Source organism: Anolis sagrei, chromosome X, assembly GCF_037176765.1.
Source record: "Anolis sagrei isolate rAnoSag1 chromosome X, rAnoSag1.mat, whole genome shotgun sequence".
In the NCBI taxonomy this organism is placed as follows: domain Eukaryota; kingdom Metazoa; phylum Chordata; class Lepidosauria; order Squamata; family Dactyloidae; genus Anolis; species Anolis sagrei.
The window spans coordinates 77,666,343-77,810,521 of NC_090034.1; the positions used below are offsets into that span (position 1 = coordinate 77,666,343).

General features: G+C 42.6%; 2 protein-coding genes across 3 annotated transcripts in view; one reads left to right on the top strand and one right to left on the bottom strand.

Annotated features, from left to right (window-relative positions):
* GPR3 (G protein-coupled receptor 3) overlaps positions 1–12,748 on the top strand; it is a 15,376-nt gene extending 2,628 nt beyond the window's left edge. For both annotated transcript variants that reach the window (XM_060784384.2, XM_060784385.2), the window contains exon 2: positions 9,292–12,748. In XM_060784384.2, the coding sequence (XP_060640367.2) occupies positions 9,301–10,284 (984 nt within the window). In that variant the 5' untranslated portion in view covers positions 9,292–9,300 and the 3' untranslated portion in view covers positions 10,285–12,748. The remainder of the gene's footprint in view (positions 1–9,291) is intronic.
* Positions 12,749–42,489: 29,741 nt separating this feature from the next.
* On the bottom strand, positions 42,490–103,257 carry WASF2 (WASP family member 2). The gene is made up of 10 exons (XM_060784381.2): positions 103,168–103,257; positions 83,427–83,637; positions 69,488–69,641; positions 63,946–64,080; positions 62,126–62,279; positions 61,153–61,270; positions 57,280–57,410; positions 55,102–55,257; positions 52,294–52,799; positions 42,490–48,582 (listed from the first exon to the last, which is right to left on the bottom strand). Exons 3-10 carry the CDS (start codon positions 69,615–69,617, stop codon positions 48,425–48,427), a joined length of 1,488 nt encoding a protein of 495 aa, XP_060640364.2. The 5' UTR covers positions 69,618–69,641; positions 83,427–83,637; positions 103,168–103,257; the 3' UTR covers positions 42,490–48,424.
* Between the last annotated feature and the right edge of the window lie 40,922 nt (positions 103,258–144,179).

The window sequence follows — 144,179 nt, forward strand, 5'->3', positions numbered from 1 at the left end:
AGTATTATATTGTATTTTTAGCATTTATTATATATTCCCAGTTGTATTATAATTAATATATTAGTAATATTATATTACAATATTATTATATATTATTATCTTGTATTATTAATATTCTATTATATTACAGTATTATTATATATTATTAAATCATATTATCATTAGTATTATATTGTACTATTATCATATATTATATATTACCAGTTGAATTATAATTAATTTATTAGTATAATTACACTACAATATTATTATATAATATAAGGGACTGGTTGCTCTGACACGACAAATAAATAAAAATAAATTATTATATATTATTATAATATAATAGTATTATAGTATTACAATATTATACTATAATAATGTTATATTGTATTATTATTAGCATTATATTACAATATTATTATCAATACCCAATAATAAAACAATATTATCATCATATATTATTATATATTACCAGTAGTATTATAATTAATATATTAGTATAATTACAATATTATTATATATCATTATATTATACTATTATTAGTATTATAGTATTACAATTGTATTATAATCTTACAATATTATAATTTATTGTTATATTGTATTATTATTAGTATTATATTGTATTACATTATAATATTATCAATATTACATGTATATACAATATATTATTTTATTAGCATATCACAATATTAGTATTATATATTACTCTATTGTATTATACCAGCATACTGCAATATTATTACTAATATTACATATAATATATAATGATTATATTATTATATTGTATTATTATTAGTATTATTATTGCATTACAATATTATTATCAATACCCAATAATAAAATAGTATTATCATCATATATTATTATGTCTTACCAGCAGTATTATAATTAATATATTAGTATTATTATAATGACACAATATATTGTATTATTATATTGTCTTGCATTATAGTAGTATTATTAATATTTTATATATTATATTATATTATTAGCATCGCACAATCTTAGTTGGCCACATGACCTTGGAGATGTCTACAGACAACGCTGGCTCTTTGGCTTCGAAATGGAGATAAGACCAACCCCCAGAGTCGGACTCGACTAGACTTAATGCCACCTGAACATTAGGAAGAACTTTATAACAGTGAGAGCTGTTCAGCAGTGGAACTCTCTGCCTCAGAGTGTGGTGGAGGCTCCTTCTTTGGAAGCATTTAAACAGAGGCTGGATGGCCATCTGTCGGGGGTGCTTTGAATGCAATTTGAATGGATGGCCCATGAGGTCTCTTCCAACTCTAGGATTCTATGATTCTCAGGGGAAACCTTTACTTTTACCTTTATATTATACTATTAGTATTGCATAATATATTGCACTATATCATAAGTTGTAGTATATATAGTACATAATATATTATATTACATTACTAATTTTATATAGATAGTAGTAGATTATATGCTAATTATATAATGCATTGTCTATACATATAATATTGATAATCATGTTATAACGGAATAAAAAAAGCCAATGGGATTTTGGCCTGCATCAATAGGAGCATAGTGTCTAGATCTAGGGAAGTAATGCTACCCCTCTATTCTGCTTTGGTTAGACCACATCTGGAATATTGTGTCCAATTCTGGGCACCACAATTCAAGAGAGATATTGACAAGCTGGAATGTGTCCAGAGGAGAGCGACTAAAATGATAAAAGGTCTGGAGAACAAGCCCTATGAGGAGCGGCTTAAGGAGCTGGGCATGTTTAGCCTGAAGAAGAGAAGGCTGAGAGGGGATATGATAGCCATGTATAAATATGTGAGAGGAAGCCACAGGGAGGAGGGAGCAAGCTTGTTTTCTGCTTCCCTGGAGACTAGGACGCGGAACAATGGCTTCAAACTACAAGAGAGGAGATTCCATCTGAACATGAGGAAGAACTTCCTGATTGTGAGAGCCGTTCAGCAGTGGAACTCTCTGCCCCGGAGTGTGGTGGAGGCTCCTTCTTTGGAAGCTTTTAAACAGAGGCTGGATGGCCATCTGTCAGGGGTGATTTGAATGCAATATTCCTGCTTCTTGGCAAAATGGGGTTGGACTGGATGGCCCATGAGGTCTCTTCCAACTCTTTGATTCTATGATTCTATGAATACAATATAATATTAATAATACTAATACGATATAGCAATCTATATATATAAAATCCAAAAGGGCATCGTTAGGGGCTGCAAAACGCGAAAACCCCCGGACGAAAAATTACCAAACTTGGCGTACGCATACCTCAAACCACAAGGTATGCAGAACACTCATCACAACTCAAAAAAACCCAACAAACTCACAATTACACAACCAAACGGAGCATGTGCAGAGGAATCGCCCGGCGCGCGTACATGACTGCACCACGCCCCCTCCGCGCAAGCCACACCCCTTCCCATCGCTGCCCCGCCCCTTCCCCCATGCCCCGCACACCGGCGTCTGGCTCCAGGGAAGGAAGGACGCCGCCATAGGGGACGATGAGGAACGGGAAGGAGGGAAGGAAGCGGGTGAGGGATGGAAGGACGGAAATGAGGGGAAGGGGTGTAAATAGGAAGGAAAGAAGGAAGAAAAGAAGGAAAGAAAGAAGAAAAGTGGGAAGGGGAAGGGAAGGTGTAGGAAGGAAAGAAGGAAGGCAGGTATATCAGAGAAGAAAGGTAGGAAATAAACAAATGGAGGGAAGGGGAAGGGAAGGTATATGAAAAAAGGAAGGAAGGAGAAGTTGGGAAGGTATAGGAAGGAAGAAAGGTAGGAAAGAAAGAAGAAAGAAAGAGAGGAAGGAAGAAAGGGAGAAAGGAAGGAAGGAAGAAGAAAGGCGCAGAAGGGAAGGTCTAGGAACGAAGGAAAGGAAGGACGAAAGGACAGAAGAAAAGGCAAGGGAGGAAAGAAAGAAAATGAAGAAGAGAAAGGGAGGGAAGGAAAGAAAGAAAGAAAAGGAAGTATGGAACTACAGAGCGAAGGAAGGAAGGAAGGAAAGAGAAAGAGAGAGAAAGAGGAAGGAAAAGAAAAAGGGAGGAGGAAGGAAAGAGGTACAGAAGGAAGGAGGAGAGAAGGAAAGAAGAAAAGGAAACAAAAAAGAAAAGTGGGAAGGGGAAGGGAAGGTGTAGGAAGGAAGGAAGGAAAGAAGGAAGGCAGGTATATCAGAGAAGAAAGGTAGGAAATAAACAAAAGGAGGGAAGGGGAAGGTGTATGAAAAAAGGAAGGAAAGAGAAGTTGGGAAAGTATATGAGGGAAGAAAGGCAGGAAAGAAAGAAGAAAGAGAAAGAGGAGCATGGGAAACAAGGGAGAAAGGAAGGAAGGAAGAAGAAAGGAGCAGAAAGGAAGGTGTAGGAACGAAGGAAAGGAAGGACGAAAGGACAGAAGAAAAGGCAAGGGAGGAAAGAAAGCAAATGAAGAAGAGAAAGGGAGGGAAGGAAGGAAGGAAGAAAGAAAAGGAAGTATGGAACTACAGAGCGAAGGAAAGAGAAAGAGAGACAAAGAGGAAGGAAAAGAAAAAGGGAGGAGGAAGGAAAGAGGTACAGAAGGAAGGAGGAGAGAAGGAAAGAAGGAAAGAAAGAAGAAAAGTGGGAAGGGGAAGGGAAGGTGTAGGAAGGAAGGAAAGAAGGAAGGAAGGCAGGTATATCAGAGAAGAAAGGTAGGAAATAAACAAAAGGAGGGAAGGGGAAGGGAAGGTGTATGAAAAAAGGAAGGAAGGAGAAGTTGGGAAAGTATATGAGGGAAGAAAGGTGGGAAAGAAAGAAGAAAGAGAGAGAGGAGCATGGGAAACAAGGGAGAAAGGAAGGAAGGAAGGAAGAAGAAAGGAGCAGGTCTAGGAACGAAGGAAAGGAAGGACAAAAGGACAGAAGAAAAGGCAAGGGAGGACATAAAGCAAATGAAGAAGAGAAAGGGAGGGAAGGAAAGAAAAAAGAAAGAAAGAAAAGGAAGTATGGAACTACCGACCGAAGGAAGGAAGGAAAGAGAAAGAGAGACAAAGAGGAAGGAAAAGAAAAAGGGAGGAGGAAGGAAAGAGGTACAGAAGGAAGGAGGAGAGAAGGAAAGAAAAAAGGGAAGGGAGGAAAGACGCAGCAAAGGAAAAACAGAAAGAAGGAGAGAAAGACACAGGGAAGGAAAGAAATAAGGAGAAGGAAGGATGAAAGCAAACAGCGAAGGAAGGAAGTAAACAGGTAGAGTAGGAAGAAAGGAAAGAAGAAAACAGAATGAAGGAAGGAGTGAAAGAAGCAGAGAAAGAGGGAGAGAAGGCTGGCCACAGCAACGCGTGGCGGGTAAAGCTAGTATAGTATAATATTGTAATATAGTAATACAAATATATTAAATATAATTACTACAGGTAGTATATCCTGGTATGCTGTTCTATTATTGTATATTTGAAGTTGTCATGTTTTTGATTATGAGCCTATATAGGGAGAGATTAAGTGAGATATAAATAACTAAATAAATATTACTATTTGATACCACTTTAACTGCCATGGCTCAATGTTATGCAATCATAGGAGTTGTACCTTTATAAGATGGCTGGTGCTTCACGAAACAGCAATCCCAGCATTCCATAGCATGGCAATTAAAGTGGGATCAAACTTCATTCATTCTATAGTGTAGATACCCCTAGAGATTGCAATCCTTCAACCACTCATCTGGGAGTAACCACTGAAAACAATGGGCCACACAGTCCTATATTCCAGAATATCAAGGCATAAAACCCCACAATATCTGCTTTAAACTGTGTTGTCTGAGTCCACACAGCCATATAACCCAGTTCAAAGCCAATAACGTGGGATTTTATTCACTTTTTTCAGAAAGTGCCTCTTCGGCAGAGGCGGCCCTAGGTAATTTTCAACGGTAAGCAAACAGTATTTTGGCGCCCCCGCCCCCCAACCAATCACTGTTCGTCGTGGGAGTTCTGTGTGCCATATTTGGTTCAATTCCATCATTGGTGGAGTTCAGAATCCTCTTTGATTGTAGATGAACTATACATCCCAGTAACTACAACTCGCATATGTCAAGGTCTATTTTCCCCCAAGAGCGCCACAAGAACGCCCCTGGGCAAAATCAACTATACCGCAAATGCTTACTTTGCGTAATGGGTTGCCCTTCGGCATCCCAAAAACAACCCAAAGGACTTCCAAAGGGTATCTATGCCACCCCACAGGAAGCAGAGAGGGACCTAGGCATGCTTTTAGGTTCCAAATTCCCCAGGCTGTACAATCCAGATTATCAAAGCAGAAAATCATAGAATCAAAGAGTTGGAAGAGACCTCATGGGCAATCCAGTCCAACCCCCTGCCAAGAAGCAGGAATATTGCATTCAAATCAGCCCTGACAGATGGCCATCCAGCCTCTGTTTAAAAGCTTCCAAAGAAGGAGCCTCCACCACACTCCGGGGCAGAGAGTTCCACTGCTGAACGGCTCTCACAATCAGGAAGTTCTTCCTCATGTTCAGATGGAATCTCCTCTCTTGTAGTTTGAAGCCATTGTTCCGCGTCCTAGTCTCCAGGGAAGCAGAAAACAAGCTTGCTCCCTCCTCCCTGTGGCTTCCTCTCACATATTTATACATGGCTATCATATTTCCTCTCAGCCTTCTCTTCTTCAGGCCAAACATGCCCAGCTCCTTAAGCCGCTCCTCATAGGGCTTGTTCTCCAGACCCTTTATCATTTTAGTCACCCTCCTCTGGACACATTCCAACTTGTCAATGTCTCTCTTGAATTGTGGTGCCCAGAATTAGACACAATCAGGCATGTAGCCGGGGTGGGGGTGGGGGGGGGGCTTGAGGGGCTTCAGCCCCCCCCCCCCAAAAAAAATTCTCATGGTGGTTCGCAAAAAGGCCTTACTGGTGCATTATTTAAACTGTTATGTTTATTCATATTATGATCTGATCACCATACTCAATATATCCCATATGCATGGAGGTATTGGGGTAATGATCCAAAGGGTTTGCTAGGCTAGACCCTCTTTCACTCGGACTCAACCCCCCCCAACCCCCCCCCCCCTGAAAAAGATTCACCCCCCCCCCCCCCCCCCCCGAAATGAAATCCTGGCTACGGGCCTGGACACAATATTCCAGGTGTGGTCTAACCAAAGCAGAATAGAGGGGTAGCATTACTTCCCTGGACCTAGACACTATGCTCCTATTGATGCAGGCCAAAATCCCATTGGCTTTTTTTGCCACCACATCACATTGTTGATCCACGTTATCTGCTTTGAGCTGGACCACGTGACACTCTTAAGCCCGTTCTACATCATCCATATAACCCAGGATCTGATCAGGGGCAGCTCAACCCATTACGCAAAGTAAGCATTTGGAGTATCGTTGATTTTGCCCAGGGGTGCTCTTGAGGCGCTCTTGGGGGGGAAATAGGCCTTGACATATGCGAGTTGTAGTTACTGGGATGTATAGTTCACCTACAATCAAAGAGCATTCTGAACTCCACCAATGATGGAATTGAACCAAATATGGCTCACAGAACTCCCACGACGAACAGAAAATATATATCAGTGATTGGTTGGGGGGGGGGGGGCAAAATACTGTTTGCTTACCATTGAAAATTACCTAGGGCTGCCTCTGGATCTGATCCTGGGTTATCTGCTTTGAACTGTGTTATAGGTGTCTCCACTGGCAGATATATAATCTGGGATAAGCACATCATCAGGGATCACAACCTCGGATATCAGGACAGTGTAGAAGAAGCATATTGTATAACCCAGTGACATAACCCAGAATATCATGGCAGAAAATCCTGCAGTCTCTGCTTTGAACTGAGTTATCTGAGTCCACAATACCAGTTCAAATCAGATAATGTGGGATTTTATTCATCTGTGTGGAAGGGAGCTCAAATAATCTGGGTTATATGGCAGTGTAGATCCAGCCCCGGCAGCATTCTCTGCTGGGTCTGTGGCTGGGAAGTGGATCCTGGCTGGGAGCGAGGCTTGGAAGGTCACCAAAACAATCTCCCTTACAGGGTTGTTGTAGGTTTTTTCGGGCTATATGGCTATGTTCTAGAGGCATTCTCTCCTGACGTTTCGCCTGCATCTGTCGCAAGAGGTAGTGAGGTCTGTTGGAACTAGGAAAGTGGGTTTATATATCTGTGGAAAGACCAGGATGGGACAAAGAACTCTTGTCTGCTGGAGCGAAGTGTGAATGTTTCAATCTCCCTTACAGTGAATCCTTATTGCCTGCTTTGGGGGTGTGTGTATGTCTGTATGCATGAGAGAGAAAGAGATGTGGGGAGAGGGAGGGAAAGAAAGAATCAAAGCCAATGAAAGGATGATGAGGTCACCATCACCAGAGGAAATGTCTGTTGACGTCAAGGGGAGGAGGAGGATATATATTGATAAGTGACAGCTGTTTCCTTTGTCTAGATGGTTTTATTTGAGAAAACAGGGGAAAATTGAGAGGGGGGGGGGCTGGGTACACTAGCATCTCATGGTAGGCCCTGGCCAAAAAGTATCCCATGAGTTTTTCGAGCTGTATTGCCATGTTCCGATAGCATTATTCCCTAATAATAATAATAATAATAATAATAATAATAATAATGATAATAATATTTATTTATACCCTGCCACCATCTCCCCGATGGGGACTCGGGGTGGCTTACATGAGGCCAAACCCAAACAACAAATTGCAGCCAAATAAAAACGAAAACAATAAACAACATCATAATTACATAAAACATATGAATGCATAATGATATAAAATTACAATAAACACAATCACAGTGACAATGTGATTGGCTAGATGTAATGATTAAAAGAAAAACTACCCGTATATACTCGAGTATAAGCCGACCCGAATATAAGCCGAGACACCTAATTTGATCACAAAAAAATGGGAAAATGTATTGAGTATAAGACGAGGGTGGGAGATGCATCCTCTATGGGTCAATTTCACAATAAAAATAGATACCAATAAAATTATATTAATTGAGGCATCAATGGACTAAATGTTTCTGAATCTATATAAATAAAAATGTAATGTTCGTTTGTGGTATTCACAGAACTCAAAAACCACTGGGGCAATTGGCACCAAATTTGGACACAAGACACCTAGCAACGCAATGTATGTCCGTCACTCAAAATTTTTTGATTTTGCCATTTGGGAGTTGTAGTTGCTGGGATTTATAGTTCACCTACAATCAAAGAGCATTCTGAACCCCACCAACGATGGAATTGGGGCAAACTTGGCACACAGTTCTCCCATGACCAACAGAAAATCCTGGAAGGGTTTGGTGGGCATTGACCTTGAGTTTAGGAGTTGTAGTTCACCTACATCCAGAGATCACTGTGAACTCAAACAATGATGGATCTGGACCAAACTCTAAACGAATACTCAATATGCCCAAATGTGAACACTGGTGGAGTTTGGGGGAAATAGAATCTTGAGATTTGGGAGTTGTAGTTGCTGGGATTTGTAGTTCACCTACAATCACAGAGCATTCTGAACCCCACCAACGATAGAATTGGGCCAAACCTCCCACACAGAACCCCCATGTGGGCCACAGCAACGCATGGCAGGGGACAGCTAGTATTTACATAAAACTTTAATTTAAGATAACACTGCCCAACTCCTATTAAACCATTATTCTAAACTCCTTCAATGTAAATGTACTTATTATTAAAATAATAAATATAATAAAAATAATACAGTAAAATAATAAAAATGCAATAAAAACAGTAATAATAGAGTAAAATAATAAATGTAGTAATAATAGGGTAAAATACTGTAATAATAATAATAATAATAATAATAATAATAAGATTAAAATAATGGATGTAATAATAATAATAATAATAGGGTCAAATAATAAATAGGATAATAATAGAGCAAAATAATGTAAATATAATAATAGAGTAAAGTAATAAATGTAATAAAATAATACTAATAACAGAGTAAAAGAATAAATAACCTTGACTCGAGTATAAGCCGAGGGGAGCTTTTTCAGCCTAAAAAAGGGGCTGAAAAACTAGGCATATACTCGAGTATATACAGTAATTGAAAACTGATTAAAAACTCTGGCGCACTGGTAGTCCACGGCCCACAGGTTAAGAACCACTGGTGTTCATGGAATTGCACTGCAAATCTAATCTGACAACCCCAACTACATGAAGAGTGGGGAACCAGATGCAGAACATGGTCAGCAACAGCGAAGGTGTGGCAGGTGGCATGAAAGGAGCGGAAATAAAATAAATAAAATCAATAAATAGAGAGGAAGGAGGCTCGCGGACCAGATTTTTGTCTTCGCAGCCCACAGGTTAAGAACCACTGGAGTAAACCATAAGTCCATCTTCATTTTCCTCTTGCAGGTAGACAGCATGAAAGAGGACGTGGTCCCCAACGCCACCTACGATGAGCAGCTGGGCTGGTTTGTGCCCGACAACCGCAGCGGGTCCTTGTACCTCTCTGAGTCGCCGCCTCTTCCCTTGAACCCCTGGGATGTGGTGCTTTGTGTTTCTGGGACCATCATCTCCTGCGAGAATGCCATTGTGGTGGCCATCATCTTCTACACGCCTGCCTTCCGGACGCCGATGTTCCTGCTGATCGGGAGCCTGGCCACGGCGGACCTCTTGGCTGGCTTGGGTCTGATATTCCACTTTGCCTTTGTGTACTGCATCCAGTCCCAGGTGGTGAACCTGCTCACAGTGGGCCTCCTGGTCTGCTCCTTCACGGCCAGCGTGGGCAGCCTCCTCGCCATCACCATTGACCGCTACCTGTCCCTCTACAACGCACTGACCTACTACTCCGAGCGGACCGTCACCCGGACATACATCATGCTCCTCCTCACCTGGGGGGTCTCCATCTGCTTCGGGGTCTTGCCCGTCCTGGGGTGGAACTGCCTGGAGGACCAAGCCAGCTGCAGCATCGTCACGCCCTTGACCAAGAACAACCTCATCATCCTCTCCATTTCCTTCTTCATGATCTTTGCCATGATGTTGCAGCTCTATGTGCAGATCTGCAAGATCGTCTGTCGGCATGCCCAGCAGATCGCCCTCCAGAGACACTTCCTGGCCACCTCGCACTACGTCACCACCAGGAAAGGCATCTCCACGCTGGCCGTCATCCTGGGGACCTTTGCCTCCTGCTGGTTGCCCTTCGCCATTTATTGCCTCCTCGGAGACTACACCTACCCGGCCCTCTACACCTATGTGACTGTGCTCCCCGCTACTTACAACTCGATGATCAACCCTGTGATATATGCTTTCAGGAATCAAGAAATCCAGAAGGTCTTATGGACTATCTGTTGCAGCTGCATCTCTCCGACCATGCCTTTCCGATCCAGATCTCCGAGCGATGTCTGAATCTTTCCCCGGTTCTGCCCAAAGACCTGTGTCGCAAAAAACGTATTCCTTTCTAATTTGCACAGTCCCCTGGAAATTTTGATGAGCCCCTTTTCTCATTTCTTCTTCTCTTCCATGTGAGTGATGTCCCTGTTATATGTTGATTCTTCATTTTCTTTTTCACTTCCAGAATCAAAACATACATTTTCTTTTTCATGTTGTTGAAGGCTTTCATGGCCAGAATCACCGAGTTGTTGTGAGTATTCCAGGCTGTCTGGCCATATTCCAGAAGCATTCTCTCCTGACGTTTCGCCCACATCTATGGCAGGCATCCTCAGAGGTTGTGAGGTCTGTTGGAAACTAGGAAAATGGGGTTTATATATCTGTGAAATGTCCATAACAGTCACCATGTCAGACAACACAAAAATCCACAAGCACCTGGACAATTTCAACAGAAAGGAGAAAACCATGAAAATGAACAAAATCCGTCTCCCAGTATTTGAAAACTCCAAAATAATAACAGTTAATAAAGAGCAACACTCAGTACACAAAGGAATTCCAGGAAGGAAACAATCAGGGCCAGCTAATGTAATGATAAAGGTTTTTCCCTGACATTAAGTCCAGTCGTGTCCAACTCTGGGGGTTGGTGCTCATCTCCATTTCTAAGCTGAAGAACTGCCGTTGTCCATAGATGCCTCCTAGGTTATGTGGCCAGCATGACTGTACGGAGAGCCATTACTTTCCCACAGAAGCGGTACTTATTGATCTACTCACATTTGCATTTTTTCAAACTGCTAGATTGCCAGAAGCTGGGGCTAACAGTTGAAGCTCACTCCACCCCCCCAGATTCGAACTACCAACCTTTCAGTCAGCAAGTTCAGTAGCTCAGTGGTTTAACCCACTGTGCCACCGGGAGCTCCGGGCCAGCTAATCACCTCCCAACAAAGGATTCCCCCAAACAGGAAGCAGCCAAGCTGCAAGGCTATTCATTGCTAATCAAGCTGGCCAATGGCAACTTTCAAACTTGCCTTCAACAGACAAGAGCTCTTTCTCCCACCCTGGACATTATTCCACAGATATATAAACCCTACTTGCCTAGTTTCCAACAGACCTCACAACCTCTGAGGATGCCTGCCATAGATGTGGGCGAAACGTCAGGAGAGAATGCATCTGGAACATGGCCATACAGCCCAGAAAACTCACAGCATATGTATGTGTGTGTGTGTGTATGTTTTCTTTTCACTTTTGAAAAAAGAAAAAGTTTCCGCTTGTGCCTGCCATGTGCAAGTCACATCTTGAAAGATATAGAAATATATCATTTGGAGGTAAAAAAGTTTATAGTGCATTATTATTTTTTATCAAAACAAGGCAAAATGGGAAGAAACCTAAAAAAACCCCACATTGCTTTTGAGTTTTTACAGCCTTAATTACCTCAAAACTTCAGAAAATATTTTTCTACATGGAAGCAAACTTCACTGTATTTCCTTCCATCTTTTATTTTTATGCATTGCCTTTGATGGAAGACTAGAGATAGTTATCAAATATGCCAGCTGTGAAATGTATATGTCTTATTTATTTGTTTGTTTGTTTATTTATTTATTTATCAATCAATCATTGTTGCCTATTTATTTTAATGTCAATGTACTGTCGAAGGCTTTCGTGGCCTGATTCACTGGGTGGTTGTAGTTTTTTTTGGCCTTTCTGGCCATATTCTAGAAGCATTCTCTCCTGACGTTTCGCCTGCATCTATGGCAGGCATCCTCAGAGGTTGTGAGGTCTGTTGGAAACTAGGAAAATGGGGTTTATATATCTTTAGAATCATAGAATAAAAGAGTTGGAAGAGACCTCCTGGGCTATCCAGTCCAGCCCCCTGCCAAGAAGCAGGAATATTGCATTCAAATCACCCCTGACAGATGGCCATCCAGCCTCTATTTAAAAGCTTCCAAAGAAGAAGCCTCCACCATACTCCGGGGTAGAGAGTTCCACTCCTGAACGGCTCTCACAGTCAGAAAGAACTCTTGTCTGTTTGAGGTTGGTGTGAATGTTTCAATTGGCCACCTTGATTAGCATTGAATGGCCTAGCAGTTTCAAGGTCTGGCCTCTTATTGACTGGGAGAATTATTTGTTGGGAGGTGATTAGCTAGATATATAAACCCCATTTTCCCCATATTTCACAGATATATAAACCCTATTTCCTCATATTGCACAGATATATAAACCCTTTTTTCCTCATATTCCATAGATACATAAACCCAATTTTCCCCATATTCCATACATATATAAACCCTATTTTCCTCATATTCCATAGATATATAAACCCCATGTTCCCCATATTCCACAGATATTTAAACCCTATTTTCCACATATTCAACAGATATATAAACCCTATTTTCTTCATATTCCATAGATATATAAACCTAATTTTCCCCATATTCCACAGATATATAAACCCTATTTTCTTCATATTGCATAGATATATACATCTAATTTTCCCAATATTCCACAGATATATAAATCCCACTTGCCTCGTTTCCAACAAACCTCACAACCTCTGAGGATGCCTGCCTTAGATACAGGCGAAATGTCAGGAGAGAATGCTTCTTGGAACATGGTCATACAGCTCAGAAAATTCACAACCCAGTATTTTAATGTCATTTGTTCCCATTCTACATTTTGCTGCCCCCTAGTGTTCATTACTATTTACTACACCCAATGATGAAGGGCTGAGGAGAGACAAAATATTTCTTTTGCATGTTTGTTAATCCAAATCAGTATTAATAAATGGGATATATATTCATTAGATAATAACAATGTGCGTGTGGGAGGGGGGGAAATTACTGTGATGTTCAAAGACTGTGGTGCTACTCTAGAGTAAGCAAGCAACTTAAAGGATATGCTTAAGATCAACATTTGCTAAGCTTATGGTGTCATTAGACGCCCAATTTCCATCATCACCCGCCAGCATAATCAGTGGCCAGGAATGATGGGAACCTGAGTATTTCAAGAACTGTCCAGCCCAGAAACGAGAGGCTGGGGAGGCGATATTGCTAATGAGGATATATAGCAGGCATGGGCAGTTTCTCAAGTCGCTCCTGACACGACAAAAAAGAAAGGGCAAACTTCGGCCCTCCAGGTGTTTTGGACTTCAACTCCCACAATTCCTGACTCCAGGCCCCTTCCTTTCCTTCTTCAGCTGCTTAAGTCCAAAACATATGGAGAGCCGAAGTTTGCCCATGCCTGCTATATAGGATTGGTTGTAACCCATTTAGCACCAAACCCCCTGGATTGTGTATCCTATATACTGTTCTTTTTCTTGTTGTTGTTGTTTTGTCTCCCTCCTTCAAATTTGCACAATCCCGGCAAGGAAATGAATGTAATAGGCACTTTAGGAAAGCGTGACATTTGTTTTTCCCTATTGTATTGCAAAGGAACTGTAAAAAGATGTTCTGAGTTGAAAAGTACTGTGTACTTTTGTTTACAACCACCAGGAAGAAAAAAAAAACCTGAAATAAAAATAATGTTGTGGTATCCATGCGTTTGTTGTTTGGTGGCGGACTACAATGGGTCACTGCGGCCCAACCCCGTGCTGTACCTATGTGTTGGGTTAAAACCTCCATCATCCCCCATGTGTGCTGGATAGGGATAAGAAGAAGAAGCAGAAGCAGCAGAAGAAGCAGCAGAAGAAGAAGCAGCAGCAGTGACATCGAGCTAGAATTTGGAGGCTCCTGCCCAGGAGGGAGGAGCCCTTAGACCCTCCAAAGAGTGTCCGAAACCATTGGCAAGCGAAAGAGGAGAAAGGCCCAGAATTTTCCCAGATTTTTCCCAAATAAATCTCACCAAGGTTGAAGAAAAATGGCCACCGTGGCTTTTATTAGCAATCAGCTGAGAGGATGCCAAGCCACAATCATTCGTCAGACAGAGCATAAAGAAATACATTTGATACAGCCATTTATATAGAGTTTTCAAAGTTGCAGTGTTCAAACTTCCCGCCCCAGCCTCCCTGCCGCTCTCCACTGCGATTGGACAATGGGCGAATAGCTGGGAGGCGGCCCTCCCACCCCCGGCGCCCCCGGACCAATCGGGAAGCTCCAGCGGTCCGCAGGGTCCAATGGGGAGGCTTCTGCCATCTAGCAGCGATAGCAAATCAGAAAAGAGGGAGGCAGGATGAAAGGACACAAAGGAATCTATGAATGAATGTGAAAAAAATAATGCCATGTGGCCAGCGAGACAAAGGGGAAGTCTCAAGCCAGCCTGATCTATTGTGCCTTGAGTGGAATGAATCAACATGTGTAAAGGAAAGTCCGGATTTTACTAGCCAGCAGATATGGAGACAATGTAGGCGAAACTGGGGTGATTGTTTCTTGGTGGAGATAGCTGAGTTAATCAGAGTGAAGGCAAAAGGTTTTTCGAGGACCTTTTGTCCTTCAGAAGGAAATATGATTAAGATTTTTGCCAAAGGGGCAGGCTGAGGCCTGGGCAATTCCTCCGAGGGCCACCAGCTGCCCAGGCTATTGTTCATGCAAAAGGAAGTTGTGGATAAAAAAATCCTGGAATGTTTGGGGCTTTGCAGTTCCTTTGGTGGGGTTTCTTCGTAAGGAAAAGGAAGGAAAAAAAGGTCAAGGGAAGGCCACTAGTACAAAGGAAAATATGAAAATATATACATTTGATGTAGCAGGAACCATGTGCCTATAAGTCATAACAGGAAAAGTCCATATAAAAGTATGTTTTTGAAAGGGAAACAAAAGGGTTCATGGGGAATGATTAAAAGCATGAAATTCATGAGAAAAGGTCCAAAAGGTTTCACTGAGCCAGTCAAGGAAGTCCTGCAGCGTTGAGGTTGAGACTTGTCCTTGGCCCTTTGCAGAACTATAAGTTATTATCTCTTATTGGGGCGGGGGGGGGGCATGCTCGGCTTCAGCAGAAGAAGCAGCAGGAGCAGGAGCAGCAGCAGAAGAAGAAGAAGCAGAAGCAGAGGAAGAAGAAGAAGAAGCAGAAGCAGAATAATAATAATAATAATAATAATAATAATAATACTTTATTTATACCCTGCTACCATCTCCCAAGGAACTCGGTGCGGCTTACATGAGGCCGAGCCCAACAATACATCAATACAAGTGTGCTGGTACGGCTGTACCAGGAGCTCCAACTTTATTTTCTTTCTGTTATCTGTTTTTCAGTCATAGGACAGGCCTCCTGTCCATCAAAATTAAGCTTTGGCTCCGCCCCTTGTTCTGGGCCCCGGGAGGGAAAGGAGCCATTTTTGGGCAGTCTCACACAAGGTAGCTAAGCTATAGGACGTAGACCAGCTCGTCCCGTAGAAAAGCTTCCTTTCTCAATAACCATCCAGGGAAAAAGGAGCTTCCAGGGAAAAGGAACATCCGGGGAAACAGAAACAGAAATTCCAGGGAAAAGGTCCCAAAAGCTCTGGCTGAGAGCTCACAGCATCAGAGGGAACAGCCCTGAAGTTTCTAAGAATTCTCGAAGGGAGAACATCATTACAGATCCATGGAATTCCAGCTGAAATATCTTCGAGCCTTGGCTGGTAGGTCTACTCGATACCCAGATGCATCTGGAGTCGGTAGTAGTTCCCACACCTATGAGGTATAGATAGAAAGCAGCCTGGGAGAGGTTAAAAAGGGTTTTTCCTACAGAGAAAGTTTAGTTAATCAAAGTCAGGTACCAGCCCATTGAGGACTAGACTAAGAAAGCCTTGAAGTGTTGTTTGAACCATTGAAGATTTGTTGTTTGTTCAATAATAAAGACTTTGTTGCATCATTAAAGACTCTAAAGACCATCACTTCAGAAAAATCCCTGAGAACCTCTCTTTGAGGCGCCCCTGGCTTCCCGCTGGGCTTAAAGTATACGTCCTATAGAAAAGTACAGCTGTTACAGGCCCAGCACTCGACAGAACAACAAGCAATAACAATTGCAATGCAAAGCAAAATACAAATACTAATACAAAGCAATTAAAATAAATCTCATTCACAAATAGCATAAACATTGAACAGTGGCACAAAACACATTTAAAAACTATGGCTGGGCCAAATGTAATTAAGTTAAAAAAAATAATGCTGGGCATGAACAAGATAGAGGAGGTGGGGCGTTGGGGGAACATACAAGCAGTCCGGAGGAGGAGGAGGAGGAGGAGGAGGAGGAGGAGGAGGAGGAGGAGAGAAGGAGAGAAGGAGGAGAGAAAAGGGAGAGAAGGAGAGAAGAAGGACAGAAGGAGAAAGGGAGAGAAGGAGAGAATGAGAAGGAGAGAAGGGGTGAAGGAGAAGGAGAGAAGGAGAAGGAGAAAAGGAGAAGGAGACGACATCAGCCGTTATCAGGACCTCAAAATTGAACTGCAAAGGCTCTGGTATAAACCAGTACAGGTGGTCCCAGTGGTCGTCAGCACACTGGGTGCCATGCCAAAAGATCTCATGCGGCATTTGGAAACAATAAACATTGACAAAATCATGATCTGTCAGCTGCAGATATGCACACATCATTCGAAAATACATCACACAGTCCTAGACACTTGGGAAGTGTTCGACTTGTGATTTTGTGATACAAACCCAGCATATATATCTCATTTGCTGTGACATACTGTGCTTTTGTGTCAGTAAAATAATAATTAAAGATTGAACTGCAAAGACTCTGGCACAAGCCAGTTGAGGGGGTCTCAATGGTGATCGGCACACTGGGTGCAGTGCCTAAAGACCTTGGCCTGCACTTAAACACAATCGGTGCTGACAAAATTACCATCTGTCAGCTGCAAAAGGCCACCACACTGGTATCTGCACTCATAATTCCCTGATACATCACACAGTCCTAGACACTTGGGAAGTGTCCAATGTTTGATCCAATTCAACAGCCAGCAGAGTGACCTTGTTAGCTGTGTACTAATCTTTTTGTGTTTCAAATAATAATATAATACACTTTATTTATATTCCGCCTTTCTCCCATAGGGGACTCAGCATTTACAGCAGACATAGGCAAACATTCAATCCCTTACACTCACATACAATGAGACGCACAAACACAAACAAAGGCAAAGGTTTCTCCTTTTTCATTTCTGGCTACTTGAGGTGGTGTTCACCTCCATTTTCAAGCAGAGGAGCCTGTGTTGTCATCTCCTGGCCGTGTGACTGGCATGACTGCTTGGAGCATGTTTTCGAATTGCTAGGTTGACAGGAGCTAGGGCTAACAGCAAGAGCTTACCCCGTCCTGCAGATTTGAACTGCTGACCTTCAGGTCAGCAGGTCAGCAGCACAAGCGTTTAACACAGTGGTTCTCAACCTGTGGGTCCCCAGGTGTTTTGGCCTACAACTCCCAGAAATCCCAGCCAATTTAGCATTTATTTAATTTTTTTTTTTGGTGTCAGGAGCGAAATGACAAACTGCAAGTCGCTTCTGGTGTGAGAGAATTGGCTGTGTGCAAGGGCATTGCCCAGGGGATGCTCTGATGTTTTGATGTTTTACCATCTTTGTGGGAGGCTTCTCTCATGTCTCCGCATGGGGAGCTGGAGCTGACAGAGGGAGCTCATCCACGCTCTTCCCGGATTCGAACCTCTGACCTGTTCGTCTGCAGTTCTGCCAGCACAGGGGTTTAACCCATTGCGCCACCAGGGGCTTCTATAATAATAAATAATAATAAAATTTTATTTATATCCCGCCAACATCTCCCAGTCGGTCTCGGGGCGGCTCACAAAACACCCAAGGTGTGACATGCAAAATACAACAAGTGCAAAACAAAACATACGAGAAGACAATAAACAAGCAAAACAACATCATAGATTCACAGTGCACCCTGGTTAAAAAAAAACAGCAACAGATATTGTTGTAACCTTGGTTTTGGCTTTCAGTCTGCTGGGGATAAATAGCTTGCAATCTGTCCAATAGATGGTTTCCACCCCAGTGGGAAGCTTCCCATCAACAAGATGAAGTATCATAGTGGTGAAGATGGAGAATAAGGTGGGGGCAATCACACATCCCTGTTTGACACCTGATTCCACCTTAAATGGGTCACTTTGGGAGCCATTGCTGTCCAAGACTGTTGCCATCATGTCATCATGGAGGAGCCGTAGGATGTTCACAAATTTGTTAGGGCACCCGATTTTTTGGAGGATGGTCCAGAGAGCGCTGCGATTCACTGTGTCGAATTCCATTGCAAGGTCAATGAATGCCATGTACAGAGGTTGATTTTGTTCCCTGCATTTATCTTGGAGCTTTCGTGCAGTGAAGATCATGTCCATGGTTCCTCTGGAGGGGCGGAAGCCGTTCTGGGATTCTGAGAGGACAGCCTTTTATAGCTGTCAAACTGAAGGACCCACAGCACAAGATAAATAAAGCCATGCAGGAACAGCTAGAAAATGACTAGAGAGGCCTTATTTTGTGAGAAGTGAATACATGAAACCATAGGTAGAGGTCCATGGATATGGGGGTTGTACTATACCTGTTCCTTTAAGTCGCAGGTATTCTTATCCAGAAGCACTAGTCCAGCGTTTCTCAACTACAGACCATCAGAAAACACAATGCGTTCTCTTGGTCATGAGGGTTGTGTGTAGGAAGTTTGGCCCAATTCTATCGTTGGTGGGGTTCAGAATGCTAATGATGGTAGGTGAACAATAAATCCCAGCAACTACAATTCCCCAATGTCAAGGTCTATTTTCCCCAAACTCTACCAGTGTTCACATTTAGGCATATTGAGGATTCGTGCCAAGTTTGTTCCTGTTCTGTCGCCGCTGGGCCTATAGCTAGTTGACTTTAGATATAGGATGTGTAACCTTTACCCAGCGGGAAGCCAGGGGCCCTAGGAAAAGTTCTCAGAGGCTTCCTTTACAAAAGGAATCTTCAGATGGCTTAAAAGGTAGAACAAAGTCTTTTATTAATGAATCAAACAGGAATTGTAAAGCTTTCTTGGTAAAGTATCAGTTCTCTCAAACTTGTCCACAGGGAACAGGCACTATCTTCAATAACTTTCTTCAAAGGAAAATTCCCCTTTTTAACTTCTCCCAAGGCTAACTAAAATCCAACCCTCACTGGTGTGGGCTCCTCTGCCAGGCTGAACTGCTTCTCGAAACACTGAGAGGACCTACCAGACAGGCAATGGATGTTCTTTAGAGTTTAAGGCTGTCTTCCTGGAAACTCCCAAGGCTGTAGGACAGAATCCCTGGAGTTCTTAGGAGACTCTTAAAGCTGTGGGAATGCTTCCCTGCAGGCCCGTAGCCAGGATTTCATTTCGGGAGGGGGGGGGGGCTAAAAAAAACTTCAGGTGGGGGTTCGGGGGGGCTGAGTTTCGGGGGGGGCTGAGTCTGAGTAAAAGAGGGTCTAGCCTAGCAAACCTTTTGTATCATTACCCGAATATCCCCATGCATATGGGATATATTGAGTATGGTGATCAGATCATGATATCAATAAACATAACAGTTTAAATAATGCACCAGTAAGGCCTTTTCACGAACCACCATGAGAATTTCGGGGGGGGGGGCTGAAGCCCCCCGAGCCCCCCCCCGGCTACATGCCTGCTTCCCTGGCATTCTTTCCCTGGAGCTCTTAAAGGTTGAAGCCTTTGTACAGGGGAAGTAAACACATCCTATACATTGGTTTACCTTGCTATGACTGACTGGAAAAGGCTCCCTTCCCTCCAAAGCCTAGAAAGGGGGTGGAACCAGGGAACCCAATGATAATTGACAGGTGGCTTGCCCTATGAATGCAGCCAAAAGAAGCCACCTATCTGCAGAGTCCCTGAAACTTAGAACTATAAACAAACACTCAGTGCAAAGCACAAAATTGGAGCTCCTGGAACAGCTGTTCCAGAACAATTCCAGATCTATCATTGTTTTGAGTCCACAGTGCTCTCTGAATATAGGTGAACTACAACTCCAAAACTCAAACCCTTCCAGTATTTTCAGTCGGTCATGGGCCAAGTTTGGTTAAATTCTATCATTGATGGAGTGCAGAATGCTCTTTGATTGTAGGTGAACTATAAATCTCAACAACTATAACTGCCAAATGACAAAATCAATTGCCCCTCTCCCCCAACCCCACAAGTATTCAAATTTGGGCGTATCGGGTACTTGTGCCAAATTTGGTCCAGTGAATGAAAATACATCTTGCATATCAGATATTTACATCACGATTCATAACAGTGGCAACAAAAATAATTTTATGTCTGGGGGTCATCACAACATGAGGAACCGTCTTAAGGGGTTGCAGCATAAGAAGGATGAGAACCACTGCACTAGTCTCATTGCCTAAAAACCATCTATTTACATATTATGAGGATTCAGCTTTGGTTTATTACCAAACCAAATCAGCCCATTACTTATTAAATACTTGAGTGGCCTTGTATTTTTCTAGCAGTAAGGAGAAATACTTCTGAGTGCAGAATTAGTTGGAAAAGGTTAACATATCAGTCAACCTTTAACGTTCCAGAAAAAGAAATCTAATACAGTTGCAGTTACATTGAAAGAGAGATGGGTTTGGCAAATTAATTTGAATTGGTGTTAAATTTATTTACAGTGTTATATGAAAAGCTTTAGCAAAACGTCCCCTCTCTATCCATGTTCAGAGCTTTGGAAAGAAGGAATTAATTACATGAACATTTGAAAAACACATTTATTTAAAAATGTAAAGGTTTCTCCTGACATTAAGTCTAGTCATGTCCGACTCTGGGGAGTGATGCTCATCTCCATTTCTAAGCTGAAGAGCTAGCATTGTCTGTAGACACCTCTAAGGTCTCGTGACCGGCATGACTGCATGGAGCGCCGTTCCTGCCGGAGTGGTATGTCTTAATCTACTGACATTTGCATGTTTTCAAACTGCTAGGTTGGCAGAAGCTGGGCCTAACAGCAGGAGCTTGCTTCACTCCCCAGATTTGAACCACCGATCTTTCGGTCAGCAAGTTCAGGAGCTTAGCAGTTTAATCTGCTGTGCCACCACAGCCCCTACCCCATTTATTGTTCACCCCAAAAAATCCTTCTTCTGTTTTTACTTTTTGCTTCTCTTATAATCTCAAGGAGAAGGAATTACGCGGCTTTCAAGACCATTTTGCATTTGGATTTAAACAAGTGAGTTTTAATGGAGTCAAATTAGGACAGGATATTACTCACTGGACCTGGGATATAACCTTGGTATTTATAGGGGCTCAGTCCGCTTCGTATTCTGTGACGGTTATCTGGAAAGTAAGGTTACAAGATTTTTTAAAATACAAAGAATGACTATATTTTTATAAAGCTGGCAAGGATTGTAGCCTAGGTATTACACTATTTTTCCACATAATCACCATTCAGTTCAATACATGTTGTCATCTGTGGGACAGGTTTTTGATGCCTGTGTCATAGAAGTTTCTCTCCGCCTTTTGTGATGCATGACTATGTGCAGATGGATGCGCATTTGTCATGAAGGAGACAGACTCCTGCCGTCAGCATCCCACCTCGTTTGTTTTGGACGTCTAAGCGAAATTTCATTATAGTTTCACAATATATTCCGTACCCATTTGGTCACATGTTGTCTTGACATTACGCCCTCTCCACAAACTGAAACAATTCCGCAACGAACGGCGGCAGTGCTCATGCACTTAATATAATAATTCAAAAAACTTTATTTATACCCCGCCACCATCTCCTCGAAGGGACTCGGAGTGGCTAACATGAGGTTAAGCCCAAGTAATTACAATAAAGTGAAATAAAATGCATACAAAACAGACCTTAGCATTTAGGCAGCATATTACAGCACTCGGAGGGAAACGGAATGAGGACGCTCATCTCTAAGCTTCACCACAATGCCAGTTGATGAACTACTGACGGCTAGCACTGCTCGTTCTCTTCAGCTGGCTTCCCGCTACACGATAGTGATATCAACTTCCCCTGAAAAAATTCCCTGCGAGAGCTACATGGCTTGTAACCTTACTTTTTGGATAACCCTCATAGCTTGCTTTAGCCAAGAACTCTTAGGAAGCTTTCCTAATTGAGTTCCTATCACAAAATTGAATTTGTTTCTAAGCACTGCACATAGATGCTCTATCGATTTATAGGACTGCCATACGGCAAGGCCAACATGACTGGAAACAACATCAGCAGCTAGAAAGGCTCTCAGAGCAGGAGCTATTAGTAATAATAATTTCTGAAAGGCAGGGCAGTCCCTTCCTTGACAATTACAATTGGAAGCGTATGGAAAAAGCATTCATCAGTGTAAGCTGTCACTAAAAGATTTACTGGGCAGCCAGGAAGCCTAGAACATTTGTTACGGAACATTCCCAAATGTTGGCTGTGTTTTTTGTTAAAACCTGGGAAGTTTGGTCCTTTTTGTTCTTGTCAAGCAGCTTGTCCAGATGGAAGAAGACCCAGTCCTTCTCATCTGAGCGAATGGCACATGACTAATACAACCCACATAGAGGCCACACACCTCTGTACAAACAGTACTTTCCAACGAGAGGAAAAGAATCAGGAAACCTGGAAACCGTATACAACTTCTCCCAAAGAGGGTGCCATGTGTGCAATCTTTTAATTTCTTTCTTTTCTTCCTCTCAGCTGAAGTGCAGGGATTGATTTACCAGATTATTTTTTGTGTCAGGAACGACTTGAGAAACTGCAAGTCGCTCCTGATGTGATAGAATTGACCATCTGCAAGGAAGTTGCCCAGGGGACGCTCGGATGTGTTACCATCCTGTAGGACGCTTCTCTCATACCCCTGCATGAGAAGCTGGAGCTGACAGACAGGAGCTCACCCCGCTCCCCGGATTCGAACTGCCGACCTTTCAGTCAGCAGCCGTGCTGGCACAAGGATTTAATCCATTGCGCCACTGGGGGCTCCATTCACCAGACGGGAAACATTAGCCTAAACTCCTGGAGATGAGTGGTCTCAGAGTGAAAAATAGCAAGATCTACTTTGCAGGGACAGCACTATCATCTTCCAACTCAAGGCTTCTATGATTATATATAAGGGACATCACTTCACTAAGCCATTGGTTATAATGGGACTTGAGCATTCATGAACTGCAAGCAGGTAAAGACTTTTCTGTGCATTTGGTGGAGGATGAAAGGCATGCTGCTGGAGAGGTTGTGGGTGGGATTATAGCGGGAGTGGGGTGGGGATTGTGAGTTTTAAACATAATTGTAATTTATTATATCTTAACTATATTTTCCCTCATATCCATGACACACATTGTTCTGTCGCACGCTGGGCCTGTAAAGAATTTCCTTTAGAACAGGACGTACAACCTTTGCCCAGCGGGAATCCAGGGGCCCAAGGAGAAGTTCTCAGAGGTTTTCCACCACAAATAACCTTTAGATGGCTTGTGAAGTATAACAAAGTCTTTTATTAATGAACAATCAAACAGAAACTTCTCTTGTCTTCAATAAAGCTAAACAAATGCTTCCAAGCTTTATGCAACTGGTGACTTCCTAATCTTGCCCATGAAGGACAGGCAACTGTCTTCAATAACTTCTTCTTTACTTTAAATGGAAAATCCCCTTTTTAACTTCTCCCAGGCTGACTGTAATCTAACCCTTACTGATGTGGGCTCCGCTACCGGGTCGAACTGTGTCTCGAAGCACTGAGTGGACCTAACAGTAAAGGCTTAGATATTCTCCAGCTGGAGTTCGTTGGTCTTTAGGGCTGTTTTCCTGGAAATCTTTGGAGACTCTTAAGACTGTTTTCCCCCGGAAAGTCTTGGATGCTCTTAAGACTGTTTTCCCCCGGAAAGTCTTAAGGGTTGAAGCTTTTGTACAGGGGAAGCTTGCACACGTCCTGTACATTAGCTTTCCTTGCTGAGACTAACTAAAAATGGCTCCCTTCCCTTCCCAATTGCCCTGAGCAAGGGGCGGGACCAAAACTTAATGATGATGGACAGGTGACTTGCCCTATGACTGCAACCAAAGGAAGCCACCTATCTGCAGAGTCCCTGAAACCTCGGACTGCAAGCAAACATTTAATACAAAGCAAATAAAATTGGAGCTCCTGGTACAGCTGTACCAGAACACACATATTTTTTCATTTTTAAAATTGTTTTAAATATATGTGTTTGCCGTTTTTAAATGTCTTTGGTTGTGTCATGTCATTGCGAACTGCTTTGAGTCCCCATGGGTCAACCAAGGTCTACAAATGGACAGCATCAGAGTGGCTTATCATTCAACACTGTGAGGTGTTATTTCCCACAGCTATTCCTACAGATGTGTCAATGTGTGTGTATTCTCTCTCTCTCAGGTTTGGGGGAGAGTTGTTTTCCCCCCTAAGTATAGTTTTCTGGGCTCTCTCCCACACACAATACATGGGCCAATTCTGCAAGATGGGAGGTATTGAAGTTGAACATAATAGTAACTTATAGTTTTGCTAAGGGCAAGGACGCCAGGCTGGATAATAAGGGTTAAGCCTTGGTCAGTTTGGTGCGTATCATTTAATCAAGGCTTTGTGCTCTATTTTCATATGTTTACAGCAGAAAGTAACCAATTTATTACTCAAAATCATGCCACAAAAGTATTTGAATTTTTCCATCTGAGGCACACCTGGGCTCCTGATGGTCCCCCATCTCACAAACAAGGGACTCTCTTTCCCCCTCATGGATATATTTCCCTTTATGGACCTTTCTATGAATAATATGAACTATGGACATTGGGGGAAGGTAGTTGGGTTTACTCTCTGTATTATGATTTCTATATTTTCATATTTTCCCCTGTATTTCCCCTCCTGTTTTCTGACCTTGCCCTGAATGAACCCTTTGCCCCCTTCCCCTCTCCTTGGGGGAAATCTACAAGGAAGCTGCCCTGCCTCTGGAAAAGCAACTCGACCTTGACATTTGAGAGTTGTAGCTGCTGGGATTTATAGTTCACTTACAATCAAAGAGCATTCTGAACCCTGCTAATGATAGAATTGGGCCAAACTTCCTACACAGAACCCCCATGACTCACTGGCATGAGCCTCCCTCCAAACTCACAGGTTCTCCCTCGCCTGCACATGCGCACCATGCTACCATGCACCGAGCACACCTGCTCTCCTCTCCCCACTTGCAGTCTCAAAAACAGCCCTCCCCTTGGCTGAGAGGCAAGCCAATCACAGCAGAGGAGGGTTTTTGGTGGGAGGATTCACCCTCTGTTTCTAAAAAGAGGACAGGCGGAGAGATCTTCAGTCTTGTCTGCCAAAGAGGCTGCCAAAACTATCAGAAATATGATTCCCGATGGTCTTTGGCGACCCCTCTGAAACCCCCTCACGACCCTCCCAGGGGTCCCAACCCCTAGGTTGAGAAACACTGTACTAGGGTGAACTGAATGGGTCATCTATAAAATCTTAATTGGGTCCCAACTAGGTATTGTTAGAGTTTAGCTCTCATAATCCTCAACAAATCCCTATGTTGCCTATAGCTTCCAGGACTTGGGGGTGTATAACATCTTAAAGCCAAAGGCTAAGGACTACAGCTCTAAATTATGGGAAAATGGAGTCTGTCCATCCATACTGTTTTAGAGCAGGAATTTAGGGGTCTTTGCCAGGAGGCAGAGACCAGTTAGACTCATCAAAGAGTTCTTTTTCCCTGGCGAGACAGAGAAGCACCCAGTCCCTGATTTTTCCCAATAAAAGGTCTCACAAAGTTGAAGGAAGTGCCACTGAGATGTTTTATTTGCGATTCAGCTGAAAAGGATGCAGAGCGGCAATCATTCGCCAAGCAGAGCATGTGGTTACAGAAATAAAGGCCATTTTTTTTTAAAAAAGACAGAGTTGTGAGTTTCAAAATTCCCGCTCCCCCCTCCCGCCCAGCTCGAAGGGGATTGGCTGATGCGCAAACAGCTGGGAGGAGGCTTGGCCGTCCCCCATGCATCAGGGCCAATCACAGGGCTTTCGTGGGGCGCCAGAGCCTATCAGGAGGCCCCTGCTGTCTTGACGCTCCAGCGAATCAGAAGGGAGGGAGGCGGGATGAAGGGAGACAATGCATTCTGGAGTGGATTATGACAAGATTGTCCCTGAGGCTTAGCGAGATCCAGGTGGCGGGTCTGCCAGCCAAGCCATTCTATTGTGTTCATGAGTGAAGGCAATAAACATATGTTAAAGAAATCCGGGTTTTCCTGTCACCATCAGATATGACACAAAGGGGAAGACTTGGGTGGAAGTTCTTTGTGGAGAAGTTTGAAAGAAAAACGGCTTGGAGGAAAAGAGGACTTTCCTAAGGTCATATTCCCCCCATTGTTATATGATTAAAAAGTCTGCCAAACAGAAATCCTAATGGTGGCCCAACTCCGAAGACAAAAGGATTTCCTTTACTATTGTCCATGCAAAGAATGTCCAAAGATAAGGGTCTTTTCATGATCGCGGATTGCTTTTCCAGAGCCAGGGCAGCTTCCTTGTAGATTTCCCCCAAGGAGAGGGGAAGGGGGCAAAAGGGTCAAGGCAAGGTCAAATACATGAAGGGAAATATAGAAATACAGGAGAAAATATGAAAATATAGAAATCATAATACAGAGAGTAAACCCAACTACCTTCCCCCAGTGTCCATAGTGGTCCTTGAGGTTCCCCAGACTTATCGTCTTGGGGGATTTCAATGTCCACGCTGATGCAGGCTCTTGTTTATTGGAGGTCCCCATTGTCAAGACCTTGCGTCTAACAGCAACCAGACGCAGAGCCTTCACAGCAGTGGCACCATCACTCTGGAATACTCTGCCACCTGAAGTCCGTGCCTTGCGGGACTTACCAGCTTTCCGCAGGGCATGTAAGACATATCTGTTTCGACAGGCTTTTAATGTTTGATATTGCTGTTTGCGCAGTGGGTTAAAGCACTGAGCTGCTGAGCTTGTTGATCGAAAGGTCGCAGGTTCGATTCTGGGGAGCGGCGTGAGCTTCCGCTGTCAGCCCTAGCTTCTGCCAACCTAGCAGTTCGAAAACACGCAAATGTGAGTAGATCCCGCTCCGGCGGGAAGGTAACGGCGCTCCATGCAGTCATGCCGGCCACATGACCTTGGAGGTGTCTACGGACAGTGCTGGCTCTTCGGCTTAGAAATGGAGATGAGCACCACACCCCAGAGTCAGACATGACTGGACTTAATGTCAGGGGACTACCTTTACCTTTACCATTGCTGTTTTTAAATTGTATTGTCGAAGGCTTTCATGGCCGGAATCACTCAGTTCTTGTGGGTTTTTTTGGGCTATATGGCCATGTTCTAGAGGCATTTCTCCTGACGTTTCGCCTGCATCTATGGCAAGCTTCCTCAGAGGTGAGGTCTGCTGGAGCTGGGAAAAAGATATATAAACCCCTTTTTTCCCAGCTCCAGCAGACCTCACCTCTGAGGAAGCTTGCCATAGATGCAGGCGAAACGTCAGGAGAAATGCCTCTAGAACATGGCCATATAGCCCGAAAAAACCCACAAGAACTGTTTTTAAATTGTTTTAAATTGCTTTTAAATTGTGTTAGATTTTTGCTATTCTTGTAAGCCGCTCTGAGCCCCGGGGAAGTGGCGGCATATAAGTTCAAATAATAAAAAGGTAAAATAAATAAACATGAGGAACTATCTTAAGGGGTTGCGGCATTAGGAAGGCTGAGAAAGACTGCCGTAGTAGAAAAATAGAAGAGATAGGGGCTATCTTGAAATAGAACCATCATAATCAAAGACGAAATGAAATAGCAGAAATTAGACCCACTCGAGGCTCTGTTATATACATGGCTCTGTATTAGATTTCAAATTGGCAGTCGCTAGAAGTAACGTCAGACTTCTCTTATCAGTAGCCAAAGGGGACCGGTTCCAGCCCTCAGCTTTGCAGAGAGAAATAGGGAAAGACAGAGAGAGACGCTAAAGGCACATATAAGGAGCAGCAAGGGAAAGGATTGTGGGCTTGTCTAATTGCTGAGCTGTTGGATCGATCTGGAACCAACATCTGACAAGCTCCCTGCTCTAAGCCTTTGGCACACAGGAGCTGGCCTTTGTTAAGCATTTGAGCCTTGTGCCGAGCCAAGGCTCTGCCAGGCAGCAGGAATCTCAAGTTCCTTTTTCTTCTGGCAGGTTATGGTTATTTGCAGCCAGGTTTGGAAGCAACGGGGAAAGCAGAGAAAGGGAGGGAAGAAGGCTACAAACAAAGCTACCCTTGGCTTAAAGGCCATTCCTGTTTCTGCCAAGCCAGCTGTGGAGGCAACAGGAAAAATGTCAGCCGTTTCTAAAAGCTGAGCCTGGCTTTTATAAAATGCCTACAAAATCACAGCATGGCTGGAAGGAGGGATTTGGGAGGCACCCAAAAGCACAGCAAAATAGGTGAACAGAAAACCTTTTCTTTACTCCCGCACTTCCTTCTATTAGTTCCTTTCACAATATTGGAGCTTGGACAACGCTGTTTAAAAACCAATTTGAGAAATAGTGTCAAGCCGGGCATTAGCGCAATTGGTAAATTGCCAGCAGTGATAATATATACCATCTGAAAAGTTGCCAGTTCGAAGCCCCGGGTTGGTGTGAGCACCCGACTGTCAGCCCAGCTCACTGTTTACCTAAGCAGTTTGAAAACAGCTTGGGGTGTAAATAGAGAAATTAGATTCCGCCAAAAAGCGGGGGAGGTATTTTACGACATCATAAAAGAAAAAGATCAGAAAATGCTCTGGTGACCAAAAGGAAGTCCTGATGGCTCTTCATCATAGAGCAGCGTTTCTCAACCTGGGGGTCGGGACCACTGGGGGGGGGGGGGTTGTGAGTGGGTATCAGAGGGATTGCCACAGGCCATCAGAAAACACAGTATGCTCTATTGGTCATGGGGGTTCTCTGTGGGAAGTTTGGCCAATTCTATTATTGGTGGGGTTCAGACTTACTTACTTAGGCGATCCCTCGCTTTCCGAGGATGATTGTCTTCCAATATTCTTGTGGGTCCGTATGTGGCTGTGGAGCCCTATTCTTGCTCTGCATCTTCTTCCGCAGTGAGGGCATTGGTTTCCAGGTGGAAGGCGGTCTCGGCCAGGGTTGGCTTGACGCGCCTTCCTCTTGGCACGTTTCTCTTTTTCACCCTCCAATCGTGCCTCCTCAAATTCTGCAGCACTGCTGGTCACAGCTGACCTCCAGCTGGAGCGGTCAAGGGCTAGGGCTTCCCAGTTCTCACTGTCTATGCCAGAGTTTTTAAGGTTGGCTTTGAGCCCATCTTTAAATCTCTTTTCCTGTCCTCCAACATTCCGTTTTCCGTTCTTGAGTTCGGAGTAGAGCAGCTGCTTTGGGAGACGGTGGTCGGGCATCTGGACAACATGGCCGGTCCAGCAGAGTTGGTGGCGGAGGACCATCGCTTCAATGCTGGTGGTCTTTGCTTCTTCCAGCACGCTGACGTTTGTCCACTTGTCTTCCCAAGAGATTTGGGGTTCAGAATCATTGGTGGGGTTCAGAACTATAAACCCCAGAAACTACAACTCCCAAATGTCAAGGTCTAGTGATTTTAATGTTTTATATATTTATGGTTTTATGTCCTGGATTTGAATATTTGCCATATATATGTTGTTCTCCACCTATGAACCCACCAGGACTTTGAGATCTTCCGGGGAGGCCCTGCTCTCGATCCTGCCTGCTTCTCAAGCACGGCTGGCAGGGACGAGAGATAGGGCCTTCTCGGTGGTGGCCCCTCGGCTGTGGAACGCCCTTCCCACGGACATTAGACTAGCTCCATCATTAATGGTATTCCGCAAAAAAGTGAAAACCTGGTTGTTTGAGCAAGCGTTCGAATAGTCAGTGCAATGAGTGTAATGAACATAGGAATGGAACAATGGATGACGGATCTGGATCATGTTTTTCAGTGACGAGACGCTAGTGAATGGCTATTGTTGTTAATTGTATATTATTGTATAATGTGTTATGATGTTAACTGTTTTTTATACCGTGTTATTGTAGCATTGAATTTTTGCTGTTTTTGTTGTTAACAGCTGTGAGTCGCCTAAGGGCTGAGAACAGCGGTATACAAATAAAGTAAATAAATAATAAATAAATAAACCTTCAAGGAGCTGAAAAGCTGGATGTCAACACAACATACCTTCTTTCTGTCTATTTCTGTCCTGCCTGTCCAAACAGCATTGAATGTTTGCTGTGTATGTGTACTGTCATGCGCCCTGAGTCCCCTTGGGGAGATAGGGCAGAATATAAATAAAGTGTTGTTATTACTATTGTTGTTGCTATTATTACTATTATTATTAGCCCGTCAGGACACCAGGTGAAGCCTTGGAGAATTGCTGTGCTTTCCTGGGTGTTGGCAATGAGGCGAATCTGAGGGCACGGGGTGCGGAGAAGGCTTGCTGTGGTTGTGTGAAGCAGCGTCAAAGCCCAAGCCCCTGCCTCCTCCTCACTTCCTACAAGTGTGCCTTCCACCAACTCTGGCAACAATGCAAGTTCCCCAATTGCTGCCTGCTCTCCCCACTTGTGTCACACCCAAGAGAAAATGTGCGTGCGTGTGTGTGTGTGCACATAGTACAACCCCCATATCTGGAGGGATGTGTTCCAAGATCACCGTAGATACCAGAAATTGTGGATAATAGATAACCCTATATATTGCTTATGTTGTGGTTGTTGTTCATTTTTTCAGTCATTTCTGACTCTTTGTGACCTTATGGACCAGCCTACGCCAGAGCTCCCTGTCGGCCATCACCACCCCCAGCTCCTTCAAGGTCAAGCCAGTCACTTCAAGGATCTCATCCATCCATCTTGCCCTTGGTCAGCCCCTCTTCCTTTTTCCTTCCATTTTCCCCAGCATAATTGTCTTCTCTAGGCTTTCCTGTTTTCTCATGATGTGGCCAAAGTACTTCATATTTACCTCTAATATCCTTCCCTCCAATGAGCACTTGGGCTTTATTTCCTGAAGTATGGACTGGTTGGATCTTCTCACGGTCCAAGGCACTCTCAGAACTTTCCTCCAACACCACAGTTCAAAAGCATCGATCTTCCTTCGCTCAGCCTTCCCTATGGTCTAGCTCTCACATCCATAGGTGACTACAGGGAATACCATTGCTTTAACTATGCGGATCTTTGTTGCCAGTGTGATGTCTCTACTCTTCACTATTTTATCAAGATTGGTCGTTGCTCTCCTCCCAAGAAGTAAGCGTCTTCTGATTTCCTGGCTGCAGTCTGCATCTGCAGTATTCTTTGCGCCTACAAATACAAAGTCTGTCACTGCCTCCACCTTTTCTCCTTCTATTTGCCAGTTGTCAATTAGTCTGGTTGCCATCATCTTGTTTTTTTTTTATGAAAGCTCCAACTTTCTTCCTTCACCTTGATGAGAAGGCTCCTCAGCTCCTCCTTGCTTTCGGCCATCAAAGTGGTATCATCTGCATATCTAAGGTTGTTAATGTTTCTTCCAGCAATTTTAACCCCAGTCTTGCATTTCTCAAGCCCTGCACATCACATGATGTGCTCTGCATACAAGTTGAATAGGTTGGGGGAGAGTATACAGCCCTGCCGTACACCTTTCCCAATCTTGAACCAGTCTGTTGTTCCATGATCAGTTCTTACTGTTGCTACTTGGTCCTTATACAGATTCCTCAGGAGAGAGACAAGGTGACTTGGTCTCCACATACCACCAAGAACTTGCCACAATTTATTATGATCCACACAGTCAATGGCGTTAGAATAGTCAATAAAACAAAAATAGATGTTCTTCTGAAACTCCCTGCCTTTCTCCATTATCCAGTGGATATTGGCAATTTGGTCTCTCATAGAATCATAGAGTTGGAAGAGACGTCATGGGCCATCCAGTCCAACCCCCTGTCTAAAAGCAGGAATATTGCATTCAAAGCACTTCTGACAGATGGCCATCCAGCCTCTGTCTAAAAGCTTCCAAAGAAGGAGCCTCCACCACACTTCGGGGCAGAGAGTTCCACTGCTGAACGGCTCTCACAGTCAGGAAGTTCTTCCTAATGTTCAGATGGAATCTCCTTTCTTGTAGTTTGAAGCCATTGTTCTGTATCCTAGTCTCCAGGGAAGCAGAAAACAAGCTTGCTCCCTCCTCCCTGTGACTTCCTCTCACATATTTATTCATGGCTATCCAGGGGCGGTTCAACCCATTACGCAAAGTAAGCATTTGCAGTATAGTTGATTTTGCCCAGGGGCGCTGTTGAGGCGCTCTTGGGGGGAAATAGACGTTGACATATGTGAGTTGTAGTTACTGGGATGTATAGTTCACCTACAATCAAAGAGCATTCTGAACTCCACCAATGATGGAATTGAACCAAATATGGCACACAGAACTCCCACGACAAACAGAAAATATATATCAGTGATTGGTTTGGGGGGGGGGGGGCACCAAACTACTGTTTGCTTACCATTTAAAATTACCTAGGGCCGCCTCTGTGGCTATTATATCTCCTCTCAACCTTCTCTCGATCCTCTGCCTTTTCTGAAGCCAGCTTGTACATCTGGCAACTCTCGCTCCATGTATTGCTGGAGTCTTCCTTGCCGGATCTTGAGCATTACCTTACTGGCATGAAAAATAAGTGCCACTGTACGAAAGTTTGAACAGTCTTTAGCATTTCCCTTTTTTGATATGGGGATATATAAGTTGATTTTTTTCCAGTCTGATGGCCATTCTTTTGTTTTCCATATTTGCTGGCATATGGCATGCATCACCTATATATTGTTAGTTGGGTTTTAAATTATTCTGGGCCCATTTGCTCAGATCTTTCTTCCATCCCTTCATCTAGATCACTTTGATATAGGAACAGCTCCCTCCATTCTTGATTTCTATTCCCCTCTCCATGTGTTCATCTTTCCCATCATTTGAGCAGGCTTGTGATTGTGATGTGCACCCGGTGAGCTTTCCAGCTTTTGCAGCCATTGTGTTTCTATCAACACCTCCAGCTACTCTTATCATGACTTTAGAATGAATGCATCTCGCTGCAGTGGAAGCGTCTGATCAGGTAATGACCAGCATTTCTTTCCCTTTCCTTTTGTTCATGCTCAGGTTTCTCATTCAGCTGTCAAAGAGTGCCTGCCCTGCAATGCACATTCTAGCTTTAGATGCAGCATGTCTAACGCTGGGTTGAAAACGCAAGTTGCGAGGGCACTGCTTGTATTGTTGTTTTCCCCATGGAAGATTTTAGATTATTTTGTATTTGAAATGGAATACTTTGTACTGTATACGGATGGGATCCAGACATTTCTGTGCAAATGAAGGCAGGCAGTGTCCAAAAACAGCTCATGTATTTTGACATTACATGTGAAATTTATGTGTGAAAAAGATCTTGGAGTCCTTGTGGACAACAAGTTAAACATGAGCCAACAATGTGGTGCGGTGGCTAAAAAAGCCAACGGGATTTTGGCCTGCATCAATAGGAGCATAGTGTCTAGATCTAAGGAAGTAATGCTACCCCTCTATTCTGCCTTGGTTAGACCACATATGGAATACTGTGTCCAATTCTGGGCACCACAACTGAAGGGAGATGTTGACAAGCTGGAATGTGTCCAGAGGAGGGCGATTAAAATGATCAAGGGTCTGGAGAACAAGCCCTATGAGGAGCGGCTTAAAGAGCTGGGCATGTTTAGCCTGAAGAAGAGAAGGGTGAGGGGAGACATGATAGCCATGTATAAATATGTGAGAGGAAGCCACAGGGAGGAGGGAGCAAGCTTGTTTTCTGCTGCCCTAGGATGTGGAACAATGGCTTCAAACTACAAGAAAGGAGATTCCATCTGAACATTAGGAAGAACTTCCTGACTGTGAGAGCTGTTCAGCGGTGGTACTGTGGTGGAGGCTCCTTCTTTCAAACAGACGCTGGATGGCCATCTGTCAGGGGTGCTTTGAATGCAATTTTCCTGCTTTTTGGCAGGGGGTTGGACTGGATGGCCCATGAGGTCTCTTCCAACTCTATGATTCTATGTGTGATATATCACTGAATTATGTGTGCAAATCCAAGTAGGGTGGCCTTTTGCAGCTGACAGATGGTAATTTTGTCAGTGACTATTGTGTTTAAGTGCAGGCCAAGGTCTTTAGGCACTGCACCCAGTGTGCTGATCACCACTGGGACCACCTTTACTGGCTTGTGCCAGAGTCTTTGTGGATTATTGTTGTTGTTGTTTTACTGACACAAAAACACAGTATGACACAGCAAACGAGATATATATGCTTGATTTCATATCACAAAATCACAAGTGAAACTCTTCTCCAGCGTTTAGGTGCCCGCAATGGGTGCCACCTTGTTGTGCCACCCTCTGAAGCGGGAAATTCTTATGGCTTCCTAGGGGGGGTGGACTGGATGGCCCATGAGGTCTCTTCCAACTCTTATGATTCTATGAGATGGGAGTTAGTAATTAAGTGGATTGCCATCTGTCGGGGGGTTCTTTGATTCTGTGTTCCAGGATGGCATAGGGATGGACTGGATGGCCCTTGTGCTCTCTTCCAACTTTATGATCCTATGATTCTATTTGCTGCCATTTCACAGCACTCCAAAACTGCCACCTAAGGCAGCCACTTTACTGGGCTTAAGAATGGTCCTGGCCCCGAGTTTAGCAAATACTTTGAGTGCATTGTACAATGGGGAGGGGAGGGATTCCCTTGTTGTTCCACGAAGCAGCAGACTCTAATCCACTTCTTGCTGCCTTGGAAGGAAGGCAGGGATGGAAGGAGGGAGGGAGGGAAGGAAGAAGGAAAGACAGAAGGAAGAAAAGACAAAAGAGTGGGATGGATGAAAGGGTGGAAGGGGAGGATGGAAAGATGGATGGAAGGAAGGAAGGAAAGGAAAGAGGAAGGAAAGAGAGAAGGAAGGAAAGACAAAAGGGTGGGAAGGAGGGAAGGATGAAAGAGTGGAATGGGAGTATGGAAGGATGGATGGATGGATGGATGGATGGAAGGAAGGAAGGAAGGAAGGAAGGAAGGAAGGAAGGAAGAAGGAAAAAGAGAAGGAAGAAAAGACAAAAGGGTGGGAAGGATGAAATGGTGGAAGGGGAGGATGGATGGATGGATGGAAGGAAAGAGAAGGAAGAAAGGACAGGGTGGAAGAGAATGGAGGGAGGGAGAAAGAGGGAGGGAAGGGAGGAAAGAGAGAAGGAAGGAAAGGCAAAAGGGAGGGAAGATCGAAAGAGTGGAAGGGGAAGATGGAAGGGGCAAGGAAGGAAGGAAGGAAGGGAAGGAGGAAGGAAAGAGAGAAGGAAGGAAAGAGAAGGAAGAAAGGACAGGGTGGAAGAGAATGGAGGGAGGGAGAAAGAGGGAGGGAAGGGAGAAGGAAGAAAAGACAAAATGGAGGGAAGGACGAAAGAGTGGAAGGGGAGGATGAATGGATGGAAGGAAGGAAGAGAAGGAAGAGAAGGAGGAAGGAGAGAGAGAAGGAAGGAAAGATAAAAGGGTGGGAAGGAGGGAAGAGTGGAAGGGAAGGATGGAAGGATGGATGGAACGGAGGGAGGGAGGGAAGGAAGAAGGAAAGAGAGAAGGAAGAAAGACAAAAGGGAGGGAAGGATGAAAGGGTGGAAGGGGAGGATGGACGGATGGGAGGGTAGGTGGAAGGGAAGGAAGGATGAAAGGGTGGAAGGGAAGGGAGGGAGGAAGGGAAGGAGATAGGAAAGAGAAGGAAGAAAGGACAGGGTGGAAGGGAATGGAGGGAGGGAGAAAGAGGGAGGAAAGAGAGAAGGAAGGAAAGACAAAAGGGAAGGAAGGAGAAAGAGGAAGAGAGGGAAGGAAGGATGAAAGGGTGGAAGGGAAGGAAGGGGGGGAGAAAGAGGAAGTGAAGGGAAGGAGGAAGGAAAGAGAGGAAGGAAGGAAAGATGGAAGGATGGAAGGAGAAAGGGAGGGAAGGAGGAAGGAAAGAGTGAAGGAAGAATAGGATGGCGAGGGAGAGTTGGGCCTGACAAAAGAGCCCAAGGGAGCAGGTTTACCCATACCTGTGTTAACCTATTCTCTTTTCTTTCCATTAGCATTGATTTTCAGGGGAAAAGCTGCTTACCAATTCTGCTGCAGTCTTTCTCTGGGAGCAAAGCAGGAATGGGATGGAAGCACCTTGGCCTTGCTGTTCTGACTTTAGCCGGAGGCTTGGAGAGGGAAGGGCTTGTGTTTAGCTGTATTGCCCTGGATGTTGCTTTCACAGAATCTGTAGCCTCTGAAAACCTGTTTAATTTTCTCCTTCCAAAGTGTTATTGGTAACACCAAGGAGATGCTGCTGTCTAATTCAAGCCTGTGGGGGTTGTGTATCTTCTCCAATGTTGCTCTTCCTCCCCCATCCCACTACCCGAATCCCTCTGCCTCCCAGGGCTGAAGTAAGGCTTGCACTGCCAGCTTTAATCAATGTAAACCAAGTGCATTCCCATCATGCAAATGGCCCAAATCAGATTGGTTCTTGCCTGGATTTATTACTCAGACATCTATGTGACACCAAGCTGCAGAAGAAAGTAATTACAAATAATGAGCTACTTGCAATTAATTGCTTTTTAAAAACAACTATGGCAAGGGGCACGTTACCTCCTATTTTTATAAAATACAGTTTAATATGTGTATTTGTGGTATTTTTACATTGTGTATGTTTTAATTATTCTGTAAGCCATCTCGAGCCACGAGGAGAGGTGGGTAAGAAATAAAACTATTATAATTATAATTATTTGAAACACAAGATGAGTTTGCTGGCTGTTGAATTGGATCACACGTCGGACATTATTATTATTATTATTATTATTATTTGATATATAACAAGATGAGTACACAGCAAACAAGATCATTATGCTGGCTTTTGTATTCAATCACATGTTGGACACTTCCCAAGTGTCTAGGACTGTGTGATGTATTGGCAAATAATGTGTGCATATCTGAGTAGGGTGACCTTTTGCAGCTGACAGGGGGTAATTTGTTTTTAAGTGCAGGCCAAGGTCTTTAAAACTTGTGCACCAGTTGCGCCCGTACCTTGGGAAGTCAGATTTGGCCACGGTGGTCCACGCTCTTGTTACATCCCGAATAGACTACTGCAACGCTCTCTACGTGGGGTTGCCCTTGAAGACTGTTCGGAAACTTCAACTAGTCCAGCGAGCGGTAGCCAGGCTGCTCACTGGAGCGACATACAGGGAGCACACCACCCTCCTGCTGTGCCAGCTCTACTGGCTGCCGGTTCAGTTCCGAGCACAATTCAAGGTGCTGGTTTTGACCTACAAAACCCTGTACGGTTCCGGTCCAGTGTATCTGTCCGAACGTATCTCCCTCTACGTCTCACCCCGGAGCCTGAGATCATCTGGGGAGGCCCTGCTCTCGGCCCCACCACTGTCACAAGTGAGGCTGGTGGGGACGAGGAGCAGGGCTTTCTCAGTGGTGGCCCCTCACCTGTGGAACTCACTCCCGGGGGAAATCAGGGCATCATCATCCCTCCTCTCCTTCAGGAGGAGGGTGAAGACGTGGCTATGGGACCAGGCCTTTGGGCAATCTGACAAATACGACCATCAGACGAATAAGACCAACAGGACTGACGAAGTGGAATTGAAACTAGAACTATGAGATAGCGAATGCTGACCGTGTAGGAGGAATTGGGTTTGTATTGGTTTTATTGATTTTATTGGTATATGGCATGAATTGTTGTTAACTGTGAATTTGATGTAATTTTGTGTTTGATTGTTCTGTGATGCGGGCATCGAATTGTGCCTTTGCTTTTGTAAGCCGCCCTGAGTCCCCCTTGGGGTGAGAAGGACGGGGTAAAAAAAACCGAAATAAATAAATTTAGGCACTGCACCGTGTGCTGATCACCACTGGGACCCCTTTGACTGGCTTGTGCCAGTCTTTGCAGTTCGATTTTTAAATCCTCATATTGTGTAAGTTTTCCCGGTTGCTTCTCATCAATCCTGCTGTTGTCTGGGATTGTAACATTGACAATCCATACTTGGCATTTTCCCCATAATTTTGAAATCAGGAGTCTTGTGTTCCAAAACCTTTGTCAATCTGAATTTGGAAGTCCCAGAATACTTTGACTTTTTCATTTTCTGTAACTTTTTCAGGCTTGTGATCCCACTAGTTCTTTGTCGCAGGTAGATGGCATTTGTGGCACAAGTTCCAATGGGTCATCTGAGCAACGTTGTTATGCCTCTGCTTGTAGTCCATCTACGCGATCTTCTTGCAGTAGCTGATGATGTGATCCATCATTTCGTCTGCTTCCTTGCAGAGTCTACACTTGGAATCTGTCGTAGTCTTTTCAGTTCTGGCTTTGATGGCATCAGGCTGCAAGAACCAGGTCCTCCATCTTCTTTTTTCAACGTTCCATTTATGAGCCACATCCATGTTTTTTTCTTATCAATTTTGTTCTGTTTTCCCCAGGAACTGTCCCCGGAGAGCCTTCTTTTGCCATTATTATTATTATTATTATTATTATTATTATTATTATTATTAGATACATAACAAGATTAGTACACATCAAAGGAGATCACTATGCTGGCTTTTTTATTTGATCAGACATCGGACACTTTCCAAATGTCTAGGACTGTGTAATGTATCAGTGGATAATGTGTGCACATTCGAGTAGGGTGGACTTTTGCAGCTGACGAATTGTAATTTTGTCAGTGCTATTGTTTTTAAGTGCAGGCCAAGGTCTTTAGGCACTACACCCAGTGTGCGGATCACCACTGGGACCCCCTTGACTGGCTTGTGCCAGAGACTTTGCAGTTCTATCTCATATCCTCATATTGTGTAAGATTTTCCAGTTGCTGTTTGTCAATCCTGCTGCTGCTATTATTAGTAGCTGTCATCTGCCACACGTTGCTGTGGCCCAGTCTGTGTATATGTATTTTGTGTGTATATGTCTGTGTATATATTTGTATAGCTGTGTGGTTGCATATAGGTTTGCGCATGCACTGTAATGTAATTTTTGGGTGTTTTTTTGGTTTTCTAAATCCCTTCTGTTGTGATTTTCTGTGTTTTTATGAGTGGTGGTCGCTCGTTGGCCTGTATTGTGTCCAAATTTAGTGTCAATTCGTCCAGTGGTTTTTGAGTTATGTTAATCCCACAAACTAACATTACATTTTCATTTATATAGATTATGTGGGTTTGCGCATGTGCTGTAATGTAATTTTTGTTTTTGGCTTTCTAAGTCCCTTCTGTTGTGATTTTCAGTGTTTTTATGAGTGGTGGTCGCTCATTGGCCTGTATTGTGTCCAAATTTGGTGTCAATTCGTCCAGTGGTTTTTGAGTTATGTTAATCCCACAAACTAACATTACATTTTTATTTATATAGATTGATGGTCTGTGGTGTCCAAAAGCACCCTCCTATTTCTCTCTTTCCAAATGGTTCCAATTTGTCAGAATTTGCAGCAATTTTGTCATGTCTTAGGTCTTTTGTGCTGTCGTAGTTCTAGCAGAGGACCTTTTCCCAAGCAGGAACTTGTCTTCCTCTTTACTTCGTCGCTGGAAATTCCCAAGGATGGCAGCTATTGCAACTTTCAATTCTGCTTCAGGTTGGGAGGGGAATGGATACATTTTGGGAGAACGTTTAAGGTTTTCTGTGGACTACCCTCATTCAATTCAGTCTGAGCCCTGCCACATGCACAATGGAGGACCTTCTCATAGTGACACCAGGGGCACTTGAAGTGGCCAACTTCTGGTCAAAGGAAATTCAGCATCATGCCAAGTTATTAACTTCGTTTGTGGTTTTTTATACATTATAACTGTATCCTCAATTTGCTTCTGAGATGATAAATAAATATCCTCATTCAAAATGCTGCTCAAACATAGAGCCAATAATGGTAAGTCTATAAAGAACTTATCAGGCCCTGAATAACCTGGCTCAGGGAGCTCTTCTCCTCTCATCTAAATGCTCCTGCCCATTGTGGCTCATCTCATCTTTCAGATCTAAGGAATTAATTCTCTTTTCCTCAAAAGAAAAAAAAAGATGTCAATTGGGTAGGCTTTACAAAATGTCATTTCTGGGCAGATTAAGCTGCATGCTGTGCTGTTTTTGAGATGTGTATTGCTTTATATTAATGGACTGTTTTAAATATTGTGCAGAGATCACCTTGAGTATTCAACTCATTAGAAATGCAATCAATTTTTAAACTGGACTAAAAGCATTTGTTGGCTTAATCAATGATTTAATCAATTAAACCTTTTAATTTTATTCATTGAACGGATCTCTCAGATACCGGTCCCACTTCTCCTCCATGCCAAGTAGCAACTATTCGTTTTGATGCTTTGCTGAAGGAGGAGACCCACTGCCAGTCCCTGTATATACTGGTTGGCACACTCCAAGAACGGCAGCAAAGAGGGATTCTTATTCTCAATACAACTCCCAGAAAAATTTACCCTTTCACAACTTACACTCTAATGTTGCTTCTTTACGGCAGCAAAGATAGATTCTCCTGTGATGATGATGATGATGATTAGATACATAACAAGATTAGTACACAGCAAACAAGATCACTATGCTGGTTTTTGCATTTGATCATACACTTCCTAAGTGTCTAGGACTGTGTGATACATCAGCGAACAATGAGTGCAGATCCAAACAGGGTGGATTGTTTTTGCACCTGACAAATGGCAATTTTGTCAGCACTGATTGCTTTTAAGTGCAGGCCAAGGTCTTTAGGCACTGCACCCAGTGTGCTGATCACCACTGGAACCCCCTTGACAGGCTTGTGCCAGAGTCTTTGGAGTTCTATCTTCAAATCCTCGTATCATGTCAGCTTTTCCAGTTGCTTCTCGACAATTCTTCTGTCACCTGGGATTGCAACATCTGTGAACCACACTTGTTTTTCCCCCATGATCATGAGGTCAGGAGTCTTGTGCTCCAAAACCCGTCAGTCTGAATTCAGAAGTCCCAGAGTAATTTGATGTGTTCGCTTTCCACAACTTTTTCAGGCTTGTGATCCCACCAGTTCTTTGTCGTAAGCAGATAGTATTTGTGGCACAAGTTCCAATTGATCATCTGAGCAACGGTGTTCTGCCTCTGCTTGTTGTCCAGCTGCACGATGGAGTATGTGATCCACTGTTTTGCCTGCTTCCATGCAGAGCCTACATTTGGAATCGGTCATCGACTTTTCAATTCTGGCTTTGATGGCATTGGTTCTAATGGCTTGTTCTCGGGCTGCAAAAATCAGGCCCTCTGTCTCCTCTTTTTGAGCCACATCCATGTTTTTTCTTTGTCAATTTTGCTCTCAATTTTTCCCAGGAACTGTCCATGCAGTGCCTTCTTTTGCCAGTTTTCTCTTCTGCTCTGGATTGAGTTTTTACGTTATTCACTCTTTGCCTTTTTCACTTTGAGCAGTTTACTACTATTGACTTCCATCAATGTTGGTTCTTGATTGCCTTTCCCATAATCTGCCAGTGCATGTTTCTCTTCTTCTACCATTGGTTTCCCTTGCAGAAGCCCTCTGCCTCCTAATTTTCTGGGCAGGTCAAGTCTATCGACATGGGTGGAATGAGTAGTACGTTGCCATCCGTTTTCTTGTTTTTACTCTCCAGATCATCCAGCTATGCTTGTGTCTAGTTCACAATTCTAGCAGTGTATCTGATGACGGGGATGGCCCAGGTGTTGATAGCCTTGATTGTATTTCCGCCATTTAATTTGATTTTGAATTTTTCTGACCCTTTGGACATATTCTTTGGTGACCACATTTTTCACATGTCCATGCTTGATATTGTCAAGCTGTAGTATGTCCAGGTATTTATAGGCTTCAGGCTGATTGCACTTTATAGTTTATCCATTTGGCGTCTGTATGAGTAATTTTCCCTTTCTTTAATGCCACTGTGGCACATTTGTCTAGGCCGAACTCCATACTGATGTCAGTGCTGAGGATTCTGACTGTGATTGTCAGTAACTGGATTTCAGTTTCTGGTTCTCCATAAGCTTTAGATCATCCATGTACAGCAAGTGGGAATTTTTTGGATGAATTTCTTATTGCTTGGTAGGCCCAGGTTTGTTTTCTGTAGAATTACTGACAGTGGGATCACACTGACAGTGGGATCACTGTAATGATGAACAGTGGTGACAGTGAGCTGCCCTGAAAAATTCCTCTCTTCATGTTAACAGCTCCATAGCTTTCATTGCCCACAAAGAACCCAGTTTTCCATTGTTTCATTGCATTTTCAGTGAACTTGCTAATATTTTCACAAACCCTGATGACATTCAGACATTTGATGATCCAGCTATGAGTCAAATGCTTTTTTTGTAATCTATCATCATCATCATCATCATCATCATCATCATCATCATCATCATCATCACCATCATCCCGCTTTATCTCTCCCGAAGGATGTACTGGGACTTGCAGTCCAGCAAGATCTGGTCACATGGTCCCCAAACCTTCTGCAAATTCAAGATGTGAGTTAACTTTTTAATCTTCCTTTATTTGCAAAGAAATAACAAGAGTACAACCGTAAATTGGCTAGAAAGAATTTATCATTTTTTAAAAGTTTACATAGTAAAAAGTATTTGTAAGTCACATTGAAACTTTACAAAAAGTCTCCCATGAAAAGAGAGAGGCAAGACTGGAGAGATTATAAAAGCAATTATCTAAAAAGTCTGAATTAAGAACTGCAATCACAGGCAATAAGATGATCTAACTCCGAAGGAGAGTGCCAAAGCATAGCAACATTACAAACACTAATGATGATCCTTCCCTTCTTCACACGAGATGAACAGGGTACAGTCTGGCATTGAGCAATCAAACTTGTACAATATATATAGTACTGGCCACAGGACTGGGCAACAGTGGAGGCATTACCGCACTTGTTCTTGGTGAAACAGATTTCCTTGCATCTACCCTGAAGGCTACAATGGATCACTGTCAAGCCTACCGAGATTCCAGGCTCATGGTAGTTTCTTAATGTAGAACAAAATAATCGCTTTTTCTCCATCAACGCTGTGAAAACGTATTTACCCGTTCGTGTAAGATTTCACAATGTTGGCCATATCCCAGTGTTTCGGCATGGAGGACACCAACAAAGGTAACAAGCTTTTACACTGGTTAGTATGCTGAGATACCTGTACACCAGGCATGGGCAAACTCTGGCCCTCTAGGTGTTTTGGACTTCCACAATCCCTAACAGCCCCAGGACCTTTCCTTTCCCCTCTCAGCTACTTAAGTGATTGGGGAGGAAAAGGAAGGGGCCTCAGGCTGTTAGGAATTGTGGGAGTTGACGTTTGCCCATCCCTGCTCTACAAGATGCTCTTCCTGCATAGCAGGGGTTTGGACTAGATGGCCCATGTGGTCCCTTTCCAACCCTATGATTCTAAGATATCAGCCTTCATCAGCATGGCACCCTCCAGGTGGTGTTAAATTTTGATTCCTACCATCCATGCACAACACACAGACTAGATGTGCTGGCCATGCATGGTAAGAGTTGTGGTTCAAGCTATACAGAGGACAGTGGACTGGGGAAGAAAGACCCACCTGACGTAGAGCCGTCCTTCCACGTCTACACTTTTGTTGCAGCTTAGCCCCTGTGATCTATCTGAAATAATTAATCTTATCAATATAATTAAGTCATATGAAATAAGGCACTTAAAGAAGTCATTTACCATTCCAGACAGGACAACAAAACAAAAATGTTAGTTTTTTTTGGAATCAGTTAAATGAATCACGTTAAAAGCTGCAATAAAAAAAATCAAATTCCTATCCCTTTCCCACACCAAGATAATAAAAATAGACAATAAACAAAATTAAATGTAGCTCAGTTTGAGTCTCTGAAGGTATAAACAGCCTGTTAAAAGGACAGAGTTCCCTTTACTCAGGCATGTCGTTTAAGAACAGGCACATTTTAAGAGTTATGACTTTGTATTGTCAAAGGCTTTCATGGCCGGAAGCACTGGGTTAATGTGAGTTTTCCTGGCTGTATGGCCATGTTCTAGAAGTATTCTCTCCTGACATTTTGCCTGCATCTATAGCAGGCATTCTCAAAGGTTGTGAGGTCTGTCGGAAACTAGGCAATTGGGGTTTATGTATTTGTGGAATGTCCAGAGTGGGAGAATTAGCAGGACTAATGTTTCAGGACAAGACACTAGTCATTATTTTAGATTCCCCCAAAATTCAAGGAAGTTTTTTTCCCACTTGAAAATGACTGCAAACACAAAGTGGGACGTGGTATGCGAAGGCCATATTACAGGGCGAATGGAGCGTAAGTGGCTTAAATAGGACAGAAGCTGTGTTGGCTTGCCCTAACTATGAATGATGCAATCTGGGCAAACGATTTCTTCTTCCAGAGCAGTGGTTCTCAACTTGTGGGTCCCCAGATGTTTTGGCTTTCAACTCCCAGAAATCTTAACAGTTGGTAAACTGGCTGGGATTTCCGGGAGTTGTAGGCCAAAACACTTGGGGACCCACAGGTTGAGAACCACTGCTTCAGGGCATTCAGGTAAAGTCTGCAGATTGTTCTCTGGGAGAGCACTACACTCCTTTAAATAAGGCCAAAGGAAACTCAGTGACATTTATAAGAGGGAAGATGGAGCCATTAATGGTTCCTGGAGTCTTGGGTGAAGTCCTTCACTTGGGTTTCATTTCAACAGTAATCTACACTGTTAAAAAACCTAATTTCTAATGAATCAAGCCATTGGTCTGTTCAGCTCTGTGCTATTTACATTAACTGGCATTGGCTCTTAGGCACTGGACTTAAAGCTGACCTTAAAAACTGAGGCATAGACACAGAGAACTGGGAAGACCTGGTCCTTGAGCACTCTAACTGGAGGTCAGCTGTGACCAGCAGTGATGTGGAATTTGAAGAGGCACAAATGGAGGGCGGAAGGGAGAAACGAGAAAGAAGGCGCGTCAAGCCAACCCTGACTGGAATCGCCTTACACCTGGAAACAGATGCCCTCACTGTGGAACAACATGAATAGGACTCCACAGTCATCTACGTATCCACCGCCAAGACACTACACTTGGAAGGACATCATACTTGAATAACGAGGGATCGCCTAAGTAAATTAACCTTAGATACTGATATTTTCCAACTCTAACTGGAGATACAGAGACAGAATGTGGGAACTTGTTCATGCAGAGAAGATGCTAAACAACAGAGAGCTAATATTCTGTCTACTGCTGGACTACAAAAAGAATTAGCACACCTATCAAAATGTTTAGAAAGTTAAACACGCTCTGGTTACCTCGGGTTGTTATTATGAATGGTCATTACCTCTATTTCCTCAAATTCAGATTGAAACTACCACCCAGTGTGATATTTACGAGCAGGTGGAAAAAAAAGCCTCACTAACTGACACAATCTCAAGTCTTGAAGTGATGGATCCAGGACAACTGTGGATAACCTGTCCATTACAAGTTATTATGAACATGAGCAACAGGGTTTGTTTTGTGCAGCGTCTCAACTATGCATTCCAAATCACAGTATACACAGCTGCTTCAAGGATAAATGTTTGATGCGAATGACAGTAGTCAGTCCGCTGGTCCTTTAAAATATCATTTCCCTTAGAACCAAATGAACTGGATATCCCAGAACAGGCATGGGCAAACTTGGGCCCTCCATGTGTTTTGGACTTCAACTCCCACAATTCCTAAGAGCCTCAGGCCCCTTCCTTTCCCCCCTTAGCCGCTTAAGCAGAAAAGGAAAGGGAAAATGAAAAGGAAGGGGCCTGAGACTGTTAGGAATTGTGGGAATTGAAGTCCAAAACATCTGGAAGGCTCAAGTTTGCTCATACCTGTCCTAGGAGCATTTTGGCATGCAACTTGTGCTCTAAATTTAGAATGATTTTGAAGTGAGAAAACCGTCAACAAGAGCCAACTTAGTAGTCTTAAGATACTGAAAGAATACATTCAAGGCTGCACACAAAAGCACCACAATCCCTACAAGGAATGTCTGAGGGAACTTTCCCAGAGTAGTTTATTATGAATTCTTCCTACTGAGGCTTGAAATTCAGCCTGAAGCAAATTCTTGGTTCAAGGATTTGAAAATGCGTGGCCCTCCAATGTTTCTGGACTCCAACCTTGCACATTAATGCGGATTGGCTATGGTGACTAATAATAATAATAATAATAATAATAATGGTTTCCTCTTGACATTAAGTCGAGTTGTGTCCGACTCTGTGCAATGGTGCCCATCTCCATTTTTAAGCCGAAGAGCTAGCGTTGTCCGTAGACACCTCGAAGGTCATGTGGCCAGCATGACTGCATGAAGCACCATTACTTTTCTGCAGAAGCAGTATCTATTGATCTACTCACATTTGGATGTTTTCGAACTGCTAGGTTGACAGAAGCTGGAGCTAACAGCGGGAACTCACTCCGCTCCCTGTATTCGGACTGCCAACCTTTTGCTCAGGAAGTTCAGCAGCTCAGCGGTTTAACCCACTGCGCCACAAGAGGGCCCCAATAATAATAGTAACACTTTATTTATAACCAGCCCTATCTCCCCAAGGGGATTAGGGCTGACAGGAGTAACAACCCAAAAACCACTGGAAGGCCACATTTTCCCATCCCTGCTTTGGTCCCTTGGCTAAACAGAACACAGAGCTCTGACATCAAAGAAGCAGGCCTATCAGCAGCAGCATCACCGCAAGAAAGAGAAGGCAGAAAGTCTTACAAGGCATACTGTAATGCAGTGGTTCTCAACCTGTGGGTTCCCAGGTGTTTTTTGCCTACAACTCCCAGAAATCCAAGCCAGTTTACCAGCTGTTAAGATTTCTGGGAGTTGAAGGCCAAAACATCTAGAGACCCATAGGTTGAGAACCACTGCTGTAGTGAGAAATGAAGGGCAGGTAAAGATAGTAATTTCAGATTGGTAAAAAGGTATGAGGGCACTCTATTGGAACTGAAAATCAGCATATCCATTATGCAAGGCCCCAGCATCAGTCACTAATGAAGGTCTCCTAGATTATAGTAAGGACCTGCCCTGTGACACTGTACGTATCAAATCTTGGACAGGAGAGGTATGCATACATATTGATGTGAAATTGATCTTAGAGTAAATGTAGTTAATATTGTCATGTGTAACAGCTGCCCTGTTTGGACCACTCCTGAAACTGCAGACCTGTAGTTTTTATGAAATAACAGAGGAGGAAAAAAGTTGTGGAACTAACCAGCCATGAGTTAAAAGTAGGGGTGGGGACAGGTTGCATGAAGGGCCCAAGTCTGTTACTGAGACTCTTTCCTATGTAGAAAATACCAACTGCATTAGATAAGGAGAAGAGCAGATCAGTTCTCCCACTTTGTTTTGCTTTTTTCCTGAGGCAAGAATGTTGGTGTAGTTCCACATTTCTTGCAAAAGTTTCCATATACAGTGTTTCCTTACTTATTGCAGGTGTTACGTTCCAGGACCATCCGCAAAAAGTGAAAATCCGCAAAGTAGGGATGATATATAGATAGCGTTCCCAGGGTGAGGCAGAAGTGAGGAGAGATTTAAAGGCACCGCACACTTTTCTTTTTGCTAGCTATAAGGAGGGGACTATAAGGCCGTGATTTACATACTGCTTTGTATCTCCTCTTTCTTTTTTATGATTGGCTGCCTCTCTCCCAAGGGGGAGGGTGAAACCCCCTTTCACTCCATTGCCAGAACCCGCGAAACAGCGAGTCCACAAAAAGTGAACCGCAAAATAATGAGGGAACACTGTACTCTGTTTCCATGAAAATAAGACAGGGTCTTGTATTATTTTTTGCTCCAAAACATGTGTTAAGAGTTTTTTTCAGGGGATGTCCTTTCCCCCAAATTGGTATATTTTATTGGCTTGTTTTTGAAGTAAGGCTTATATTTTGAGCATTCTCAAAAATCATGCTAGGACTTATTTTCAGGTAGGTCTTATTTTAGGGGAAACAGAATATGATACAACTCTTAAACATTCGTTTTAGGTTTTAAAGTTAGCATTCAAGAAGACTAAATGGAATGGAGTGGGAATAAAAAGATTTGAGTCTATTAATGAAATCTGACTGGGTAAGAAGACAAGCCACTAGTTAATGGCATAGTTCACTGTTATGTTTTTCCAATGCTCAACATACAGCTACAAAGACAGAGCATTGCCTTTAGATTTATTGCCTGTCAAGATGCTTGCCATCCCGACAAACGCTTTTTGATTGCAAAAGGACCTGCATTGTTAGGTCTCGTTAAAAAGTATCTTCCTAACCCAAAATAAATCTACAAATAGATTTTGCCCACTCCCTGGACCCTGAGAATCTGTATATCTACGGAAAAGTTGCTAGGAAGGAGGCAATATTCCCAAAGAAAAACAATTACTTGGAAGCTTGATATCTTGATCTTTGGTTATTAGTCAAAGGGGGGGGGGGGGGGGAGAAGAGGAAGTGACGAGGTTTGGCAATCTGGAAGTTATGTGATTTTCACTCTCTGCCTCCAAAAAAGCCTGAATGGCGGGTGGGGATTTAATCAGACCACTCATCCTCATCAAACTCTGAAGAATCATCCTCTGAATCGCTGTATTCTACTGCAATGCGGCGTGAAAGGATGGTTGCCACATCGTTGCCCACAACATCTCGCTTCTCTTGTTCACGCTGCTCCTCGACTTTGCGAAGCTGGAATCCTGGCAAGCAAAGAAGGAAGGTTACTGATTACTCTTCCCAGGGAACAGAGGCTTTTAATAATGTCTTTTGCGAAGCCCCAAAAGGGGATACTCAAAGTCTGTAAGCAAACCCACAGCTTGCTAAAAACTCATGAATACCCATGACAGGAGGATTTCCAATATGACCAAATGAAAAATGGCAAGTGGTCTGAAGGTCTGTGAACCAGTGCCTTATGTTAAATGTTTAAAAGGAGACAGAGAAAAAGACAATGTTGATGAATACCTGAAACTTCAATGTAGACTGGCTATGTGAATCACAAAAGATTCTGAGTAACAGGAAAGCATTCCGGTCTCAAGCAACAATATATACGGTATATACTCGAAGATAAGCCGAGTTTTTCAGACCCTTTAATGGGCTGAAAAACCTTCCCTCAGCTTATAATGGAGTCAAATCAGGCAGCGGAGCCTAGAGGCCATTGCTTGCAATATGTGATATATTTTTCTCTCATCTTCCACTCCCTAAACAGCGTGTTTTCTTTTTTGCTTCTACTCTGCTTCTCCTCCCAGGCTGGAATGTTTTGAAAAGAGAAAAAGGGGGAGAGAAGCCCTTGCAAATCAGGAATATCCATTAATCTTCTAAAAGTGTTTTCTCCTGAAATCTATTAATTTTACACATATACATTAATTTTATATATGAATTTCCCCTCATATGTTTACAGGACTTTGCAAATCCTATATACATATAGATACATATAGGGAAATGCACACACAAATATATATAGATATGTCTTCGTTCCTCAGGGGAGGTCCTCCTTTCGCCCCTACCAATCTCACAAGCTCATCTTGTGGGCACAAGGGAGAGAGCCTTCTCTTCCGTGGCCCCCCAACTTTGGAACTCTTTACCTGGGGAGATCAGGAAAGCCCCTTCACTGGAAACATTTAAAAAGAACCTCAAAACCTGGCTTTTCCGCTACGCCTTTGTCAAGTAGGTGCTCAGCATGATTTTTTATACCCCCTCAACGTTTTTGGCTAATGGAGTTCGTGCCCTCCAAATAGGATGTTCTGCCCCATAACTCTGTGTGTTTTATGAGTTCCATTTAAACATCCTGCTCCTATTTTATCTCATCATAGTCTGTTAATTGTTTTTATTCGGAATATGTGGCCCTCCCATTGTCATCTCTACTGTGATTGTGTCTATTGGTATTTTATTTTATTTTTATTTTATTATTACTGTTATTAGTTCATTATTATTTTAATGTCATTTTGATAATGTTGTTGTTGTCTGATGTATATGCTTTGATTTTATTGCTGTATTATGTTGTCCGGGCTTGGCCCCATGTAAGCCGCACCGAGTCCCCATTGGGGAGATGGTGGCGGGGTAGAAATAAAGATTATTATTATTATTATTATTATTATTATTATATGAATACAGATATATAGGACTTACAAATATTGCAGGTGAAATACACACACACACACATGTTTAGATAGATATAAACATATACAGGACTTGCAAATATTACAGGAAGGAAATGCACATCTAGAGGGAATTTGCAAACATTTCAGGGGGAATGCATTTGTGAAATTAGTATATATAATTATAGATCTATATCTAGCTCTGCACTGTTTATATAGGCATTGAATGTTTGCCTGTTACTATGTTGGAAGCTGGTCTGAGTCCCCACGGAGAGATAGGGCGGGATACAAATGGAGTTATTATTATTATTATTATTATTATTATTATTATTATTGTGTTATTGTTGATACCATATTGTTTTGTTGACCCTACTTTTCCACGTACAGAGCTAGTTTACTGTTTTTTATTTGAAAAATGGTAAACATTCAAAAACATTTAACCTACATGATGCCTCAATTAATGTAATTTTATTGGTATCTATTTTTATTTTGAAATTACCAGTAGCTGCTGCATTTCCCACCCTCAGCTTATACTCGAGTCAATATGTTTTCTCAATTTTTTGTGGTAAAATTAGGTGCCTCGGCTTATATTCGGGTCGGCTTATCCTTGAGTATATATGGTATTCTACTTTGGAAAAACAGAAACCAGCTGTTGTTTTGATCCCTAATAGTTCATTCAGTTACTGCTCTTGTTTGAATGTAGCCTGGCAAAAAGGAGGTTTTAAAACAGGGATGTCCAACATTTTGGCTCCTCTGGGCCACATGTGTCTTGGGCAATGTATAAAATACACTTACATTAATGATAATTGATGACCAAAAAAGAAAGAAAAACGCCCTGTGCATAATATGATATCTGCCACCACAAATAAGCAATAAATAAATAAATAAATAATAAAATAAAAAACAGATCTTTTAAAATCATTGAGCAGGTCTTCTGGCTGGACTGTTTACAATTATAATGCAAACTACAGATAATACTTCGATATTTGTAGACGTGACATACTCTGATTATTGAATTCCATTTCATTGTCATCTACGCTCAAGAAAGACACAATCAAATTACAAAAATTAAAATCTAACGCTTCAAGTAAGTTTATGATTTTGCGTTGGGCCACATTCATAGGTATCCTGTGGGCCAGAGGCTGGACAAGCGTGGTTTGAACTAAACTTCCTCCTGGAGCTTCCTGGGGTGAAATAACCAAAGAGCAATGAGGAAGTGTTGCTGTTACACAGATTTCTGAAATGCTACTTGGTTAGAATGTGTGGTATACATAAACACCCAAAGGTTGAACTGAAATAAAGGTAAAAAAAGATACTCTAACCTGAATGGCTCAAAGGAGGAGGGTTCACTGTTGGCATTTCTTATACATGCTTCCTAAGGGCAAGGTATCTCACAGCCATGAGCTCATAACAGTTCCAACTGCCACCTCACTCAATACAGACATTTTGTCTAGTTTCAAGCTGTAAGACTTGTTCAACTCCCTGCCTCCGAGGAGACTCATGAGCAAGAAATGAGTAGCAGCTTCTTCTTATAGTGAGGTTAAACATTGGACTCAATGCACCATTACAGGTGGGACTATGTCAATTGTGTAACTAACCCTAAAGGCCCACCAGAAAAAAAATGAAGACCCTTGTTTCTCATGGTTGTAAGAAAGGTATATTCAGAGTCCAGGTTACAAGTTTTCCCCACGCAAATGTCTCAACCAACAGGTCAAACATTCAAAGTTTACCCATATTTAACCCATATACAGGTGTTTTCAAAATTGTTTCATCCCTGGGTTATTGTAAGTTTTTTGGGCTGTATGGCCATGTTCCAGAAGCATTATCTCCTGACATTTCACCTGCATCTATGGCAGACATCCTCAGAGGATACCTGCCATAGATGCAGGTGAAATGTTAGGAGAATGATTCTGAAACATGGCCATACAGCCCAAAAAACTTACAACAACCAATGATTCCGGCCATACATTGTTCAACCCCTCCTTTGGTAGAAAAACTGTTCTCTAGATCACTGCTTCTGAAACTGTGGGTCTTGGCCCTAAATGGGGTCTCTCAGCTCAATACTAAGAGAAAATCTGGCAACAGTACAAGGTTTCTAAACACTGCCCATTTACATGAACCTGTTTAGCAGAAAAGTACAGTGTTTACAGTGGACTCTTCAGAAAATGCTTCAGCTGTACTCCACGAAAAAGGAAATCAGTCTGTTATCTAGCCTCGTACATGCCAATTCATTATAAAAAATATTTGGTTTTTATACCTCTTTTATATCTACATAACTGGGATCATGTAAAAATTTCAAAACAAGAAAAGACTTACCTTGACGAATAGCAGAAAGCAAGTCACTCCTAGCCTCACTAACAGCAGGCAGTGAGGATTTGGGCTTGGAGGACACTGAATCTGACTGTGGAAGAGGAGCTTCTGAGCCATCCATGCCACCAAAAGTTGAAGGAGGAGGACCAGGTGGGGGTGGGGGTGGAGGAGGGGGAGGTGCATTGCCTGCCTGTTGGGGCAACTGGGGTGGAGGGACAATGGCATACTCGACTGCTGGAGGCGGCGGTGGAGGAGGTGCCGCAAAATCTGGGTGAGGTGGGAATGAGGGTGGAGATGGCGGAGGTGGGATGCCTGCATTTTGAAAGCCTGCAAGTGGAGGAGGCGGGGGGACGCCTGCCATGGGTGGTGGCGGTGGTGGTGCAGGAGGCGGTGCAAAGCCTGGCCTGGCCCCTTGGGGTGAGCCCACAGGTGGAGCTGGTGGGGGGTGGCTTGGGCTGACGAGGCTGGACTTTCTCAGCCCTCCAGAAATATTTTGGTTGTGTGCTGGATAGCTGTTGGAAGAGAGATTGGAAAGGAAGAAGAAAGAATGTTCAAATTAGTTTTGTAGGTTTCATTAGCAGAGCATGGACAAAGAAATCTACTGTGCGTCGAAGAAAGCAGTCCTTGCTACTGACTACATAGGGAAGCTGATGAAAAAACACAACCTACAAACTATGTTCAGACCCACTAAGAAAATTCAACCAGTGCAAAGGACAAGAGGGATCCTCTCACCTCTGCAGGAGTCGACCATATACCATGCAGCTGTGGACAAGTCTACATAGGGACCACCAAACACCACACCAATGCCCAGACACGAATCAAGGAACATGAAAGGGACTGCAAACTAATTCAACTAGAGAAGTCAGCTATAGCAGAGCACTTGATGAATCAACCTGGATAGAGCATCTTATTTGAGAATACAGAAATGCTGGACCACTCTCACAACCACCTTGTCAGACTACACAGAGAAGCCATTGAAATCCACAAGCATGGGGACAATTTCAACAGAAAGGAAGAAACCTTGAAAATGAACAAAATCTGGCTACCAGAAAAAAATCCTCTAAAATCAGGACAGTAAAGAAAAAACACTCAAAAACAGGGGAATTCCAGACAAAAAACAATCAGGACCAACTAACTGCCTCCCAACAAAGAATTTCCCCAGCAGGAAGCAGCCAGGCTTTGAAGCTGCAAGGCTATTCAATTCTAATTAAGGCGATCAATTGCAGCATTCACACTTGCCTCCAACAGACAAGAATTATCTCTCCCACCCTGGACATTCCACAGATATAAAAAACTCACTTGTCTATTTTCCAACAGACCCCTCAACCTCTGAGGATGCCTGCCATAGATGTGGGTGAAAGGTGAGAAGAGAATGCTTCTGGAACATGGCCAGACAGCCTGGAAAACTCTCAGCAACCCACACAGTCCTATATCAGAGAATATCAAGGGAGAAAAAGTCACAATATCTGCTTTGAACTGGGTTATCTGAGTCCACACTGAGATAATGTGGGATTTTCTGCCTTGATATTCTGGGATATAGGGCTGTGTGGAAAGGTCCCCAGTGATTCCGGCAATGTAAGCCTTCAACAATACAAAGCAATCCCTCTCAGCTTTTCCTGATATTCCTGCCTGCTCAAGCGCCTACTCATTTGGTTCTAGTTTATTGAATCCTTCTTGTCTAAGAAATATTGGGCTTTGGGAGTCAAACATTCTATTTAACACCGGCTGGTTGTTTTGTTATGATTATTTCAATGGGTGCATATAAGTGGAAAAGAGTCTTGAGTATGCTGTACTTTGAGATCAGCCTAGTTCCAAGTCCTACAATTCATCCATGATACTACTTTCCCATTTAGGCAACTACCTTAAGATAAAGTTACTACATAAAGCACTCCAAGAACTACTCTGGAAATCAGAAGATGTTTTAGACCAGGGGCCCTCAAACTTTTTAAGCAGAGGGCCAGGTCACCAGTCCCTTAAACTGTTGGAGGGCCGGATTATAATTTGGGAAAAACCTGAATGAATTCCTATGCACACTGCACATATCTTATTTGTAGTGCAAAACAAACAAACAAACAAACAAAAAAAAACCAACCCCCCCCCCAAACAACAACACTTAAAATAATAGAATAATTAAAATGAAGAGCAATTTTAACAAATACAAACTTATTAGTATTTCAATGGGAAGTGTGGGCCTGCTTTTGACTGATGAGATAGGATTGTTGTTGTTGTTATGTGCTTTCAAGTTGTTTCAGACTTAGGTTGACCCTGAGCAAGGGTTGGGTAAATGACCTTGGAGGGCTGTATTCAGCCCTCGGGCCATAGTTTGAGGACCCCTGTTTTAGACAAACAACACAAAATTTAATAGAATCATCAAGATCACAGAAGCAACCAATCACATTTAAATAGTTACACGTTCACAGCATAATGAAAAGAAACTTGTATACACCTAGTTACTCCCCATGTAGTAAATGCCTCTACTAGCAGAAGAGGAATTTCAACTATTTCTACAAGTTTGCTTAAATACTTGTTTTCAGACAAGTGTATAACAGGGCAAGACACAGTTGTGTTTTACACAGCAGTGTCAAACATTTCACACTGCACTGAAGGAATATGCTGTCTTCATGTATCATGGAACAGGATGTTTGGCAAGAATATATTTTCTTACTAGCATGTTTTCTGCATGATGGAGGCAACATATTTTTGCATCTGGATTTCTTTAAAAAACATTCTCCAGCCAAACTACCTGAAGGCTTCATGAATGTGGTTGACAGAAAGGCTCTTTGCTTTTCATACAGTGGGTTCAACAGTACTTACGTGAACTCCATTGGTGGTGGTGGAAGGCTGTCATCTGTGAATGCAGGAGGTGATGGCGAACCTGAATCTGGCTGAGGAGGAGGAGGGTAGTAGCTGGAATCAAAACTTTCATTGGAGCCAATGCTACCATTCTGATACACCATATTAGACGGATACCTAAAAACCAACCATAATTTAAAAAGAACTATTATAACAGATGTCATAATTTGTCCAATCACATCTCCAAACTTTGTGTTTTGTCTGTTTGTGTTGTTAAAAATGTAATACAAATATCTGGTTGCTCCTGACACGATAAATAAAAATATCTCCTTATATAGACCATCTTGTGCACTGCAATCAGAGGAGGAGGCCTTGCTCTCGGTCCCACCCGTCACAAGTGTAGTTGGTGGGAACGAGAGAGGGGGCCTTCTCTACGATTGCTCCCCATCTCTGGAACTCCCTCCCCAAAGAAATAAAAATGGCCCCTACACTCTTTTCCTTTAAAAATTTTTGGAGACACGCCTTTGCACTCTGGCATATGGAGAGGAGGACTAAGATCCACTAAATCAATTGGAATGTTGGATGACCTACTTGTACCTCGTGGCCACTTGGGTACACTTCAAGAACAACTATAATCAGCCAATTTCCATTTATTTTAATTGTTTTTAATCATTTGGGATGTTTTAATGTTGTGTATGCGATTAGTGTGACCTGTTTCTATGTTATTATTTCTAACTTGTTTTTCATTTTGATGTCAATTTTTATACAATATGTTCCTTGCCATTATTATGTTTCTTATATTGCATTACTGTAATTGGTTTTGGGTTTTTTTGCACTTGTCTGAGCACTGAATGTTTGCCGTTTTGTGTTGTAAATCGCCCTGGGTCCCCTTGGGGAGAGAAGGCGGTCAATAAATAAAGTTTTATTATTATTATTTCATACACAACAAGATTGGTACACAGCAAACAAGAGCTCTATGCTGGGTTTTGTATTAGATCCCACGTCAGACACTTCCCAAGTGTCTAGGACTGTGCGATGTATCAGTGAATAATGAATGCGGATCCAAGTAGGGTGGCCTTTTGTAGCCGACAGACGATGGTTTTGTCAGCACCAATTGTTTTTAAGTGCAGGCCAAGGTCTTTAGGCACTGCACCCAGTGTGCTGATCATCACTGGGACCACTTTGATTGGCTTGTGCCAGAGTCTTTGTTGTTGTTGTTGTTGTTGTTGTTGTTGTTGTTATTATTATTATTATTATTATTATTATTACACTTTCTTGGCATTTTCTCAGAGGATCTCTAAGTGAATAATACTTTGAGCCAATTCAAGTCAGGAAAAGAAATTATAGGACATAAAACCACAATAATATTATGGATGCAGAACTAGTGTGGACTGCAACTCTGGAGACCAGGATTTGAGTCCCTGCTCAGCCATGAAAACTCACTGGGTGTCACTGGGCAAGTACACTCTCTCATCCTCTGGGGAAGCAAAATGGCTTATCTCCACCCTTTCCCTATCCTACAATTCCGATTTCAGCCATGTTCCCAAAGGCCTAACCCAGTTTTCCCCAACCAATAAGCAGAGAGATGGGAGTTGTGATAGAACAATTCTGACATTTCAAAATGCTGTATGACAGCAAGTATCTGAGGAAGAACCCTGACAGGGTAATGACAATGCACAGCACAGCTCCTTCTGAGCCTAACCACTTCAGGCTGAATACTTTCCCACATATCTTTCCCTGCCAGTAGAAACGTATTGAGAGAGAGTTCCCTTGTGTGCTAGGTCTCCTTCTGCAGCAAATTTTAATGCTAGGAAGCTTATCAACCAGAAATTCGAAATGTTACAGTCTAAGAAGTGGCAGTGTGACAGCGACTAAATAAACAACATAGATAAGTGCTAGATGGATCTTCTGTAACCAACTGGCTGGATGTGGTCAGCCAACTTCTTGAAAGAACAGACACTTTTTTGGAGTAAAGCAAGGTTTCTGACAGGTATCTGGTATCATGCCGTCAGATTATGTGGGCTCCAAACTGATTCCACTGAAAACTGAGAGAAGACAGCTCCTGCTTTTCAATAGCTTTGGAAAATGAAGACAAGCACCCATTTCTCTTTGTGCCCAAGCACACCGAAAACAATGGAGTTGCTGAGGCATGAAAGTCATGTTCACAGTAGCCATGCCCAGAACAGGAGTTTCTCTTACCCTCCTGGCCCAGATTTTTCCCTTGGCTCGACAAACTCTTGGCCCATTTTCATTTTTTCCCATTCTTCCTTCCGACTTTTGATTTTTCGAGGATTAACATTTCCTCTGTTCGGATTATCCTTCTTCTCTTTCTATAAAAAAAACATTTATTTTAAAAGTTAAACTAAAATGTTCTTGAACCAAAACAATGTTGTCCATTTATGCAATTTCACAACATTGACAGTAGCAAAGATGTCCCAGCCTTCTCTTAGGACTTCACCACATTAAGCTGGGAAGTGTCTGAAAGAGGGGAGGAGAGGAGAGTTGTGTCTGACTCCATTTAGTTTCAAAAAGTGTTTCCCCTACCTGTTACCACATTGATTTACTTTTCCAGTGCACTCAGCATTTTTGGAGACATTAGGCCCCACCCACCATCCCTTAGTGTTTTGTTTTTTTTAGCTGTATGTGTTTTGGGAACAAAGATGCATATATACTGTATAATACTTTAATAATTATATATAAACAAATTACCAGGGGATACTTGCATCAATGCACAATGGCTGTCAGGCTTTGAAGCTGCAAGGCTATTCAGTGCAAATCAAGGTCACCAATTGCTTCATTCTCACTTCCACCAGCGGATGTGGGTGAAACCTCAGGGGATAATGCTTCTGGAACATGGCCAAACAGCCCTGAAAGATGCTAGAGTTTAATTGAACTCAGTGGGGCTTATTTTCAAGTCTTTTTTTTTTTTTTAAAAAGAAATTATTTTGGCAAAGACCTAGGAAATGGTTCTCAGCTTGGGAGTGATCCTGGACTCATTGATGTGCCTGGAACCTCAGGTCTCGGCGGTGGCCAGGAGAGCTTTTGCACAATTAAAACTTGTGCGCCAGCTGCGCCCGTACCTTGGGAAGTCTGATCTGGCCACAGCGGTCCACGCTATTGTTACATCCCAAATAGATTACTGCAACGCGCTCTACATGGGGCTGCCTTTGAAGACTGTTCGGAAACTTCAACTATTCCAACGGCCGGCAGCTAGACTTTTCACTGGAGCATCATACAGAGAGCATACCACCCCTCTGTTATGTCAGCTCCACTGGCTGCCGATCCAGTTCCAAGCACAATTCAAAGTGCTTGGTCTTGACCCATAAAACCCTATACAGTTCCGGCCCAGAATGCCTGTCCGAACGTATCTCCTTCTATGTCCCGCCTAGGAATTTAAGACCTTCTGGAGAGGCCCTGGTCTCAGTCTCGCCCTTGTCACAAATGAGACTGGCGGGGACGAGGGACAGGGCCTTCTCGGTGGTGGCCTCCAGCCTGTGGAATTCACTCCCCGGGGAAATTAGGTTATCCTCATCCCTCTTTTCCTTTAGAAGGAAATTAAAAAAAGGCCTTTGGGTAATCTTGCAGACTGACAAGGAGAATGATGACAATAGCTATGGAAATTGATTATGATAAGCTGAATGGAATCACTAATTATACAGAACACGGCGAGACAATAGCCACCAGGCTGGCTTTCTTTTCAAGTAGATTTTATTGCATTAACTCAATGTTTTAACTATTTATAATTATTGTTTTGCGGTGTAATCCATTGTGTTTAATTGTAGACATCGAATATGTGCCGGCTGGAAGCCGCTCTGAGTCCCCTCCCCCCAGGGGGTTGAGAAGGGCGGGGTAAAAATACCCTAAATAAATAAATAAATAAATGGCGGCAACAGAACTCTTCCTAATCAGGTGGGTGTCTCAGCTCCTCCCACAACTTCCCCTCCCACAATTTCAATTGGGAGCAACAAATGCTACTTCATTAGAAATCTGGAGAATTGAGAAAAATCAATTTCCTCACCTCTTCCTGATGAGTTGAAAAAGACTGCTGCCCCCTATGTTTAAAAGACTTAAAACCCAAACTAATGTAGTAACCCCAGTAGATGCCCAGATTTTAAGTGTAGAATTTGGTGGAATTTAACTAATGCGGTGAAGTCCATAGAGTCTTTGAGGTTGAGAACCACTGCTCTAGGAGGTATTTGGGTGAGCTGCTCCATGATTACTTAAACAATTTCCAATTCTTGGATTCCACACCATCCTAGCTGCAGAAGTTAGCAGTTCTGAAACAGGTAAACTGCATCAAGGCAGCCCCCGAGTTACCAACATCCTGGGTTTTTCGGCTGGAATTACATTTCAAAAATGTACCTGTTCTGACTTACATACAAATTAGACTTAAGAACAAACCTACAGAACCTATCTTGTTCATAACCCAGGGACTGTCGGTACCAGTCATGGAGCAGCTGCCTCCGACATCCACCTCTCTCCTACCACGGGGACGAGACTACCATTTCTCAGGTTTCGAAAGTGGCATTTTATTTATTCCAGGGATTTATAGTCAGGCCTTCAAATGACATTTTACAAAGAAAAGAGTGCTGGTATCTTAGGATCTCCCTCTTAATTTTTTTTGAAGAGCAGGGAGTCATAAAGTGCATATGTGTTCACTCACACACATATCTTGGCTGACAAGTGGGAATGCCAATTTCTCTTGTGGTATACCCTCAATACTAGCTGTGACCCACCCATAGGTGAGGAGAAACAAGCATGTTGTGATTCCTGCTCAGCTAGCATAGGAAGCCATTCCCTCTTTACAGTCGCACGTCTCTTTGAAACTGAAAGGAAGTTGAGTCAATTTCTCCTTGAAGATACAATGTGAAGGGGGAGAGGCCTGGCACAGAAAGCATAATTTTGGCATTTTATATTGGACACTGGGCTTTAGTACTTTTGTGTCGCCTAGAAAAGAACCAAAAGCCAGGAAAATTGAAAAAGAGATACAGGGTTAAGGCAGGGGATCCATCACAACAGGCAGTATGGCTTTCCTCAGTGTGGAGTTAATGGTCCAAACCTTTGCATTTTTACTCACTGCATTCAATGAGACTTACTCTCAGGTATACAGACTTTCATCTTCAGCACTACAAAGAAATGTAGCAAGATTTTATGATGAGTACCCAAATCAGTGTTTCTCAACCTGGCAGTCACAACCCCTGAGGGAGTCGCAAGAGGGTTTCAGAGGGGTCGCCAAAGACCATCAGAAAACTATGTTTTCTGATGGTCTTAGGAGCTTATTTGGCAGAGGAGGCTGAGGATCTCTCCACCTGTCCTTCTCTTCCATTTTGGAAACAGATGGCGAATCCTCCTACCAAAGCCCTCCTCTGCTGTGATTGGCTGGCCTCTCAACCAAGAGGAGGGCTGTTTCTAAGACTCCAAGTGGGGAGGGGAGAGCAAGCATCCTCGGTGCATGGCAGAATGGTGTGCATGTACGATTAAGGGTCTGTGAGGTTGGAGGGAGGTTCGTGCCAGTGAGTCTCTTCAAGGCATGCATGGGGGTTCTGGATGGGAAGTTTGGCTCAATTCTATTGTTGGTGAGCTTCAGAATGCTCTAATTGTAGGTGAACTATAAATCCCAAATGACAAAATCAATTCCCGCCCCAATCCCACCAGTATTCAAATTTGGGCGTATTGGGAATTTGTGCCAAATTTGGACAAGCCAATGAAAATGCATCCTGCATATCAGATATTTACATTACAATTCATAACAGTAGCAAAATTACAGTTACGAAGTAGTAACAAAAATAATTTTATGGTCGGGGATTAACACAACATGAGGAACTGTATTAAGAGGTCGCGGCATTAGGAAGGTTGAGAAACACTGATTTAAATATTACCTACAACTGAAGTCAGACAAACAACTTACTCTGAAAGCATAAAAGCGAATTCTGCTGTATAATAAAAAATGTCTACGTCCACTTCTAAAAAGGGTTGCCTCAATTCAAAGAGCTACTATCCATTATGTTTTCCCTCCCTTGCCTTCTTTAAGTGCAGAACTATTCAATAACAAAGAGATGCCCTCAGCCTCACCCTATGCTTCCGCTTCTCTTTTATTATATCCTTTGTGTCCTGCAGCATCTGCTCTCTCCAAAGATCAAAGAAATATGATGGATTTGTGTAAAATTTAAGTGCTTCTTTGCCATCATCCCTAGGAAAGAGAACAGAGATATATACATAAACACATACAAACACATGGACCAAGAAGAAGAAATGCTTACCTAGAGCCCAAGTACAATATGCCCCAGGTAACAGAGCAAAATGAAAAGATTCCTTATGGCTTTAAAAACTCTAATGCATCAGGAAAAGGTTTGGACTTGTCCTTCCTGTCCTACACAAGGTTAGGCACCTGCTGTGTCTTTATGGTGTTGTAACAGGAAACGATTTTGATACAGTGCATATAGCAACGACTTTGTATTACCACCACATCTCAACCAGGAGAATTGTTTCCAGCTATGTGCAATTAACTGCTGAATCTTTTACCTGCTCAAAAATAGTTATTTCTGTGGGCCAAAGAAATAAGAGTATTTGGGGATCCACCCCTTGTTGTAGTATGCCTGCCAGCATACATGAACACAATGTACTTAAATGGTCAATTTGGGACATGCAGGGCTTGATGAATCCAAGGCTGAGGTTAAAATTGCTTAAAAACCTTAGATATGCAGATAATACCACTTTGGTGGCTAAAAGCGAGGAGGTGTGTCTATTCCTAAATCACTTGCCAAATGCAGTATGAGTCTAAGTTCTCTCATAACAATGATAGAAAGGTCTATTCTCATCTCCTGTTGCACATTTACAATACTGTATCATGGCGCCTTTCCCACATTCTCCTGTAATCTTTTCTCGTCACTACAAAGACCAAAACATTTCAGCCTGTCTTATAGGAAAGGTTCGCTCCTCCCGCCCCACCAGTAATAGAGCTTCTTTTATGGGCCTCTCCAACAATGTGACATTATCAACTGGATAGGTAGTCTTCCTACTTGGTTACGAATACAAGGTGTCTTACCTGTAGGGGGACAGGATGTTAAGAGGTGGTGGCATATTACAAACGTTGTATGTTTCAAGGACAGGCACAGGGAGAGAGTCTCTGTCAAAGAGTTTTTGGTCCTGAACTGTGGAGCTTTTGAAGGCTTTCCTGGTGTTGATGCCTTGCAGGGATACTGAAGATGACCAAAAGGAAAAAAAAGTAGTCAACTCAAAATACAAAATCCCATTTGTTCTGTAACTAGTCTCATTTCACCCAGTAATTACAACACAGATCCTTTCACTATATTGATAGAATCATAGAATTCTAGTGTTGGAAGAGACCTGGTGGGTCATCCAGTCCAACCCCATTCTGCGAAGAAGCAGGAAAATCGCATTCAAAGCACTCCTGACAGATGACCATCCAGCCTATGTTTAAAAGCCACCAAAGAAGACGTCTCCACCACACTCCACAAGGGACAGAGAGTGAGTTCCACTGCTGAAGAGCTCTCACCGTTAGGAAGTTCTTCCTGATGTTCCAGTGGAATCTCCTTGCTTTCCTGTATTTTGAAGCCACTGTTCCATTGTGTCCTAGTTTCCAGGGCAGCAGAAAACAAGCCTGCTCCCTCCTCCCTATGACTTCCCCTCCCATCGTGATATATGGCCATAGTCATGTCTCCCCTCAACCTTCTTTTCTGCAGGCTAAACATGCACAGCTCTTTCAGCCGCTCCTCAGAGGGCTTGTTCTCCAGACCCTTGATTCTTTGAGTTGCCCTCCTCTGGACACAGTTCATCTTAAGAGTCAACATCTCCCTTAAATGGCGGTGCCCATAATTGGACACTGTGTGATTCCAGGTAAAGTGTTCTGACCAAGGCAGAATAGAGGGGGAGCATGACTTCCCTGCAGACACTAGACTCCTGCAGGCTTATAAAGAAGCTTTTCTAGACAAAAGTATTTTCGTAATATCATCTGATGATGTATTTGAACCCTGTCTGCTAGGTAGAGCATCAAAAGTCCAAAAGCCTGTGTATGTGTATGCTGGCTTAAGAACAAACCGCTGTGAAATTCTTTCCTGTAGCTTTCAAAAAAACCACAGCATAGGGATTGGACAGAACCAGCTCAAGAAGCTCCTGGAATATATTGCCTAGAGTTATACACTCGTTAAAATATTTTCGTAGAAAAGTAAATTACGTAACAAAAGTATCACAATTTTTAGTGAATTGATAAAATAATAAACTACTGAAAACATGAACACAAAACTATGGTTGTAATAAATAAGAGTGCCTTTAAAAAATCCCAGAAATCCAATCCAGTCTCGAAGCCTTGGTCAGTCCAATGTGGATCTCCAACACATAATAAACGTAACAGATTCAGTGACAATTAGAGTTTTTGGACACTAGTTACATGCTGCTTTGAAACAGCTTGTCTATAGATTTAGAACTCTTCCTCAGTGTAGTGCTGCTCTTCCTTCTCAATGGTCACGACCAAAAACTGGCATGGTTAGTCTCTGAGAATTAGGGGGATTGCAGTACAAAACATACGAGCACATCAAGCTGGGAAAGGTGACTGAATGAGAAGCTCCCTGGAGGAGACTACAAAGTAAGAGGTCCTGCTCTTGAATTATGCAGTCAGCAAGGGGTCGCTAGGTAACTATCAGATAAACCTTCCTAAAATGGCGAGGAACTACAAAGACACCCTTGACTACACAGAACATACAACATGTCCTTGTCAATACCTGGTGGTATACTGAACGATGTCCTATCTCAACGTTTAAGTTAATTCCAAAGCAATAAGCATTTATTAGTTGTTGTGGTGATCCTTCAGCACAGCTAGTCTAAAAATACATAGTTCTGCTCCATTACCTTCCTCTTCTTTGGGATCCAACTGAGTGACTTTGACCTGAAGGCGATCAACTCTCTCGGCTAGGGAGGTCACCCTAAAGCCAAAAGTGCTTGCCTGAGTAAAAAGCTCTCCAAATATGTCCTCTGCAAACTTGCCTGAAAGAGCGAAAAAGGGTAACACAATATTACACTACTAAAACATTACTATCCACTCAGACATCCCCTCACATTATTAAGCAACCTGACACAATCCTTTTATTCATCATAATTTGCAGTGTATTCCAAGTAGTAATTAGCAGAGTTATTTTATTTACCATATATACTCGAGTATAAGTTGACCCAAATATAAGTCGAGGCACCTAATGTTGCCACAAAAAACTGGGAAAATGTATTGACTTGAGTATAAGCCAAGTGTGCGAAATGCAGCAGCTACTGGTCAATTTCAAAATAAAAATAGATACCAGTAAAATTACATTAATTGAGGCATCAGGAGATTAAATGTTTTTGAATATTTACATAAAACAGTTATTTAAGATAAGACTCCAACTCTAATTAAACTATTATTCTAACCTTCTTCAATGTAAATGTGCTTACATATCCTTCCAATAACATTAAAGAGAGTAAAGTAATAAATGTAATAATGGAGTAAAATAATGTAAATGTAATAGCAATAATAGAGAAAAATAATACATGTAATAAAATAATAATATTGTAAAATAATGTAAACGTAATAATAATAGTAAATAGAGAAAACTAATAAATGTACTAAAATAATAATAACTCTGACTCAAGTATAAGCCAAGAGGAGCCTTTTCAGACTTAAAAAAGGCCTGAAAAACTTGGCTTATACTTGAGTATATACAGTAAATTGCATGTACATGAATGTAAACATATAGGTGTGACAAGTCTTTATACACAAAATATTTTCATTCGTCTTATTAAGATGAGGAAATGATTGGAAGTGACACCTTTGTTCTCATGACTGAGACATCAGTAACAAGACATTATGGGAGAGAACTTCCAGAGAATCTTCAAAGAAGATGGCAAAGCTAACAACACAATGAAGAAGGAAAACACTAGTAAAGCAGTTTCTGAGCCATCTTCAAAGGCAGCCCCATGGAGAGTGTATTACAGTAATCCAATCTTGATGTAACTAAGGCATGGACCACCGTAGCAAAATCTGGCATCTCAAGGTACGGTCACAGCTAGTGCACAAGCTTTAACTACGCAAATACCCTCCTGGCCACCACCAATGTCTGAGCTTCAAGCATCAAGGCTAAGTCCAGAAGGATCCCCAGACTGCGGACCTGTGTCCTCAGGGAGAATGAGACCCCATCCAGCACAGGTTGTCATCCTATATCTAATCAGCCTCACAACTGACCAGGAGGACCTCTGTCTTGTCTGGATTAAGTCTCAGCCTGTTGGCTCTCACCCAGTCCACCACAGCTGCCAGGCAGAGGTGCAGGTTCTGAGGAGCTTCCTTGGAGTGAGGTGGAAAGGAGTAATAGAGTTGTGTATCATGTGCGTACAGATGGCACCAAACTCTTGATGACCTCTCCCAGTGCACCAAATATAAGACTATAATACAGGCAACCCCAAGTTACGAACAAGATAGGTTCTGTAGGTTTATTCTTAAGTTGAATTTGTTTGTAAGTCAGAATAGGTAAAAGTAGGTAAATTTTAAGTGTAACTCCAGTCAAATAGCTTTGGATCATGTAAGGAAGTGTTAATACTCCTGCGGTGTTTGTTTTGCTATCTGTACCCTGTTCAGAGGATTTCACCTCATTTACTGTTACAATTTGATTTTTTAAAATTTGGCTTGTTATGGAAAGAAGGATTGGTGAGAAATCTTCAGTTGAGACACCTTTTCCACATGATAACTGTTTCAGGAGTGAATTTTCCCTCTGATGGGTAGATTTCTTTCACTTTCTGTAGCCTCAGCCCCGTTTGTAACTATGGGTCATTTGTAAGTGGGATGTTTGTAACTTGGGGACTGCCTATACATGGACTTGAGAGCATGTAGGATTTGTGATTTCTAGTTAAATGTATTTTTAAAAACCCTTAAAAATAAGAAAAGAATGAGAAAGAACAAATTTTTATTTGGCAAAAGGTTTGGGGACTAATAGGCATTCACCAAATTCAAGCTATCAAGCACAGACATGTAAGCAAATATAATAGCATTTACAGTAAGACAAAATGTATTGTTTTTTTCCAGGTCAACATGTCCTACTGGGGTAACTCACAAGAAGGGGGGGGGGTTAAGAATATTTCAGAGATGTAAAATCATACAGAGGATTTCCACCTTTATTCTGGTAAAATAAATTTTAATTCCATCTGTATTGTTAAAAAATGTCTTATTTTCAAAACAATTGCAATCAAATGAAATGTTTATAATTGATTAATGAGGATAGATTATATTTGATTACTATTAACATATTTAACTGTTCTCCATCTCAGCTTGTAATCTATCTAAAGGGGAATCTCACCAAGATGTTTCCAAATGGGACAGTTCACCTTTTCCATTTCTTGTCAGAAAAAGGATGATTCAAGGTGATTAGAGAGGGCAGCACAGGCTGTGAAAACAGCTTTGGGAGATTGCAAGTGGTTTTGAGTCACAGTTTTCTTCATGATGGCATACAGGATTGTAGGCTTAGGCTTCCAATGAGTCAGCTTGCTTTTATATGTAAGGGAGAGATAAGCTAAGCAGAAATCTGTGCCACTGCAACAAAACCAATCTGGTCTGGAAAAATCGTCTAGGTTGCTTAAAACATCTATTTAATTGCAAATCATATTTTAATTGTTGTAGCAGCATGTACCATACCAATTTCAAAAGGAAATACAATTTATGTCAACCTATCTAACTCTTCTATCTTAACACTCCCTAGTCTTTTTGACTACATGTCTCTGCTGGCACGACCTAAAAGAATCCTCCACAACTGTGGAGAAGAACAGACAACTCCGCATCTGTATGCTTGTTTGCAGTGTCCTGCCTCATGTACAGAGGAAGAATTGTTTGAGGCTACAGAAAATGCGGTCACTGTTGCCCGATTTTGGTCTAAAGATATTTAGCTGCTTGTGCTCCTTCTATTTTTATCAGTTTTATACTAATTTATGCAAATAAATTGTGGCAAGTTCTTGGTGGTATGGGCATACCAAGCCACGTTGTCTCTCTCCTGAGGAATCTGTATAAGGACCAAGTCGCAACAATCAGAACTGACCAAGGAACAAGACTGGTTCAAGATTGGGAAAGGCGTACGGCAGGGTTGTATCCTCTCACCCAACCTATTCAACTTGTATGCAGAACACATCATGCGATGTGCTGGGCTTGGCGAATGCAAGGATGGGGTTAAAATAGCTGGAAGAAACATTAACAACCTTAGATATGCAGATGACACCTCTTTGATGGCCGAAAGTGAGGAGGAGCTGAGGAGCCTTCTAATCAAGGTGAAAGAAGAAAGCGCAAGAGCCGGGTTGCAGTTAAACATAAAAAAACCCCAAGATTATGGCAACAAGAATGATTGACAACTGGGAAATAGAGGGAGAAAACGTGGAGGCAGTGACACTTTGTATTTCTAGGTGCAAAGATTACTGCAGACGCAGACTGCAGCCAGGAAATCAGGAGACGTTTACTTCTTGGGAGGAGAGCAATGTCCAATCTCGATACAATAGTGAAGAGTAGAGACATCACACTGGCAACAAAGATTCGCATAGTCACCTATGGATGTGAGAGCTGGACCTTAGGGAAGGCTGAGCGAAGGAAGATAGATGCTTTTGAACTGTGGTGTTGGAGAAAAGTTCTGAGAGTGCCTTGGACTACCAGAAGATCCAACCAATCCATACTTCAGGAAATAAAGGATATTAGAGACAAAGTTGAAGTATTTTGGCCACATCATGAGGAGACAGGAAAGCTTAGACAAGACAATTATGCTGAGGAAAATGGAAGGAAAAAGGAAGAGGGGCCGATCAAGGACAAGATGGATGGATGGGATCCTTGAAGTGACTGCATTGACCTTGAAAGAGATGGGGGTGGTGACGGCCGACGGACCTCTGGCATAGGCTGGTCCATGAGGTCACGTAGAGTCAGAAATGACTGAACGAATGAACAACATGCAAATAAAATAAAGCTGGTTGTGAGACCCCTGCAAAGCATTAGGAAATAAAAATTCTGTTAACACACAATGCTTGACCTTACTTTTTTTTAATGAGTCCTCACTTTTAATACTATCCATTTATAAGATAATCTGCCAGCCAAAGACAAACCAAAACAGATTGTTCGCATTTGTTATCAGCATGAAAACAGGGCCTTCACAATTTGGGGGGGGGGGGGGGTTGAATAGAGTTTTCTTGGGACTTGATAGACCGAAGGGGCTGGTCCAGGCTGAAAAAATACCTTAAGATAAACAATACCGCAGGCTAGGGATATTGACAGAAATGTTGTTGTTAACTGCTGTCAAGATAGCTTTGACGATAGCATGCCTAAGAATGAAAGACCTTCAAGACACCTTGTTGCTAACAGCTCTGCTCATGTGTTGTTGTGGCTTCCCTGACTGAATCAATCCAGTTGTAATGCGGGCTTCCTCTTTTTTTTTTTCTCGCCTTCCACTTTGCCCAGCCTCACAGAAACATGCTTTCTCCAGAGAGATCTGCTGCAGACAGTTAAGCCATCTCAAGCAACACAATGAATTCCAAGGATTCTTGGCCTAAACCTAGACTACAGCTCTTCTTTAGAATAGTGTGAAATTGAGCGAGGCCTCTGCGAGATTAATTAACCTAATGTTTATATGACAATGACAGGACAACCCCTATCTTACTGATTAAAAGCACACACAAAACTACTTAGTAAACTTTCAGGATTCTCAGGGTGGATATTTTAGTAAACAAACAAACAAAAAGGAAAGAAAACATTTTTCACAAATGTATAATTCTAAGTCCTGAGTCTGTATTTCCAGATGAAGGACTGCAGTATTTATGCAGGGAGGGGTATGTGTTATAAATTTGTTTCACAATCCAAAAAACCTGCAAATGATACTCAGACCTGCTTGAAACATTTAATATCGAAGGCAATATGTTGTCCCTATCAGGGCATTTCAGCTTGGCAGAGCAGCTTGTTTTTGGTTCACAACACCATAATACTGAATCTCTACATGAGAAGATTCTGATAAATGAGTATGATCACACAGGATATTGAAAACACTCATATAACCTATGTCTGATGCTATACTCTGCATGCTAGTTTCTTAGTCCAGATCTTTTGTCTATATGGAAATCATTCAAGAAGACTGCAACTTTCTTCGAAATTCAAGAGGAAGTCATGACAGCAACATCCTCATTCCATCTGCGTGTTTGCTACAGTTGCTCTGCACATCCCTGACAACACTCACATTTTCTACAACACCACAGTGAATGGCTGAAGGAAGAAATCATAGTTCACTGAGGTTTTGACCGAGAAGCTCTTTTCTTATGACCCATGGAAGACAGATGGGGGAGAAAAAGGAACACAAGGGAAAGAAGACAGCCAACATCTCCTGAGGGCAGAGCAGCAAATGCCTGCCATGGTACTTACTCAGGCTGCCCAGCTGTCGAATGACATTTGCCAGAGTGATGTTGGTCACACATTCCAGCTCACTGCGAACACTGGGCAATGTTTGACGGCACAGGTGCCTTGGCTCGATGTTTCTTGTTACTAATGGCATGGTGGAGCAGCTTCAAGTTGCGCTCTGGAAGAGACAAAAATCCCCAAAAAGGAAAAGGATTAGTTAGCCACAGAAACAAACAACACCAGAGGTGCAGCATTCAGTTTTACCTATGCCACCATTCTTTCCAACTGAAAGAATCTGCCAGAATCTGTTTATATAACATGACAAAAGTTAATATTAAAGCATATGCAAGTATGTTAACCTGCAAATTAAAAACAGTACAGTATTTTTAGTTGGGTTGCTGTGTGTGTACGGCCATATTCCAGAGGCATTATTTCCTGATGTTTCACCCACATCTATGGCAGGCCTCCTGAGAGGTTATGTGCTTTGATATACAGTTTTGGTATAAAAATGACACATTTTTCACAATAGGCATGAGCTATCAGTTGTTTCATGAAATATAAAACCAGGTGCTGCAGGCTGTATTTCAGAGGAAGGAACTGGCAAAACTACTCTGGATATTCCTTACCTAAGAAAATCTTGTGAAATTTATGGGGTTATTATAAATCAATAGGCAACTTATTTATTTCCTTCCTTCCTTAATTACTGTATTTATATACTGCTTTTCTCACCCCTGGGGGCACTCAAATCGGTTTACAACAAATAATGGCAAAAGTCAATGCCTTGCATACATAAAAATCCAATAATAAATCTAAACCAAACATATAACTATGCATAAATGTAATAAGACAATTAACCCTAAGATAAGAGAACATGTAAACATGAAAACATAAAAATTAAGAACACCTAATAAAAACATTAAAATTACATGATCCAAACTACATGATTCCAAATGTCAATTGCACATATTCCATATTTGCTTCTTGCTCTTTCTAAAGGTCAGGAGGGAGGTCACTGATCTAATCTCAGTGGTGACAGAGTTCCAGTATCGAGGAGTCACCACTGAGAAGGCCCCGTCTCTCGTCCCCACCAACTGCACCTGCCAAGCAGGTGGGAACGAGAGCAGGGCCTCCCCAGAAGATCTTAACCTTCATGATGGTTCACAGAGGGAGATACGTTTGGACAGGCACATGTGAACTTAAAGGCACATGTGAACGTAAGTATATGAATTCAAGTCCTCTGTTGACTTATGGTGACTAAAAAAAAAATCACAGGGTTTTCTTCAGCAAGAAATACTCAGAGGTGGTTTTGCCAGTTCCTTCCTTCAAAATATAGCCTACAGTACCAGGTATTCATTGGCAGGCTCCCACCCAGGGGCTGAGTCTGCTTAGCTTCAAAGATCTGATAGAATCTGGTGCCTTTAGGGTTCACACACACACACACACAATTAGCATTTTAAATGCTTGAATGATCAGTCTACCTTCCAAACTTGTATTTTTCCTCTGAACACATGAAAAACAGATCCAACCAGTAAAAATAAAGAATGCTGCAATTTGTTGGCTCATTTCTTGGGAGGAAGAGGGAGCACCCGCCTCCCTCCTGCCAGGTCAGATGGTGAACAACTCTGCTGGAGGAGACAGCTGTCTTGTGACAAACACTCTGATCTGCTGTGGATGGAATAGAAAAAATAGAAGCAGGAAGCTGACAGCTTGGGGAACATGGCTTCCTGTCACCAACAGCAACAACCAAGAATCATTTTTTTAAAGTCAGCTGTTTATACTTGACTTTGAACCATCCTTTTATAGTCTCTGTGGCAGCTGGCAGCTTATCTCTGAGGTCCAGGAGTCATTCCTGGATGCTTTTCTATCAGGGCGTTAAGGGGCTGAAGCTGATATTAGCTTCTGCTAATTACCTCCCAAGCCAAAAATCTGAATTTCCAAATATGACCTGCCACTGCAGTAGAGTTCAAGATCTGGAGGGCATAAAACAGCATCCAAGGTTTTGTGCATAACATGATGCTACAAAAATCTCAAGAAATTAATAGCTAGAAAATCTTGACAGGAATACATTCACTTTCTAATGGCTCTTGCTGTGCCTGGGTACTACACGGGTCAGACCATGTGCTATATTCATAATCACAGTAAACAGTAAACATACACTTCGAAGTGCTATTTTTAACACTCACAGAATTGGTTGTACTTCTCAGTATTCAAAGCAGTTTTCACTCATCCTTATGTCAATTTTGCAAGTCTTTTACCTGTCTTACAGGTGCAAAACTGGGGCTAAAGATTTCATCCAAGTTACACACCATGCTCTTGTCTGAACAGGGTGTATGGTTTTTCCTTCACAAACCTCCCTCTGTGCAAGAATGATCTCTAATGCAATACTCATATGGCTGTCATGGCCATTTAGCCATTACAGGCATTTAATCTTGTTGAAAGGCAGAATTACACAACATACTGAAAACAGCAATCCTGTAGTGGGACATAGGATCACATGCATAACACTGTAAAGTCATCACACAGCCACCGGAGCCCTGGTGGCGCAGTGGGTTAAACCCCTGTGCTGGCAGGACTGAATACTGACAGGTTGCAAGTTCGAATCCGGGGAGAGCGTGGATGAGCTCCCTCTATCAGCTCCAGCTCCTCATACGGGGACACGAGAGAAGCCTCCCACAAGGATGATAAAACATCAAAACATCCGGGCGTCCCCTGGGCAGCATCCTTGCAGATGGCCAATTCTCTCACACCAGGAGTGACTTGCAGTTTCTCAAGTCGCTCCTGACACGACCAAAAATCACACAGCCAGCATTTCCACGTGTGCCTTATGTACTGCCTGCCATGCAAGAGGGAAATGGAGGTGTTTGATACAGAGTGATAAGGGAGATGGGGATCTGATTCTGGGGATAGTATCTGTTGCAACAACTCCGCACAATGCAGAATAAGTAGGGTGCTCCTTGAATTCCAGTCAACATTCTGCCATCACAAGAGGAGTGTGAATTGTGCATTTCTTATTCGTGACCGAGCTGTGAGTCTAAGCAGCTGTAGTCAGCATGGCAATGGTGACTAGTATTGAGAATTGGAGTCAAACCACATCTGGTAGACTGCACAGCTTCCACCCCCACTGTAACATCGACAAATCGTATCTATAGGGCTTTTTTCGCATTAGGAGCAACTGGAGCCACTTCTAGTGTGAGAGAATTGGCCGTCTGGACAGGAGAAAGTCTGGATGTGTTACCATACTGTGGGAGGCTTCTGTCATGTCCCTGCATGGGAAGTTGGAGCTAATAGAGAGGATCTCCCCACTCCCCAGACTCGAACCACCAACTTTTTGGTCTGCAGTCCTGCCAGCACAAGGGTTTAACCCATTGCACCACCAGGGGCTCCTATCTATAGGGCTAAAGGCCTAGCAAGCAACACTGTTTACAATTTCTACAACACTAGAGATATGCTCAGTATCTGAACTCCACTATGTTGGTGGTGGTGGGCACATTCTGAAGCTGCCAGAGAATAAGTGAGTCTTAAGGTAAAGGTTTCCCCTGACATTAAGTCTAGTCATATTCGACTCTGAGGGTTGGTGCTCAACTCCATTTCTAAACCAAAGAGCTGTTGTCCATAGACACCTCTGAGGTCATGTGGCCAGCATGACTTCATGGAGCACCGTTACCTTCCCGCAAAAGTAGTACCTATTGATCTACTCATATTTGCTTGTTTCTGAACTGCTAGGTTGGCAGAAGCTGGGCCTAACTGTAGGAACTCACCCTGCTCCCAGATTCAAATTGGCAACCTTTCAGTCAGCAAGTTCAGCAACTCAGCGGTTTAACCTGCTGCGCTTTGAGACTTAGTGTGGTATAAAAATCAATTAAACACAGTAAGAATAAACATAGCAAATAAGAAAATGCACAAAATCTCATACATTAAAAATTACTAGACAATAAACATAGTATCCTTATATGATCGCTCTATTTCTACTTTAGCTCAGTAATAATACATGAAAAGTATGTAAAACTATGTATGACTCAGATTCAAATACCGAACTTGCTTGTGTTGATACTGAATACCCGTGGAACTATGTTGCAAATCCAGTACTACAAAGAACCTAGACACATAGCACTAAACTGTTCCTTTTCTTCATAATGTCTAATGAAACCAGATTTGTTATTAAATCCAAATAAAAGGCTGACAATATGTTATAAGGAAAGGGCCATAAAGCTGCACACAGTAATTTAATTTAGCAAAATCAACTGACAACAAGATAACAGCATTATGGCTAAGTGGCATTTCCATGCCATATTTTTTTAAATGTTTCTATTTAGTGGCAGCATACAGATGTTGTAACAGCACTGCAAAAAGAACAGATTACTTACATATAAATGGGTTCCCTGTACCTCTACAATTCAGCATTCAGAACCTTCTAGATATGAGCAATCTTGTTGGCATTAATCTTACCCCATTTCCATCCATATATACACCTAAACCTCAACTATTTGCTCAGTTCTGATTATGAAGCCTGTGTGGGCACCTATCTGCAAAGATAAGAGTAACAGAGGATTTCCTTACTATATAGTGTTCAATTTTCTTCCTTCCATATCACAATGAACAGATTGTTGCTTTTGAGCCAACTTGCTCTTTGCTGTATCAACTGAAGTGGCATTTGGTATAGGGTGTTTCAGCAATATGACCAGTGCGGCTTTCTGAATTTTATGAAAGTTCTGTTTTTTAGATGTAAAAGGAACTGAAGAAGGAACAACCTCTGAGATACTAGCAATCTTTAAAAATGATGGCTGCATAAAGATCAAACCTGCAGGAATTTGGGCTACTTGAATTCTTTTAAAAACAGAGCCAGCAGCTAGAGATTCAGGATGTTTTAGCTACTGTCCAAAGGCCATGAGCATCCTAAGGACTTGCTCAGTAGAAGATCTCAAATTATCTGAAGAGGACCAGAATTCGAGGCTCTCACATTGACATCTGAAGTAAAGAAAAGCCAATGGATTCTGAAAATGGATTGGAACTGTCAAGAGATTTTTGGGAGTAACAAACCACACCAATAAATTGCCAGACCATCAAATGCTAATCAAGGTGGCCAGTTGAAACATTCACACCTAGCTCCAGCAGACAAGAGTTCTTTGTCCCACCCTGGACATTCCACAGATATATAAACCCAATTTTCCTAGTTCCAACAAACCTCACAACCTCTGAGGATGCTTGCTATAGATGTAGGCGAAACGTCAGGAGAGAATGCTTCTAGAACATGGCCATATAGCCCGAAAAAACCTACAACAACCCAAGGAATGCACTATTTGAAAAAGTGCCTCTAGATGCACTTTTCAAAGAAAATGTGAGGTTCACATGCACAAAGGTAAAAAGAAAGAGGAAGAGAAAAAAGTGAGAAGAGAAAATTGGGGATAAGGGGAAAGACACGGGGGAGGGGGGACAAATCATTCAACACAAGGAAGCTATCCAACATGTGATCCATTTGACTCACAAAATGGAACAGAAGTATATACATACTTCCAATGGTATAATTGCAAGAAAGTATAACTATCCTCTACGTTGCAATTTTGAACGAATACATTTCACATTTCGGAGTATTTTAGGTTTCTAAATTCTAGATAAAAAGATGCTAAATCTGCATTTTAGATAGTGATTATTGATAAAATATATAACATGTTATTTGGAAATTTGTAAAAAAAAAGGTTTTGATGGTTTTTTTAATCTTTCTCTTGTCACTACTATGCATAAAGATTACTTCATCCAATTGTATTGCTTTTTTTAAAAAAAAAACTTTTATTAAAATGTTTTGGATAGAGACAAACCTCTGCAAACATGTTTCACGTTTCCAGAAATGCGAAGTTAGAGTATTTTGCTAACAGAATGACATACTTCTCCCAATTCTCTAATCTGCAATCCAATTTCTAAAGAATATATTAAACTTTCTCTCCATACACAGTGAAGAGTTAGATTTGTCTAATGACAATACACATTGCAAGCGGGGTGGGAGGAGAACACCTATTTAGCAACAGGGGGTTCCGTTATTCATTCTAGATCTGTTTGCAGCGACTTTACCAAAATGGCTGCGCATAGCATCATTGTTGCATTCACCTTCAGTCTTTGTAAACAAATACCTTTGGGCTTTACATTAAAAGTTTTTCAATCACATTTGAATATCTCATATGGCAAAGTGCCTATGAATGTGATGCCATGGAGTTGTAGGGAACACAACACTCTTCAGTATTGCATATTTTTAAGTCTGGGAACTTTCTCTGGCCAAAATACCTAAAGGAACCTCATCCCACCTGATCCTGGAAGTAAACAGGCTCAGTCTAGGTTAGTACTTTGATGGGAAACACCAACAAATACCAGGTGTTGTTCCAGTCAATATTTCAGAGGAATGAAATGGCAAAACTACTTCAGTATTCCTTGCCTAAGAAAACATATGAAATTAATTAAGTCATTGTAAGTTGACAGGCAACTAGAAGGCATGTACAAACACTCACACATACACTCCGCTATTTCTCAGAGCACTAAAAAGGCTTGTTCCTAACCCTTACTTATTTAACAGTCTATCTAGTACAGAAATAGAAATAACTTGGAAAGGATAGGACAAGATTCCTACAGCACACACACAAAAAAAACAATTCAACGCATTTCAAAGACCTTTCTATTCAAAACTAACTATTTTATTCAAGACAAAATGTCCCTGAGTACATGATATATGGGGAAGTGGTCTTATGCTCACTTGGTTACTTCATTGGGGACAGCTGCCTCAGTGTCTGGAGCTCAACAAGTTGGAAGAGCAAACCTGTCTTTTTTTCTGGCATTTGTGAGGTCTTTGTGATGAAATCCTGGGGAGTTGTGCTGCTGCCTGTGTAGGATGATGAAAATGGTAACAGCTTTGCCTAGTCCGCCTTCTTGCCAAAAGGATCTTTTGGATTATATGTGCAGCAAGTGCAAACTTGTTTTCTTGCTGAGGAAAAGGTGCAGCTAGCTTGAAGTCTGTATATTTATTAGTCATGGGCCCAAAATTTGTCCCATTTGTTTGATTCATGTTTCTGTTTCGTTCCGTCCATTTGGATGACACAAAACGGAAAGGCCTCTCCTGGACCGAAAATGCAATTGATACGAAAGGCAGGCGGGAGCGCCCGGGTCTATGGATGCAGGTTTTGGGCTTACACACCCGGGCCTGGCAGGGCCTGCAGTCAAGCACCAAGTAAGGAGCACTCCTTGCTTGGTGCTCGGCTGCAGGCATCCTGGCGCTTTGGGCCTAAGCGCCCTGCAAGGCCCAGATGCGTAGGTCCAAAGCCTGCACCTGTAGACCTGGGTGCTTTGGGCCAATAACGGACTAAAAGAAAATGGATCTTTTGGCTGTGAAAACAAAAAACAAATATCTGACCTCCCAATTTCAGGAGGCTCAAATGAAAACTGATCGAGGGGCCCATCGAAAGCCGGGACTTGAAACAGATCAAGGTAAGTCCCGAATGCACTAATAGGTACTCTGTTAGGGTAGATTAATCTTAAAAGGAGCCCCCGGTGGCACAGTGGGTTAAACCCCTGTGCCGGCAGGACTGAAGACTGACAGGTCGCAAGTTCAAATCCGGGGAGAGGCGGATGAGCTCCCTCTATCAACTCCAGCTCCTCATGCGGGGGCATGAGAGAAGCCTCCCACAAGGATGATAAAAACATCAAATCGTCCGGGCGTCCCCTAGGCAACGTCCTTGCAGACGGCCAATTTTCTCACACCAGAAGCGACTTGCGGTTTCTCAAGTCGTTCCTGACACGACAAAAAAAAATCTTTTAAAAAAAAAGATTGGAGCAGACTCTCATGGAAGGGCAACACACATCTGTTGAAGGACTCAGGCTGAGTCAGTGAAAACCTGAAAGCACAGGATTAACCAATATCCTACTGAGTTGGGAGAGGGCTCTGGGAATCCCCTGCAGCCACTTTTGCATATGTATATCTCCAGAAATGCCTATATATTCGTTCCAGCAAACCCTTTCTTATCTACCTGAAAAATCACTCTCCTGTTTGATCTGTAGCCATGTGTGGTTGAAAACTTTATCTTAAAAAGCTTCATTTTCAGAGGGTTCATTAATAAAGAGGAATGCTTGCGCACTATACACTACACACTCCAAAGCTTTTGTAAAATGTAGCACTGATATCCCCAGGACCCTGTTCTAAACATCCTCACTGGGATGGAAGAGAGACATGGGCCATGATATGGAAATACCAAAATCTTTTCCGATTTGGAGACAATAGGAGCTGCAAAAATATTGTACAGGCAAATTTTTAAGCAACGCTACCTCTGATACAACCCTCTTTGAAGCCCACTTCCTGCACTGGACAACACAACTCCAATCAACATCTTCTCAAAAATCCAAAAACAAAACCACCATGTTATGCATGTCTCCTGTGAGCCAGCTGAGGGGGAAAATCAGGGGGCCTGACACTGTTAGTCCAAAACACCAGCAGGACCGGAATTTGCCCATGCCTGTCCTATAGGCCATTTAACATCACAAGAGACAGAGTGGGAGTATTCTGGACTCAGCCTAAGACTATGGAATGGTACACTCCCTTTACATAAATACATAAGCAAGAATGATAGAAATGCAAGAGAGGGGAAAGGCAAATGTTAAAAAAGGAAATAGCATACATACACAAAAGGAAACAGAAGTGCTAACACGTTCTAACAGTCAAGTAAGAGAGAAAGACATAGAAATCCCCTTCCCCACCTGTTATTTATAGACAGCACTACAAGAATGAATGTATATGTTTTTATGGCTGTAAACCGGGCTGAGTCCCTCGACGAGGTTGAGAAGCTCGGTATACAAAACTGTGAAATAATAATAATAACATATTGCTGTCTTCCCCCACTTTGCAGAGAACATGGAATGATAATTTATTTGCTCTTGTCTTCAGATCTACAGCTTTTTCAAACGTAGTTTTCTCTGAAAACGTCTACCAGCATTGCACTAGCAAAGAAAAGAAGTAACAGAACTCTCAGTCAACTGCATGTGGGCATCCTCATAACAAATGACCAGTAGTCACAGAATACAAAATGGCATGCATCTTAACACCTGTGCCAACAACTGGCTTTCTCCACTGTAGCAAGAGGCTATACCTCAAGTTATACATCGGTGTAATCCCCAGTGGCAGCTATTTTAAGCTTCAGAAAGCAGAAATGGCTCAGTCGTAGTCCACGAAGTTTATATACATGGCTGGCTATCTATTTCTAGCATTTCCGAACAGCCATGTTGAAAGCTGAAGCATCCCTCTTGTACGCAATGTGAACGTAACAGATTTGACTGAAGGAAACATCACATTACTGACCTGCAGGGTTTACCGATATTCAAGATCCATCTAGTTACCAAGAAATAGTTATGAAGGAGCACAGTTTACAGCAGACATGAGTAACACAGAAGGCCTTTGGGGAACATTATAGTTATTAAAAAGCATTTAAAAATAACACCACGTATGCAAGCAAGTACACACATAAACAAGACAAGTCCCTATTCTGTCACTATCAAAAACCAGATAAACTCATTGAAAAGAGTTACCTTGAATGAACAATATTTTGATAACATACTGCTGAGTTCCTGCCATCCCCATTTCAGTACAATCAGCAAAATAGGAAGGAAGGACCCCACCCTTTCCTACCGTAACTGTAAGAAAAGCTGCACATAGGAAACTTCTGGAGGAAGTCAAAAGCATGTTTCAACACTGATATTTATGGGAAAAGGACTGCATCGAGATTACAACTTTCAGTTCTTTTATATGATGTTACTTTTTAGACTTTTGTACAGGCACATCATAGTTAACAAAGCCTCCCACAAAGAAGCTCCTTTTTTGCAAAGTCTTTTTATGGGAGCTGAACCTAGTCTTGCTTTCCTTTTCTTCTGTCTCAATGGACTATCTTGGTGGTATTGGCATTGAGAGAATGGTGAAAGAGGGCTGGAGAAAGACAGACTTACAGTTCTGAGTTGCAAAAGAACGTTTGAAGTAAATAATCCAATGAAACCTGAACTGGGAAAGAATGGGATTCAAGAACAACACCACTTGATTTATATTTCACTCTATCTCCCCGAGGGGACTCAGAGCAGATTACAACACATACAGATAGGCAAACATCCAATGCCTTTAATACAGTGAAATAACAATGGCACAAATACACAGAACAAAGGTAAAGGCTTCCATCTCCAGCTTCTGGAGGTTGTGCTCAACTCTGGCCAGGGGGAGATGCTCTTTTTCCATTTCCAAGCCAAGGAGTCTGTTGTCTGTAGACACCTCCTGGTCACATTACCAGCATGGGTGTCTTTATTACCTTCCTGCCGAAGCGGTACCTGTTGATCTATTCACATTTGCATGTTATTGAACTGTTAGGTTGGCAGGAGCTAGGGCTAACAGCGGGAGCTGACCCCAACTCACAGCTTCAAACTGTCAACTTTCAGGTAAGCTGTTTGGCAGGTCAGCAGTACATTCAAACAATTGGAGGTCAAATATAAGAGTAAATGAATAGAGAGGAAGTTCCTAAACGCTGCGGCTGCAAGGTAGGAAAAAAGGAACGAAGCTTACAGCCCTGCCCAGGCCCTCCTTACCTTCTGGGGAAGATGGACGGGGCCATAGCCACCTGGAGCTAGAGAGCTTGTTAGAAGATTCCGAATTGCTGTGCATGCGCATCAATCACTACCATTTGTGTGCATTTCTCAGGGATCACGAAAGAGAAAAGTGTTTGTGGGCATGTATCTGACCGGTAGGCAGTGTATTTTTCTGGCCATGGCTCTGACTTCCACAGACCACTGTGACACCCGCAAATGACAGACCTACACTCCACAATTCTACTTTAGTTGTGTGTTTACATACAAGAGACAAAGTAAACAGCAAGTGCCTCCAGAATCACGTACTAAGAATGTGTGAAAAGCAAGATGAAGAAAAGAAATCAGCCTCACCAGCAACCTTCACATATTGAAAAAGTATAGATCAATTAGTTTTGTCACTAAATTAGAAAATGCCACTAAACAGAGCTCGAGGCTGTTGAAAAGAGAGAAGCAATTATCCTGGAATGCATTTTGGAAGAAGCTTTCAAGAGTTCTCTAATAATTTCAAACACTCAAGGGAAGAGTTCCCATGATAACACTTACCCAACCCCTTTTATATCCTGAAGTGACACAGAATGAGCCACCAGGATACCTCAGGAGGGTCTCAGGGTCAGTTTCAAAGAATACCTAAACCTGCCTCATACACATCAGAAGGTTCAGAAAAAGAAGAGAGATCAAACTAGAAAAGCCCACCAGGCCACTGAACTGAAAGATCTCATTTCATTCTGCCCACACAAACCAAATGTTCCTTCCAACATCTTAGGACACAAAACCTTTTAAGTTTTGAAGCTCCTCTCAGCAGTTAACAGTTCCTCTGTGAAACAGCCAGCAAGAGGCTAGCTTTGTGCAATTCTGAGAAGTTGGGATAAAAATAAAAAAATGCACTGAAGAAAAAATTCAAAAAGGAAGTTCAGGAAAGAAGTTCTGTTAAGAGATGACAACGACATTCTCAGGCATGGCCTCAAAGAAGAAAGAGCATGCCATACATTTGGGCACTGCAATTAGAGACCTGCGCAAGGGAGGAGCCTCAGCCATCAGTGCCCAAGTGGAAACTATGAAGCAGTTGTCAGATGGTGCCACAACCTATACTTTCACATACGTCATGAGCACCTAATCCATGTTATATCCATGGATCATAGTTTTCAAGTAGCCAGAGCCTCTGGAATCTGAATCTGAATTAGTACTGCATGCAAGAAAAAAATGTAAGAAAAACCTGATATGATGAAGCCATTCCTTTTAAATCTCTGTTTTTAGAATATGAATTTCGTGAAAAACCAGAATAGATTAATAATAGTAATAGTAATAATTTGTATCTCGCCTCCATCTCCCAAAAAGGGACTTGGGGCGGCTAACAAGGCACTGCAAGTGCAGTACAAACATCAACAGTACATGAGTATAAAGCAGTATCACATAAAACTTACAAACAACCACTATCAATACATAAAGTATTACAAAATACACAATTTAAAAATATTTACCATCAATGGTCAAAACTAGCTGCCATTAATATACAACTAAAGTGCCAACCTAATACTGTCAACCTAATATAGGTCCATTTTAACCTACTCAAGGACAAAGGCCTGCTTAAAAAATCCATGTTTTTAGGCTAGAGTGGAAGGATTCAAGTATAGGGGCTAACCTAATCTTTTTTGGGAAGGTATTCCAGAGTTGGAGAGCCACTACAGAGAAGGCCCTTCTCTCTTTTTCCCACCAACTGCACTTGATATGGTGGTAGGACTAAGAGAAGGATCCTCTTGCTGATCTCAAAGCCTGCATCGGTTCATAGAAAGAGATGCGGTCTCGAAGATAAGATGGACTCGAAGCATAAAGGGCTTTGTGGGTAATAACCTGCACCTTGAATTGAGCCCAGGAAATTGTTGGAAGCCAGTGAAGTTGCTTTAATAGGAGCATAGTATGTTCCCTATAGCTAGCTCCTATTAAAGCAGATGACCTTTGCACTAATTGCAATTTCCAGGTCGTCTTCAAAAGCAGCCCCACGTAGAATGCATTACAATTGTCCACTTTAGATGTAACTAAGGCATGGACCACCATGGCCTAGTCAGGCTTTTCGAGGTACGGTTGCAGCTGGTGCACACGCTTTAATTGTGTAATGCCCTCCCAGCCATGACCGAAACCTGAGCTTCAAGTGTAAAAACAATAAATCCAGAAGGATGCCCAGACTGTGGGCCTGTGTCTTCAGGGGAGTGTAACTCGGTCGAGCACTGATGTCTTAGCACCCTATGTCTAAGTAACTAACTTGCTACAAAACACAAGTCCTATCACTGAAAATTTAGTTTTTACAGGAATCCCATATTGACAGAATGACATTTAATTATTATTAATTATTATTAAAAGTCACATTTGTTTATGAATATCAACAACTGTGTCAAAGTAGCATGCTGGTCTAAAAGGAACCACGGTACATTCATTTTCTCATGAATATACACATTGTGAAGCTGGCTTCAGAGAATATTTGTTCCTCCATTCTTACATTTTTGTAATAAATTCTGGAACATGTTCTTCTGGTATTAAAATATTAAGATACACCTATTTCTTCAGAGGGGAACTGTGTGATTCTCTGAGATGGTAGAACTGCCACACCATCAACTATGCAGGCTAGGGCTGCTGAGAAATGTAGTACACAAAGCTCTGGAGCAAAAGTAATGCCTCCCAGTGCCACAAAGAAAGTAAGTTACCCTAATAACAACTTTCCTTGAGACATAAATAAGGTGAGAGGTGCACACATGGAACACTTATAGCATCAAGGCCTCCCACCTGTCATTTTGAAAGAAGCGGCAATGATGAATATGTTTTCAGTTTTTTCTGTATCAAAAAACACTCTACAATTCACAAACTCCTCATTTTGGGGAGCTTTCCAACAGATTTCACATTGCTACAAATATATCCTTACAAATCATTGCCTAATCAAAATAAAGTTCTACTAGTGCTAAAATAAAACCACACAAACTTCTCAAGCTAGGGGAGCAGAAGTCAACAATGAAGTGCCAACCACTTCTCAATAATACTGCAGACTCCAAAGGGACAAAAAAGTATGACACTGCACGAACTGCTAAATTATTACAGGTTTTTGTATCTGTGCTTTATTGTTACCAGATGTTAGTGCAACATCAAACAATGAATTCAATCTTGGGTTAGCCAGAGATATTGATGCAGAAGTGTTGATGCTCTACTGGAAACTGAAGCCATTTTCTGCAATCTAGTCTCACAAACTGTGAGAGATTATTCTGCAATATTGTCAAGAACAGCACTTCAGTCATGTATCTGACCGACAAAGATATTCTCCTATTCTACAACATTAGAAACATATAAGCAGAGGATGCAAATTACATGGTTGGAATCCTATAACAATTACCTGAGAGTAGATTCAATGGGGATTTTCTTCCAAGTTGTACTTGAATGTATGATGAAATCACCAGTTTTCAAAAGCCAAAGAAAAAGCCATACTGGAGTCTCTTTCAGTATAAGTGATCTCCACACCGTAGGTGAAGGCTATTGTACAGAACTGCTATACCTAGAATGACTCATCTTTCATCCCTCATATGGCTTCGGAACTGCAGCACCAGCTGTAAAGAGATTTTTAAAAGAAGCAAATGGTCACTTGCAAGTGGTAAAAAAATTGAAATTAAATTTAAAATAAGCAATCTATGGGTGATGACAAAAATAAGCTTTCTATAAATTGGTTCTTTTTTTGTCCAGATCCAACAATATTCCCTATTACTACTAACCTCTTTGTAGGTTAATACTCATGGCATGCATTTTTTTACAAACAGATTTTTCCCACATCTGTAGAGTGTTTGTTTTTATTTGCATGGGGTTATTATATTGCTTTCTTCATCTAGAATATGCTCTGCATTTTCTAAATTTAAAAGAGAGGAGGGCCAAGACGGGTGGGGGAGGGTCAAGAGGGAGCCTGCCCTCTGGATGGGAGGAGGAATTGAACTATGCCCCTTATATGTTTTTAATTTGCATACGGTTTTATGTGTTTTATTGATTAACTGTTAATAGTTTTAACTGTGAGATACATTTTTACTGTTTACTGTTGGGTTTTTTTTACAGGCATTGAATTCTTCCTGGAGCTGTAAGCCGCCTTGAGTCCCCTCAGGTGAAAAAGGCGGGGTAAAAATGAAGCAAAAATAAATAAATAAATAAATACACATGAACTAGAGCAGTGGTGGTGAACCTGTGCCACTCGTGCCACAGGGGATACGCAGGGCCCTCTCTGGGAGTACATAGAACCCTCTCTGTATAGGAAGAATCTCTACTTCCTACATAAGAGAGGAGGGCCAAGACGGGTGGGGGAGGGTCAAGAGGGAGCCTGCCCTCTGGATGGGAGGAGGAGGCGGCCAGAAAAGTGAGGATGCAGGTTGGAGATGGCCCTGGCTAGGAGAGAAGGTGAGATAGCCCAGAGTTTGCAGAGGGAAAGGGTGCTGGGTGGCTCGGCAGGCCCCAAGGGGAGGCAGCAGGGCTGAGGGCTTCCCTAGCTGGTCCTGGACAAGGAGGACGAAGAGGCGGAGCTGGGGGGGGGGCTGTCCACCAGAGGACGCCCAGCTCCCATTCCTGCCACCTTCTCCAGGTTTGGCCCCACCATGGTGCTGGTCACCCTTCAGTGCTTGCTCATCCCCCCAACACTACTTCTTCCTTGGCCAGGACCAACAAGGGGATCTTCTGGCCATGCCACCTCCCCCACAGGGTTTGCCACACCACCCAGTCAGTGCTCTCTCCCCCCCACAAGCACTGTTCTTCTCACCTTCCCTCCCCAGCTATGCTTTCCAAGTACTGGGCCCCCTCTGGCCAACGTGGCTTTCTCTAGCCCCGGAAAGGTAGCCTTCCCACCTTAAAGACTCCATGTCCCATCTGATCTGGGAAGCTAAGCAGGGTCAGCTCTGGTTGGGATCTGGTTGGGAGGCCAGTAGTCAATCCCAGGGAGGTGGTATTCCAAAGGAGGGAGACTCGGCAAACACTTCAAGGGCTCCTGGCCTAAAAAGACACCTTGAAATGTATGCAGAGTCGATATGTAACCTTACTTTGTTTGGATCATCTTATGCTTGTGAGCTGCTGTTTTCAGCTTTGTATCGTATCAAATCTGTCACCAGAATCAGACTAGCGGATGACCTCAGTGCCGCATGTGTTGCTCTCCAACTTACAAAGCGCGAGCCAAGGTTAGACAAATTATCAGCATGCATACAATAATAAAAATCACATCACCTCCCCACATAGAGCAAAGCAAATGTAACTTCCCTTTACAGAGCTTATCGGTCTTGTCTGCTGGCAAATTCCAGGATAATATAATTTATCTTTCTCTTAATTCAGTTTTTAAATGATGCACTTTTATTTCCACAGCAATTCTAAATTACCATAGTGAAATAAAGCAGCCTCCTTCACAACAGCTCAGCAGCTATTTCAGTTTCAACTTATGGCTTGTTAATTATATCCCAGTCTGAACCCCCCACCCCACCCCACCCTTCCGTTTGTTGCACTTAGGGAATACTGGAAAGATAAGTCTTTTCTTAATTATTAAATGTAAATAGCTCATTAAATATAATCCAATTACTTTAATTGTAAGAAAAGGAAGTCATTACAATACGTACATGCATTCTTGCCTGAATAGATTTAATATCTTAAATTAATCATTGCTGCATCCACATGAAGCCAACCTTTGACATTATAAGTGATAGCAGCCCGTTTCTTTTTAACACTTATTTACAGATAGCTGCTGAGATTTTGTTCATTCAAACATTATTTGCAGAACCATCTCAAACATTTGAACTAGTTCCTACCTCTCATAAATGGCACCAAAATGAACAGAGGATATAGACTCCAAACCATTACTTATATATTTTGTTGACTATCTGTAATACATACTCAGATTTCATGTTGACATGATAACAAAACAGGGTAGTTTAGGCATGAGAATTATAGCAAAATTTACACAATAATCAGTTTACAGTGTGTAAAGGGTGACATCCAATAGCTGCACCAGTGACTGTCATGCTGAAAGTTAGATATAGACTTCCAAAATTTTAGAGTTTCCTGGTATTGCTTGCAGTAAATCATGCAGTCAAACCACACAGAATTAACTGCTGCCTTTCTATCTAGTGCAGTGTGTGTTTTTCAATCTTCCTAATGTCGGGACCCCTTAACACAGTTCCTCATCTTGTGGTGACCCCCAACCATAACAATATTTTCGTTGCTACTTTGGAACTGTAATTTTGCTACTGTTATGATTCATAATTTAAATATCTGATATGCAGGATGTATTGTCATTCACTGGACCAAATTTGGCACAAATACCCAATATGCCCAAATTTGAATACTGGTGGAGTTGGGGGGGGGGGTTGATTTTGTCATTTGGGAGTTGCTGGAATTTATAGTTCACCTACAGTCAATGAGCATTCTGAACTTCACAAATGATGGAACTGAACCAAACTCGGCACACAGAATTCCCATAACACACAGAAAATACTTGGAAGGGTTTGGTGGGCATTGACCTTTGGAGTTGTAGTTCACCTACACCCAGAGATCACTGTGGATTCAAACAATGATGAATCTGGACCAAACTTGGCACAGATACTCAATATGCCCAAATGTGAACACTGGTGGATTTTGGAGAAAATAGGCATTGGCATTTGGAAGTTGTGGTTGCAGGGATTTATAGTTCACCTACAATCAAAGAGCATTCTGAACCCCACCAGTGATATAATTGGGACAAACTTCCCATACAGAACCCCATGCCTTGAAGGGACTCGATGGCATGAGCCTCCCTCCAACCTCACACATTCTCCCTCGTCGGCACATGCGCACCACCCTGCCACATGCCAAGCATATCTGCTCTCCCCTCCCCGCTCGGAGCCTCAGAAACAGCCCTCCCCTTGGCTAAGAGGGTGGTCAATCAGAGCAGAGGACAGGTTTTCGTGGGAAGATTCTCTGTCTGTTTCCAAAAAGTAAACAGGCGGAGAGATTTTCAGCCATCTGTGCCAAAGGGGTTCCTAAGACCATTAGAAATATGCTTTCTGATGGTCTTTGGCGACCCCTCTGAAATCCTGACCCTCAGGTTGAGAAACGCAGATCTAGTGGTATTCTCTGAACATCTGGCTTATGTTTGTAAGAAACAGGATGCTAACAACAGAGACCTGATCTGATCCAGCATAATTTGTGTTCAATATAAATGTCTTTAACAAGCATATTAAGTTATTGATCATGATCACCTAGTTTCCATTGCTAAGTTATTTATTATTTATTTACGACATTTCTACCTCACCTTTCTCACTCTGGAGGGTCAGCCATCTCAGACAGATCAATTTAACAATGAACATACGTATCTCCCCATAAACAGTTTCAAAAGCTCAACATGACTTTTGAACCATATTGTTGATGATATTTATTCATTATACTTGTAACTTGCCTTTCCCCCAATGAATTCAAAGTGGACTAAAACCAGTCTCTCTCTTTCACAATAACCTTCTGAGGCAGGCTAGACTGAAAGATCACCCAATGAATTTTATGTTTTAGCTGGGATTTTAACCATTATTGCCACAGTTTAAATACGTAGGTAAATATGGTAGCCTGTAGGTTGGGTCACCAAAATGGCAGTTACAAGAAAAGTGACAAGCAAAGAAACAAAAAAAAAATTCTGGATGCATTTGGGAAGAAACCTTCAAGTTGTCTTTAGAAAGTTCAAACATTTTTACTGAAGTTCACGCTTTGATTTTATATGTGGATTGAATATATCCTTAAACATATTAAAATGTCCTATTCTTGTTCTGCCCATGTTATTTCTGCCCCTGCCACCATGCCACCAAATGAAAAATAATTCCCAGAAACACATTGGTTTTGTTAACGGAGTATGCCTATGTCATGAAGATAATGCATTTTAAACATCACCCACATTTACACTTCCCCATGAGCTGAAGGATGAACCCCTGAAGCAAGGATTCTCCTGTACTTGCAGAGGCTCTATTAGTGATGCAGAGTTCTAGTTCTTATTAGAACACTGTTTTTCTACTACATGAAACATTATTCCTTTGAAGAAAGAGAACATACAAAGCAAGACGCCTCATGGACATGGGTCTTGGGGGTACTGCCTTGCAGTGGCTCCAGTCATTTCTTGAGGGACGGTCCCAGAAGGTGTTACTGGGTGACACCTGTTCGGCCCCACAACCGTTGTTGTGTGGAGTCCCACAGGGTTCGATTCTGTCCCCAATGTTGTTTAACATCTACATGAAACCGCTGGGAGAGATCATTCGGAGTTTCGGATTGAGATGTTATCTCTACGCAGATGATGTCCAGATCTGTCACTCCTTCTCACCTGTCACCAAGGAGGCTGTCCAGACCTTGAACCGGTGTCTAGCTGCTGTATCGGACTGGATGAGAGCTAACAAATTGAAACTGAATCCAGACAAGACAGAGGTCCTACTGGTCAGTCGGAAGGCCGAACAGGGTATAGGGTTACAGCCTGTGTTGGATGGGGTTACACTCCCCCTGAAGACGCAGGTTCGCAGCTTGGGAGTGATCCTGGACTCACCGCTGAGCCTGGAACCCCAGGTCTCAGCGGTGGCCGGGAGAGCTTTTGCGCAATTAAAACTTGTGCACCAGTTGCGCCCGTACCTTGGGAAGTCTGATCTGGCCACAGTGGTCCACGCTCTTGTCACATCCCGAATAGACTACTGCAACGCGCTCTACGTGGGGTTGCCCTTGAAGACGGTTCGGAAACTTCAACTAGTCCAGCGAGCGGCAGCCAGATTGCTCACCGGAGCGACATACAGGGAGCACACCACCCCCCTGTTGTGCCAGCTCCACTGGCTGCCGGTGCAGTTCCGAGCACAATTCAAAGTGCTGGTTTTGACCTACAAAACCCTGTACGGTTCCGGTCCAGTGTATCTGTCCGAACGTATCTCCCTTTACGTCCCACCCCGGAGTTTGAGATCAGCTGGGGAGGCACTGTTCTCGACCCCACCACTGTCACAAGTGAGGCTGGTGGGGACGAGGAGCAGGGCCTTCTCAGTGGTGGCCCCTCACCTGTGGAACTCACTCCCGGGGGAAATCAGGACATCATCATCCCTCCTCTCCTTCAGGAGGAGGGTGAAGACATGGCTTTGGGACCAGGCCTTCGGGCAATCTGGCAATTAAATCAGATGAATACGATCAGCAGGATGGAAGAAGTGGAATTGAAAATGAGATCTATGAGTTAGTGAACGCTGACCATGTGGGAGGATGATTAGGGTTTGTATGGGGATTTTATCGATTTTATTGGTATAGTGGATGAATTGCTGTTAACTATGAAATTGTAATAATTTTGTATTGATTGTTTTGTGACGCGGGCATCAAATGGTGCCTTGCTTTTGTAAGCCGCCTTGAGTCCCCTCCGGGGTGAGAAGGGCGGGGTATAAGAACCCGTAATAAATAAATAAATAAATAAGGCTTAATTGTAATATGAATTAGGGGTATTTGGATTTGTTCCATGTGCATCAACAACACAGAACTCTTACTGTCTCCGATAATTTTATGCCAAGTCTATGTATGGATTGTGTAGTTTTAATATTAGTTGAGTTATTTTTCACTTTTTGGTTTTAATGTATATGTTTATTTTATTGTTTGTATGTTTGTGCGACATCAAATTGTTGCCTACTTGTGAGCCGCTCTGAATCCCCTTCAGGGATTCAGGGTATAAATACAGTGAATAAAATTAATAAAATATGTAAGAAGTTGCTAATCCAGTTTATATTGGACTTCAGCTGCAATCAGATTCAGCTACCATGAGCACAGGACAGGAGTACTAGGGCTACAACATCTGGAGACCACCCAAATTTTCACTTATATCCCATATACATGACAAAATAACTATAGTCTTTTTTAAAAAATCCACTCAATTATGACCAACCAGGAAAGAGTTAATGCTTAGAAAACTAGCCCAGTAAACTGTGCAACAGGATTAGACTACCTCTTAACGTAAATCTTACAAAATGAAGGGGGATTTAAAGTTCTAAATCTAGCAACACTTCAAGGTTTAAATATTTATGTAGTACTTTTTTTAACATAGTAAAAGAAATAGTGCATTAAGAGGTCATGGAATTTAGGCACTCAGTGCTTAGTTCTATAATGCAGGGAACCAAATTGTTAAAAAGCAATGCTCCTTACTCCTATGTCCCTATTAAAATATACCATGAGCTGTAATTAGTTTAGTAATTCTCCAACAAACAACAGATCTGTGAAGCAGCTAGTGATCTCCAAAGCAGAAATCTCAGCACATTCTCCAAACAAATATATTCTTTGAAGGTGCTTAAAATATATGATTAGGACACATAACTGTCTTGGGTCTTCCAAAAAGTATAACGCAGTGTGGGAATCTTTCTAATTGAAAGACACCAGAGATTTTGTACTTTTAATTTTATCTTTTCCCCCATAGTGCCTGACAAGTTCTTCATTAACTGGAATATCAACTCACTTGACCTGATTAGGTAACCATTGTGAAATCAACATCAAATGTGCTGATTGGTCTATAGTGTAGCGATTTGAGTGTTAGACTAGAATTCTAGAGAACATGATTTGAAACCCCACACAGTCTTGGAAACCTACTGAGTGATCTTGGGCAAGTCACACTCTCTTGGCCTTAGAGGCAGGCAATGGAAGTGCCCTCAGAACAGATTGTGCCAAGACAATGCGTCTTCATAAGATGGAAATGACTTGAAGGCATACAATATTTTTGTAAGCATCAAGGAATTTTATTTCTTGATGCTTTAACCTCCAGAAGAAAGAAGAGTGGAGAAGAATTGAATATTGCCACAGACACTGGGTGTGATCGTGGTTATTTAAGTACTAAGGGGTAGAGAAGGTTGTCAGGTGTTTAAGGTGGGTCTCTTGGCTTTTAATGCATCATTCTAATTTAGACACATTTCAGAAGTATCTGATGCTGAATAAAATCCAAAATGTCTAAAAGTCTAAATTAGAACGATGCATTAAAAACCAAGTGATCCACCTTAAACATCTGAAAACCATCATGATCATACCCAGTGTCTGTGGCAATGTTCAATTCCTTTCCTCTCTTCTTTTCTTCTAGAGGTTCAAACATCAACAACAGGAGTGAGATCACAGAAGAATGTGGTTAGCCAGGTCTGACAATAAATCACCTGCTCCTCCTGTATATGTCATCACAGAAGTAAGCCCATTGGGTTTAGCGGGAATTTCTCTTGAGTATAGGCATAGTGCTTGCAGCCTCCATTTTGAAAAGTAACACAAGAGGTTTGCCATAAATCTAATTCACTAATCCACTCTGCTTCAAGATTAATTTTCCTGATAAATAACTGTACAAAGCAATTCATTACAAAGCAACCTAAACCATAAACAGAGCAAGTACTTAATAACTCGCATATAATACAATCTCTAGTAAAACCTGTTTGAAACTATTCAGATTTTGGATGACCCATTTCCATACTAGACAAGGAAAATGTTGTGTCAAGCTGGCTAACAGTCCTACAACTCTACTCCTCCTCTATTAAGCCATCACTACTGTTCTTTTTGGCACTATTTGCTGATTTGTTTTCTATACACATGGTTCCTACAGCAAAGTTCAAAAGAAACAAAACTTATTAAAATTGTGAGAGAAAACATTCCATATTTTTTCCCAAAGGAATTCATATTAGAAAAAAAATGTCATTTTCCTCACTCACGTAGCAATTTATTTTTGCAAAGTCCCTTCAATGTCACAGGAACTAAGACATCTTGCTCTTTCTTTTTTTGTTGTGGTGTTTTTGTTGTAAGCTTTGCCTCTCACAGAATATGAGGATTTGAAGAAACAGAAAATGGAATGTATGTTTGAATATGGAAATTGCATTTGTTTACAAAAGCATGAATTCAAAGCCGTGAAAAGCATCTGTTCTACTGCCTTTTGTTTTGATTCATTACTTGACTGTTGTAGTTACACACTTTACACTATTCTAGAAATTTTTATTGAGATATCATTCACATAAAAAATTAAAATCACTCTCCAAATACTTTTTGGTCTAATCTATATAAAACAAAGAATTATAAGAAAAATAACAGTCCTCAGATTCAAAGCCAAACCACATTTTGGTGTCACAGTGAGTAATCTGCAAATAACTTTAGACTCATGCAGTTTCCTCTTTGCGAAACCTTCCAGTTATAAGTAAAGCATAATTCCTCAATATATTGAAGTTCATTTTTATTCAGTTAAATTAAAACGGGGATCACACTGGCTTGTTTATAAACCTGAGTTCAACTACAAAGTTCATCTACAGATTTTTCTCAAATTCTGATGGTTATGATGGAAAAATGAAACATGCAAGGTGAAGGGTCCTTGTTGCTCATGCACATAATATTAAATATATAATCTGCCTTAGTGTTATATATGAATGCATCCAATGTATTGTACAAGCTTTATGCCTACTTCACCATTAAATGATAGATAGCAATCTACAGGGTGAGACAGCGCACCATTCAGTTGGTTGAAGACGTAGCAGAGCGCTAGTGGTCTCGTTCGAGAGGCAGGAGTATAAAGTTTTGTCCTGACACAGTTCAGTCGCCATCATGCGTTGGAACAGTAAGGAGCATGCTTTTACCGTTGAGGCCTACTTTTCGAGTGCATTTGGAGTGGCCGGCCCGCTCTCCAGATTTGGCCCTTGTGATTTTTTTCTATGGGTTTTTGAAATCCCGTGTTTATGTGAACTGTCCAAGGACCCTACAAGATATGAAGACCAACATCTAGGAAGAAATTGCCAACATAACGCCTGCTATGCTGTCAAGAGTAATGACAAACGCCAGAAATCAGTTTACTCAGTGTATGGAGAATGGAGGACGTCACCTACCTAATTTGATCTTCAAAACTACGTAAAACAAAACTTTAGGTATGCGCCTACATTATAAAAAAAATTCTGATTCATACAATGGGTTTTATTAAGTTTTGAAAAAAATGAAGTTTTGCTGCCTCACCCTGTATTTGGCCTACTCTATGTCAGGAGGAATAGAATACTCAAAGACACCTAAGTGTTCCCAACCCCGCAAAGCCTTTGATAGCCACAGAGCAATACAAAACATTTGCTCAGGATGTGAAATCCCAAATCCATTTCATCTCCAGGCACCAGTTCTGTGAGAGCCCTTAGCCAAAGCACACTGTAAATCTCAGCATCCAAAGTGGGGAAGGGCAAGGTGGAGGAGGATTACTAGTGTAGTCTAGAGAAACAAACAAACAAATAATACATTGGGCTCTTGGTGTCTGGAATGTCTTGATTCCAAGGCTCTCCATAGATACCAAAATCTGTAGATGCTTAAGTATCATTGTATACAATGTATAGTAAATTGACATATGAAAGCGCAGAATCAAGATTGTTTTTTATTTTAAAAAATATTTTCAAGCCGTGGATCAAACTAAGGCCTGCAGGCGGGATGCAGCCCTCCAAGGTGATTTATCCAGCCACCACACTATGCTAGACTTAGGGTCTGAAACGACTTGAAGACACACAACAACAACAATTCACATTAACTTGACTCTCTCATCAGCCAAAAGCAGGCCCACACTTCCCACTGAAATACTGGTAAGTTTAAGTTGGTTAAAATCGTTCTTCATTTTAAATATTGTATTGTTCTTTCATGATTTTCTGCACTACAAATAAGATATGTGCACTATGCATACGAATTTGTTCATGTTTTATTCAAACTGTAGTCCGTCCCACAACAGTCTGAGGGACCATGAACTAGCCCTCTCTTTAAAAAGTTTGGGACCCCTGCCGTGGGTGACTAAATCCATGGATGCAGAATCCATGGATAGGGATGGTTGACTGTATTCATTTACAAGCTCCTCATCACTGTCTATCCCTGCAATGATGGTAAAAAACCAATCAATCATCATTTGGTGGGCCAGACATTTCCCAGCCCAATAATAAAACCCCTCAATGAAAACAGATAAAGGTTTTTAAACCCAACACGCAAGCAAAATTCTAGAACAATTCCACTCATAATAGATTTTACACGTAAGGGCAACTGATAGCATGCACAAATACACAAAGGGCGAGATTTCCACAAGCAAAGCAAATTTCACAGGCACAAAACATATACAGTTTGAGCATCCTTTAAACACCAAAATACTCCAAAATTCTCCCCATGTTTAACCTTGCTTTCAGTACACAAACTGTTTTATGCACAAACGTATTACAAATATTGTCTATAAAATTTAGTTCAGTCTATGTGTACACGCAGTCCCCAAGTTACAAATATCCAACTCATGATTAAGAAAATAGGTGAGACAACAGAAAGTGAGGGAAATATACTCCTAGGAAGTGAAATTCACTCCTAAGTTATCATGGGGAAAAGGGGTCTCGACTGAAGCTTTATCACCAATCCTTGTTTCCACAACAAGCCAAATGCTTAAAAATCAAATTCTCACAGGGACAAAAAGCCAGGTGAAATCTTCTGAACAGAGACACAGACAGCAAAAGAAACACCACAGTGGTGTTTTTAATGACAATTTTTAAACTTCTACTCTATGTTTAACTTTCATTTTATGCATTTTCATATGTCTTTTACGGAAATATGTTTTAATATGTGTATTCTGTGGAGTGTTTTAAAATGATTATGTGTTTATGTGTTTTAGCAATATTGTGACCTGCCTTGAGCTGTGAGGAGAGGAGGGTAAGAAATAAAACTACCGTATTATTATTATGAAAGTGACTTTCAAACTATAAGGAGTGAATAGATCGTATTTTTTCAATTTGTAAAATTTCAGGGATTTAAAGCAAGATACTGCCTCCCCTCCCCATCCCTCAAGCATGTCGTCAATATTTCTGGAAATTTTAAATCATTAAAAGGTACAGGTTTACCCCTGACGTTAAGTCCAGTCGTGTCTGACTCTGGGGGTTTGTGCTCATCTTCATTTCTGAGCTGAAGAGCTGGCCGGAATTGTCCATAGACACCTAGAATCATAGAATCAAAGAGTTGGAAGAGACCTCATGGGCCATCCAGTCCAACCCCCTGCCAAGAAGCAGGAATATTGCATTCAAATCACCCCTGACAGATGGCCATCCAGCCTCTGCTTAAAAGCTTCCAAAGAAGGAGCCTCCACCACACTCCGGGGCAGAGAGTTCCACTGCTGAACAGCTCTCACAGTCAGGAAGTTCTTCCTCATGTTCAGATGGAATCTCCTCTCCTGTAGTTTGAAGCCATTGTTCCACGTCCTAGTCTCCAAGGAAGCAGAAAACAAGCTTGCTCCCTCCTCCCTGTGGCTTCCTCTCACATATTTATACATGGCTATCATATCTCCTCTCAGACTTCTCTTCTTCAGGCTAAACATGCCCAGTTCCCTAAGCCGCTCCTCATAGGGCTTGTTCTCCAGACCCTTGATCATTTTAGTCGCCCTCCTCTGGACACATTCCAGCTTGTCAATATCTCTCTTGAATTGTGGTGCCCAGAATTGGACACAATATTCCAGATGTGGTCTAACCAAAGCAGAATAGAGGGCGCAGCTGGCGCACAAGGCCTCCAAGGTCATGTGACCAGTATGACTGCATGGAGCGCCATTACCTTCCCGCTGGAGCGGTACATATTGATCTACTCACATTTGCATGTTTTCGAAGCTAACAGCAGGAGCTCACGCTGCTCTCCGGATTCTAACCTGCAACCTTTTGGTCAACAAGTTCAGTGGTTTAACCCACTGCACCACTGGGGGCTCCTTTACATCATTAGTTATCCTGATATTCAACATATCTCCCATGTATAGCCATGGCAGATACGTTTTCCCCAAAAGAACACCAACTTTTTAAAAAAGTCTCCTGCCTTGCAGGAGAGAAAGGTTTCTCTTTTCCACATACTATTTCTTCAATATATTCCTTAGCTTTCCACATTAGGTGCTCCCCTCCACCAAGTAAAATAATCTGGGCCTTCTGAATCATAGTGATCATGTTTTGTTCTTTCTCTACTTAATTCCCCTAATGTACCATGTATCAAAGCCAGAAAACATATCTGTTTGGAAGAGGAAGAACTAAGTGGCACCTTAAATATTAGTTAGTATGTTTGGCATAAGCTTTTGACAGCACAGCCCAAAAAATTCAAACACACTGAGCTCCCATACCAATGGACTGCAGTTCATAAATATTTATGCCAAACAAAATTTCCAAGCTCAATTGAAGGACAGAAGTCTTTCTTCTTGTTTTCATTGCAACAAACTAACATGACTAACCCACTGGAAATTAATAACACAGGTTCCTTGGCCACTCCCAGTCATGCAATATTGTCCAAAGCTTCCTTGTCCACTCACACTCTCCATCACCTCTATGGATTCATTTCCAGTTCCATGACTTTGTATTGTTTTTACTAAGATCTGCCACATACTGCACCCAAATATCCTTTTCTGCCATCCGAATGTATTTATTTATCATATTTATACCCTCCCTTTTTCACCCCGAAGGGGACTCAGAGAGCTCACAAAAGGCACAATTCGATGCTACACAAACATATACCCAAGAAAATATGGTGGGGTCTTCCTTCTCTGGAGTTTTTTAAACAGAGGCTAAACAGCTATCTGTTAAGAGTGCTTTGACAGTGTATGGAAGGAATTGGGCTGGATGGCCTTTGTGGTTTCTTCCAACTCTGATTCTATAAGAACACCTTAGTTTGGGAACCAATGCTCTAGGACATTTTCATTTTCTATACCTTGTGATATAGATTAAACTAAAAGAGCAACTGATTCATATGGGCTTTCATGCCAAGGAGAGGGTTCAACCTAGGTCTCTTCAAGTTCTCACCCATCTGATAATAAACTTATGTGTGAAAACAACCAGGAGTGTACTGTCAAACCCTGGCCATCTCTTTTAGCAACCAAGTACAGACAGTCCCCAAGTTACAAACAAGTCATGTTCTGTAGGTTTGTTCCTAAGCTGAATTTGTATTTAAGTCATAAAATAAACAGTTTTTAAGTGTAACTCCACCTATATATAGAGGGAGAGAGCGAGAGCGCTCTCTCTATATGCAGCTTTAGATAGTGGTTATTTTGCTGTCTGTGCCCCTGTTCAGAGTATTTCACCTCACTTTCTGTCCTTGTGAGAATTGGATTTTGAAAAATGTGGCTTGTTGTGGAAACAAGGATTTGTGCGGGAGCTTCAATGGACAGCCTTTTCTCCATGATAATAACTCCTTCCAAAAGGTAGATTTCTCTCACTTCCTGTTGTCTCAGCCCCGATCTTAACTAGGAGTTGTTTGTAAGTCGGATGTTTGCAACTCGGGGAATGTTTGTATTGTACATCCTTACTCAGCTAGAACAATATGAAACAGAGAAACTTACTGCACAACTTGATATAGATCAGTGGTTCCCAACCTGTGGGTCCCCAGATGTTTTGGTCTTCAACTCCCAGAAATCCTAACTGCTGGTAAACTGGCTGAGATTTCTGGGATTGTAGGCCAAAATACCCAGGGACCCACAAGTTGAGAACCACTGATATAGAGTAAGCTCCAGCAATTTAGAAACAATAGCCATATACACCAAACCTACTTTATTCTGAACAGCTATCTCCCAACTTAGTCATAAGAGTCAAAGAACAGACTCACTGAAACAAACGGGACTTCAGTTACTCAGATCAACTTCCGCATTGATCATGACGAGTGACTCAAGTCTGGGTGGAACCCAAAAATTTTCCCCTTTGAAAATCACCATCACACCCTGCATATTCTTTTTTGTTATTATTGCCAACTGGAAGACTGTACAGAGTGACAAAGACAAGGTCAAACAGACCGAGAGAGAGCTTTTATCCTATGTTGTGGCTATACTGAACTCCATGGTTTTGCACTGATGTGGCATTATGGTCTGTGCTGTGGTGGTTGGGGTGTATAGGGGTGGGTGTGTTGGTTTTGTGAGGTGTGCTGGGGAAAGCATTTAATTTTGTTGTACAATGACAATAAAGCGATTCTATTCTATTCCCTTTAGGAGAGCCAGCCTCCTTTAGAAATATGGCCTTCTCAAGCAACACATTTTCTCAAACTCTGGAAGCACCCATTTCACCTATCTTTGCCAGCCTCTAAATATCCAAACGGGTTGAGCCTTCCTTATCCAAAATATTCCAGAATCCAAATTGGTTCTCATGATGAGGCTGAGATGGAGAAATCTTTGCTTTCAGATGGTTCAGTGGACAGAAACTTAATCCAGACAAGACAGAGGTACTCCTAGTCAGAGAGAAAGCAGACCAGGGAATGGAGATCCAGCCTGTGCTGGATGGAATGGGTCAAACTCCCTCTGAAGACACATGTCCACAGTTTAGGGGTCCTCCTGGACTGAACCTGGAGGCCCAGGTGTTAGAGGTAGGCTTTTGCACAATTAAAACTTGTACAGCAACTGTGCCCATTCCTTGGGAAGCCATATCTGGCCAAGGCCCATGCCTTAGTTACATCCTGCCTGGATGACTGTAATGCAATCGGAAACTTTGGCTAGTGCAAAGCTCTGTAGCCAGGTTGCTCACTGGGGCTGGCTACAGGGAGCAGGGAACCCCACTCCTGCAGCAGCTCCACTGGCTGCCAGTCTGTTTCAAGGCACAATTCAAAGTTATGGTTTTGACCTTTAGAGTCCTAGACAGTTGAGGTCCAGGCTATTTGGCTGACCGGATCCCCTTGTATGAACCTGCCCAAGTTCTGAGATCTTTAGGAGAAGCCCTTCCTTCTCTCAGTCCCACTTCCATCTCAAGCTCAGTTGGCAGGAAAGAACGAGAACAGTGCCTTTCTTCCTTCACAGTGTAAAATTCCCTCCACTCTGGAACTCCCTTCTTCGTTCCAATGAAGCCAGAATGGCCCCTTCCTTCCGGTGGCAGGTTAAAACCCTTTTATTCAGACAGACAGATCAATTTGGGGTGCTATGGTTTTTAACTTTGAATTTTTAAAATAATTCTAACTGGGATTTTTTTTAAAAAAACCCGTTTATATTTAATCCTGTTTTAATGTTTGTATATTATTTTAAACGGTTATGCTGATGCTTTATGTCAAGCCGCTTTGAGTTCCCTTCAGGGGAGATAAAGCAGGGTATAAACATAAATAAATAAACAAACTTTGTTTCAAGCACAAAGTAGCACTATCCCATGCCCATTCTGTAGTCCGGGCATAGATTTTGTTGAACCTCATCTGATGGGGGTTATAATTGCAATCAATTAAATTTTTTTCTGTTGTGTTTCAGCAGGATATTGGTGTTTTATGTTGTTTTTTATTTGTCTGTATGATTTTCTTCTTGGCAACTGAATGTTTTGCCTTATATGTTGGAAACAGTCTCGAGTCCCTTCAGGAAAATAGGGTGGGATACAAAAAAGGTTTTTTATTATTATTATTAGTGTAAATGTTAAACATTGATGGAGCAAGTTACTCTGGACTGTACGCTGACTTACAAGAAGCACTGCTTGAATATTAAGCAAAAAGTAGGTCTACAAATACTGTACGAAAGCTGACTGGCACAACCTGGGGATCACAACCAGATACAGTGAGAACATCTGCCCTTTCGCTTTGCTACTCTGCTGCTGAGTACACATGCCCAGTGTGGAATACACTGCACCACGTTAAAACAGTGGCCCTTAATGAGACATGCCACATTATCACAGGATGCCTACACCCCATAGGTAAAGGTAAAGGTAGTCCCCTGACATTAAGTCCAGTCATGTCTGACTCTGGGGTGTGGTGCTCATCTCCATTTCTAAGCCAAAGAGCCAGCGTTGTCCATAGACACCTCCAAGGTCATGTGGCCAGAATGACTGCATGGAGCGCCGTTACCTTCCCGCTGGAGCGGTACCTCTTGATCTACTCACATTTGCATGTTTTCAAACTGCTAGGTTGGCAGAAGCTAGGGCTGACAGCGGTAGCTTATGCCGCTCCCCAGAATCTAACCTGAGACCTTTCGATCAACAAGCTCAGCAGCTCAGTGCTTTAACACACTGGAAAAATTATACTGTTTAGCTGGTATTGCATCACTTGACATTCGTTGGGAAGTAGCAGCCAATAATGAAAGAACATCTCCGACTCATCCCCTGTTCAAATAGTAGCCGCAGGTTCGCAGCTTGGGAGTGATCCTGGACTCATCGCTGAGCCTGGAACCCCAGGTTTCTGCGGTGGCCGGGAGAGCTTTTGCACAATTAAAACTTGTGCGCCAGCTGCGCCCGTACCTTGGGAAGTCTGATCTGGCCACAGTGGTCCACGCTCTTGTTACATCCCGAATAGATTACTGCAACGCACTCTATGTGGGGTTGCCTTTGAAGACTGTTCGGAAACTTCAACTAGTCCAACGGGCGGCAGCCAGATTAATCACCGGAGCATCATACAGGGAGCACACCACTCCTCTGGTACGTCAGCTCCACTGGCTGCCGATCCAGTTCAGAGCACAATTCAAAGTGCTGGTTTTGACCTTTAAAACCCTATATGGCACCGGCCCAGTGTACTTGTTCGAACGTATCTCCTTCTATGTCCCACCACGGAGTTTAAGATCTTCTGGGGAGGCCCTGCTCTCGGCCGCACCTTTATCACAAGTGAGGCTGGTGGGGATGAGGGACAGGGCCTTCTCAGTAGTGGCCCCTCGCCTGTGGAATTCACTCCCCGGGGAAATCAGGTCGTCAACATTCCTCCTCTCCTTCAGAAGAAAGCTGAAGACATGGATATGGGACTAGGCATTTGGGTAATCTGGCAGAGTAACAAGGTGATGATGACTAGAGTTGGAAAGGACTATGGCAATGCTAAAAGGACTGACGGATTTTAGAACTCGATGAACGCGGGCTATAGAGCGGTTTTAGTTGATATTGTATTGTGTTGTACTGTATTAATTGTGTTGTTTTTAATCTATTGTGTTATTTCTATTGCATTTTATTGTAACTGTTGGCATCAAATTGTGCCGGATGTAAGCTGCCTTGAGTCCCCCCTAGGGGGTGAGAAGGGCGGGGTAGAAATGACTGAAATAAATAAATAAATAAATAGCCAGCATGCAAATGGCTTAAATTAAGAGTTTCCTAGGATTGAGATAAATACCCACAGGGACACCCTAGCAAGCAAGAATTCAAAAGTGGCAGGTTAAAACCCAGCACCTTAATCAGTGGCTGAGACTGGATGAGAAACTCCCTCCTGGGCACACAGAAGAATGGACTATGTGGAAGGCGCTGAACAGACTGCGCTCTGGCACCACAAGATTCAGAGCTAACCTTAAGAAATGGGGCTGCAAAGGGGAATCCACAACATGCAAGTGTGGAGAAGAGCAAACCACAGACCACCTCCTACAATGCAGCCTGAGCCCTGCCACATGCACAATGGAGAACCTCCTCACAGCAACACCAGAGGCACTCCAAATGGCCAACTTCTGGTCAAAAGACATTTAGCAAAATGACAAGTTTTAAGCTTTGTTTGTGTTTTTAAATACATGTCAACTGTACCCTCAACTCGCTTCTGACACAATAAATATTATTATTTACATGATATACAGATGACCTTCAGGTTATGTGTATAAAGCAGACCTGGGCCTTCTTTGGCCCTCCCTCCAGGCATTTTGGACTTCAACTCCCACAATTCCTAACAGCCTACTGGCATCGCTTTAACTGCTGGGGAACCCTGGGAGTTGTAGTTCCAGGAGGTACCCAACCCTCTGTCGGAGAAGGGAAAACTACAACTCCCATGATTTCATACCAGTGAGCCAATGCAGTTAAAAGTGGTGTCAAACTGCATTTAATCCTACAAGTGCGGATGAGTCTTAAGAGAAAGGAGCAGCATGAGGGGTGCTTTGAGCCTCCTTCGGGAGAGATAAAGCATAGTTTAAATCTCTCTCTCTCTCTATATATATATATAAATGCTCTGTGCATAATGAGTTCCTTAAAAACAAAAGAACCAATGAACGAAATCACACCAAATTTGGCAACAAAACATCTCACTACACAAGGAGTGACCATCACTCAAAAATTATGATTTTGTCATTTGGGAGTTGTAGTTGCTGGGATTTATAGTTCACCTATAATCAAAGAGCATTCTGAACTCCAGCAACGATGGAATTGAACCAAACTTGGCACACAGGCCTCCCATGACCAACAGAAAATACTAGCAGCGTTTGGTGGACATTAACCTTGAGTTTGGGAGTTGTAGTTCACCTACATCCAGAGAGCACTGTACACTCAAACAATGATGGATCTGGACCAAACTTGGCACAAATACTCAGTATGCCCAAATGTGAAGGCTGGTGGAGTTTGGGGGAAATAACCTTGACACTAGGGAGTTGTAGTTGCTGGGAGTTATAGTTCACATACAATCAAAGAGCTTTCCAAACTCCAGCAACAATGGAACTGAACCAGTCTTGGCACACAGAACTCCCATGACCAACAGAAAATACTGGAAGGGTTTGGTGGGCAGTGTACTTTGGTTTTAGAGTTGTAGTTCACCTACATCCAGAGATCACTGTGGACTCAAACAATGATGGATCTGGACCAAATTCTACACGAATACTCAATATGCCTAAATGTGAACACTAGTGGATTTTGGGGGAAATAGAATCTTGACATTCAGGAGTTGTAGTTGCTGGGATTTAGAGTTCACCTACAATCACAGATCATTCTCAATCCCACCAACAATAGAATTGGGCCAAACCTCCCACACAGAACCCCCATGTTGGCCACAGCAACGCGTGGCAGGGGACGGCTAGTAAATATAACAATAGTATATTTTAATTTGGAGCCCCCGGTGGCGCAGTGGGTTAAAGCACTGAGCTGCTGAGCTTGTTGATCGAAAGGTCGCAGGTTCGATTCCGGGGAGCGGCGTGAGCTTCCGCTGTCAGCCCTAGCTTCTGCCAACCTAGCAGTTCGAAAACATGCAAATGTGAGTAGATCAATAGGTAACGGCGCTCCATGCAGTCATGCCGGCCACATGACCTTGGAGGTGTCTTCGGACAACGCCGGCTCTTCGCCTTAGAAATGGAGATGAGCACCACACCCCAGAGTCAGACATGACTGGACTTAATGTCAGGGGACTACATTTACCTACCTATATTTTAATTTATAGGCTAATGCTTTTATGTTTGGCCGCTTTGAGTCAGCTTCCCATTTCTGCGAGGCCTTCTAAAACGGCCTCACCGCACGGAAGGCCCTTCCAAAGCCTCCCTTACTTACCTCAGCCGCCTCCCATCCGCCATTCCTGGGCTTTTCCCCTCAAGTGAGCTAACCCCGCCCCCAACCCGCTTCTCAGCTTCCGGCCAGAGCACTTATTGGCTCTTCTGCGGCTTCCCGCCTCCGCCTCATTGGCCGGTCCCGACTGTCTGTCAAGCGTCACCTTACGTTCTGTGCGTAAATGCCCAACTTCCTCATTCCCCTCCCCGGAAGCGGCCACACCCAGGCCAGCGTCAACAACGGGAGCGGAAGTTACTCAACGAGGTTGGGAGGGAGGTTTGAAAGGAAGGAGTTGACGACGGTTGAAGAGGAGGTCACCCAGTCTCCCATTAGGCTGTCTCAGACCTCCAAGGGTTTTGGACTTCAACTCCCACCATTCCTAACAGCCTCAGGCCCTTCCCTTTTCCCCCTCAGCCGCTTAAGCGGCTGAGGGGGAAAAGGGAAGGGCCTGAGGCTGTTAGGAATGGTGGGAGTTGAAGTCCAAAACACCTGGAGGGAGGAGGGCCCAAGTTGGCCCATGCCTGGGCTATCTGGACCAGTTAGCGTTGTGGTACGAAAGAGCGTCGCCCTCTAGTGTTGGGGAGGTATTCCTGTCAAGGCAGAAAAGTGGGCCAGCTCTGCGTGAGCAGGGCTCCACACCTTTTCGCGCAGGAAAGAGGCAGGCTCCTGCATCCATTCATTTTATTATTTACTAGCTGTCCCCTGCCACGCATTGCTGTGGCCCAGTTTGTTGATCTGGAAAATAAAGTAATGAGAAAGTGTTGGTTTCTAATATATGTAATTTCGTTATGCTTGTGGGTAAACAATATTTCTTGCTGTTTCCTTGTCAGTGTTGATGTGCAGATTGTCTGGTTTGCCCACCCTGGAACATGCAACATATCATTGTCCTTTAATTACACTGTTCTACAATTTTTCAGTTTTTCTCAGTTGCGGAAACGAAATGTGCCGTTTCTTAATAAATTTAACATGCTGAATTCAAATATAATATATTGTCGAAGGCTTTCATGGCTGGAATCACTAGGTTCTTGTAGGTTTTTTCCGGCTATAGGGCATGTTCTAGAGGCATTTCTCCTGATGTTTCGCCTGCATCTATGGCAAGCATCCTCAGAGGTAGTGAGGTCTGTTGGAAATAGGACAATAGGTTTATATATCTGTGGAATGGCTGGGGTGGGGCAAAGAGCTCTTCTCTGCTAGAGCTAGGTGTGAATGTTTCAGCTGACCACCTTCATTAGCATTTGAAGGACTCGATGCGGCTTACAAGGCCAAGGCCTCAACACACAATATAGCAATACAAAACCTAAGCCAAATTAAAAACAATTCAAGCAATATAAACAATAAGCAATCAACAATACATTAAGACACAATAGAACTGGGCCGGGCCAGAGTAATGGGTGCAAGATTAAAAGTGCTGATGTGACAGGTGGTATATAAGGCTTATAGGACAAGTGCAGAGTGCGATGTGCAACAATCTTGGTTCTAATAAAGTGCTTATGGGACTTGGTATTGGAGATTTCCTAATGTGGGAAGGCACATCGGAACAGCCAGATCTTCAAGTTCTTTCTGACTGCCAATGTAGGGGCCTGTCTAAGATCTTTGGGGAGGGTGTTCCAGAGTCGGGGGGCCACCACAGAAAAGGCCCTGTCTCGTGTCCCCACCAAACAGGCTTGCGACGCAGGCGGGATCACGAGAAGGGCTTCTCCAGATGACCGCAGTGAACGCGTGGGTTCGTAGACGGAGATGCGGTCACGCAGGTAGGATGGTCCCAAACCGTTCAGGGCTTTGTAGGTAAGCACCTGCACCTTAAATTGGGCTCGGAAAGTAAACGGCAGCCAGTGGAGCTCCTTGAACAGGAGGGTTGACCTCTCTCTGTAAGGGGCTCCAGTTAACATCCTGGCTGCTGCCCGTTGAACCAGTTGGAACTTCCGAGCCATTTTCAAGGGCAGCCCCACGTAGAGCGCATTGCAGTAGTCCAATCTGGAAGTGACCAAGGCATGGACCACCCCGGCCAGGTCAGCCTTCGCGAGGTACGGTCGCAGTTGGCGCATGAGTCTCAATTGTGTGAAAGCCCTCCCAGACACCGCCGACGCCTGAGCCTCAAGCCTAACCTTAGTGTATGTATATAAACCATGAATATTTACTAAATTTTAGTCAAATTATATTGCCAATAGTTTATACGTGAGAAATATTTATTTAATTAGTCTATTGTTTATGTTTGTGGGGCAAGAAACTATATTAGTAGGCCTAATGCAGTTGAAAAGTCTGAAAGTTTAAATGTCGCTTTAATCGTGACTTTCTTAATCTATTTGCTTCTGTTGACTTTTCTTTTGTATTCAAGGAAAGGATTGTCTCTTACAATGCTCCAGCAGTAGTCTGACAGCATCGACGGACTCCATTTACCTTGATATCTTTTTTCCATAGTGCTTTATTTACACACGTGCGAGGCATAACTACAGTAAAAAGAACAATGTAAAACGAAGTTTAACGATATTGTCTCAGTCTTCAACTGACTGACCCTCACCGTTCAAAAGTCTGGCCTTATAGAGGGCTTTCTGGCTTTTGCACACGGCACTAATACTGCGTCATCAAACTTTCTAGAATATTCTAGAATCTTCCATAGTGTAAATCGCAACATGCATTTTTTCAACCATATGTGATCACATGATTGCTTATATCATAAAAACTAGAGCCAATATACATTTTTAAATGTCATTTTCATTTTCAGCACCCCAAAATCATAAAAGAACAACTATTTTCAGGCCCGCAACTTTTTCTCCGTTGAACAGTGTTATTATTATTATTATTAACTTTATTTGTACCCCGCTAACATCTCCCGAAGGACTCGGTGCGGCTTACAAAGGCCGAGGCCCTTAATAAAACAACAGCATAACAAATACAACAATAAAACTCAAAAAGCAAACCAATAAACATTAAAGCAATAACAGTAAAACAATAAAACAATTACATCCTGACACATTTAAAACTAAGGGCCGGGCCAAATATAATGAATAAAAATTAAAAGTGCTGGGCATGACAGGAGAAATGTAAGGATTTTAGGGTAGGTGCGATGTGCAGACAACTTAAATCTCTAATAAAGTGCATTTAGGACATGATGCTGGGAGTTTCCTATTCTGGAAAGGCACACTGGAACAGCCGGGTCTTCAAGCTCTTCCTAAAGACGTTGGGGTTTGTCTGATGTCCTTGGGGAGAGAGTTCCAGAGTCGGGGGCTACCACAGAGAAGGCCCTGTCCCTCGTCCCCACCAAGCGTGCTTGCAACGCAGGTGAGATCGTGAGCAGGGCCTCTCCAGATGAACGGAGGGATCATGTGGGTTCATATAACGGAGATGCGGTCACGCAGGTAGACGGGTCCCAAACCGTTAAGGGCTTTGTAGGTGAGCACCTGCACCTTGAATTTGGACCGGAAAATGAACGGCAGCCAATGGAGCTCCTTAAACAGGAGGGTTGACCTCTCTCTGTAAGGAGAACCAGTTAACAACCTGGCCACCGCCCGTTAGACCAGTTGGAATTTCCGAGCCGTTTTCAAGGGCTGCCCCACGTAGAGCGCATTACAGTAGTCCAATCTAGAGGTGACCAAGGCATGGACCACCCCGGCCAGATCAGCCTTCTTTAAGGGTCCATTTCAAATCTATGATACTATATCTGTGTGTGTGTGAATCATATCTATCTATATCTATTCCTGGACAGCTCTTTGTCAGGAGGACTTTGATTACGTTTTCTTGCCCCGGTGAAGGGAGTTGGATTGGATGGCCTTAAGTATTTTCTGTTGGTCATGGGGGTTCTGTGTGGGAAGTTTGCCCCGATTCTGTCGTTCGTGGGGTTTAGAATGCTCTGATTGTAGGTGAACTGTGAATCCCAGTGACTACAACTCCCTAATGTCAAGGTCTATTTTTCCCCAAACTCCATCTGTGTTCATATTTGGGCGTATTGAGTGCTTGTGCCAAGTTTGGTCCAGATCCATCATTGTTTGAGTCCACAGTGCTCTCTGGATGTAGGTGAACTACAACTCCCAAACTCAAGGTCAATGCCCACCAAACCCTTTCAGTATTTTCTGTTGGCCATGGGAGTTCTATGTGCCAAGTTTGGTTCAATTCTATTATTGGTGGAGTTCAGAATGCTCTTTGATTGTAGGTGAACTATAAATCCCAGCAACTATAACTCCCAAATGACAAAACCATAATTTTTTGAGTGATGGTCACTCCTTGTGTAGTGAGACGTTTTGTTGCCAAATTTGGTGTGATTTCATTCATTGGTTCTTTTGTTTTTAAAGTACTCATTATGCACAGAGGATTTCTATCCCGCGTTTCATCCATTGGTGGGATTCAAAGCGGTGTACAGTGTTAAAAGCAACAGAAATTACAAACATAAAATTCAAGAAAACACCCTCTCCCCCAGCAGCAACTGGTACTCTGGAGCCAGAGCAAAGAAGGCGAGCCAGGAAGACAGATTTCCATCATGTGTCCTGGGTCATCAGTTGGGAGTACTTTCCCCCAGCAACAATATAGTGATATATAATACTAATATTGTGCTGTGCTATTATTATAATATGCTGTATACACATATAAGATTGTCTCCTGCATATGTGATCAGTTGAGGACCCCTCCACCCAGCACCAACTGCTGCTCTGGGCCAGAGTGAAGAGAGAGGGGGCCAGAAGACAGTTCCACCTTGTCTCCTGGGCTATGCTAATAATATAACATAATATATATATATACATATAATATTATAATGTACTACAATTCATTGGAACTTGTGCCACAAATACCATCTGCCTGCGACAAAGAACTGGTGGGATCACAAGCCGGAAAAAGTTACAGAGAATGAACACGCCAAACTCCTCTTGATGTCTTGCCTGCACCAGCATCCTCATATTCTCATATTCCAGGCCCCAAGCCAGCATTCATCACTAGACAAGCCATTGTTTAAGTCTCATACAGCAGTGTTAGACTTAGGAGTCACCCATTGTCAGGTTTTGTTTCAGAATCTACACAAAACCAGACTGCCGATGTAGATGTTCTTACAGCATCACAAAAGAAATGTCAACAGTACCTCCAGATTTCAGAGACTTGCAATATTTCTTGCCAGATTCCTTTTAGCAAAGCCAAAAATAACAACGCACATGTCCTAATATTTTATACAATAGTTTACATTTGCTTAAGAAGTGGAGTTTTCCCAGGGCGCTTCCAGGCAGCCCCAAATTGCAAGTTTTCCATGAGGGGCAAAAAACAAAACAAAATAACAACAAAAACAAACCCTGGACCCGAGAGCAGGTCTGCACACAGACTTGTTGGTCCTGGGATTTCTGCCTGTAACAGCCTGACGTGCTGCTTCTTTAAGAAATGTCAAAGCCCACAAGATGACTGCTGTGTGATGTTCACCAGAAATGTTGGCATTTTTTTTAAAAAAAAACTTTGCACAGATGTGAGTATGTGCATCATTTGTACGAGTTTTGTTCCTGGATCATGCATATCTGTTCCTCATTGATTTTATCCTGAAAAGATGGAGGAAATTAACTAGAAAACTTTGTCTCAGCAAGAGAAACTTCATCCTCCACATGTTTAATGAAGTTTGTGATGAGCAAACAAAGTTTGTGGAGTAAGACTACTATTTTCAAAGTCAGGACTACACTATTAAACAGGAAATAGTTCATGCCAGGAACAGAATTCCGTCATTGTTATTATCATCCAGAGGCTGAATGGCTATCTGGCCAGACAGGTTTGGTCATGTACTTGTGTGCTGTCACACGCTGGGCCTGTAGCAATTGTCTATTAACAGGATGTGGTCTCTATATGCCCATCGGGACGCCCGGGGTGCCTCGGCTGAGAGGCCCTATGGATTTCCCTATACAAAGTCTTTAGAAGCTTAGAAAGTTTAACAAGGTTCTTTATTAATGCTTAAATCGACAACAAATCAATCAAATACTTTAAAACTCTGGAAAACTGGTAGCTTTCTTAATCTGCCCACAAGGGACAGGCAACTTGCTTCAAGAACTGTTTCTTTCTTCTATAAAGAAAATCCTTGACCCTTCCCTGGGCAATCTGTTCTTAGGCTGTATTGTCGAAGGCTTTCATGGCTGGAATCACTAGGTTCTTGTGGGTTTTTTCGGGCTATAGGGTCATGTTCTAGAGGCATTTCTCCTGACGTTTCGCCTGCATCTATGGCAAGCATCCTCAGAGGTAGTGAGGTCTGTTGGAAGTAGGAAAAAGGGTTTATATATCTGTGGAATGACCAGGGTGGGACAAAGGACTCTTGTCTGCTGGAGCTAGGTGTGAATGTTTCAACTGACCACCTTAATTAGCATTTGATGGCTTGGCAGTGCCTGGAGGAATCTTTTGTTGAGAGGTGATTAGATGTGCCTGATTGTTTACTCTCTAGGTTCTTGTGGGTTTTTTCGGGCTATAGGGCCATGTTCTAGAGGCATTTATCCTGACATTTCGCCTGCATCTATGGCAAGCATCCTCAGAGGTAGTGAGGTCTGTTGGAATTAGGACAATGGGTTTATATATCTATGGAATGGCTGGGGTGGGGCAAGGAGCTCTTCCCTGCTGGAGGTAGGTGTGAATGTTCTTAGGCTGGCGTGGGGCCCTACTCCCGGTTCTAATTTGCTTTATGGGTAACCCGAGTAAACCTTACTGGCCAAGACTTTGTAGATTTTCCAGCTGGTGTCCTTTACCTTCCAGCAAAGCTGGCTGTATTTCTTAGTAAAGCTGTGGAACTGCTTTCCCCTGAAGTTTGTGAGAAACAAAGCTTTCTACAGATGGGAGAATCTCACATGTCCTGTTGGAAAGGTTTCTCCGTGATAACTGAGCGAAAGGTCCCCTTTTCCCTCCAAAACCTGGGGAAAGGGGCGGATCTAAAGGTTGCAACAATGATTGACAGGTTGCTGGCCCTATAACTGCAATCTGGAAGAAGCTACCAAATTGCAAAGTGCATAGCCTTCAGGAATTCATGCAAACAAGCAAAGAAAGAAAAAGGGAATTCAAACCCCTGGCACAGCCATGCCAGAACAACTTGTGCCTGGGAACAGTGGGGTGATGTTCCTGGGTTATACATGTCTGTTCCTCATTGCTTTTATCATAAAAACATGAGGAAAGTTGATTACATGGCAAAACCTTTGTTTGCATGTCACAAACTTCATTAAATGCGTGGAGGATGAAGTTTCTTTTGCCAGGATAAAGTTTTCACCCTCTAGTCAGTTGTTGCCATGTGTTTAAGATACAACCAATCAGGAACCAACATAAAAATCCCGTCTTTTCTGAGTGTAGGGACAAACAGAGATTGGAAGGTCCACATTTTCGTGCAGGACTGGGATATTCCTGCTACTAAAAATCTCGCGTTTTTAGTTTTTTGTTGTTTTTTTCTGTGTCAGGAGTGACTTGAGAAACTGCAAGTGATAAATTGTGTTTTGTCTTTATTTAGCTTAAAGCCTGTCACTTCGCCAAATTCCTCAATCACCTGGATCCATCTATTTGCTTGTTCTAGGGGGTTTTCAATAACACAGACTACATCATCTGCAAACGCCCGAATTTTAAAGGAAGGTTTTTTGTTTTTAAGTCCTTTTAATTCATTATTGTTTCTTATCTTCTTTAGGAGAGTCTCTAAGGTTAGGATAAAGAGTAGAGGGGACAGCGGACATCCTTGCCTCGTTCCCTTTTGTATTGGAATGTTTTCTGATAATTTATTTATCAGTTTATTGTAATTTTGGCAGTTTGTTGTGTGTATATTGAGGTTATTGCATTCATGTAGAAATATCCTATGTCCATTTCCTTTAGTAAGTCGATAATAAAGTTCCAGTTAACATTATCAAATGCCTTCTTGGCATCTAAAAGCATTAAGGCAACTTCTTTTTGATTTTTTTTTGTAGTAAACTATGATATTTAGCACAGTTCTAATATTATCTCTAAGTTGTCTTTTCGGAAGAAATCCTACTTGGTCATCATCTATCCATGTTGATAGAAGATCTTTCGTTCTGGAGGCTAATATACTGGAGAATATCTTGTAGTCTGTGTTGAGCAGAGAAATGGGCCTATAATTTTTAACCAGAGAGCTGTCTGTGTTATCTTTGTGTATCATGGTGATTGTTGCTGATTTCCATGAGTCTGGAATTATTCCTTCCTCCAATGCCTTACTCATAATCCTTTGCAGTTGAGGTGCTAAAATGTCCTGGAATGTTTTATAATAACTTGCCGTAAAGCCATCTGGGCCTGGGGCTTTATCTAGTGGGAGATCGTTAATGGTTCTGGTTATTTCCTCTTGTGAGATTGGCTTATTTAAACTCTCTCGCTGATCTTCTGATAGTCTCGATATGTTTTGTCCCCCTAAGTATTGCCTTATTTTTTCTCTAGGTATTTTCTCGTCCTCGTAAAGCTTTTTATAGTATCTTACAAATTGCTCTGATATTTCTGTTGTGTTGTAATATGGTATCCCCTTTTCTATTATCTATTCTATTTCTATTCTATTAGCAATATGTCGTGCTTGTTTTCTTATAGCGATTTTTTTTGCCAAACCCTTCCCTATCTTATTAGCATTTTCAAATTGATACTGTCTAATGAACTTTAATTTTTTTCCATTTCCTCCAGTTGGAGTGTATTCATCTGTTTCTTTAGTATCTCTAATTTATAGAATAGTGTTTTATCCTGAGGATTGCTTTTAGCTTGACTTTCACATTATATAATTTCTTTTTCCAATTTATCATGTTGTTCTCTTTTAATTCTATTCGTTCTTGCCCCTTGTTCTATTAAGTGGCCCCTCATGAGTGCCTTACTGGCATCCCATATAATACCTATTGAAGTATCTTTTTCTGTGTTTATATTGAAGTATTCCCTTAACAGGACTTTGTTTCTCTCTATTTCGTTTGGGTTATCAAGTAACCTATCATTTAGTCTCCATGTTAAATTTCTTTTTGATCCCTTTTGTTCTTGTATTATTACTTCTGTTGGTGCGTGGTCTGAGTTTAACATAGGAAGAATTTTGAATTTTGTCACTTTTGTTGAGATTGTTTTTGTGCCCCAGACCATGTCAATACGGGACCATGACCTGTGTCTGTTAGGGAAGAATGTAAAATCTCTTTCCGTTTCATGTTGATGCCCCCAAAGGTCAACTAATCCCAATTCCTCTTTTAGATCTATAAATATATTAGGGAGCACACCCGACTTGTTCTGTTTGATTTTCCCTGTTTGGTTAGTTTTGTCTTTTGTTATATCTAACACACCGTTAAAGTCCCCCATAATTATCAGCTCAACCCTATTCTTTTCCTCAATTTCTTTATAAAGTTACTCTTAGCTTCGTTTGGGGCATATATATTGCATATTAGAATGTTCTTGCCTTCTAAAGTTATCTTAACCCCCAACATTCTTCCTTCCTGATCTTTGAAGGCCATGTCTGATTGTATATTTTCTTTTACATATGTTACTAATCCCTTTTTCTTTTCGGAGCAAGATGCATAATAACATTTCCCCAACAACTTCTGATCCAGGTGCACTATATGTTTATTTGAAATGTGTGTCTCTTGTAGTGAGATTAGGTCATAATTGCCTTTCCTTAAGTGATGCCAGATCTTCTTTCTTTTATTAGAATATACCTTAATTTTCCAGGCCATGTGTGATTTCTATCTCCTCCTCTGGTTCCCATCCTGGTTTTCCCTTGTCCATTTGGGATGTATAGTCTATTGGTGATATTTCTCTTAGTGTCTTTCTTCCTTTGTCATAATCTTCCGTTCCATTAGTAGAAAATTTCCTCACAGAGTTTTCTTCTTTATCTTTTTGAGGTGTTTCTGTTTCAGTCATGTTGGTCCCTTCTTTTTTAAGCAGTTTTTCCCAGAACGCTCTCGCTTTAGGTTCAGATGTCAGCCAATATTTCGTGTCTTTCCATGTTACCATCAGACCCTCTTTCTTCTCCCATTTAAATCTGATATTTCTTTTTTTGAGCTCGTCAGTTAGGAAAAAATATTTGCGTCTTTTTTCTAGTACACACAGGGGAAGTTCTTTTAGGATCGCGATTTTGTTTCCCTTATAGTGTGTTGATCCTTTTGAATTCTCCTTCAAGATTTCATCTCTCATCTTTTTTTTGACCAGTTGAACGATCACGTCTCTAGGTGCTTTGAATAATTTTGAGTGTTTTGTTTGGATTCTGAAGACCCTGTCCACATTTGTCTCAATTTCTGGTTTGCTTTTGTTTGTAATTTGTGTCAACAACTCTATTATAATTTCTCTTATATCCTCATTATCTTCTTCTTTTATATTTCTCAGTCTTAGTTGAAATTCTTTCTCTTTGATTTCTAAGGTTTCTTGTTGAGTTTGTACACTGTTAATCATATCTTCCAGACCTTTGATTTTTTTCTTCATCTCACCTTGTTGAGTTTTTATAGTCATATTTTCTTTTATTAAGTCCTTATTATCTTGCTTTAGTTTCTCCACCTCGTCCTTCATGGTTTTGGTCTCCTCTTTGAATACTGATTGTAATTCTTCTTTAATAACCTTCTTCATTTCTTCCATATCTTCTTTTAGTGATTTACTTTGTGAATCTTGGTTATCTTGTACTTTCTTGACTTCTGATTGTAATTTCCGTATTTCCTTCATTACATCTTTTATGGTATATTCCCCTGGCAGAGAGCCTCTTCTGGCTGACCCTGATCCTTTTTTCCCCATATCTTTTTCTTTGTCCTTATCAATCTTTCCCTTTTGTGTGGATGTCATTGTGGGTTTTGAGCTCATTGGTTGTCTTCTGTACTCACACTCCTTTCTGATCATCTTTATACCCAACTTATATTTGTCTTGAGTTTTCTTTAACTTGGTTTTTATTTAAACTTAATTAAGGTGTTTTTTCCTCTCTCTCTCTTTCTCTTACTCCTTTCCCCCTTCTCTTGATTTTGTGTTACCTTATTGTGTTTTGGTTAATTCTCTAAATTCCTGGTTAATGCCCAATTCAGGCTTTCTGTCTCTTTACTTAAGTTGTTTTCTTTACTTAAGTCTCTTTACTTAAGTTTGTCTTTGTTGTTTTCTCCTTCCCTTTCGTTCTTTTATGTTCCTGGCTTTATCACTAAAAACATTAACACAGAAAGAAAACAAAAATTACAAGACACCTTAGGAATTAAAATAGCTCTAAAGACAAAATATCTAGGAATAACAATATCACCTAACAACTCACACTTGCTGAAAAATAACTATGAAAATAAATGGTCAGAGATAAAGAAGAAATTAAAATCTTGGGAACATCTGAATCTCTCCTTACTTGGCAGAATGGCTGCGGTCAAGATGAGCATACTACCAGATATACTTTTCTTATTCCAGAACCTGCCAATATTAAGATCTAAAACACTTATACAACACTAGCAAAGAGACATATCTAAATTCATCTGGAAGAATATGAAACACAGAATAAGCTTTAAAAAACTAACCAATGATAAGAAAAGGGGAGGTTTGGGCTACCTGACTTCCAGCTATATTATGAAGCATCAGCCCTGTGCTGGGTAAAGGATTGGATCACACTAAATAAAAGGAAAATATTAGCATTGGGGGGCTTTGATCTCATACAGGGTTGGCATAGTTATTTATGGAGGGAAAAAGCAGAAAGAGAAAAGAACATTAAGAACTACCCGACAAGGGCTGCCCTTATACAAATCTGGGTTAGATACAAGGATAGAATGTACCAAAAGACCCCATTATGGTTTTCCCCGAAAGAGGCTTATCATATGAGGGAATTGCCTAGAGAAAAATGGTTGACATATCCTCAACTTCTGGAAATTAAATCACATAAGGTAACACTTAAAACACAAGAAGAATTAAAACAGAGTGACCCGTCAATTTCGTGGTTCCAATACCAACAGATAAAGGAAACTTTAAAAATAGAGAATATAAGAGGATTTGAAACGAGAAATACAATCTCAGCTAGAAAAAAATTAATAAAAAAAATATACCAGCAAGTACTAATTTGGTCCACAGAAACTGAACAAGTCAAGGAAAATATGACAAAATGGTCGAAAGATATAGGCAGATCAATAACAATGTCAGAGTGGGAAGAAATTTGGAATAGAAAGTTAAAATACTCATATGCTTCAGAGCTCAAGGAGCATTGGTACAAAATATTCTATAGGTGGTACCTGACACCCGATATAATATCAAAGATCAATAAAGGGAAAATAAAAGAAGACTGTTGGAAATTAGGAAATCATAAAGGCATTTTTTCCACATGTGGTGGAAATGTACAAAAATCAAGAACTTTTGGCATAAAATATACGAAAAGATTAAAATAATCCTTAATATCAAATTCGAACTAAAACCTGAATCAATGTTACTAGGGATAACAGATTTCATTATAGACAAAAATACAGAAAAAATCTTCTTCTATCTCACAACAGAAGCGAGAATCACCCTCGCCAGGGTATGGAAATCTAATGAAATCCCCACAGTGGAGCAATGGATTTTAAAAACAATGGACATCATGAATACTTACCCATAGAATCTCACAAAATTATATAAAACCTCCCAGAACCGATTGGAAAAGTTTCTTAGAATTTATTAAGAAAGAATCCAAAGATATCTATATTAATACACTTTAAAAGAATTTTGAAGGTCGATCACCAAGAAGCCGCCGACTCGAGAAGTCATAGAAAAATGAACAACTACAATAATTTTCACTAACCTGGAAGATCCTGGAAGTTCTGCAGTAATCTATATATCTTGGCTGTTCCTGATTGGTTGGTTCCTAAAAAGAAGGTGACACTTGAGTAGAAGGCAAAACCTTTGTTTGTGTGCCAGAAACTTCGTGAAACATGTGGAGGGCACATTTTCTCTGCCCATTACAAAGTTGTGGCCCCCTAGTCAATGTTGTACATCTTTTCACAAGAAGAGCAATCAGGAACAGCCATGTATGACCCAGGAACATCACCCTGTAGTTTGATGCCACAAGTACACAACCAAATCTGTCTGGGCAGATGGTCATGTAACCAGGCTGTAAAAAGTGTCAATAATGACAAAGTTCTGTTCCTGGCTTGAATGTGTGTGTTCCTTTTTGACTGTGCAGTGTTGACTTGGGCAAAAGTGGTCCTATGAAAGGAGAAAGTATAATATTCAAAGAGCATACAGCATATAATTTTATCAAAATTCCCAATATACAGCTCAATACAGTGGCATAAAGCAAAGTGAAAGGAGCAAGTGCTCTCAAACATAACAGTTCTAAGACTGATAGATTCCCATATATATATAGACTTCAGGGATATGCGTTCAGTAAAGAAACCATTCAAAGTAAGCAGACAATGAGTCATGAAGTCCAAAGGAAAGTCCAAATAGCATCAAAATCCAAGTAAAGTCCAGTGATAATGGACCACTGCTCTCAAAAACGTCTTCGTAGGCTAGTGGTTCTCAACCTTCCTAATGCCGTGACCCCTTAGTACAGTTCCTCATGTTGTGGTGACCCCCAACCATAACATTATTTTCACTGCTACTTCATAAATGTAATTCTGCTACTGTTATGAATCGTAATGTAAATATCTGATATGCAGGATGGATTTTCATTCACTGGACCAAATTTGGCCCAAATACCAGATATGCTCAAATTTGAAGACTGGTGGGGGTGGGGGGATTGATTTTGTCTACTTGGGAGTTGTAATTGCTGGGATTTATAGTTCACCTACAATCAAAGAGTATTCTGAAGTTCACCAACAATGGAATGGAACCAAACTTGGCACACAGAACTCCCATGACCAAGAGGAAATACTGGGAGGGTCTGGTGGACATTGACCTTGAATTTTTGGAGTTGTAGTTCACCTACATCCAGAGAGTACTGTGGATTCAAACAATGATGGATCTGGACTAAACTTGGCACAAATACTCAATATCCCCAAATGTGAACACTGGTGGAGTTTGGGGAAAATAGACCTCAGCATTTGGGAGTTGTAGTTTCTGGGAGTTATAGTTCACCCACAATGAAATAGCATTCTGAACCTCACCAACGATAGAATTGGACCAAAGTTCCCACACAGAACCCCCATGACCAACAGAAAATACTATGTTTTCTGCTGGTCTTTGGCGACCCCTCTGACACCCCCTCGTGACCCCCACAGGGGTCCCGAACCCTAGGTTGAGAAACACTGTCGTAGGCAAAATCCACATGACATCAACAGGGGTACCCGGGTATTTTTTGTACCCTGTTTCGGGGGGAAAAATCCCCTTCTTCAGGAGTTGATATTCTCAGTGACTCTAGATTCATATCCAAAACAAAACATAGAGTAACAAGTATTTTCTAGCAAAATTATAAAAGTAGAGATTACACATATAACAAACATATACTCACACCGTGCCTGATAGCTTTATAAGAAATGACTCTGCTTGTAGTCATTCCAACTGCGAGTAATCCTAAAGCTTCATCCCCAAGTTTATAAGGAGCATTTGGAAACAGCTAAAATTAAGTGATTCATTAAGTCCCTGAGGGGAAATGCTTTTGAACTTAAAGAGCCAGTATATTTCCCTTTGGGATAATAGTTTTCCCAAGTCCATATGGGGTTTTGGAGTGACACATTACAGAGCACAAAATTTAAAAGAGTTAGATGAACGTTTGAATTGTGTAAAGTGAGAGTATAGAAGGGATTTGGTAGATAGACATTTGATTCTAGATTTATGTTCAGAGATTCTAATTCTCAGAGGTCTGGTGGTCTTTCTGACCCCAGAAAAGTGGACCTGTATGTGGATCTCTTCTGAAGTCTGTATGAGGACCTCTTGTGAAGTCCTAGGATTTCTTGCCCCTGTTTAAAAAAATCCTGGTGCAAAATTTAGTGCTGTCTGGAAATGCCCTCAGTCTGAAGTCGAACATGACTCCCCCCCCCCCATAAAAGATAGTAACTTATAGTTTTGCTAAGGACAAGGACACCAGACTGGATAATAAGGGTTAAGCTTTGGTCAATTTGCCAAGACACTAACAACAACAACAACAACAACAAGGACCCTTCCCATGTTAGATAGTGTGTATAATTTAATCAAGGTTTTATGCCCTATGTTTCATATATAGGTTTTATGTTTCATATAAGGTTTTATGCCCTATGTTTCATATATATTTATTACTGAGAAACCACCTCCCTTTACACTTATGTACTCTCTTGAACTTCTATGGGACTTTTTTCCCTTCTGAAGGACTCTTAGAAACTTTTTGGAAACTTTACCTTTTCAAGCCCCCTATGAATGATTTTTGCCTGACCCTTCTGTCCTATTCTCTTTTATTTAAAAAAATGTATAAAAATATAAGAAGCCACTCTCAGTGACCCTGGAAGGAGGAAATCTCCTGTTTGAAAAGAACTTTGTCAAAAGACATATTTGCATGAACAATACAATGGGCTTTGACCCTGGGGCTCGGAGTATGGCCCCCCAGCGGAAGGTGCCCACTTGGCATGATTGAACATATCTCAGCAGGACAAAGGGCCTTCGGAAAGCCACAATTTGTCCTGATCTGTTCTCTCAGTTATCTTCCATCCACCAAAACAGCCAGGATTACGCCATTGTCTCCATATCTCTGTTCAAGAAAAAAACGGATTCTGGCCATCTCGCCAGACATTAACGTTGACTGCCACCCCTCAAAACAATAGGCTGGTCGGCTAGAAGGCCCCTGTGGACTTGCCGACCACATGGACACCACATATTTCCATAATCCACTCCAGTTCTCATTGTTTCCCTCTCGTCCCGCCTCCTCTCCTGATTGGCCAGGAGGCCAAAGTGGCGTGAGCTCACCCATTGGTTAAGGTGCTCAGGAGGCGGCCAAGCCTCCTCCCAGCTGTAGAGCGCCAACCAATCAGACAGCTCTGTATATGTATAAAAAGGCTTTATTTTGTATTCAATGTATGCTTTGCATGACGAATTATTGCGGCTTTGCATCCTTTCCAGCTGGATCGCAATAAAATCAACTCGGTGGCGCTTCCTTCAGCTTTGGTGAGATTCTTTTGGGAACTTAGGGAAATCTTTCAATTGTGGCTTCTCCTTTCTTTTGCTCACCAAAGTAGCGAGCCCTCTTCAATGGGTCCGCAGGGTCTCTCCTTCAGGGTGAGACCCTTTTAAATTCCTCCTCGACTTCAAGTCCACACTGCCACTGTGCTGGTATGGCTGTACCAAAAGCTCCAACTTCCTTTTCTTTCTTTGAGTGTTTGCATGTATTCCAAAGTTCCATGCATTTTGCAATAAGGTGGTTTCCCTTGGTTTGCAATTATAAAGCCAATGACCCATCAATCATTGTTAAGTTTTGGTTCCTCCCCTTTCCCCAGGGCTCTTGGAGGAGAGAGAGCCATTTTAGGTCAGTCTTGCATTGGAAAGCTTAGCTACAGGATGTGGATTAGCTCCACCTGTAGAGAAGCTTCGTTTCTCACAGCATCCGGGGAAAATTCCGGGGGGAAACAATTCCAAAGGACTCCAGCTGGAGAATCTACAAAGCCTTGACTGGTAGGTCTACTTGGGACCCATGTTTGGAGCCGGGAGTAGAGCCCACACCAGCAAAGTTTAGAAAGTAGATCGCCCAAGGAGGGGTTAAAAAGGGTTTTCCTCTTAAAGAAAAGAAACAGTTTACGAAGCCAGTTGCCTGTTTCTTGTGGACAAGATTAAGAAAGCCACCAGTTGATTCAAAGCCTTGAAGCATTTGTTTAATTTGTTGAAGATCTAAGAAGTATTTGATTGTTTGTTGAAGACTTAAGCAATAATAAAGGACTTTGTTAAACCTTTCAAGCTTCTAAAGATTCTGTATAGGAAAATCCTTAGGGCCTCTCACTCGAGGCACCCCGGCTTCCCGTTGGGCACAAAGAGCACGTCCTGTTCAAAAGGCAACTGCTATAGGCCCAGCGCGTGACAGCACAGCCACATATCCCAGTTCAAAGCAGAGAATGTGGGATTTTATTCAGTGATGTGGAAGGGGCCTGAGTTACCTTAATAATTTATGTTGTTATCTTTTAAAAATATATAATTGTTAATTTCACTGATGGACACCTTTCAAAGCATATCATATAGCATAACACACACACACACACAAAAGAGACAGATGTGTTTGTGTCCCTACTTCACCAAATGGTTTTGCAAAGTAGGGCATGGCTATGCTACCTGGGGACCATCAAACACACCTGGAGGGCACCAGGCTCAGGGAGGCTGCGTAGCAACGGAAATGTACGATTCCACAGCATTATGTCCTGCTTGTCCTTGTCCTCCCTCCCAGTGAGGCTTTTAGAGTGCTAAAAAGCACAGTGCAATGAATGATGGCGCATAACAAGAGACAGGAGCTGACCATGGCTTGCCATGTGTGTGTGTGTGGGGGGGGGGGGAGCCAATGCACCTTTCTCATCCTCCCACTCACTCACCCCCTCCCTATCTATCTTTACCACCCTGCTCAGTTTGCTATGGATTATTGTTTCGTTAGAGCACAGTCCTTGAGCATTTCTTCCCCTCCCCAATTTCACAGCAGAAGGAGCAGTGAAGAAACTAAAGTCATGGAAAGGTCAGCAAATAACGATTTAGCTTTCGCTGCTTCGACACACACAAGAGCCTTTATGTAGCAACTCTGACCCATGCCTCTCTTGATTCTTAGCAGAGTCATACATCTAAATAAATTAAGACGATTGCAAGCTTATGTGGGTTTACATCAGTGGCTTTGTTAGATCAGCTAAGGGTGCAATCGTGCACTCACTTACCTGGGAACTGAGCCCATTGAACTGAATGGGATTTGCTTTTAAGTAGGCAGGCATACGATTATGCTCCACAGCTTTAGAACAGTATGGTTTAAGTCAGGGAAGCTGGGGACACATCTACACGGGCCATGTCTCTCAAGGCTGATCCAGAGCAGAGGACTCCGAATCAACCCTGCATGGCCAAGATGCTGTAGCAGTGAGCAAGTGTCTGCATGGCCAGGCTCATTGCTGCCTTGGTGGTAGGAAGAGTCCACTGCCCAGCAATGACAAAACCCGATGAACAGGAGCAATTTTGCACTCCATGTCCGCTGCTATGATGGCAACAGGATGGCACCGGACTGTGGCGCAACTGGCTAGGAGTCAGCTGCATTAAGATCACTACTTAAGGAGCCCCCGGTGGCACAGTGGGTTAAATCCCTGTGCCGGCAGGACTGAAGACCGACAGGTCGCAGGTTCGAATCCGGGGAGAGGCGGATGAGCTCCCTCTATCAGCTCCAGCTCCTCATGCGGCAACATGAGAGAAGCCTCCCACAAGGATGACAAAAACATCAAATCATCCAGGCGTCCCCTGGGCAACGTCCTTGCAGACGGCCAATTCTCTCACACCAGAAGCGACTTGCAGTTTCTCAGGTCGCTCTTGACACGACAAAAAAAAGAAAAAAAGATCACTACTGACCAAAAGGTCATGAGTTCAAAGCCAGCCTGGGTTGGAGTGAGCTTCTGACCATTTGTGTAGCTTGCTGTTGATCTTTGCTGCCCGAAAGACAGTTGCATCTGTCAAATAGGAAATTTAGATACCACTTATGTGGGGAGGCTAATTTAACTAATTCACGACACCATAAAATCTCCAGCAAGCATGCAAAGAATGAGGAAGTACTCCATCAGTGTCACAAATGGACAGTGAAGCGGCAGCTCCCCTGGTGGCCATAATACCCTCATGAAGCTGGAGTGTTAAATAGCCTCTGTGTGTCTGTCTATATATGTTGTGTGTCTATGGCATTGAATGTTTGCCATGTATATGTACATTGTAATCTGCCCTGAGTCCCCTGCAGGGTGAGAAGAGTGGAATATAATTGCTATAAATAAATAAAAAAATAAAAAATAGATAGATAAATAAATGGCAACAGTAAATGCCATCCCCTGTCCTTGGGTCGCCTGAGCCCAAGCAGGATATAAGTAACAGCCACTGGTTCCAAGTTGGAATCGGTCCCATTAGATACATGTGCCCAAAGTGCATGAGCTCTGTGCATCATATGAATGCCACAGGGTCCATTCACCCTGCCCTACTTAATTTGGTCCAAGTAGGTGAGCCCTCAGGATCAATTTGTAACTGAACTATGAATTAATTTATTTTGTGTGTGTGTGTGTGTGTGTGTGTGTGTGTGTGTGTGTGTGATGTATAGTCTGTCTGTGTGTGTGTATCTAGGACTGTGTGATGTATCAGGACTCTTCATCAGAAGAGTTGGAGGGATGGGCATTGGCGTTCAGCTGTGGAGGCTAAGCCAGCTGAGAGTGATGAGGATGGGGTGGAGGGCAGCTCATCATTGGATGATGAGCTGTAAGATAAATGTAGTCACTGGAATGATAGAACTTTGCAGTAGGCAAAGTGTTGGTTTTGTGCCTTGGGCCTTGTTGCTGCCGCTTTCTTGTTGGGCTTGGGTCCTGGATCTGCAGGTTGCTGCCTTGCTTCGTGTATCGACCAGTTTGGATTCTCATAAGTGCGGATTTCCCCTCTCCTTGACTTCGGACTGCTTTTGATTTCTTCGACTTTGGACTGCATCTGGACGATGGCTTCTCTTCACGGCTCTTTGTTTGCCTTCTTTGAACTGTGTGATTTTGGCATGTTTTGGAAGAACTCTTGTTTAATCTGGGTTTTTTGCCAATTTAATCTGGATTATTTTCTGAGTTTGTTTTACTAGCTGGAAATTGCTACAAACTTTGAGTTTTGACCAGAGGCACTGAAGCAAGTGTCTTTGAGTCCTGTTTACTTTGCTTTAATAAACCTTTGTTTTGGACATACTCCTGTGTCTGGCTCTTTAAGGCATCTGGGTTCCGACACACAAATATGCATATAGAAAAGCACACACATACACAATATGCATGTATACATATAAACACACATATACACACACACACACATATATACACCCACCCACACACACATATGCAAACACACATATATACACAAATATATATATATTAGGCCTGGGCGGTTTCGTTTCGTTAATTCGTAATTTGTTAATAATTCGTTAATTTTTCCAATTACAAAACGATAACGAACCATTCTGGAGCAATCATTAAAAAAAACGAATTTTTAAAGACGTTTTGTAAATGCTTTGTATTTCGTTATTGTATTCGTTTCGTTATTGGTCTGAGGTCGTTTCGTTATTATTTCCGCATGTCTGGGCCAGTTTTATGGTTGAATTAGTGAAAAAAAATTATAATATCACACCAACAGTCAACAACAGAGGGAGAGGGAAGCTTCAGAAGGTTTTGGAGGTTTTTTAGCGTATTTCGTGGTCGCGTCCGCCATTAACGAATCGATTCGTTATTGTTTCGGAAATCGATTCATTAATTTTTTACCATTTACGAAATTTCGTAAATATCGAACTTTTTAAAAGGAAAATTTTGTAATTATTTTAAATATCGAAACAAAAAAAAACCCCAAATACAAATCGATTTTAGAAACAAATTTTTGCGTTGTTACCCAGGCCTAATATATATACACACACAAAACACATATACACAGACTGGGCCACAGCAACGCGTGGCAGGGGACAGCTAGTAGATTTTAATAAAATTCTGGCTTTGTTTGAAAGCGTGTTTTGTTTGTGTTTTTATTTTCTGTCAATTTTATTTCTTTTTGGTTTTAGGTTGTGGTGTGTTTGGAGGGCAGGAAAGCTATTTATAACAATACCATTACCTATACCACAGTGCTGTGAAGTGACAATACATTTAACTGATTTGAATTGAATAATCAAGAGAACGGATGAAGGTGTTGAAGGCAGTTGGGAAAACAACAACAACAAAAGCCAATTTGCCTGAATAGGAAGGCATTTGCTGTGCTTATGGTCCAAGGTAAAGCAGCAGTAAGGACGATATGCTTTGCAACTTTAGAAAGGTTCTCTGTTGTTTACTTCTTTAATGCTGCACCTTGGAAGAAGGAGCAGAAGAAGCTTTCAAAGGCAGGTCTTCCTCTCCTAGCTCTCATTCCATTCCTTTCAGCCTGCCCTTGACTGCTGCGTTTTCCTTTCTGCTAGGGACTCACGCCAACGCTGATGGAGGGCAGTCCGAGAAACACTGCTGTCATGATCCCGCTGACATTTGCTAATCAGCTTTAACCTCAGATCTACACATGCACTGTCTGGCTTGCTGTCTTGTCTCCATGGAGACACACGGCAACCTTTTGCTCACCAGTTACCTCCGAAAAGCAAAGCCTCTTCTTTCCTTCCTTCCTTCCCCACCATTACAGCTAGGTGAGTAAAGAAATGCGACCCAATGGAAAAGAACCAGGGAGAAGGCTGCCATATTTGTCTCTTTCTTTCCAGGCCTCCATTCTTCTGGAGAAAGAAGAATGGCATAGCATCCCCACCACCACCATCTGACAGCGGGATGGGCAACCTGCAGCTCCAGAGCTGTATATAGCCCGCAGCCTAAATTTCAAAAGCCCTCTGCAAGTATACTGCTCAAGTCTCAGGTGAAAATAACCTGGCTATCCCTTTGGCAGCCTGCAAGTCAAGGCAGAAAAGAGAAAAGAACTAGAGAAGGAGGTGGCAGATAAAGATTGTATTGTCGAAGGCTTTCATGGCCGGAATCCCTGGGTTGTTGTGAGTTTTCCGGGCTGTATGGCCATGTTCCAGAAGCATTCTGGCGGTGTCCGGGAGGGCTTTTGCACAACTAAGACTCGTGCGCCAGCTGCGACCGTACCTCACAAATGTTGATTTGGCTGGGGTGGTCCATGCCTTGGTCACCTCTAGATTGGATTACTGTAATGCGCTCAACGTGGGGCTGCCCTTGAAAACAGCTCGGAAATTCCAACTGGTTCAACGGGCGGTGGCCAGGATGTTAACTGGCGCTCCTTCCAGAGGGAGGTCAACCCTCCTGTTTAAGGAGCTCCATTGGCTGCCGTTTACCTACCGAACCCAATTCAAGGTGCAGGTGCTTACCTACAAAGCCCGAAACGGTTTGATACCTGCCTACCTACGTGACCACATCTCCGTCTATGAACCCACGTGCTCCCTTCGTTCATCCAGAGAGGCCCTGCTCGTGATCCCACCTGTGTAGCAGGCGCATTTGGTGGGGACGAGGGACAGAGCCTTCTCTGTGGTTGCCCCCTGACTTTGGAACACCCTCCCCAAAGACATCAGACTAGCACCCACGTTGGCAGTCTTTAGGAAGAACTTGAAGACCTGGCTATTCTGATGTGCCTTTCCAGAATAGGATAACCCCTAGCACTATGTCCCAGAAGCACTTTACTAGAGTTTAAGACTCTCTGCACATTGCACTTGCCCAGAATTCCAACATACCACCTCTTACACTCAGAACTTTTTAATCTGTACCCATCATTGGCCCGGCCCTGGTCTTATTGCGTAATAGTGTAATGTTTTGTTATTGCTTATGTTTTTAATTTGCTTTGTATCGTATTGTTATTGTCTGTTGTTGTTGTCTTGAGGCCTTGGTCTTTGTAAGCCGCATCGAGTCCTTCGGGAGATGCTAGCGGGATAAAATTAAAGTTTAATAATAATAATAATAATAATAATAATAATAATTCTCTCCTGACGTTTCATCCACATCTATGGCAGGCATCCTCAGAGGTTGTGTTGCACACCAAGGCTGGGGTTGGCACCTTTGAACCCGTAAACACGTCAATGTTCATTATAAGCAAAGCAGTTCATTGAAGATTAATGTAGCAATAGTTTAAAAAAAGGTAAAAAGCATCAACCAAGGAATAAGGAAATGCCCACAAAGTAGTCAGTTGAGCAATGCAATGATATCCAGTCAGATTCCAAGTCAGGAAACAGAATAGTCCCAAAATCCAATAAACAAGTCCACAGGAATAAAGTCCTTCAGTTCCAGAAGATTGTAAGCCCAAAGTCCCTTGAAGAAACAGAAGCAAACATGAACCAAATAATCCAAATGCAGGAGCTTGAAATCAGGACAGCTTACAAAAATCTCAGCATGAACATGAATTCAAAGCAGGGGTATACATGATTCTCAGCATGAACAGGAAGGCAAGGATCAGGCTTGAAAACCAAACTTTGGACTCAATGAAGAGAATAGATTCACAAGCCCTATATTTATTCAGAAAGCCATAGCAAAAGCATTCCGTTTCACTTGGGAAACCTCTCCCGGACCCCTCTTTTCTCTCAATCTTGCTGAATGCCTCCTCCCTAAATCCAGGTGGCGATCCTGATAAATTTGGCCTTTGCGATCAAAGATTGCCTCCCTCGGTTTGCCAATTAGTAAATTCCTTTCGCTATCTCTAACTTTGTCTGTTCAACCTCGGCCTCTTTCTCAGCCTGCATCAAGGCATCTTTGCCTTGTGGACCGACTATCCCAGAATCTTCAGTTTCACTCTGGCTAACTGTATTCTCTTGACCATCATCTCCATTCACAAACGATAGTCAGCAGAAACCTGATTATTTAAGTCAGACATTGGAACCTCTGCAGGTTCATGATCATTCTCCTTTGAAACCTGTGGCAAAGAGACAATCACAGGCTGAGCCCCTACAGCCAGAGTCCTCAAACATTTTAAACCGGGGGCCAGTTTAGTGTCCCTCAAACCGATGGAGGGCCGGATTATAGGTTGTTGTTTTTTTTTTAAAAAAAAAGTCAATAAAAAATTCCTATGCACATTGCACATATCTTATTTTGCTGTGTGGAAGGGCCCTTAGAGGGGGTTCTTTCTAGCCCTCTTTAGGCAGTCATTCCAGGAGCAGAGAATGGGAAATCTTCCTATTTCTAGTCTGAACAAAATCTGGCTACCAGTATTTAAAAAACTCTAAAATTATAACTGTAAATAAAGAACAAGACTCAAACACAGGGGAACTCCAGACAAGAAACAATCAGGGCTAGCTAATCACCTCTCAACAAAGGATTCTCCCTAAAAACTGTCAGGCTATGAAAGGTGGCCAATTGAAACATTCATACCTACCTCCAACAGACAAGAGTTCTTTCTCCCACCCTGGATCTTCCACAATTTTCCTGGTTAAAGGTTTTCCTCTGACATGAAGTCCAGTCATGTCTGACTCTGGGGTGTGCTGCTCATCTGCATTTCTAAGTCGAAGAGCCGCCGTTGTCTGTAGACACCTCCAAGGTCATGTGGCCAGCATGACTGCATGGAGCGCCGGGGCAGCCTCCCTTGGCTGGCTCACGCTGTCCATCGGGCCTGACGGATAGCGTGAGCCTGCCAAGGGGGGAGCAGCCTTGCGCGGCCTACTTGCGAATAAAGCACCTCGCGAGGTGCTTTACGCGTGAGTAGACCACGCGGAGCAGCTGTCCTTGACTGGCTCACGTTGTCCATCAGGCCTGACGGATAGCGTGAGCTTGCCAAGGGAGGAGCAGGCCCGCGCGGCCTACTTGCGAGTAAAGCACCTCTCGAGGTGCTTTACGCGCGAGTAGACCACACGGAGCAGCCTCCCTTGGCTGGCTTACATTGTCCATCGGGCCTGATGGATAGCGTGAGCCTGCTAAGGGAGGAGCAGGCCTGTGTGACCTACTCGCGTGTAAAGCACCTCATGAGGTGCTTTACGCGCGAGTAGACCACACGGAGCAGCCGCCCTTGGCTGGCTCACGCTGTCCATCGGGCCTGACGGATAGTGTGAGCCAGCCAACGGAGGGGCACTGTGTGTGTGGGGGGGGGCGCTCCTCCTCCGCGAGCCGGATAAGGGCCCTTGGCGGGCCGGAAGTGGCCCGCGGGCCATAGTTTGGGGACCCCTGCCCTACAGGTTGTGAGGTCTGTTAGAAACAACGCAAGAGAGATTTATATATCTGTGGAATGTCCAGAGTGGGAGAAAGAACTCTTGTCTCCTTGAGACAAGTGTGAATGTTTCAATTGGCCACCTTGACTAGCATTTAATGGCCTTGCAGTTTCAAGGTGTGACTTCTTACTGCCTGGGGGAATCCTTTGTTGGGATGTTAGCTGGCCCTGATTGTTTCTTGTCTGGAATTCCTCTGTTTTTGAGTGTTGTTCTTTATTTACTGTCCTAATTTTAGAGTTTTTTTTTAATACTGGCAGCCAGATTTTGTTCATTTTTATGGTTTCCTCCTTTCTGTTGAAATTGTCCACTTGCTTCTTATGGATTTCAGTGGCTTCTCTGTGTTGGTAAGTCCTTGCAGGACACAAGTATATGTGTGAAGAGAAAAATTATTGCTTGTAATTATCTTATTCAGCTGACTAAGTAGGTTAAGCAGCAATCTTGTGCCACGCCCAAGGAGCTATAACTGTTTGAGGTTTTGCAATACAGTGTGGTGGGTGCTGGATTTTTGGTGGGCTGCTGTTGGAGTTCTGTTTCACCAGTGTGGAGTACCAGCAGGAGATGCTGACAGTGAAATGGTTATTTACTTCAGGTTGTTTTGATGTTCCTTTTGCTGCTTAGAAGATGCTTTATTTTATGCAAAGACTGTGTAAATAAATCACACTCCTGTTTTATGTGCAGCATTGCCCGTTTTGTTTAATCTCTGCAAAGTCAAGAGAGTAAAGATTTTCTGTTTACCTTGACTATTAGTCTGAGACTATTTTGCGTCTGAGTTTTTGGGCGTTAGGACGCTGGAATAAAACACACACTGCGTAACAGGTTCATCAAGTGTTCTGCTATGGCTGACTTCTCTGGTTGAAATCCAAAAAACATTCTGTTCAGGAAAGGACAAGAGGGATCCTCTCACATCTGCAGAAGCCTACCATATACCATGCAGCTGTGGACAAGTCTACATAGGAGCCACCAAACACAGCTTCTTTCTTCTTAGGCGATCCCTCGTTGAAGAGTAGGATAGTCTTCCAAGGTCAGTGTACTGGTGGGTCTGTAGGTGACTGTGGAGCCCAATTCTTGATCTGCATCTTCTCCCGCAGTGAGGGCATTGGTTTCCAGGTGGAAGGTGGTCTCAGTCGGGATTGGCTTGACTCGCCTTCCACTTGGCATGTTTCTCTTTCCCCCTCCATTTGTGCCTTTTCAAATTCTACAGCACTGCTGGTCACAGCTGACCTCCAGCTGGAGCGCTCAAGGGCCAGGGCTTCCCAGTTCTCAGTGTCTATGCCAGAGTTTTAAAGGTTGGCTTTGAGCCTATCTTTAAATCTCTTTTCCTGCCCAACAACACTCCATTTTCTGTTCTTGAGTTTGGAGTAGAGCAACTGCTTTGGGAGAAGGTGGTTGGGCATTCGGACAATGTGGCCGGTCCAGCAGAGTTGAAGGCGGACCATTTCTTCAATGCTGGTGGTCTTTGCTTCTTCCAGCACGCTGACATTTGTCCGCTTGTCTTCCCAAGAGATTTGCAAGATTTTCTGGAGGCAGCACCGATGAGATCATTCCAGGATTTGTATGTGACGTCTGTAGACAGTCCACATCTCGCAGGCGTATAGCCGGGTTGGGAGGACAATATTTTTATAAATAAGCACCTTGGTATCTCTATGGATGTCCCGGTCCTCAAACACTGTCTGCTTCATTCGGAAAAAAGCTGCACTCGCAGAGCTCAGGCAGTGTTGTATTTCAGTGTCAACGTTGACTTTTGTGGAGAGGTGGCTGCCAAGGTAGCAGAAATGATCAACATTTTCTAATGTTACATCATTAAGCTGTATTTCTGGCATTGGAGAGGGATTGGCTGGTGACTGCTGGAAGAGCACTTTGGTTTTCTCGATGTTCAATAACAGGCGAAGCTTCTCGTATGCTTCTGCAAAGGTGTTTAGAGTGGCTTGTAGGTCTTCGTCTGAATGCGCAAAGACAACTTTGTCATCAGCATATTGGAGTTCTATAACAGATGTTGTTGTAACCTTGGTTTTGGCTTTCAGTCTGCTGAGGTTAAATAGCTTGCCATCTGTCCAATAGACGATTCCACTCCGGTAGGAAGCTTCCCGTGAACAAGATGAAGTATCATAGTGATGAAGATGGAAAATAAAGTGGAGACAATAACACATCCCTGTTTGACACCTGATTCCACCTTAAATGGGTCACTTTGGGAGCCATTGCCGTCCAAGACTGTTGCCATCATGTCATCATGGAGGAGCCGTAGGATGTTCACAAATTTGTTAGGGCACCCGATTTTTTGGAGGATGGGCCAGAGAGCGCTGCGATTCACTGTGTCGAATGCCTTTGCAAGGTCAATGAATGCCATGTACAGTGGTTGATTTTGTTCCCTGCATTTTTTCTTGGAGCTGTCGTGCAGTGAAGATCATGTCCACTGTTCCTCTGGAGGGGCGGAAGCCATTCTGGGATTCTGGAAGCATGTCTTCTGAGATCTTGGAGTTCTCGGGGACAACAAGTTAAACATGAACCAACAATGTCATGTGGCAGCAAAAAAGCCAATGGGGTTTTGGCCTGCATCAATAGGAGCATAGTGTCTAGATCTAGGGTAGCAATGCTACCCCTCTATTCTGCCTTAGTTAGACCACACCTGGAATATTGTGTCCAATTCTGGGCACCACAATTGAAGAGAGATATTGACAAACTGGAATGTGTCCAGAGGAGGGCGACAAAAATGATCAAGGGTCTGGAGAACAAGCCCTATGAAGAGCGGCTTAAAGGGCTGGGCATGTTTAGCCTGAAGAAGAGAAGGTTGAGAGGAGACATGATAGCCATGTATAAATATGTGAGAGGAAGTCACAGGGATGAGGGAGCAAGCTTGTTTTCTGCTTCCCTGGAGACTAGAACACGGAACAATGGTTGGACTGGATGGCCCATGAGGTCTCTTCCAACTATGATTCTAGGGGTAGAAGGCAGTTTGCAAGGATTCTTGCGAGAGTTTTCCCAGCGGAGATTAGAAGGGAGATACCTCGATAGTTTCCACAGTCTGTTCTTTCCCCTTTTTTGAAGAGGGTGACAATGGTGGCATCCTTGAAATCTGCTGGGATTTTCTCAGTCACCCACACTTTTTCTATGAGCTGGTGGAGTTTTTGTGTCAGCTCAGGTCCTTCCTCTTTAAAGATTTCAGCAGGGATCCCATCGGGTCCGCTGGCTTTGTTATTTTTTTGTTGGCTGATGGCATTGCTGACTTTTTCCAAACTAGGCAGTGCTGCAGCATTGCCCAGTCACGAATCAAGGAACTCGAAAGGCACTACAGACTACTTCGGCCAAAAAAGTTAGCCATAGCAGAGCACTCGCTGAACCAACCTGGACACAGCATATTATTTGAGACTGGCAGCCAGCAAAGCTGAGACAGGGGGAGTGGTGGTGGTGTATGCTCCCTGTACGTTGCTCTAGTAAGGAACCTAGCCACCTCCCGTTGAACTACTTGAAGCTTCCGAACAGTCTTCAAAGGCAATCCCACGTAGAGCATGATGCAGTAGTCTAATTGGCATGTAACAAGAGCATGGACCACTGTGGCCAAGTCTGACTTCCCAAGGCACAATTGGCGCACAAGTTTTAATTGTGCAAAAGCTGCCCCAGCCACCACTGATACCTGTGGTTCCATGCGCAGTAATAAGTCCAGGAGAACTCCCAGACTGCAAACCTGAGTCTTCAGGGACAGTGTAACCCCATTCAACACAGGCTGTAACACTATACCCTGTTTGGCCTTACAACTGACCAGGAGTGCCTCTGTCTTGTCTGAATTCAGTTTCAATTTGTTTGCCCTCATCCAGACCATCACAGCAGACACACACAGGTTCAGGACCTGAAAAGCCTCCTTAGCAGCAGGTGGAAAGGAGTACAGTAATAGAGTTGGACATCATCTGACTCTAAAAGACACAACTCTACTCTAAAAGACATGACACAAAAGGACAAGGGACTGGGAAAGAGAAAGGGAGAAAGAAAGCAAACCCAGGTATTTGATTAATGGTTAGAGAGTTTAAGAGGATGCAAGTCTATCAGACAGGATTTCCAGCAGGTCATAAAGCAAGATAGAAGCACAACAGAACAACTGGCCTTTCCTCTCCCTCTTGTGGCCAGAACTGTAGCTGTTGGGGTCTGGAATGGCAGAGGATCTCTGCTGGAGCTGGTGCTAGAATATTGAACATCTTTCCAGAATGCATGCATCGCTTTGCCAGTTGCTGATCCTAATACAAACTGAAATTGAAAAGAATCTATCTATATAATAAAACTCAATGTTTGTATGTATGTTTGTATGTTTGTGGGTACAGTATGTGGCAACTTTCTGATTGGCTGCCACTTCCACAGACTACTACGACCCCCATGAATGACAGAACTGGACCAAACTTGGTACACATAACCCCCATGACCCACTTTACATCCTGGTGTGGTTTGGGGGAGGATGGACCACAGATTATGGGACTTGCAGTACTTTCAAATGCTTCGGCTCCCACAGACCACTGTGGCTCCCAACAATAACAGATCAAAGCCAAACTTGGCACACAGAGCCCCCATAACCTACTCTACATCCTGGTGCGGTTCGAGGGAGGATGGACCATGGATGATGGGACTTGCAGTACCTTCACTCACTTCCAGAGACCACCGTGACCCACAACAATGTCGGAACTGAACAAAACTTGGCACACTAACCCTACATGAACCACCTCACTCCCTAGTGAAGTTTGTGGGAGGGTGGACCACAGACAATGGGATTTGCAGTACCTTCACTAACTTCCTGAGACTATTGCAACCCTCACCAATGACTGATCAAGACCAAATTAAGCACACTGAGCCCCCATGACCCACTCTACATTCTGGTGCAGTTTCAAGGAGGATGGACCATCCACTGTGACCCCCACCAATAACAGATCAAGATCAAACTTGAAACACAGAGCCCCCATGGCCTACTCTACATCCTGGTGCAGTTTGGGGGAGGATGGACCATGGATGATGGGACTTGCAGTATTTTCACTCACGTATTGAGACCACTGTGACCTTCACCAATGACTGATCACGACCAAAAAGGCACACAGAGCCCCCATGACCCACTCTACATTCTGGTGCAGTTTGTGGAAAGACAGGTCATGGACAATGGGACTTGTAGTTCACTTGTGCCTACTGAACCCAGACGACATTGGATCTAGACTAAACTTGGAGCACAGACAAACAATGCCTTTCTCAAATAATCTGGGCACCGCCAGGTCCCGAAGCTAGTAATGAAATAAAACATACACTGTTAGAGTAACTTTGAATTACACTGTGCTACAGGCCATAGGAACCCATACCTCTAAGTTACAAAGCAACTGTCCAACTGATTTAAAATATGAGGCCTCCTGATAGCAAGTATAATACTTATAACTAGACAGCTCAGCAAATGGTATCAGTTTTGATGTGCAACATGGTGCTTAGTATTTTGGGCTGGAATTCAGGAGAGCCAGGGTGCGTCTACACTGTAAAATGAATGCTGTTTGATACTACTTTAAGGACTATGGCTCAATGCTACGGAATCCTGAGACATGCATAGTGAGGTACCACACTCTTTGTAGAGAAGGCTAAAATCCTTGTAAAACTGTAGCTCCCAGGTTTCCATAACATTGAACCACAACAGTTAAAGAAGTGTAATTCTACAGTGTAGATGTACCTTCGGTTTTAAGCCTGTTGAAGCTTGTTGGTGGAAAGATAGGACTTAACTAACAAATATCTATAAAATATGTTTATAGGCCATATATTACTGAATATTTCCCATTTTTAAAGTAGGAATGGGAATGTGTGGCCTTGCAGTACAATTCCCATTGTACAGAAGCAATGTGGTGTAGTGATTTGAGTGCTGGACAACTCTGGGGACCAGGGTACGAATTTCCACGCAACCATGGAAACCCATTAGGTGACCTTGGGCAAGTCACATTCTCATGGCCTCACAGGAAGGCAAAATCAAACCCCAGCTGAACAAATCTTGCCATGAGAGGTTCATCGTAGGTTCACCATGAATGGGAAATGACTTGAAGGCACACAGCAGCAACAGCAAGCTCCTACCACTTCATCACATTTACTAAATTCCACTGGGTGCTACATTTAAAATGTGGAAAGCCACTGTGTTCATCACATTACATTGGTTTCAGATGTAGTGTGCCGTCACGCCTGGGGGCTATAACTCATAGTGAAAGAGACATAGACATGACATCTTTCCCCCAGGGATTGCTTCTTGCCTTCCTTTAAAGAACTGGAACTCCCTAGGACCAAAACACTGTAGATAACTCAAAATAGGTTTTATTGTTCACAAAGAGTTATTCCTTTAAGGCAAGAAGCTGGAAGTTTCAAAGGGGGTAAAGGAAATATACATTACAGTCTCTGGTTGTCTTGGGTCCAAGGAGATTTCGCAGCTGAGAAGCTTTTCCTGTTCCCTCTTTTCTCAATGGCTGTGAAGGTCAGTACAAACACAACCCCCAGTCCAATGGCCTATGTTGAAGGCACAGAGTCTTCCTTTTGATGCCAAAGGACCAGTTTGAAGGTGCTTGGGTCTCCTCAATGTTGTCCAGGGCAATCTGGGCATGAAGTATGAGTCCCAAGGGTAAAAACCTTAGAATTGGTGATGAGAAGTAACTTAATTAAGGGCTTTAGAGCCAAGTCTCTTTCTCACGTCTATCTGATAGAAAGTTTGATGGTAGAATGGAAAAGGAAAACCTCTGCCCTCCTCCAGGAAGAGGTGGAGCCAAGCAATTGAGCTGAGGAAGCAATATAACTGGTGCAAACAACATTGATTGACAGCTATAAATAATCAATCAATCCAACTATACATTTACAAACTAGGCAATTTTGGGCATGTTGTGCAGTTTAAACCTTTACACTTTAAAGTTCTACACACAGGTGGCGCCACTCGCGCCATCACATGTAGGGTAGAGCATTCTTTGCGTATTTTAAGCATGGGGGCCAGTATTCTTTTCAAACCTTTCAGGAGGTGGTGGGGAAGTAGGTTTTTATTGCCCAACCATCAACAGTCTCTGGTATCCTATGGATTTTGGTGCAGAACAATAGGGTGTCATGGAAAGCAATGGTTTTAACCTGGATCACTGTCTCTTGTATCCTCTGGGGTATGAGGCAGAATCATAGGATCCTATTGTGTGTTTTTTGGGGGTTTTGTGAGTGGAGAACATAGCTTGTGTCTAGTGTCCAAATTTGGTGTCAATTCCCCCAGTGGTTTTTGAGTTCTGATGGTATCACAAACGAACATTACATTTTTATTTATATCGATTTACTATATTTGTATACCATCCCTCTCAGCCCTTAGGCGACTCAGGGCTCCACAGTCACCTACATACCCACTGCCAGGACACCGCACTTGGAGAAAAATCTTACTCGGACAACAAGGGATTGCCTAAGTAAAGTAAGTAAGTACAGAGTCCATAGATAAGGAGGGCTGACTGCATGTCACATCAAGCACAGTTTGTTCAAAGGGAACCATCTTATGTTGTAACTCAAGCAGCGGAATAATCTTGGGCTGGTGTTACTCAGTAGCCTTAAGCAACAAGGGACTATTTGCAAGCAAAGGAAGAGGAAGAAGCGAGCCCCCCATCCCTCCTCTGTGTAGGGGCAGCGTGAAAAAGAGGAAAAGGCATGTTGAGTAGTGATGCAGAAAGGATAGGCAGTAAAGTGGCCTTTTAATGGTGTGTGTGTGTGTTGTACTCTCATTTCATTCTAAAGTGCTTTTACACTATTTGAAAATTGATGTCACTTTAATAGGATAGTTTATTTAATTGGTTTAAAACTTTTTGTATCATTATCATCGGGGTTCTTTTTTTATAATCTAGCTGTACCCGCCATGCGTTGCTCTGGCCAACCTTCCCTCCCTCTTTCTCTCCTTCCTTTCCTCTTTCCTTCCCTTCCTCTTTTTCTTTCCCTATTTCTTTCCTTTCTTCCATCTCTACCATTTCTTTCCTCCCTTTCTTTGCTCTTTGGTTACATCCTTCCTTCTCTGCTTCCTTCCATCCTTCCCTATGTTTCATTCTTTCTCTCATTCCTTCCCTCTCTTTTTCCTTTCACTTTTTATTTCCTTCTCTCCTTCCTTGCTTCTCTACCTTTCTTTCTTTCCTTCCTTCTTTCCCTCCCTCCTTTTCTCCTTCCTTCCTTCCTTCCCCCTTTCCCTCCTTCATTCCTTCCCTCTTTCCCTCCTTCTCTCGTTACTTCTTGACTGTCCCTTCCATTTAATGTTGTATTTATATCTTACATAAAAAGAAGGAAGGAAGGAGGGACAGGAAGGAAGGGAAAGAAAGGGAGGGAGGGAAGGAGGGAAAGAAGGGAAGGAAGGAAAAGAAAGAAGGAGGGACAGGAAGGAAATGAAGGAGAAGGAAGGAAGAAGGAAGGAAGGAGGGAAAGGAAGGAGGGAGGCAAGGAAGGAAATGAAGGGGAAGGAAATAAAGAAAGGGAAAGGAGGAAAGGAAGGGAGGGAGGAAGGAAAAGAAGGAAAGGAAGAAGGGACAGGAAGGAAGGGATGGAGGGAAAGAAGGAAAGGAAGAAGAAGGAAGGAAGAAAAGGAAAGGAAGGAAGGAAGGAAGGAAGGAGAGGGAGGAAAGAAGGGAAGGGAGTGAGGGAGAGAAAGAAGGTCCTTCACTCAAGCACTGTTGACCTTCCTCGTCTCCTCCTCCCCTTCTTCCTTGCCTGGGGGCTCCGCTGCTGCTGCCACTCAACTGCCCCTTCCTCTTCCAACAGGGTAAGGAGGAGGAGACCGCCCTCCTGACATAGCAGGGAAAGCGAAGGGGCTCCATGCAGCAAGCCTCCACCTCCACTTCCATGGTGCTCACTCTTGTGTGTGTGTGTGGCCGTGCATGCATAGCTGACTCCTCATGCTTTAACGGCCAGCTGTTTCCCTGCGAGGAGGAGGGGGCGTGGCCAGGGGTCTCTTTTTGGGTATGCAGTTTCTCCTTTGTGGACATGCAGTTTAGAAGTCCTTTCTGCTTTTTGTTTTCGTTGGTTTTTTTGAGTGAAGAACATACATTGGCCTGATACATGTCTTGTGTCCAAATTTGGTGTCAATTCCCCCAGTGGTTTGTGAGTTCTGTTAATCCCACAAACGAACATGACTTTTTTTATTTATATAGATATATTGTGTTAACCCATGCTTTAATTTGTTTTGGTTCTTATGTGTGGAGAAAGATGGGACATTAATTAATCAAACTTTCAGTTGCAGTAGAGACTCGCTTCTCCAGCCTTCGCTCATCCGACGTTCTGTATTATCCAATGCAGTTTGCCTCCCGCCTGGATCCACAACTATTTTTCTAGGCAGCAATGCCCAGTGAACATCTCCACATGGTGGGCACTCGTCGGTACGGGAAAGACATGGCCAGTGTAGGCCGGACACTGTGCCTGACAGGAAAAGTCTGTGCTGGCCGCGTCAGAGGTTTGTTGAAGGTGAGAGAAGTGGAGTGTATATTTACCTGAGAACAAAAAGGGTAAATGCAAGAGAAAAGGGGAAGATTGGAGGTGACCCCCCCCCCCCTGGATTCTGTAAAAGATCGTTCAAAATCAGGGAATTCATGGTTTTGCCAAGGACACCAGGCTGGAATGATCCCATAATCCGCTATCTCTCCCCCATGTGGGAACCTAAGGCTTCTTCCATGGTCCCACATGGCAACGCCCCTGTAACCCAAACTAGCATCTGACCAATTTGGCTATTATTTATTAATTGGATTCCTTTTTATGAATTAAACTCCTGCTTTATGAATGGATTCTGACCTCCAGTGCTACCAGGGACTCCCCATGGACTTTTGAGAGCTCTTATGAACTTTGTTCAACTCTCCAAGAACTTTTATGAACTTTCATGATCTTTCCAAGGACTTTTGAAAACTTGTATCAACTTTTGGGAACCTTCAGAACTTCCAGGAACTCTTTTGTCAAACCCTATGAACCATGAACTCTTTGGGCTGTTTTTGTCAACTTTTCCAAACTTTTATGAACTTTGATGGACTTTGGGGGGAAGGGGGGGGGGGGCTGGCATGATTTCCCCTTATGACCCTGCATGATTTTCCCCTATGAATTCACTGTATGATCCCCTACTCATTTCCCATTCCCAATGTGTATGTGTGTCTATATTTTGAAAAATGAAGGGAAAAGCCACCTTTTTCATGAAACGAGCACCTCATAGCTCCTGGAAGCTTTCCTAATTTCCTGGGCTAGTAAATCCCTAAACCAGTGGTTCTCAACCTTCCTAATGCTGTGACCCCTTAATGCAGTTCCTCATGTTGTGATGATCCCCAACCACAACATTATTTTTGTTGCGACTTCATAACTGTAATTTTGCTAATGTTATGAATCATAATGTAAATATCTGATCTGTAGGATGTATTTTCATTCACTTGATCAAATTTGGCACAAATACTCCATACACCCAAATCTGAATACTGGTGGCGCTGGGGGGGGGGGGGGTTGATTTTGTCATTTGGGAGTTGTAGCTGCTTGGATTTATGGCTCATTCAAATTAAAAGAGCATTCTGAACTCCACCAACGATGGAATTGAACCAGATTTGGTACACATAACTCATGACCAACAAAAATACTGGAAGGGTTTGGTGGACATTGACCTTGAGTTTGGGAGCTGTAGTTCACCTACATCCAGAGAGCACTGTGAACTCAAACAATGATGTATCTGGACTAAACTTGTCACGAATACTCAATATGCCCAAGTGTGAACACTGGTGGAGTTTGGGGAAAATAGACCTTGACATTTGGGCGTTGTAGTTGCTGGAATGTATAGTTCACCTACAATTAAAACGCCTTCTGAACCCCACCAATGATAGAATTGGGCCAAATTTCCCACACAGAACCCCCATGACCAACAGAAAATGCTGAGTTTTCTGATGGTCTTTGGGGACCCCTCTGACACTCCTTTGCGACCCCTCCAGGGGTCCCGACCCCCAGGTTGAGGAACACTGCCCTAAACAAAGGACTAAATCAAAACTCATTTGCATAAACAATAAATAAGTGGTTCTTATCAGCCCAGACTTCGGAGGGCAAAGCCAGGCCATCTGGGATGATAGGGCCTATGGACATTTAAATCACTCGACACAAAGGGCATATTCCTATCTGCGAGGAACCAGGAATTTCACCACAGCTTCTCCATTGTGTCATATCCTGACTGGCTGAAACCAACCTCAGCTTCACCAAAGAACGACATATCCCAAGACTATGAGACAAAGGATCTAGCCCCTCAAGGACTAGACAAAGATGATGATTCAAAAGATTAAAACAATAACTCGGATCCGACTTGAGGGCCTAAGCTATCGTTGGGTCATTGGACAAACATTGGTCATCTTAATCCAGTCAACTAGACATCTCTTAATTGTTTCCCTGTTGCCTGCCTCCCTTCTCCTGCAGATGTCACAGCCAATCATGACAAAGCCAGCTCAGGGGGTGGGCATGGGAACTTTTGAATCTGAAGGCTATATATTTTGTATTTCGCTGCCCAGTGGGCATGTCGATTTTTGGCAGGCTACTGCAATTGTCATCCTTTCCAGCTAGAATGAAATAAAACTTTGATTGCTTTTTCTTTAACTTGGTGAGATTTATTCTGAAATACTGGCTTCTTTTTCTCACCAGGCAACCCACAATGGCTTGGATCTCTCTATCCACAGCCACTCTAAATTGCTAAAACAACAAGAAGACGCTCTTGGCAGAAACAGAGGGTGGCGAAACGAAGCAGGTGGATTTGGAGCTAGGGAAAATCTTGCACTCAACAACACACTGGGTTGCTGTGAGGTTTTCGGCTATAGGGCTATGGGCCAGTAGCATTCTCTCCTGACGTTTTGCCTGCATCTGTAGCTAATGGTATCTTCAGATACCATTGTTGAAGGTGAAGGAAGTAGAGTGCATATTTACCTGTGGAATAATGTCCAGGGTGGGAGAAAGAAAGAACCCTTGTCTGTTTTGGTACTAAATGCGTACATACAGTAATTACTACATAATGTTACCGTGTAATGAACTGCTTTTTTGGTCAAATTGTTGTAAAACATGGTGTTTTGGTGCTTAATTTGTAACATCATAATGTAATTTGACATTTAATAGGCTTTTCCTTAACCCCTCCTTATTATTCAAAATTTTAATTTATCCAACTTTCTGCTGGCCCGTTTATGTTGGATAAGTGAGACTCTACTGTATGCAGAAAAAGGAGTTTCACCAGAAGGAAATTCCCTCTACGGCACAACTGTTAAAAGGTGCGGGTCTCTGTCCTTCTTTTTCATGTGCCTATTCCTGTGTCAGCAGAGAAATGGTGGGCAACCTTTTATAGAAGAGAAGCCCTATGCTTGTCTCTAGCATAACAAGGTAATAGGCAGCTGTTGTTGTGCTTTGTGGTCTAGTAGGCTTTTGCAGAGTTATTTGTGGACTGTCCTAACATGCACACCCATATGTTGTATATGTAATGCACCTGTTTATGGAGCATCTCTGTGCTTGCTTGCCCAAGAGACGAGTGTTGAAATAATGAAGGAGGAGCTCCCAAAGTCAAATAAAACTAGAAGAAGGGTTGAGCTTAAACCCACACATGTATACACACACACTCATTCACTGAAAGCAAATGTCATATAAGTTGAGTCTCCCTTATTCAAAATGTCTGGGACCAGAAGTATTAGTATGTTTTAATGTTCATATTGATATGTTTTTAATTCCATGTTTTAATGTTAAATGATGTCATGTTTTATGATTTAATTGATTATTGCATATTATTATCATTGTGTTGGGTTTCCGTATGTGAGGCCATTTTGCCATAATTATGTTGGAAAGTACTTTGAGTCCACCACTGGGGTGAGAAAAGTGGTATAGAAGTGAAGTCTCCTCTCATGTCTCTTCTCAGCTTTCTCTTCTTCAGGCTAAACATGCCCAGCTCTTTAAGCCGCTCCTCATAGGGTTTCTTCTCATTTTAGTTGTCCAGAGGAGGGTGACTAAAATTATCAAGGGTCTGGAGAACAAGCCCTATGAGGAGTGGCTTAAAGAGCTGGACATGTTTAGCCTGAAGAAGAGAAGGCTGAGAGGAGACATGATAGCCATGTATAAATATGTGAGAGAAAGTCATAGGGAGGAGGGAGCGAACTTGTTTTCTGCTTCCCTGGAGACTAGGACGCATAACAATGGCTTCAAACTACAAGAACGGAGATTCCATCTGAACATTAGGAAGAACTTCCTGACTGTGAGAGCCGTTCAGCATTGGAACTCTCTGCCCGGGAGTGTGGTAGAGGCTCCTTCTTTGGAAGCTTTTAAACAGAGGCTGGATGGCCATCTGTCGGGGGTGCTTTGAATGCAATATTCCTGCTTCTTCGCAGGGGGTTGAACTGGATGGCCCATGAGGTCTCTTCCAACTCTTTGATTCTATGATTCTAGGGGCCCTTGGAGGTCTTTTCCAACTCTAGGATTCTAGGATTCTGCATCAGGAGTTGCAACATGGGGTCTCGTGGATACACTTTTTCCCTCCCGTCCACCATCAGCTCCCTCCCTCCCAGCCCTCCTACCCTTCTCTGGCCCACCATGCGGTGCCCAAGTTAGAAAGTTTGCCCATGCCTGGTATACACCATACACATAGTCTGAAGGTGATTTTGTAAAATATTGAAAAAAATATTTTGAGGCATAATTTTTTTTGTGTGTACACAGAACCATTAGAATGTCACAGTGTTGCTATTTCAGCTATCCTTTTGGACAATTTCGGGATTTGGGAATATTTTGGATCTGTGGAGAAGGAATACTCAGTTTGTACTTTACTGGTAGAGCTTGCTGTCTTCATTAGGGAGAATGAAGTAACTGCCTTAGGGGCTGCACGACTGTGAGTCACTTGGCTGTTCCTTCTGAGTTCCCAGGTCACTCAGCTGAGGGATGATGCATAGTTTTCCCACACGACTTGACCTATCCCCATAAACTGGCTGCTGTCTATTCGCTTGCTATTTTTGAACCAACAACCCATTTCTTTGTGAAGGAGAAGAGCCATCCTACCCTTTGCCTGGCACAAGAAATGTCTTGGGCCAGCCCGGACATTATTCTGAATATTCCTTATGCTTACCAAGTTTTTAAACCTTTTGATTTAATTTTGGGACATGGGTAAAAGAGAAAATATAAGGCATTCTGCTCTCAAGTAGGGCTATGCACATTCTCCCCTTTTCCAAAGAAGGTGCAATTCCTGCCTCTCTTTGGGCTTCATCACAAAAGAGAAAAAATCCACTTAAAATCCAGTTTCCCTCTCCTGAAGAATTCTGGGGTTTGTAGTTTAGGAAGGAGCCTTTAACAGATTCTTCTTCTTCTTCTTCTTCTTCTTCTTCTTCTTCTTCTTCTTCTTCTTCTTCTTCTTCTTCTTCTTCTTCTTCTTCAGGACTATACAGGGAAACCAATTTCTGGATCCTTTCCTTTGGTTTTTCTTCACCATCTTCATTTTTCTTGGGGATACAGCCCTGCATCTTGCTCTCAAAGCAAGATATCTATCTATTCCTGCAAAAAGTTGGGTTGAACGGCCCTTGGGGTCTCTTCCAAATCTAGGATTCTATGAACCACTTAGGGCAGGGGTCCTCAAACTTTTTAAACCGGGGGCCAGTTCACTGTCCCTCAGACCGTTGGAGGGCCAAACTATAGTTTTTTTTAAAAAAAATCAATAAAAAAAACTCCTATGCACATTGCACATATCTTATTTCGCTGTGTGAAAGAGCCCTTAGAAGGGGTTCTTTCTAGCCCTCTTTAGGCAGTAATTCCAGGAGCAGAGAATGGGAAGTCTTCCTATTTCTAGTCTGAACAAAATCTGGCTACCAGTATTAAAAAAAACTCTAAAATTATAACTGTAAATAAAGAACAACACTCAAACACAGGGGAACTCCAGACAAGAAACAATCAGGGCCAGCTAATCACCTCTCAAGAAAGGATTCTCCCTAAAAACTGTCAGGCCATGAAATGGTAATCAAGGTGGCCAATTGAAACATTCATACCTACCTCCAACAGACAAGAGTTCTTTCTCCCACCCTGGATCTTCCACAATTATCCTAGTTAAAGGTTTTCCTCTAACATGAAGTCCAGTTGTGTCCAACTGGGGTGTGATGCTCATCTGCATTTCTAAGTCAAAGAGCCGGCGTTGTCCGTAGACACCTCCAAGGTCATGTGGCCGGCATGACTGCATGGAGCGCCGGGGCAGCCTCACTTGGCTGGCTCACGCTGCCCATCGGGCCTGACAGATAGCGTGAGCCTGCCAAGGGAGGAGCAGCACCGCGTGGCCTACTCTCGAGTAAAGCACCTCGTGAGGTGCTTTACGCGAGAGTAGACCGCGCGGAGCAGCTGCCCTTGGCTGGCTCACGCTGCTCATCGGGCCTGATGGATAGCGTGAGCCAGCCAAGGGAGGGGCACTGTGGGGGAGGGGCGCTCCTCCTCCGCGGGCCGGATAAGTGCCCTTGGTGGGCCGGAAGTGGCCCGTGGGCCTTAGTTTGGTGACCCCTGAGTTAGGGTGTTAAGATCATCTGGAGAAGCCCTGCTCTCGATCCCGCCTGCGTCACAAATATGTTTGACAGAGAGACGAGAGACAGGGCCTTCTCAGCGGTGGCCCCTCGGCTATGGCATATCCTTCCTAAAGACATTAGATTGGCTCCCTCTCTGTTAGCATTCTGGAGGAAAGTTAAGACCTGGTTGTTTGAGCAGGCATTTGAAAAGGCAGTGTAACAAACATAGGAACATGGAACGATTGGACGATGAGATTATATCTTGATTTTAACTAGGAGACGATTTATGTTTTATTGACCTTGTAATGATCGCGTAATTATGCTACTGTTTTTAATTGTTTTTCAGTTTTTTATTATGTTTGGGCATTTAATTTTGCCTTTGTAAACTGCTTTGAGTTGCCCGTGGGCTGAGAAAAGCGGTATAGAAATATAGTAAATAAATAATAAATAAATTTTGCAGGAGGCGGAAACTGAATTTTTCCCTACTGTGATGAAGTATTAAGGAAAGTAGAGTCTCTCTGGAGCCCCCTGGCGGTTCAGTGGGTTAAACTGCTGAGCTGCTGAACTTGCTGACAAAAAGGTTGGCGGTTTGAATCCAGGGACCGTAGTGAGCTCCCTCTATTAGCTCCAGCTTCTGCCAACCTAGCAATTTAAAAACATGCAAATGTGAGTAGATCAATAGGTACTGCTCTGGCGGGAAGATAATGGCATTCCATGCAGTCATGCCAGCCACATGACCTTGGACAACTCTGGTTCTTTGACTAAGAAATGGAGATGAGCACAAACCCCCAGAGTCAGACTCAACTAGATTTAATGACAGGGGAAACCTTCACCTTAGAATGTCTCTATTCTTAAAATTAAGGGAATGACCATGGTAAGGTGTACCTCTGCCACCAGCG

Bases quoted from the DNA above. Each gene is read 5' to 3' on its own strand.
- WASF2 (XM_060784381.2), bottom strand. From the start codon at position 69,617: ATGCCATTAGTAACAAGAAACATCGAGCCAAGGCACCTGTGCCGTCAA. The intron at 57,411-61,152 runs GTGAGGCTGAGG...TTTTTTTTATAG, and splicing joins AAGAGAAGCGGAAGCATAGG to AAAGAGAAGAAGGATAATCC. The intron at 52,800-55,101 runs GTAAGTACTGTT...CTCTTCCAACAG, and splicing joins CCACCACCAATGGAGTTCAC to CTATCCAGCACACAACCAAA.